A 109,915-nucleotide genomic window follows, 5' to 3' on the forward strand; every position below is an offset into this window, starting at 1 on the left:
CCTACACTGATATTCTCATGGACTCCCAGCTATTCCTACTACCAATATTAGTAGTATAATCACTTGTAGGTAGTTTGACCAGAGGAGGATGGGTCCCCCCTGGTGAGCCTGGTTCCTCCCAAGGTTTCTTCCTCAGTTCTGAGGGAGTTTTTCCTTGCCACTGTTGCCCCTGGCTTGCCCACCGGGGGGTTTTGTACATTTTTACACTCCTGTAAAAAATTCTGTAAAGCTGCTTTGTGACAACATCCGTTGTAAAAAGCGCTACACGAATAAATTTAACAGGACCCGTTTTAGGACACATTAAAATATTTTCTTGATATACGATAAGTATCACAACATTGTCATATTGCCAAGGTGAAAGTGCCATTATGGTCCTGCTCTGCTGAGCTGAAATCTGCCCTCATCTTCTCTTTTAAAAGAGACTTTCTTTTTCACTTAAGATAATTGTTTATTTTATTTAAATTGTTTGAGTTGTGTGTGATTTAGTTACTTGTTTCGAAAACGTCTTGCCTCTGCTTTTCGACTATCTTTTATTGTTCAGATTCTCCGCATGTGACACACTATGAGCTGCATTTCATTTCAATTTGAACACCTACACACTGCTGTGCTCCAGCACTGAAAAGTCTTATCTATACTACAGGACCAAAATACAGGTTGTCTGGTTACCCTAGTAGGACACTAAACTCGATCAGCTTCATCGGAAACCCTCCAAGGGCTACAAATGATCTTGTTTCAATAAACAAACATAATTTCAGTTTTATGCCGAACATTAAATAATTATTTATTTAAAAAAAAAAAAAAAAAAACATGACCAGAAAGAATCTATCACACAAAAACGAAACTTCTAGGTGGAAAACAAAACATCACACCTTTTGAAGCAACAGGAATATCTTCACGAAATACAAAGGCAAACAGACGTAAAAACGCAAAACAACCTGGAGGCTTTGAATCTTACAAAACGTGACTCTCAGCATATGTACAACTTTAATACTGCTGCTAAAATGGCGCGTGTGTCTATGAAGGAGGGTCATCTCCATGGATGGCTTTATATTTGGCCATTTCTTCTGGAAAAACCTTCCCCAGCTCAGCGATGAGGAGACTTTTAAATTTCTGCAAAGAAAATTGTAATAATACAGGTGTTTATAAATTTTTGAAGAGAGAAACGACGTTTCAATACCACAACACTCCCAACTGTTTCAGGAACATTCACCACGAGACGTGATCCATACAAAAATCTCATTTATTTCCATTTTGCCTGTGTTGCAGTTTTATGGGCCAGTATTTGAATGCTGCTGCACCTGAATCAAACTGTTGCAGCATAATGAGGCACGACTGTTCCTCAGCTGCCTCTTACTTGTGATGTAGCGTTTTGCTTGATTCACGTTATTTAAATAAGCAATTTAGGAAATTTAAAATGCCAGTCCAGTACAACAAAGAGCAAATAATGTTATTTATGTTGCGACTCGGTTAAAAGAAAGTTATTTAAACCACTAATGAAAAAAGGACTGTAAAGAAATCAGAATTGGCCATAAAAGTTAAAAGGGTTGCACCTCTAATAAAGAGCATAACCACAACATCCGTGCTCAAAAACCAAAACTTAATTTGGCTTTTCGTGAGCTGGCTATGCCCAGTTTGGATGCAGAAGATCAGCAATTTGTGTACAGTTCCCCACCTACTCAAGATTTCTAGATTAATAGTAGGTGATGCACCGACACGGGAATTTTGGACTGATGCCGATGGACAATACATTTCAGATACATATGTCCACAAACATTTACAAAAAGTATAGACTGGGATTAAATCTGATTGGCATTAGAGAGAAATCTAACATTTATTTTTGTAATGTTACAAATACAGTAAAATGAATAAAGGTCCCATATTTTAGCACAGCAACCCATTTTCGCCTAATTAGACTAAATACATCTTAAACACCAGTTTGAAATACTGGTCAATTCCAAACATCAGTCTGAAAGATCACCTGTCCATCCCAATATGATTCCAAAATATCATGAATCCTTTATTAATATTGATGTAAGCAATATTCAAAGTGATACTAAAGTTAGTAAAACTTTATTTAGTTAGTTAGTTGCACATTTCTAATGCTTGTATAAACAGAATATTGACTCACTGTCATGGTGTCAATCTTTCCCTTCACTTGCTCATTTTTAGCCAAGGCTCGTTCCAGGCACTCTTTAGTGTACAGCTGAGGGTTGCGGCCCTGATCGATGTATCTGTGGAGAAAGTTAAAAGCGACACTCATCAGCTGAGGAACGGCAAATAGAGCAAAGATTAGTGTCTGATGTACAAAAAAAACTTAATTAACTGCTGATATGAAATGCTGTAAGATGATAAGGGGTGAGTTTCACACGAGCTGAGCAAACTGAAGGCTTCTTTTACAGTTATATAAAGTCACGCTGACAGCCCTGAGACCAGCAGTTAATTAATAACACAAAACTGACCAGACATAAAAATACTGGACAAGGTAGCTTTGAATGAAGAAGTGGTGTATTTCAACATATCTATGACCTAATTAACAATTTTAGAACAATTTACTCAACATATATAGTGAGTTAACTAAGAATCTGATTGTAAATTACATTTTACTGAACAGCAGCTGAGATTTTTAGCCTCAAGATCATTTATTTTGTATTTTTAGCTTTTAACTGTTTGATTAACCTGATTAAAAACTGTCATACTAAGAGAAGCTGGTCCAGCAGATCCAGAGGGCTTGGGCTGATTATACTACATTATAATGAAAATGTTTAATATCTTGAAATTCTGGTATAATCTAGCAGACAGCAAACATGCGAGTTTGCAAATGTTTTTGTTATTCCTCCCGTGTTTTAATAATCCCACATTCCAATAATAAAATCATTGTTTTTTTGTTGTGCATACCGAAACTAAGGAAAACTAAGGAATGGTGAGGAACGCCAGTATCCCTGTAATCAAGAAAAAGAACTCACATTCAGATGTTCAGATCAGATTAACAGGCGCACTTGCAAGAGAGAGATTCTCCTTGAACTGTTTTACCCTCAGAACATCCATTTAAACATATCAGCACTTAAAAATACACTATAAAGAAAAAGGTTCTGGGACACGGCTCTTACTCATTGAATTCAGAGGTTTCATTCAGTCTCATTGCCACAGGTGCAGAAAATCAAGCACCTAGCCATGCATTCTGCTTTTACAAACATTTGTGAAAGACTGGGTCGTTCTAAAGAGCTCACTGAATTCAAATGTGGTGCTGTAACTGGATGCCAAGCGGCTGCATGCAAGCCTTGCATCAGCAAGCACAATGCCAAGCATCAGACAGAGTGGTGTAAAACACGCCAACACTGAACTCAGGAGCAGTGGAAACGTATTCTGTAGAGTGACTAATCACACTTCTCTCTACCTGGCAGTCCGAGAACATTATATGCCTGACTGCGCCAAGCGAAGAGTTTGGTGGAGGAGGGATGATGCTATGAGGTTGCTCTTCAGGAGGTTGGTTGAGGCCCCTTAGTTCCAGTGAAGGGAAATCTTAATGCTTCAGCAGACCAAGACATTCTGGACAATTCTATGCTTCCATCTTTGTTGTAACAGTTTGAGGAAGGTCCTTTTCTGTTCCAGCCTTACTGCGCCCCAGCACACAAAGCAAGGTACAGAAAGGCATGGCTGGGTGAGTTTGGTGTGGAAGAACTTGACTGGCTTTCACAGATGCCTGACCTCAAACCCATCAAACACCATTAGGATGAACTACAACAGGGACTGCGAGCCAGGCCGTCTCGTCCAACATCAGTGTCTGACCCCACAAATCCTCTACTGGATAAATGGATCTTGTATAAAGAAAAATCTTGTCGAAAGCTTCCCAGAAGAGTGGAAGCTGTTACAGCTGCAAAAGGGGGGACCAGTTCTATTTTAATGCCTAGGGATTTAGAACGGCATTTCATAAAACGGGGGTGTCAAACTTAACCACTAACAGGACCATATTAAAAAATCTCAACAAATCTGAGGGCCAGCTGTGTTTTTATTTTACTTTTACTTAGCATTTTGCCAGGACACCAACTGGCTTTTTCAAAATATGCCAAAAAAAATACACTTCTGTAATAAAATAATAATACATAATAATATTCAATAGGCTTTATATAAAACAATATGCTACATTAGCTACAGCTAACCCTCTTTAAATGTCCCTCATGTAAAGTAGGTTTTTTTAAACCCTCCGGTTTGCTTGAACTACAAACCTGGCATCTTTTCTTTTTATGGTGCTGTCCCACACATGCACATTATGTTGCAGAGCTTGCTGGGGATTGTAGTGCAGCTAATGGTGGAACGGGCTACTATTAATAGAAAGTTCAAACGATTTTGTAAGCCGAATAGGATTGCGCCACAGGCCTGACTTGGTCCCCGGGCCTTGTGATTGACACTTGGGTCATAAAAGCTCCTGTAGGTGTCCCAATACTTTTGTCCACACAGATTATGTATCAAACATAAAACATGCTGTTGGTTCTGTAATACATTTGCACTTTAATTACATCGCCAGTTCAGCAAGTCACTGAGAGTAGCTTTAAACTACTTCAACTATCAAACCACTCACTCAAAAGCTTCCAAAGGTACGTGGATATCGTTAAGCTGCTGTCGACATTTCTCAACGTCCTGCAGTCCTGTGATCATGAAGTTCCTGCGAAAGCAACACAACCGATTCATTTGCAGTGAACAAAACAATGACGGTCAACTCTAACTCATGCAGACTTGAAAATAAAAAAAAAATTAAAACTAGTAAGTCAAGGGGAAACTGAAGTCAACCGTAACTGCAGAGAGAGAAAAATATTCAGCTTTTCATTAAACATAGACATTAAAGGGGAATTCCACCAGTTTCTCAAAATTTCTGAATAATTTAGTTGTTGACAGGTAAACAAAGTAATTCAGAGCGGTTGGTGTGAAGTGGCTCAGTGTACAGAAACTTACTGACTTCTTTACAATGGTGGTGATAGGAACCAGGGGTCACTATGTCAACAACACAGTTATAGCCATTTTATTTACCATCCAAAACCACCAGTGAACCTACACGAGTTTTTAGATATAATGTTGACAATGGTAAAAAAAATTATTTGGGCTATTTTGCCTTACAACACCCTGCATGCACCCCTCCACCCTAGATTTACATAAATGGATTTAGGCCTAGACTTTATTACAAAAGTACCATAAAACAATGTGTTAGACATCTGGCAGTGTTTTCACAACCGTTTAATGTAATAACTCTGTGAGGAAGCTTTTAAAGACTGACTAGGTAACTAAGTGTCTCTACATTTCACGCCAAATTACATCGAATGACTTTATTCACATTATTCATTTAATTATATGGAATTTAATTTTTTAAATAGATGGTTTTCCCCTTTACAGCAGGTTTGATCACTGTGAGGTGAGCGAGCCTCCAGCTAACCTACAGCTAACCTCTAGCTAACGTTACAAAGCGAAGAGAAACGCAACATTTACTGCAGAAGACTACAAATGAAGCTTAAACAGCAGTACGACCGCCATAAACTTCACATTTCATGCTGGCTAAATCTTGTGCGGCTCGGCGTCTAGAGCGAGTCAGACGTTTGGACGGAAAGCGAACTCACAGCTTCTGGTTGAGCACAGTTTGGCTGCTGGGCTGAAAATCGCTCACTATGATCCCCAGCTGTCGTATGTTTTCGATGAATTTCTCAAGATGTTCTTCCAGATTATCAAACTTCTCGGCCATGATGGCGAATTATGACAGATAAACGAATAAAACAACAAACAACGACGCAGAAACGAACCTCATAGCAACGCCGAGCTAAGCGGCTAACTAAAAGGGGGCAACTAAAGCCACTCGCTTTCCGGTAGAGCGCGGACCAATCGCTGATAGAGATTCGACAGTCGTCTTGGTAACGGATTCTACGGAATTAAGGTGCGGTGTGCTGGACTGCTGCAAACGTGTCGTGGAAGGGACAACAAACAACACCGAGTTTATTCTTTTTTTTACATTTTTGTGCTTCACCTGAGCCCCTCTGAACTCTAGCGCACGCTCTCTCTCTCTTCTTTCTTCCTTTCTTTCTCTCTTTCTTCCTTCCTTTCTTCCTTCTTTTCTTTCTTCCTTCCTTTCTTTCTTTCTTTCTTTCTTTAGTTTTTTTCTTCCTTCCTACCTTTCTTTCTCTCTTTCTTCCTTTAGTTCTTTCTTTCTTCCTTCCTTTCTTTCTATTTTTCTTCCTTTAGTTCTTTCTTTCGCTCTTTCTTTCTCTCTTTCCTCCTTTAGTTCTTTCTTTCTTCCTTCCTTCCTTTCTTTCTTTCTCTCTTTCTTCATTTAGTTCTTTCTTTCTTTCTTTCTTTCTTTCTTTAGTTCTTCCTTTCTTTAGTTCTTTCTTTCTTTCTTTCTTCCTTTCTTTCTTTCTTTCTTTCTTTCTTTCTTTCTTTCTTCCTTCATTCCTTTAGTTCTTTCTTTTTTTATTCATACATACATTTCCAGGGGTTCATTGAGAAAGGTCCCCCACTGAGAAAGGGGGGGGGGTGGCATCACATTCTGTGAAATTCTTTGACTGTATTAATTGTGTTGAGTGTGTATGTATTTATTTATTTATTTATTTATTAAGTCGTCTATAAGGATGACATTTTGTTAGAAACCTTCCAAAAAGTGAATAGAATTAAGTTTGGCAAGATCATTTTTACTTTATGATTGTGAAACGTCCCTAATATGAGAAAAACTCGTTTACTAAACAAACTCATCGCATCTGAAATAAAACAGATCATCAGTCCTTATGAAACTCCCAAACCTTTTCCCCGGAAAGTGTTGCACATCTGTCCAAAGCACCCTTGTATAAATACAATGGCAAAACAAATGAACAATCCTTTTACCTTATTATTAATACCGTATTTCTTTGCAGTTTGAGTTTATCTTCATAAAGCTTTATTTGTTTATTCTCCAAGGTGCATCATAACTCGCTCAGGGAATTAAGTAAGTGAATGGCGTGATCAGAACCCAGAAGCAGTTTTAACACTAGACAAAGATAGGCAGCTGCGTGCCTGGGGTCCCTGGGAGCCAACAACCATGCCACGTTGAAAGTCACTTAAATCACCTTTCTTCCCCCATTCTGATGCTCGGTTTGCACTTCAGCAAGTTGTCTTGACCACTTCTACATGCCTAAATGGCTGATTAGCTATTTGTGTTAAGAAGATACTGAAAACCTAATAAAGTGACAGGCGAGTGTATGTATACATACAGAGATCTCATTACTCCATTACTCTGTACCAGATTGTCTCACTGCATTGGCAGTTCATTTTGCATGTTTGAAGCATTCAAGCAAGGTTATCTGCCAGTATACTGAGATCATTTCTCTTAATAAAATTACTAAAGTGAAAGAAAAATATAGAAATAAGATAAAACAAGATAATTTTTTGGTGTCCCATCACTGGCTGCATTGCTGTAGGAGCGCAGGAGGAGTGGCCATGCAAAGAGGCCTCCGGCACCGGAGGTGCCGCACTGGCAGTAGGAGAGACATTTATTGTAGATAAGTGGTTGTTGTGAGCTTAACGTGGGGAGAAGTTAGAGGGGTTAAGTGTCAACCAAGAAAAAGAACTGTGTGGCTAGAAGTGACCTGCAGCGCTGAGTGGAGGTTTTTCTTTGCTGACTGTTCAAATAAAAGAGCATTTGCCTTTAAAGCGCAATGTTTCCCACATCTTCTTGGCGGATGCTTCAGTATAATCAGTTACAATAAGAGACAATCTTATAATATTTTTGTAACAATCTCAGAATAGAAATATTATTTATATCAACTACGTTTTAGATGCATCCAGCAGCACCATTCCTGTCTTTTGCCTAGAGGCCCAGAATCACTAGATGGGCCCTGCCCATGAAACTGCAGTCTGATCACGGTAGTCATAAAATATGATTGTTTTTATTATATATTTATTTTTGAAAGATGGAATAGCACCGAGTGCTCATGTCCCACTCATGAACAAATTGTTCTTGTGATTCGGTTGTTCTCAAAGAATCAGTCGAACCGATTCACAAGTCCAACTGAATCGATCTTCTCGTGTACTACTGTTTACGTCTGTGTTACTCGGGCGGCCGATTGAATACAGCTCTTTCACACTCCAGCCTCATAACATTAAACACCACGTACTGTAACAGATTATGTTGCGGCGTTTACACGTTCCCTCTGTAAACTGTAACAAGGTGGTTCCTCGCTCTGTTGTGTTTGTGAATCATTAAAAGGCACCGTTCGAACGAATCGGCAAGTACGATTCAAAGATTCGAATCAGTTTAATCAATCAAGTTGTCATTAATATGTGGCTGTTGGCGTCACGATTTCAAGATATTGCCTATCTATCGTCAGAGTTGTATCATACGCGTTACGACACGGGCCTACATATGGCGGATATGCTACAAACATCGGTTTCCTAAGAGGAATCGGTTCGAAAGAGCGATTCGTTCACTACGTCTTTGTACAAGGCAGCTGCGTGTAGGTGGAGCTGAGGGCTGTAGCTCATTGGCGCAGGCCAGCTGATGCGCTGCAAGTCCAGCCCCCAGTCCTCCTCAGCCCTCACATTCCCAGCGCCACATACTTGATTATTCATTCTGTGCAGGTACAGCGGAAACCGAGCGAGCAGCAGCCCAGCCGAGCAGCCGAGCTACAGTCCGAGTCGTCCGCTGCTGCTGCTGCTGTTTTCACGAGCGTGAGCTCTCTCGGTGTCGGATTATCGGACTGGTTCGTTCCGTTAGAGCGAGAGGGCTGCTGCAGCTGCTGCCTTTCAGCGAAGCTTCTAGCTCGGCCAGGACAGAGCAGAGGAGCCTGGGGGATCCACCTCCGCAGCCCTGCGCCTCCGACCACCCATCCATCCATTTCTAAGGGGTGCAACATCAAGCAGTCTACAGGGGTGAGTCATTAAGGGCAGACCTATAGGAGCTCACTGTTCGAATGCTCCCGGTCCACCTTAAATGGTGCAGCAGTTACATTCTGGTGTCATTTAAGGTGGAACGGGAACATCATTGGAAGAGGCAGCTTCGACTGAATGCTTGGGATGCTGGTGTGACATTTAATGTGCCCTGTGTTGCATTTCAGCTCCTGACACGGTTAAAAGGGGCATGGATGCTGATGTGCTTCACTGACATAACAGCGCATTTTGCATTTACAGCATAACAAACCGGGGGGGGGGGGGGGGGGGGGGGGGGTGAGTGAGGGGGTCGTGCATTAAAACACTTCTTTTGCATTTCAGCTTGCCGGGAACGATGCTTCGTTGAAATCACCGGGAATTGAGGGGGGCTGCTCGCACACATCCGAGCTGGTCTCATCCCCCCCCCCTCCCCTTTCTATTTCCCTCACATCCCCTCCCCCCTCCTGCAGCGTTTTGCCCCCCATCCCGCGTCTCCACAACCCCCCCTCCCCACCCCTCCTCTCCTCTCCTAACCCCCCTCCCTCACCACCTCCCCCCACCCCCCCCACCCACCTCCCCCTTCAACCCCCCGCACGACTCATGGCTACTCTCCTGCGGAAGATCGGCCTGATCCGGCTGCACGACCGAGACACGGAAGACCCCAAGCACCAACAGGGCACGCGCAAGGTGGCCAAGCAGGCCGGCCAGAGCCAGAAGGGGGGCACCAAGCACTGCGGTGCGGGAGGAGACACCAGCATCCTGGGCACGCCGGAGATTAAGGCCAAGAGGGCCTCGGACGTCCGGGAGAAGAAGGCGCCGAGCAAGGAGGGCAAGGAGAAGCAGCAGCTGCAGCAGCAGCAACAGCAGCAGCCGCAGGAGAAGCAGCAGCAGCAGCAGCAGCCGCCTCCTGCGCCCAACCGGCAGCACTGCACGCAGGTGCGCACACGCAGGCTCATGAAGGAGCTGCAGGAGATCCGGCGCCTGGGCGATAACTTTATCACGGTGGAGCTGGCCGACGACAACCTGTACGACTGGAACGTGAAGCTGCACCAGGTGGACAAGGACTCTGCGCTCTGGCAGGACATGAAGGAGACCAACACAGAGTACATCCTGCTCAACGTCACCTTCCCGGACAATTTCCCCTTCGCGCCGCCTTTCATGCGCGTCCTGGCGCCGCGCCTGGAGAACGGCTACGTGCTGGACGGCGGTGCCATCTGCATGGAGCTGCTCACGCCCAGGGGATGGAGCAGCGCCTACACCGTGGAGGCCGTGATGAGGCAGTTTGCCGCCAGCCTCGTCAAAGGGCAGGTGAGGTGGGTGGGATGAGGGTGGTTTGGACATCTGGGTCTGTATTCACAAACCATATCAGGGTTTTGAGAGGGAACCTGATCTGAGAGCAGCTCCCTGACCCTGATCTGCTATGTGAACATCAGCATTCACCAGGATTCACACCTGATCCAGGCATATTTAATGAAGATCTACTGAGTTGAATGAACTTGCACAGCGTTGAAATGCCTACAGTGATGAATCGACACCTAAGGGGCTGAGCTGGCATCTGCAGTGTTAGATGAACTTCATTGTCATGGAGAACATTTATTCAGCCTTGTCTAGAGCTTTAGGTACATCTGGTCACACTCTTAAAGTGCTGGATTAGCTCCAGTAGTTCTGCATTAACTAGCAGAGCTGAATGAACACCTACAGTGTTTAATTAACTCCTGTGCTATTGAACTAATACGTACGCTGTAAAGGTGGGAGATGTAACGATATTTACCATAATTGGGACAAATAACGTCACAATATTGTCGCTGTTGGAACAAAACCTTGTATTTCCACTTGGCATTTTTCTTTTGGTTGACATTTCGAAAACGCCAAGTGTTGTCGCGAAAGGGCCGATAGAAATGGCACAAAAATAAGTAGAATAAAGTCTTTTACATGAACTCACATTGAAAGAGTGTTAAATGTTTTTTCTTACATTTATGGCATTTGGCTGACGCTCTTATCCAGAGCGACTTACAATTTGATCATTTTACACAGGTAGGCCAAGGCAGTGTTAGGAGTCTTGCCCAAGGACTCTTATTGATATAGTGTAGGGTGTTTGCCCAGGTGGGGATTGAACCCCAGTCTACAGTGTAGAAGGCAGCGGTGTTAACCACTACACTATCCCAACCACCTCCTTTCTCCTGCAATGTTAGAAATAAACGTCCTATGCAGGTTTATGATTCGTTCATCAAGGTACAAACAATGTAAGTGTACCCTGAAAGGTTCACTTTTAAGGTCCAGTGGTGAAGTGGAGGTTCCTAGTGGAAAAGTAGATATTTGTACATTTTTCATAACCAAATGTTTTAAAACACAACAATAAAATAAAAAGTCTGGAGGCGAGGCGGGGTGTGGGGAGTCAGTACTCCGAAAATATAATTTCAGTGGATTCTAGTACAGTTATGTTCCCTGACTAAAGGTACTGGGAACCACCACAATGACCAGAGGGCTGCTGCCCCAGTCCCAGCGTCGTGCCCTTTCTTCTGAGAGTGTGTAAAGTTATTTTTGTGGAGATATAAGGTTTTGTTCCAACACTGCTGATGTGCTTTTCTGATCATGGACATTGTTTGTGCTTAAAGAGACCTGACTGTTTCATTACATAATAAGTCCAGCTTCGTTGGATTTAGTGAGGTGGAACATTGAACAGTGATCGTTGTTCCTGAAACACAATGAGAATCGACCAAAATCGTTATCAGTAGATTTTTGCGCTGGACTTGCCAATCAGCCCATGTATTATTTTGATTTTGACTGACGTGTTGCACTTTTGTGACGTAAATAACGTCATTCAAGTCTAAGACCGTGTGTGATCTTGCCAGTTGCTTCTGACATTAGATGTTTGATTGAATCATTTTTTATTTAGGATTGAAAATGCCACTTTGGTCCGTCAAAGGGCAAATATTTTTACCTTGCTACTGTTACAGTGCTTTTTATTCACCAAAGTCACAATATAAATCATATCTCAATTATATTATTATATTATACTGTGACTTTGGCTAATAGTTTAGGTACATACGGTACCTAATACTGTAATTGTAGTTGTAATGTAAAAACTCACGATTAGTTCATCCCTATTAAGTGTGAGTTTAATGTAGCAGGATCTTCTTTATTTATTTATTTATTTTTGGTCCATCCCAGATAATCGAATCTTGGGAAAACGTATCATGAGGCACATTGTGTGTCAGGAAAATATCTTGAAGTAGCACCGTATCATATTTATGCCATATTGCCCACCTGTACTCTCAGTATTAGCAGCCGCAGTGTTGAATTTACTCTTGCAGTGTTGAATGGACATAGTGTTGACCACCCATGGGCTCTTTCAATGTTGTTTACACACACACACACACACACACACACACACACACACGTACACACATAGATGTAGATGTTTCAATACAGCAGCTATTAATTCAACATTAAACGAGCTAATTCTTCAACAATATATACACACATATATGCACATGAAGTAATATAGTGTTGATGGATTAACTCACTTAGTGTTGAATGAATAGCTGCTGTATTCAAAAACCCACAGTGTTGAAGTGAAAAATACACACCTACCGTGTTGAGTTGACTCATGCGGTGCTGCAGTCACTCAGAGTTCATTTGTTTCCAGCTTGACGCGTCATAACCCCTGTAGGTGTTTATTCGAAGGGGATTTTGCTGTGTTAGCTAAATTAGATGTGTGAGGTTTGGGTTGGAGGTGGAGGTGGATCTCTGGGAGAAGGTTTTGTGTGCAAGACCTCTTCCGAACGCAGTGGTGAGCTGGATCAGGTTGTGGTGGACTTGGGTTGGAGCTCAGACTCCGCAGGGTGGTAGATCTGCAAGGACTGGTTAATGCCATCTGTCCCGTTTTAGCCCCAGTGGGTCGAAGGTAGGCTGTGAAGGAAATTCACTACCAAGAAAAAAAAAAGAACGCATCTATTGTTAGTTGAGTGCACATTTCTCCTTTTATTGTAAGCAGAGGATTTCTCTTGCCTTATTATCAGCCTGATTGTTTCCTCACACTGCATCATAAGCAGTCTTTGCACATTCTGCTTAAAAAATGCAGCAGAATCCAAGACAGCACACGAGAATAGCTGGGGCTTATCTGCTAATATGACATGCTGATGGAGGATTTGTGAAGCCTTTAATTGGTGACTTGGAAATGCGTTAAAAATAAGATCAGGGGATGTCATTTTTGAGATGTTGATTATGTTTGTCTGTGCTTCAAGGTGACTAAAAATGCTTTCGTGTGCCAGTTTTATAGGCCTTCGCCTTTAGGACAACATTTTCCTTCAATTGCCAGAAGCATTCAAGGGCAATTACCTATCTAGACACTGCTAACACAGCAGATTCCCCCAGGAGCTGAAACGGAGGTCCGGTGCATAGATAACAAGAAGGTCCATGATGATAAGCCTTTTCATAGTGACATTATGCCACAGGCATAATTCAGTCATATTTATGGTAATTACACGACGGTGCACTTTGTTAGACCTCAGCTGTGAACACGTTATTCGCTGCTATTCTTTTTTCCTTTTGCTTATAGTGGTTGATGAAATTCTGCTGTTATAAGGGAGCATTTAATGCAAGCCTGTGATGCAATCTAAGCAGCAGCTCAGCAGCTTGGAGATGTTTGTGTAACTTTAATTAATTTAATGCATCACAGTAGCCACTACAAGTGCAGATTATGAAACTCCTTAAAAGCGAGGCTGTGCAGCAGAAATGGCCTCAGAGAAAGAATCGGTGACGGCATGAAGAGAAACGTCACCGTTTAAGTTGCTTCTTACATTACAGAGTTATGAATAAAAAATGCCACTTTGGTCCATTAAAGAGCAAATCATGCTGTTTATATTGAGACTTCGGCTAATGGAAAGTACTGGTTCATCCCAGTGGACTTTGTTATTTAAAAGTGGCCATGGCTGGTTCCTTTTTTTGTCCTTACCAGCTGAACAAACCTCTTGTAAAACGTATAGCATCATGAGACCACCCCCCCCCACCCATATGTATGGGTGATTCATATGGCCAGTTCCAGAATACGGTGATCTTGACACACTGCATTTCACTTTTAGCAATATTTTGGGGCAACATTTTCTCAGTAATGAGTACCATGATATATATCCATGATATAATATGACACAGTAGCAGTCTTACTATGCAGTTTTAGTCATGTAAACTGCAGTGAATGCAATTTATAGCTTCTTTTAAATAGTTAAATATTTAAATAGTACATTATTAGTTCATTTACATAGTATCAACATCATTAATATTAACTTAAGAATCATCTGCTACTGTCATACGATGATATATTTGGAAAATATGATACCTGAATTTTATCAGTATCACCGTGGACTAGTATTCTGCTTGTATTCGTTTGTACGACAGGGCTGCTATGTTCAATGACGTTATCCAGAGCGTATGCTGACCCAACATCAAGGTTGATAAAGTGTTATCAAATTGAATTCCAGTTGTAAACCCAAGGGATTTGTAGATGTCTAGGCTTTATACATGGAAATTGGATTTAGGCTAGATTTTGGCTTTTCCTTTAGAAAGGTCTGCTGACATGTTGCCAGGTCTTAATTATTGACGGTTTGGGAGACTTTCATCTTTTCTTGCATCTTGATGCTTATTGTCATTATCGTAAGGATCTCCAAAATGGCACTTTACCTGAACTCTGCTACATATCATTGACAAAGCCATGCCATAAAGATGGCATGGCAGATGTTATAAACTCTCATGACAGACATTGTTCAGTTCAGCATTATGTTACCATCATCGGTAATCGTCACGACAGATGCCATAATGTTTGACATGAAGCTTGGCATCAAATGTTGTGGCATCCTATATGACATTTAACAGTAATAGTAACACGACGCTGTTATATTGCTAGACCTAATCTACCACGTCTACTCTTGACACCATATGATGTCTGCCGTCACCTGTTTATAACATAGTTATGTCCTTGAACCCATGGCTTATTATTCAGCTATAAGTCTTGCAATACTGCATATTATTCATTGTCACCATTTCTAGGGATACACAACTTAATCGGAATCACATCGGCATCAGGCTTGTAACCATTCAGAAATAATGCTACGCTTCTCCCTAATACTAATCCTGTTAGATGTATTTTCAATTTCTACATTTAATTTTTATACTTTTATTTTTATAGCCCACAGTTTCCATAACAGTGCATCCCTGATCTTTATTGATCCATTCATTAGGAACTCATAACTTTAAGTACAGCTGGTGTAAAAAAGGAAAAAGAAAAAATGAATACAGTAGTGTTGATATGACCGCAGCAGTGCAATCCGCTGCTTAGCTACTCCACCTTCAGATTTGCCTGTCTAAGGTCACAAACAGGATGTACCCATGATGTCTTGATGCCGTCATTTAAATCCCTCACAGGCCCATGTGGGTTATGTAATAACAGCGGCTTGGGTTCACCCACAATGCATAAAGGCCCAGTGCGTCCAATGACTGATCCCCATTCAGAAGATTACCCATCTGGCACCTCACACGGCCACCGTGTAGCGCTCAATACATGTTGCACTAAATCATCTCTTGCTAATGTTGGTGTTGCTGTGGGAAACGACGCAGCCGGACCCAATTCTCAGTTCTTTTTTGCACCGCTTGTTCTCGCGTGAAGCCGGAATGCGTTGTGGCTTAATTAAGGTTTCGTTAGCTCCTGTTAATCCAAAAATCACAGGCTTTTGTGTGCGCAGTTAGAACGCTCTCCTCACAAGTGAGTGCACTGCATTACTTCTGGGCCATTACGCCGCTGCCTGCCCATAGAGAGCCTGTGGCAAGAGCACAGCTATTTCTGTCTCTCCGTCCTCACTGCCTTACATCAGCAGTGGCACTGGTACGACCCCACTGCGCTCGGACACACTGAGTGGAGTGTGTGTGTGTGTGTGTGTGTGTGTGTGTGTGTGGGCTGCACTGTATATCATTTGTTAATCTTTAACAATATTTTGGCCGTTGCACAGGTCCAATACAAGGTATCAGGTGCAGCAGTGGGCAGTATGGCCATACATGTACATCATGATATAATTAAAACTTCAGTATATATGTACATAAATGGAAAACATGCACTGGCTCTTGAATGTAACTGCTACACCATTTAAGGTGGAGTGGGAAATTTGAATAAGAAGCCAACTCAGCTCATAGCTTTTTGTTTGAATTTCCCATTCCACCTTAAATGGCATACAGGTACAGGTTCTTGAATGTAACCATTTAAGATCAAACTGGAAATTCATGGAAGAAGTCAACTCAGCTCATAGCTCTTTATTTGAAATCCCATTCCACCTTAAATCGAGCCCAGTGACAGGCTCTTGAATGTAACTGCTGCCCCATTTAAGGTGGAGCAGGAAATTCGAATAAGAAGCCAACTCAGCTCAAAGCTCTTTGTTTGAATCTCTCATTCCACCTTAAATGGAACACAATGGCAGGCTTTTGAATGTAACTGCTGCACCTTTTAAGGTAGAACTGGAAATTTGAGTAAGAAGCCAACTTCAGCTTTGTAGCATTTCTAAAATAATTTGCCTCATATGGTGTCCCATGTACTCGCGCCTCTGACCTTCAAACACTGCTGTAATTTGGAAAATATTACAGTGATTCATGCTACAGTACCAGCTGCTCTATGGCTCGTTGTGCGGACGAGACCCCAGCTGCGGCCTCGTCTGATAAAAGGCAACTTCTCAGGTAGTAGGAAAGGAAAAAGGAAAACAAGCACAGCTATCAGTCTCGCATCCATGATAGAACGAGGCTAGCCCTAAAAGTCCAGCCGTTCCTTTATGTCTGCTGCCTTGAAAACAAAGTGGACTTCTTAAGGTGCAGCAGACTAGACAGCAGGAGGTGATCAAGGGTTTGCTGCATTTCTGTTTTCATTCGTAACATGGCTGAAACATTCCTGACTCAGCCACTCAGCTAAACAGGCTAACACTCCTGTGGTTTGCACGGCTTGAGTATCATGTTTTCTGCGCCTATTTGTGGCATACCAGTATAACAGTGCAGGTGCCAGTACACTGCCCACTACTAATTTAAACAGCCCTAATGTAGCAATATAATCGTGATATTACATTTTGTCAATATGCTGCAGCCCCTGTGTGAGAAACCAGGCTGTCAGCTCAAATATCTGTCCCATACAGCCTGTAGGCCTCAGATTCAAGCTGAGCAGAGTCTGTCTTTAAAAACTCCTGGCAACATAATTAGCTCATTATTAAAATTATATAAAGAACCTTTTTTGTTTTTGTGCCACTGTTGATGATGAAAGAACAGGGATTGAAGATAACGTTTGGTGAAATGTAAAGAGAAATATATAAATAAAGAGAAAGGTATTACAGTTTTAAGCAGGCACTCGTTCTGCTGAAATGCCAGGCACATTCGAAGGCTTAAGTGAAGTCACCTTTAAAATTATGACTGGTGGTCAGCAGCCATTTTGTGCAAATCAAACCCCAGCACGCGTGCCGCTCCCCTGCACTTCTCAGAGTGAGGGAACACTAAATGGCTTTCAAGGCCAAATGATTAAGATTATTGCTGCAAAGGCCGTAGGACTGAATCTATTTTTTTATAAGCGGCAATGTGCTCTAGAGTGTGAGTCAACACGGTTGCATGTATGAGTCATTTTGTTCACCAGCTGGTGCAAGAATGCATCTCTTATCAAAGCATCTAATCATGATCAGAAGTATTTTTCTTTCTTTAAAGGGAACGTCCACCGAAGTTTGGCACAGTTCAGTCGTTGAGATGGAAACAAGGTCATTTATAGTGGTTTGATGGAGCAAATTACTCTGATTCCTTTACAGCGGAGGGGATATGAATCAGGGGTCATGATGCTTTATTTGATGTTTTATTTACGGTCTTAAACAGCTAGTGAACCTACACGGGTCTTCTGGGGTTTTTTATGTAGTGTCGATAGTAAATCTGAATCTGTGTTCCGTGGATCTCTCCATCATGAATGGATTTTAAAATATGTTTTAGGCCAAAAGTTTATCTCAGAACTATTTAGCAGCATATTTGTAACTATTTTTGTAGTAACTGACTGTGAGGGAGCTCACCTTCCGGACGTCTGGTTCCCATCACCACCACATGGCCATTTCACACCAACACTCACCCTGAATGACTTACATCTAAACTATTTAATTGTACAGAAATTTAGAAAAATCAGTGGAATTGCCCTTTTAGTACACACCCTGATACAGTCAAGAAAAGGGTCCGATTTTCCACTGCTGCTCTTCTACGATGCTGTTACACATCAGAATCAGATTATCTTGATTGAACTCAACTTGGACTCATGCCATTGGTTTCTCTGGAAAACCCTGGTATCTCCTAACCGCAATTAGAATGGGTGACCTCACCGTGGACGCACTACTAAGCACTAGAGCAGTTTACTTACATAATGAAGTTAGCTGTTTCCCCTGGCGTCCTCTGGTGATTCGTAGCACTCTTTAAGCTGGAGGACACTGTGGCCTTCCTGCAGCACTGCAGCTTCTGGGAGATTAGTCCCAGCCCTCCAACTGCACCAAACCTCATCACTTTAAAGCGACAGATTGGCAAAACAATTCCCCTTTAAATCTAGTCAGTTGGCCAGCATATATTTGGTGTCCGATGTTTACTTATTTGGTTTTGCGCTGGAGCTGCGTGGAGGATAATGTAGCTAAGGCGTAATGCAAGCTTGTAGCACACCGATTAGCATTTTGTAACTGCATGCTTTAAGCCAAATGCTGCTTCGATTAATGTCACACAGAAGGATGGATGTACATTTATATATAGAGTTGTTACGTAATCTCAAATACCGTTCCTTTAAAACGCATTGTATTAGACAAAAGTCCATTTTCTAGACAACAATGTGTCTTGCAGTGTCCGAAAGCGCACAAGCTAGGCTGTTAGCAATTACCGAACAACATGGTTTGATGGTTCCTTAAAGCAATAAATTAGCTGTTCCTCAGCTTTACAAAGTTGTCGAGTTGTCGCGGGTTGCAGGTGTTAGCTAAGATTAGTTTGGTTTTTGTACTGATTAAATGATTTGTTTGGCTATAAATATGCACCATTATTTTTCCACTACCAGAAACGTGGCTCAGCATGAGATCAGTGTGTGGTGATTTAGACGTGCGGTTAGCACAGTGCTACTAATTTAGTGGGGTTACGAATTGTTTAGCTACATTAGCCACGTTTTCTAAAGTGCTTCAGTGCACAACAAAAGAAGAAAACCAGTGAAGTCTTATTTAACCCTTGAGTGGTGGTGATGTGTTTGTTACTCGGTGGTCTGCTGGACCCACCACATTATTGGTTTTTCAAATTAATACAGCTATAACAATTTATGTAAAAGTACCAGAATTGGTCAGAGTAGGGTTCTCATTTAGCAGCTGTAGCCAGTCAGCAGGCTGTCCATGTTGTCCACACACACACACACACACACACTCTAACAGCAGGCCATGTAGGAGGAGAACAGAGTGAAGGACAAAGCACCTCCACACTTTTGTTCCCCACGGGTTCAGCCCCACACCACATGTGTAATATAAGTGTGTGGGGGGTGAACAGAGTGGAGTCATTGAAAATGTGTTATTTGATATGTTCTTCACAGAAAATTAGCAAAGTTTGAGGAATTTCAGGTTGAAATAGTAATAAATTGCATAAACATTAAAAATGGGTCCCACAGACCCCGACACCACAGTACCAGCTGCTGTTTACCTTGTGTCAAACTTTCATGATGAATGGACCAACAGAACGGAAATTACTCAGAATAAAATTTCATTACATCAACTTACACTGAAGTTTAAGAACATTTGAGGCATTGCTTAGTGCACAAGACAGTTTCAGTTATTTGGGAAAACAAAAACATAATTTGTGGCATGTGCCCAAACTTTTACCAATGGCACATTTTAACTTGTGTTACTTTGAACATAATCATCAATTAAAATTTGTGGACGTGTGTTCCGCGTTGGCTTATTATTACTCAGAAAATGCACAAACTTTTGTATAAGATGGCATATTAGATGTTCCATCCAACTGTTCTTATTAAAGGCCCATATCAAGGAAACCTGACTTTCCCTCCCAGTCCATACAGTGCATGTATGGAAACTAAACTACAAAAACAGCTCATTTTGAATTCATTGTTTCTTGTGATGTCATAAAAACCAACTCAAGCCAATCAGCTCCGTCCACTCACACTGAAATTGTAAAGTGCATTTTGAATGAGGCGCAATGCAGGTCAGTCAGAACAGAGGTCATTTACATACAGTATATCATTCTTAAAGGTGAAGTGACGAAAACAGTTCACTGAGGAATAAAGATGGGTTGTAAAAATGAAGTATGGTCACATTTTGGCACATTAAAACCACAAAAAATTGGAAAAATAAAATACAAGATATTGTACTTTGTATCTTTAATGCCTTTCTCTCTTTACTGTATTCAGTCTTGGTGTCATCTTGTTTGCTTTATTGCATTTATTGGTGGTTTCTGACCAACTTTTTCCTTTTTTTTTCCCCCACCTTCCTAGGGCCGGATCTGCAGGAAAGCAGGGAAGTCTAAGAAAGCCTTCAGTCGTAAGGAAGCTGAAGCCACTTTCAAGAGCCTTGTGAAGACCCATGAGAAGTACGGCTGGGTTTCTCCTCCAGTGTCTGACGGTTGACGAGGTCAACCAGCAGTGCAGCAGCTTCTCTCCCTCCCCCACTTCCACGTGGCTTTCTTGAGTTGGGTTTTTCATTGTTTTTTTTTTCTCACCACCAAACTTGAAATGGAAAAAAAAAAAAAATAATAAAATAAACGCAACAAAAAAGGTATCATGTCACACCCTCCAAACGTTGCTGACTCTCCACAACCACGTCCACCATGCCTGCCCCGCTCATCTCTCATTCCTCACCCAGGTGCCATGGACCAGTCTCCGGCTGTGACGTTACACGTTTATTAATGCTGTGGTTTGGACTACACTAAAAGACAGTCTGTTGCTGAAGGACTGTGGAAATGAATGAGGCCCTGAGGAATGTAATGCCCCTGTAAGGGGACAGGACATGCCCCAACACTCACCTCCTACTTCTATACTATACCTCTCTATCACTCTATACCTCTCTGTGTTCATTAGTGTGCTCTGTGTTTTCACTCCTCCTGCTACTTCTTCTTTGCCTCCTCCTCCTCCTCCTCTTCTTCGTTTCCTCTGTTTTTTCTCCCACTTTCTTTCTTTTTAGAGCTGACGATGCATTGCACTGAACAGCATCAGCCTTTCCTTCATTTACATACAAATGACTCTGTTAATATTTAATAGATAGGCAGATTAGTACAGTACATTTGAGGTTCACTTTTTTTTTTTCCTTTTCTTCTTCGGCTGTGCTATTTTTCACAGTTCAATGCAACATGAAGATTGTAATTTATGTGGAGCTGTGCTCTTCTTTCTCTCTCTCTATATATATATCTCTCTATCTCTATGCGCGTGGCTAAATTTAGACATCACTGTGTTGCGTAGATGGTGATTGATTTCTAATGGAGAAAAAAAAACACTCGTTGCTTATGCAGAGGTACAGTAAAGATAAAAAAGAGTGGTAGTGAGCCATTCTTGATAGTCATTTATCATATTGTTTCTCTTTTTCTTTTTTTTTTCTTTTTTTTTGGGAGAAGACCAAAAGTCTATAATCAAATCAAATCAAATCAAATTTATTTATATAGCGCTTTTTACAACTGATGTTGTCACAAATTATAATTCTGATGATCTTGATACCAGATGGCAGCACCGAATGTCAAAGTCCCAGTGTGTAGGTGGGCGTAATGCACACTGAGTGCAGGGCAGGGGTAGCGTGATCTAAGCACTGCGGTGACGTGGTTTTTTTTTAGCAGCGTGCATCAAAACTGATTATGAAATCCGTCTCTTCAGAGCAGCGAGCTTCAGTATGTTGTGACGAAATGGCTACAGCGGAGACTAGCGGCCCGTGTTGGCACCACCGTGAAGACAACACTGTGTTTTGGCACTGCTACAGCTTATTTCCCCGCAAGCCAAACACTGCAGTCGCACAGAAAGAAATGTTTTTCTGATCCGGGAGATTGAACACACTGACCTGCTCAGGTTGTTTACCCTTGCGGTGTGGACTAGATTTGATTTGCTGCCCGATTCTTCTTCCACTGACTTTGCAACACGTTTTCGGTTTCTCTTCATGCTCAGCGGAGAGGCAGCAAAATGAGAGGGCTTGCTGCAAGGGGTCAAGGAAAAATGGTCCGAGCCTCAGAGCCTGTATCAGCACCTTAAACTGCAGGCGTGTTATTCAGTTAACAATCTTAAAGGGACTCTCCAACCAAAATGAAAAATTCTCCCATTGCTACCTCTGTTGTAAATGTGTTTTCTCACATCTTGACATTTTCTGGTTTAAAGTAACTACCTAAGAAACCGCTGGTGATGTATCTTGAAGGTGGGAGGAACTTTAAAAAGCTACAATCACTCTGAATGGATTTTTGCAGGCTGTTTTTTACATTTATTTATGTTTGCTGGTTAATGCAGAAGGATATTGCTGTAGTCACATATCTTACTCCAGCTGCGTAACTGTAGTAGCTATCTTCAAATCATGGTTTCAGTGGAGAGAATGCATTGCAGAAATGAGGAGGACGGCAAGCTAAAAGCTGAACTGAGAAAGCTCGGTAGCTACCATACCAACATTTGGTAAAAAATGACCCCTTGTGTTCTTTTGGTCCTGAATAGAAATAGAATCACTGCTTTCTTTGCGTTTTTTATTTGGCAACTGAGGTAAGAGCTACGCTAAAGCTGGCTTGGTTATATCTATTAGCCTATAGATCAGTGGCTAGGCTAGCTGTCAGGATTGGATGACACCACAGGGAATCCCAGTGTCCCAATGTATTTGCATAATGCATGCTGGGAATTGTAGTGAGAGAACAAAATGACACAAAATCGTGAAGTAGCATAGCACGGCGTATTAAACAAGACTCCAGGCTGGGCCTAAGTACAACCCTTAGCCAGTACACTGCACCTGCTGATGCCACTGTTGATAAGAGGTAAATTAAGATGGACCGAAAGGAGTAGTTTAGGGTGTTTTTATTGTCCAGCAGTGGTGTGGAATGCTAGCCGCTCATTCAGTGACCCGACTGATGCTGGGAGGCACACCTTGGTGTTATCGACTGCCTCTCCAAATGTCAGCATGAATCCAAACTGGCACGAGCCTCAGTGTGTCTGCAGAAAGCACACAGGCCTGAGCTGATGCTACTTCAGTATGTGCTATTAGACTATCACCTCAAGTAGATCTGATCGCTTTAAATCTTTTGATTTGGCAAATTCAGCTCACCTGCATATGGCTTGAACTTGCCACCTCTCGTTGCTCCTTCATGCCGTCCCCGGTGTGTCATTCGCTTCACGTTACATGACTGCACAGTTGGTAGCAGAAAGCCTGATTATATCCTCCGGCGTTTCAGGGGAACTTTAAATGTCATAAGGGACGCTACTAATTAACACGCCATTTCAAAAAGGGAGAAGGAGAAAACAAACGGATAAGCATTCTGTCTCTTTTTGTTTTTTTGGTGCTGTTTCGGTCAAGAAGATACATGGACTTTGTCAGGGAAGCATACATGGTACTGCATTTCCCTGCTTTCAAGTCCACGCCGGTGCTTGAACAGTACAGTTTAATTCCAGACGTCCTTCTCATTCATGTCATTACAAGATCCCACATTATTAGCAGGGCATGTCGTAACGACGAGTCCCAACAAGATTTTCTTGCCCAAAATAAATTGGTGCGACTCGAGGTCACCTTGATTCCAGATAGATAAAGACAAATGTGTCCAAGAACAGAACAGTCGGCACTTCCATTGGAAGAGGCCCTCCTGTTAAGGAGTCTTCTGTTCTTTTTTAAGTTCAGGAAGACGTGTTGAATTTTTGTCCGTGGTACTTGACTGTATGCCACATATGTGGCAGACAGCGATTGGATTAAAGACATACTAGGCTATTCCTTTAAAGTGCTCACTGTACTAGACTAAAAATACATTAGAAATAAGCACCAGGATCTCACTGCAGTTCAGAACGCTCCTCTGAGACTGAGAGAGGGCGAAGATTGGGAAAATTCCTGCTGTGTTTGCCTGGCCTGAGGCAAATGAGAGAGAAAAGGGCTGTTGATATCTGCTTGAATATATGACTATTTTTGTCAAGGCTTTCTTGTGTAGTTTCAAGGAACCAGAAGTACTTAAAGGCAGTGTGGCTGAAAGAATTACACTCTAGCATAAAGAACTGGTGGTTTGTCCCAAATGTCAGATGACTGTGGTTTTGACTTGATGTTTGTACAACAGTGGCTAAAAAAGCATCATTATGCCTATCATGTTATGAATGAGGGGCTTAATTCCACGCTTGTCCGTCTGGTAGAAAACGGATCACTAATCAAACGCTCTTGGTCTTCTCCAGTCTCTGTTTGGACAGTCATTTGAAAAGTGGTCATGTGCATATTCGTATGGACGTAGCAAGAGGAGATACTAGAACATCGACTAATTATAACCGGTCAAAGTTATCTCAAAAACTGGATGTTTGCTGGCTTTAAGAGCATAATTTTGTGATAGTTTAGATTGGTAGATTGCAGACACTAACAGAATTAATTGTCCAAACAAGTGAGATGATTCTATTGTATTATATCTGCATGTGGTCTGTGATTGTTAGATAGCTTTCAATTTTTTTTTATTTTTCAAAGAAAAGCAGGAAAACTATGGGGGGAAAAAAAGAACAGGAAAAAAAAAACTTGTGTTTTTTCTGTTTTTGTCATTTTTCTTTCATTAATGTCTTAAATGTCAGATTGTGTTATATGAATGTTTGTGTTTTAATTTATTTGTGGTTTGCCAAAATGAAGATTTTGAAGCATGTTGCAGGTATTGTCACTGATTAAAGAAAAAAAAAATAAGAAAAAAAAAAATCTTAAAAGTGGAATATTATGTACCTGGATTGAAGGGGGGTCTGCCGTATAGGGACCGCAGGCTCCGGGCTGTGAGGAATAAAGGACATGACGAAGCGTATTTTCCAGATTACACAAAGCAACATCACAGGACACGGTCAGAGCAAAACCAAACAGGAATGTGCAATAAAAGTTGTAGGCTTATTCAACCCTGCAGACCGATGTGGTGCTCGTTTTCCTTGTGTTTCTCTTCACTGTTGGTGGTACAGCGCTGGTCAGCGTTAGCGAAAAATGGAGAGAGGTAGTAGATCATGAATGTAATAGGGCTGTCACGACTACTGGATTCAACAGAACTTGATTAAAATTGACCTTGTGTGAATTCAAACTAATTCAAATTCATCTTCTGTGAAAAGTTGCTAATGTGGATATGTTAAATATTAGAACATGTTAAAGGCCTCGTATCATGAAACGCCAAGTTCCAGATTTAAATAAAAGACTTTGCTTTAGTATGTAAACATAGTTAAATTGTATATTTCAATATTTGAAAATGTAGTTCTATATATGAAAACTAAGCTAGGAAAACAACCTGTTCTGAAATGAATTATTTTGATGTCACAAGAAACAATATAAACAGTATCCACATGTAAGGAGCCGTAAGAAGTGTTTCAGTCCAGAAGGCTTTTTGAACATGGCACAACACAGTGCAGCCAATCAGAAAAGAGTTCATTTACATACAGTAAGACAAATAGCCTGTTTAATGGATTTAGAGACGGTCATGTAAAATGAATTATGAGTGTTATATATTTGATATATTGTACACCAGTACACTGCAATTAGTAATAGGGATGCATGATTTCGGAAATGCTCTCCGTGTTGTTTCATTCGGCTTTTTTTACAGGATACAATTTTTTAAATGTTTTATATACATTTGTGTATATAGATATATAAACATATACTCACAGTACTGTACAAAAGACACATTTTCAAAATCGGTTGATGTCGTATGTGTTTATTTGCTGAGTGTTAATATTTGAATAAACTAAATTTATTGAATATTATATATATATATATATATATATATATATATATATATATATATATATATATATATATATATATATATATATATATATATATATATATATATATATATATATATATATATATATATATATATATAAAAATATAAGGGGCGGCATGGTGGCGTGGTGGGTAGCGCTGTCGCCTCACAGCGAGGAGGGCCTGGGTTCGATTCCCCGGACGGGTGATCAGGGTCCTCTCTGTGTGGAGTTTGCATGTTCTCCCCGTGTCTGCGTGGGTTTCCTCCGGTTTCCTCCCACAGTCCAAAGACATACAGTCAGGCCAATTGGACATGCTAAACTGCCCCTAGGTGTGAGTGTGTGAGTGACTGTCTGTGTCTGTCTGTCTGCCCTGCGATGGACTGGCGACCTGTCCAGGGTGTATCCTGCCTTCCGCCCGAAGACTGCTGGGATAGGCTCCAGCATCCCCCCGCGACCCTGACGGAGAAGCGGCTTAGAAAATGGATGGATGGATGGATGGATGGATATATATATATATGTATGCACACACACACACACATATATATATATATATATATATATATATATGTCGATGTTGTCAGAACAAAAATTTATATCTATTATATTTTTATATCTATTATATACTTTATATCTAATTAAATATTTTTTATTGATTTTCAGTTTTTATCATAATCATATGCATGTTATCCTTTACATTGTGAGTAAATTTCTTGATGAATGAAATTTAGTCAGTGGAACCAGATGTTTTTCCAAGTCATTTTTGGTTGTTTCTTTGGTCCATTCATGCTGAAACTTGCATGCAATGTAAAGGACAACAGGCATTTTCAAATTATGTCAACAACTGAAAAATGACAAAAATGGAGATACGAGGTTTTGTTCCGACAGTATCGATATATATGGGCCCTTTACATTTTCCTACTGCTCTCTCTTACAGTAACAAATAGTATTTTTTGGTCACAGCATCACTAGGACTCCAACTCATGATCTCTTGATAATAGACAGGAGCAAACTTGTGCAACTGGGAAGCCTAGTGTAAATTGTACCCTGCGTAACTATGGCTACATTCAAAACCACATATTATCCCAATAAACACACTAATAATTAGGGATGCACTGATATGGAAATTGTGGCCAAATACCAATGTCCCAATATTTTTCACGTTGAAGCCAGTACATACAAATGTAAAACTTACTGGGATAGCTGAGAAACTTAAAAGGTAAATGACCTCTTCTTGTTGTCTAGGCTATAGTGGGCCTTATTAAAAAATGAAACACATCTTATAACTTCAGCATAAATGGGCAGGGCTAAAATGCTGTGGGTTGAATATACGTAAGTAGATATATACAAATGCCGATGTTGTGACATCACAACAGCAATTATAAAACGGGCTATTTTTACAGCTTGGTTTACCTATATGGACCCTATGAACTGTGAAAAGTGTATTTAAAACTTTATATAATGTAAACAAAAATTTTACATTATGTGTCCCCTTTAAAATGTATTTGTAGAAGATTAGCAAAGTAGTGAAATTGTAACGTGGAGCGATGAGGAGGCGGACGCATACGCGGAGAAAAGCAAGATTTATTCGGGGCAAATCCAGGGCTGTGGTCGATACAGTCCAGGTTCAGGTAGCCAATACAAAGAGCAGGAGGGACAGACATGACAAAGACCACAGAAGTCCAAATACTTAACAAAACACTTCGAACAGAACAAGCAAAACATCAAAGACCAGCATTAGACAAAGGAAAACACAGGGCTTACATACAAGAGGGCTAACAAGGGTTCACAAGACACAGGAGGAAAACAGGAGGAAACAGTCAAGTGTGGAGACGAGATACAAAGGGCAGGACCTTGAGGAAATCAAACAAAGAAGCACATGGACGGGACTAAAAGGTAAATATAAGCACATGAGGAGAATGGGAGGGGCCAATCGTGACAGAAATGAATAAATGGGATATTTTAGCATGTACGCCAGCTTTGACTAAACACTCAGCTCTTCCAGAGTACAATAAAAATGGTGTCAAATATCAGTCAAACCTAAATATTTGTCAGTTATCTGCCAAAACAGATAGGATTTCTGCCTTCATCATGCATTACTATTACTAATTGCAGTGTACTGGTGTAAAATATATAAAATCTAGAAAAAGAACAACATAATACACACAAAAAAAACTTTTTTATTAAGAGAACTAATGAAAAATAAGAGTTAATTAACAGACACCAAACCTGCAAAACAATTCTGGGTAGCTCCACCCCAGTGCTACTAACTGTGTCCTAGTTTAAAAGCTCTTTTGTTTATTGTTTTCAAATACTGTTTTCTGGAATATTTAAGAGGCTATGCATAGTTTGTTATTGCTCAGTGAAGTTGATCAGTCAGTCAAAATAATCAGTAATTACTCAATTCCTTATACAATTGATAGTGACATCCCTGGAGTGTAATACACTAACCAGCCACTTTATTAGGTTCAACTGGTTTTTGTTCAACAAATAGCTAATCAGCCAATCACAGGGCCACAATTCAATGCATTTATGCATGTAGAGGTGGTCAAAACAACTTGCTGAAGTGCAGACCGAGCATCAGAACGGGGAAGAAAGGGGATTTAAGTGACTTTGAACGTGGCGTGGTTGTTGGTGCCAGACGGGCTGGTCTGAGTATTTCAGAAACTGCTGATCTGCTGGGATTTTCACACACAACCATCTCCAGGGTTTACAGAGGACGGTCCGAAAAAGAGGAAACATCCAGTGAGCGGTCAGTTGTGTGGATGAAAATGCCTTGTTGATGTGAGAGGTCAGAGGAGAATGGGCAGACTGGTTCCAGATGATAGAAAGGCAGCAGGAACTCAAATAACCAACCAAAATCTCTGAGGAACGTTTCCAACACCTTGTTGAAAGTCTGCCACGAAGAGTTGAGGCAGTTCTGAAAGCAAAGGGGGTCCAAGCTTTTACTAGCAAGTACTTTACCTAATAAAGTGTCCGGTGAGTGTAGATTGATTTTGCGTCATTTTGTAAATGGATTTAAACAAACACTGAGTGTCGTGATGTCCTATTCCAACAAAAGACAGAGCTTCCTGTGTGAGTAATACATAAAACCTCTATGTGTATCTAAAATTGAGCTTCATTACTGGCAGGTCAGGTCACACAAGTGTGTGTGTGGGGGGGGTGTTTTATTACTTGTAAGCGAAGGTCATTGTATTTAATCAATGAAATATGTCCATTTTGTTGAGGACATATTTCATTGAGAGCCTGCTAATGGCTGGGCCTGTTTTTCCTGAACATTCATTCGCGTCTGCTGCTTAGAAAAGACACGTTACGCCCATTCTCTGCACAAATGTGCTACTTCTTGATTGTTTTTTTGCTTTTTTTCCCCCAGACATTTTCTTTTCATGTCTGCTTTCAGTGCCGTGCGGGACCTGTGTTCTACTCAGCCACACGGAGAGTGTGTTATCATGAGAGTCGTTCAGTACAGCATGTTCCTGTTCAGAACATCTTCTTCTGGACAAAATAATGTTTCACTTGTATCATCAATTTTGCAAGTGGCTACACTCTGAAAGGTTCTCAGCCTCATTAAATGACCAGGCCGTGGTTTTGATGTCCTCAAAGCTGCACAAAAAGCCTTGGGGACAAAGAGAAAGATAACTGTCCTTGGACAGCGGTTCATTATTTTTTAACATCAAAGGCTGCAGATATGTCTGTACTCCATTACTGTTGTGCCAGACGCAACGTAGGCGCCTCATTTCAAAACCTAGACAATAATAATTGCTAGAATAAGCAATGCAGTGTTTTTGGATAATTACGCCATAATCCTGGCAAATAAGTCATATAATGCTGCATTTGACTCGGCACTGAAGTGAGAAGTTGGGGTTTGGGATTATGCCACATTTAACATATGCTCTGTATTTTCGAGCTACAGTCCTGTGTGAAAGTTTTAGGCATCTAAGCAAATTTTTAAACACTTTACCTCAGCAGTAAGTTTATCACAATATACATTAGAATAAAGTCGTATTCATAATTCAAACAACATAAAAACAATAAAAAGTAACAAGAATTTCTTGGGTCCATATTTTTCCTTGACACCTTCACAGCCACCACAGAGGCTTAATATCATCAATGACATCATGAGCTCAATTTACTGAAGCACTCATTGGTCAAACCAGGAGCTGCTTTTTAACTACATATAATACTGGGCTTCCTCGAGGAGAGGCTTGGAAATGGTTAAACAAACACACCAACATCCAGAAAATCACTATTTATTATGTATATGATTTTATATATCGCTGTTGTCGAGGGGAAAACCTTGTCTCCAAAATGAGAACTTTACAGCAGAAGGAAAAAACCAACTTTACTTTTAATATAAGTCAATGGACCCAGACATTTTTTCATGCTTGTTGTATTTAAACTCTGAAAAGCTTGTAGTAATACTCAAGTTTTGCTTGGAAACCAAGGGGCTATTTTTTTTAAATGCCCAATGGAAAATTGAGCAATCAGGATTTTTTCTCCGTGATTTATAGGTAGATACAGCTAAGCAAGCTCTCCCATTGGTTAGGACTTTAAGAGCTGAAATGAAGGCATTTGGAATCACCACCAAAATCATTATGCAGTGACAATGAAATCAACCAATCATGTTTTGATTTTCAGTGGTTGAGACCAATTTTGGGAGAAAAACTCTAGACCTTGGAGAAGTCATGGAAACATCAGTGCCTGTGAATATAAGCAACAGTCTAACCAGGTTTTAGTCAGTTGTTAGAAATGGAAAAGAGTGGCAGGTCTATATCAGAACTCTTTACTGTAAAAGTCACTGTAAAAATGCAACAAAAATGTAAAATAAATGAAAACATCTATTACAAACATCTAATAAACCATTTTGGAAATGTCTGTTACAAGCTCTTAAATAAAGAACAGCTAGAAATGTAGGCACTCTCATTCGCTTATTGCTAACATACTAACAGAAATCCCATAGAGGCACTAATAACAATTAGCAGTATTATTGTTTATAGAGTTGGGAGTTTTCTTATTGTTTGATATTAGTGGCCTGAAGTGATAGCCTAGCTGTAATATTTATGCTTGACAACATTACCCGTTTCCACACCGAGCTTTCTCTATTGAAAATAAAAAGTTAAAATCCTAAATGGCAACAGTAGCTAAACCAAGTGACGCAGTGTTTTTGGTTAATCACAAAGAGAATTCACTCTCACATTTGGGATGTTTAGACTACCATCCCACAAAAAGGGAATAAAAATGTCATTCCAGCTTTGGAGATGAAAAGTAGTGTTTATCAAGGTCAATAAAGAGAAGCTTTTGTGACGCAGGATTAGAAGCAGTGGTCTGGTCAGGCCGGCCTGCTCTGTCTGAGACACTGCTGCAGACATCACGCCAAGAAGCATCGAGTGAAAGCAGTAAACAAACTCGGCTGGACGGCAAATGCCAGGCTGGCAGTAAATAATACACTCCTCTCCTATCTGCTAGTCCTCTGAAGGTTATTTCTACTCCGACTAGACAAAACAAAACAGGACGTGAAGCCAAACAAAACCCAGCGCTGATAAGCCGGCAGGCTTATTTTCGTTTGAATGGCCTTGGGCGGGGCTGATTTGATTTGTGCATCCCGAGTAGCTGGCAAAGATGCAGATTTGATTTCCGCCTGACCTTTGAGCCGTGGCGAAGGGGCGTCATGCCTGACAAGAGCAGTGGGTCTGGCTTCATCTCAACCAGCTCAAATACCCAGCATCGTCCCCTCTAATACATATTCATACACCTCTGCTGCATCCATCCAGAGCAGAATCGCCCCCCACAGCAACATCAACAAGGCCTCTCAGTCAGTACCAGGCCTTCACTTCCACTGTTTCATTATTAATGTACACCCTTCATACTTATATTCAGAAACGTGAATGCATACAGAAATGGGAGGAGTCATCAATATTTGATGGGTCATGAAATGCATGCTGGTTGATGCTTGCTTAATGACTTACTGTTAGGAATAAAAAGGGAGTGAGTTCCGTAATCTGAAAAAAATGCATGAAAACTAGGTTTAGAAATACTTAGGATCAATCCCATTTCACCCCTTGCCCCACCACTTAGCCAACTGGCCTGTTTTACACGTTCATTTCTAGGGGTACGGTGTCCCAACTTTTGTTGAGAAAAAGCTCCATTTGGAGGGTCATGTAGCCCTAACACTTCACCCTACCCCCCCGTAGCCCTAACACTTCACCCTACCCCCCCGTAGAGTGAAGTGTTAGGGCTACATGACCCTCCAAATGGAGCTTTTTCAGAGACTCCCGCCAAACAGAGTGTTATGAGAAAAAAAAAAGAAAAACCAGCAAGACGGCTGCGCGAGCGACCAAAGAAACCCACAAATGTAAATATTTTGTCTGTTACAAAAAATACGATAACCTCTGGGTAATCAGGAGTGTTGGGAGAAATCCCGGTGGGCTGTTTTGGGCTGGTTACTCTGAGCTAATGTATGAACTCACACAGAAAAGCACAATAGAAATTAGACAAATTAAAAATGTTACAAGTCAATACTGTTTAGGGGATAAAACAGCTGCCCACTATCTCTGATACAGCCAAGTTTACTCATTATAATTGCATTATACAGCAGACTGATATTAGATGAAGCTGAAATTAGCTTCTTATTCTCATTTACTGTTCCTTAGAGTTTGGGGTGGACTGGTCTGCATCATGTAACTCCTGGTCTGAAAACAAGAGCATGCTATTGTGAACACAGTCTGTGTATTCATGTTTGCAATGGTGACGTGTGGTGGTGCTTCATTGGCCTATCAGCTCCCAGCAGATAGGAGGAGCTTTAAGTTTCAATACAGGCAGGGAGCACTACAGAGTAAAGGACTAATGCCGCGTCCACATACTGCCATCCCAAAATAACAGGCTAAACAGGATAAAAGGTAATTAATAGGCTATAAATAAAGTGCCCCTCTGTTCAGTGTTAGGCTTTGAATGAAAGTATATCAGTCTGGACCGCTTTATCAACAAAATCTTATTTCCATTTGCAGTAAGTTTATATTTGGCGCTATGGCTCTGTTCTGGGACCTCCTTGCCCTTCCATCTGCATACACATTAAGGCAGGGAGAGCAGCAGAAAGACCCCCCTAGGGTATAAAGCAGAGCAGGCATCAATGACAATAAACATGACATTGAACAAATCAGATACAGCAGGGAGGAGACAAGGTGGAGGCGGGTTGCAGGTGACTCAGGAGGAAGCAGCTAGGATGGTCGGCCTAAAGGTTAAATAAACACACTGACAAATTTAGCCAATTGTATGTGCAGCCGGTGGTCAGCTGAGCTTGACTTCAGAGCCTGTCTGAGCTAATGTTATGCTCGATTTCCCTGCTGAAAAAACTGGCCTGATGCTGCATTAGCTGGTCACCCAGCATGGTCATGCTGGTTAACCATCGTACCAGCATCCAAACCACAATATATGCTGATTTTGCTGTGACCAGGCATGCTAGCATATGCTGTTTTTTTCTAGCAGGGTTACTACATGGTTCAATGTGTAACTGCAACATATAAAATTGAATCATTTGTTACACGAATGTGTCACATGTCTCAAATGTTTGTATTTCAGTTAGATAGGCTTTAGTTAGTATTAAACCCAGTGCGAGAAAACAAATGCTTAATGCTAATGGTGCTGTAGCACAGGACATAGCACTATCTAGCATAGCTAGCATTATCTTTGTGATTGTGAATCATTTACGGCATTTTGGCAGACGCTCTTATGCAGAGCGACTTACAATTTGATCATTTTACACAGGTAGGCAAAGGTGGTGTTAGTAGTCTTGCCCAAGGACTCTTATTGGTAGTGTGTAGGATGCTTGTCCAAGCAGGGGATTGAACCCCAGTCTACAGCGTAGAAAGCAGAGGTGTTACCTGCTACACTATACCACCCACCATTTACTGAATGATTCACTGTAAAACTGCAAAATAGAAAATAAACAATGTGTTTCATGAAGGTACTACATGCCTCAAATGTTTGTATTTTGGTTAGAGATGCCTTAAATGGGGCCGTCATGGGCTGGAGGTTAGGGAATTGACCCTGTGACTGGCAGGTCACCAGTTTGATCCCTAGAGCTGACAGTACATGACTGAGGTGCCCTTGAGCAAGACACCTAACTCCCAGCTGCTCCCCAGGAGCTGTGGATAGGGCTGCCTATCGCTCCAGGCAAGTGTGCTCACTGCCCCCTACTGTGTGTGTGCTCACTAGTGTGTATGTGGTGTTTCACTTTACAGATGGGTAAAATGCGGAGGTGAAATTTCCTCATTGTGGGACTAATAAGGGTCACTTAACCTTAAATAGTATTAAACCTAGTGTGGGAAAACATGAATATGTGGCCCCATTAGCTTTATGCTAACACAACACAGCAAATCTCATACAAGCAGTATCATATTGTGGTTGTGAATCATTTTCTAAATGATTCATAGTAAAATTGCTTCATGTCGTGCCTAAGAACACCCCTCACCTGTGAAATCACAGTAACACTCAGCCTCTTGTGGCTCATTATCTCATATTTTTAGCATTTGAATAGAACAATGTCATTTACTCCAGTGTTGGAAGGAGAGTTTAACCAGTCTGCTATCAGAAACAGCTCAGATTTATTTCATTGCCTTGTTTAGGAGCAGAGAGTATTGACTGGAGCTAAAGTCAGGAGGACTGTATCCTGTGCGTACTGTCAAAAACAATAAATCTCCACTATAATGGTGATCATATAACAGTCCCAGCAGCGCTGCTGTCTGTAATAGAGACACTGAGAATTCACCTTGTTTTCTAAAGGGGGGAAACACAGAGCCTTTCTAATCACGATAAGAAATACAGCCACACAGCTTTCCACTGGATATGAAAGCACAGCCCGAATGCCGCTGGAGAGAAGTGGAGACAAAGCCACAAAAGCAGGAGGAGTCTGTTAGAAGTGACAGCTGACATGAGAGAGAAACAAAGAGGGTATAGCTGTCCTCAATAATCAATAAAGCGCTGTCGGAGGGGGTGTACATCACATAAACAGACCACATTTGATATCTCACAAGCACAAAGACATTTTTATTAGAGAAGACCTGATACCTAGAATCAGTACCAGACCAATACCAGCAGAAAATGGGAATGAATCTGACTCTGTGACGAATATAGCTTGAAATATCACACGATTAGACCACAATTTCAAGAGAGGTGAGTCACCTGATAGGAACAGAAGACTGCAGTCTGATGGTAACCTAAGAACTACAAGTAGCTTAGCTAGCTGCCTATAGTGGCCCTAGAAAGTAAGCATATATTGGTCTGTTGGCTTGAGGAGGTAGCACCCTGCTGACTGTATGCCACAGTGGCCTGGTCAGCAATCCACCTCTACAATGGCTAAATGGTTAATGTGTCCAAATAATTTTTGAGGCCGCTGTATATACTATATTTTCAAGCCATTGAGTTTAAATAGTCTAGCTTTGCATGCATTTGTTCAGAAAGTGATTTTTTAAAGTGATACTTTAAACTGCGTTAAGTGAACTCCTTCCATTACACATAGCTCAGTTTAAAGTTCTGTAATTTATAAAGAAAAAGGTTTTGATCAGTAAATTAGTACCAGCCAATACTCAAGAGTTCAGTGTCAGAATCAGTATCAGAGAAGAGAAGGTGCAGTTGTGCCATCTCCAACTTTTTATGTAGAATTCTTTATGACTGTGTACCTCATACTGTGATAGAGACACACCTGGAAAAAGGAGATGGAGAAGACCAATGTCTTAATGCACTGCAGAGAGAGAGGGGGAGAGAGAGAGAGAGAGAGAGAGAGAGAGAGAGAGAGAGAGAGAGAGAGAGAGAGAGAGAGAGAGAGAGAGAGAATGGAAGCTGTCCATAGAGACATGTGTCTAAAGCTGCAACCTCAGACTGCGGCCGCTTGATTATGTAAGTCTCTCTCTCCCTCTCTCTCTCTCTCTCTCCCCTTCTCTCGCTCCCCCCTCTCTCTCCCCCTCTCGGGAACATGGCCCCACTCTATTTTGCCAGGGCTCTCTCCCAGCCAACCTTGCAGCCAGTCTCATGAATATTTCAAGGCTGTTGCATCAACGCCCAGACTACAGCAGATTGTGGCTGACTATAAATGTTTTATGGCACAGTGCACGTGGGGGGGAAATGTATTTTTAGACCCCCTTTTTGAAAGATCAGTATGAGAGCAAGAGCAGAATCTCTCTCTCTCTCTCTTTTCTTCTGTGTCTCTCTCCCTCACTATCTCTTTTTTCCCTTCCCTCTCTCCCTCTTTTTGTTCCTCCCTCTTCCTTTTTTCCTTTTCCCTCTCCCTTTTCCCCTCCCTTCTCTAGTGGTTTTACTACTTTTCCTTCTCTGGGTCTCTTGCCCTCCCTCTTTTCCTCATTCACTCCTATTCTTTCTCTCTTCTGTTGCCCTCCTGAACCCGCTCTCTTTTCTTCACTCTCTTTGTCCCCTCCCCACTCTTTTCTTCATTCTCTCTCCTTTTTTCTACGTTCTATCTCTCTTTCCCATTCTCTCCTTTGTCCCTCTCTCTCTTTCTCTATTTTTTCACATTCCTTCTGCTTGTCTCTCTCTAACTCACTATTTTCCCCTTCCTTCTCTCTCCTTCCCCTTCCCTCTCTCCATCTCTGTTTCTCCCTCTTCCTTTTCACCTTCTCTCCTTCTCCAACTCTTTCCCTCCCTCCTTTCCACATTTGCTTTTTCTTTCTCCCTCTTGCACTCTCTTTTCCCTTATTCTCTCTCACCTTCTTTTTTTCTATACTCTCTCACTCTCTTCCACATTCTCTCTGTCCCTCTCCATCTATCTTTCTTTTCCATTCTCTCTCCATCTATCTTTCTTTCTTTCTTTCTTTCTCTCTCTCTCTGAACTCATTGTCTGGGTTGATGGTGCTGAAGGTGATTCCTCTGCTGTCTCTCCCTCAGGAATGGAAGAATGGAGTGATTTATGTAATGGTTCATTTTTAGAGGGGAAAGGACAGAGCATGGAGGGGTGGAGTGGGGGGGTTACCATTAGGGTGGGTGTTCACTACAGAGCTGATGGTATGACCTGAGAGAGTGAGAGAATGATAAGTGTTAATAGTATGCGCACAAATACACCTCCATCTAGTTTTATTTTCATGAGACGTGAGGATTCAGCGGAGTTCAGACGAACGCGGAATTCCGTAAAAAGAACAGTTTTAATTACAACAGGCAGATCCAGTGTCAAAAGGCGAGCGTGGCTCAAACCAGGCAAACATAAGCAAAAGGGCAATCCAAAAAAGAAGGTTGAGTGAACAAACAGAGTAGTCCAAAGCACAAAGTCAAAAACAGGTAACCAGAACCCAAAGGGCAAAGCAAGAATCACAGTCCAGGTAAACAGAGAAAAGGTCATACACAAACAAGGGATATGGCAAACAGGAGAAACGCTCATATAGGTGGTTGAAAGCCAAAGATACACTGAAACGGAGTCAATCCTGTACCAGAGCTGGTTAGAGAGTTCTGTGCAATCTCAGCCCATACTAAATACTTAGACCAATCTGAAGGGTTCTCATAACAAAACAAGCTCAAGAATTTTCCTACTTCTTGGTTAACCCTCTCGCACTGCGGGTAATAACCTGATGTTAGACTCACTGAAACTCCTAAGTGTTCAAAAAAGGCAGACCAGACCTGGGACGTGAACTGGGGTCCTCTATCTGAGACGATATCCTCCAGGATACTGAATGTTTTGAAGACCTGTAAGAACAAGGCACTGGCAGTCTGAAAAGCACTGGGAATAGATGTGAATGGCACGAATTTTACACCCTTGGAGAATCTGTTTACTATGATGAGTATGATGGTGAATCCTTCAGAGACGGGTAAGTCTGTAACAAAGTCGATACCTATATGTGACCAGGGTCTTTGAGGAACAGGCAGAGGCATCAATTTATCTGCCGGTAAAGTCTTTGGAGTCTTGCACTGTGAACAAACAGAACAGGATGCCACAAATGTCTTCACATGAATGTCTTTTGTCATAGATTCCTACCAATACCTTTGTTCCAGTAGTTTTTGAGTTCTTGTCTCTCCAGGGTGTCCAGAAGTCACAGAAGAATGTGCCCATGTGATGAGCTGGTCATGAAAGGCTTCGGGCACATTCAGTTTTTGTGGAGGACACTGGTTGGGTATTTGGAGGTTTTGTAAAGACCATTCAATTTCTTCATCTATCTCCCATCTTACAGAGGAAATGCTGACTTTCTGTGGCAGAACGCGTTCCGGGGTCTCTATTTGACTGGAGGCACCATCCTCCTGATAGAGTCGAGACAACACATCAGCTTTAATATTCCGGAATCCTGGTCTATAAATAACATTAAAGTGGAAGTGTGAGGAAAAACAAAGACCAGCAGGCTTGACGTGAATTTATTCTTATAGGCGTGCGTAGATATTCTAAGTTCTTATGGTCTGTGAGAACTGTGAACATAAATTTAGCTCCCTCCAACTAATGCCTCCACTCCTCTAAGGCGAGTTTGACAGCTAAGATCTCTCTGTCACCTATACCATAATTCTTCTCTACCGGGGAAAGTTTATGGTAAAGGTAAAAGGCGATGGGAAACAGTTTCTCTGGGTTGCCTGTTCTCTGGGACAGTACTGCCCCTACCCCAGTTTCAGAGGCGTCTACCTCCACTGCCAACTGTCGAGAGGGGTCTGGATGGTGAAGAATTGGGGCTGTAACGAATGCTTTCTTTAAGCGGTTAAGCTAAAGCTAAATCGGCTTGTTCTGACCACTAAATTTTTCTGGGAGCCCCCTCACTAGTGAAGTTAGGTGAGCTGCGGTTGCACTGAAGTTTCTAATAGATCGGAGATAAAAATTGGCAAAACCTAGAAATCTTTGCCACTCCTTGATGCTTTTGGGTTGGGGCCAGTTAACCACTGCATCTACCTTGTGATCGTCCATAGTAACTCCTTGTGCGCTGATTATGTAACCCAGAAACGTGACCGACTGCAGATGAAATTCGCATTTCTCTCCTTTCAAAAACAGATTATTCTCTAAGAGTCTTCTCACTACTGACCTCACATGTTTACATGACTCTCAAAGTCTGGCGAATAAACTATGATGTCGTCTAGGTAGGCGATTACATAATGTCCAAGCATGTCTCGAAGTATGTCATTTATAAAAGCTTGGACTACAGAGGGGGCGATAGAGCCCAAAAGGCATAACTTGATATTCCTAATGCCCCCTGGTGGTCACGAATGCAGTTTTCCACTCATCCCCCTCTTTAATCTAAATCAGATTGTAAGCACTGCGTAAGTCTAATTTGATAAAGTATGCAGCTCCTTGCAATTGCTCTAAAGCCACAGGTACTAAAGGAAGCAGATATGGGTACGAGTTTTGGTTCACGGCTCGATAATCAATGCATGGACCCAAGCCACCATCTTTCTTCTTAATAAAGAAGAAACTAGAAGAGATTGGAGATGTAGAGGGTCCAATAAAGCCTTGTTGTAGTGTTTCCTTAATGTAAACATCTAGTGCAACCTGTTCCTCTTGTGTTAATGGGGACACATAGGCTTTGGGGAGGACAGGGTCCTCCACTAGATTGACAGCACAATCATAACTCTGGTTATTATTAGGGCACTGGTTTGAATTTCTACTAGGGTTGTGATCTTGGAAAAGGACCCCATGATTACAGGACCTCCATCTAGAGCTGCAACCTTGAAGGCCATTGATATATCTTCTATGGGGATTTGTAGTCGCTCCACTAGGCTGGCTTGAATGAAGTTCCCCTCAGCTCCAGAATCGATCAAGTCTGAAATAACAATAGACAGAGACTGCCAGTACAAAGTCACAGGTAACACCAAGGATTTTGAGACCAACCCCTTTGTAGGAATACTCACCACATTAGCACATGAAGTGAGCACGTGCTTTCCTGGGGTTGGCACCTCAAGGAATTGAGGTTTTTCTAGGCCATCTCTCACTTGGTGTCCAGCTTGGCCGCAATACATGCAAAGTTGGTTCTGGGACCAGCCCCTTCTCTCTTCTTTAGACAAACAAGACGAAACACACTGCATAGGTTCTGGTAGATCAGGTGTTTCGGATACCTTCAAATGTGGCATAGTTCTTTGTGTGGTAGCGTGATTCTTCTTCCGGTGATTAAGGAGATGATCCAACTTGATAGCAAGTGATATTAACTGATCAAGAGACAAATTATCGTCTCTACTGGCCAGTTCAGTTAACATTTCTTCCTTCAAACCTTGTCTGAATATAACCAATAGCGCAGCCTCGTTCCAACCGCTGCTTACGTATGGAATTCCAAAGCATAATCTACCACAGAGCGATTACCTTGTCTGAACTTAGACAGAATCTCCCCACTAAATTGTCCTTCATAGGGGTGGTTGAACACAGTCCTAAACTCCTTAATAAATTGGCTATAAGTTAGACGGTGAATGTTTGCCCAGCTGGCCGTAGCCCATTCTAAGGCTCGATCTGCTAGTCTAGATACTACAAAGGATATTTTAGCAAGATCATGACTAGCAGGCGAGTTATCAAAATAAACAGAGCATTGTAATAAGAACCCTCTACACTTATCTGGGTCCCCAGAGAATTTATTAGGTTTACTAACTGGACAAGTGGTATTCAGTGATTGAGTTACTCCAGTCAGCACCTGCTGATGTCTACCCAGTAGCTGCCCTTGTTCTGATAGAGCCTTCTGGAAGTCTTTGGAATCTGCCGTCTGCATGTTTGGCAAAGTATTCTGTGAGGATTCAGGGGAGTTCAGACGAGCGCGGAATTCCGTAAAAATTCCAAAAGGCAAGTGTGGCTCAAAACCAGAAAGGCAGATATGATCACGGTTGTGATCATTACAACAGGCAAACATAAGCAAAAGGGCAATCCAAAAAACAAGGTCAAGTACACCAACAGAGTAGCCCAAAGCAGACAATCAAAAACAGGTATCCAAAATACAAAGGGCAAGGCAAAAACCACAGTCCAGGTAACAGGCAAAAGGTCACAAACAAGGGATATGGCAAACAGGAGAAACGCTCAGTATGTTCATGAAAGAAGCAATTCTTCACAACTAACCTAAGTTAAGCCCGGGCTTCCGGCTTACGGCTGTGACGAACTATTACAGGTGACATGAATCAGTAATCAGGTGACTGAGAACGCTGATAGGTGCGTGACCGATCGTCACCGGTCACGTGATTTCCCTCATACTGGGAAATGTAGTTTGCAGCACTGGAGGAGTCCGTCTGAGGCATGACAAGACACGAGAGGATTAGAATGAAATTTATTTTTTTGCATCAGTTCACTTCGTCCGTCTCATACTCAAAAGTAAAAGACCACCCATGAGTTATTTAATCTTCAGTCAAAACAGCCATCAAGTCAAAGAAAAGCAGAACACATATTTTACAGAAAATGAAATCAGCTTTTTCAGTATTTAGTAAGTCCACTCTTTACATTTATTACAGCTCTCATTCTCTTCAGGAGACTCACTTTCAGTTTTTCAAAGAAACCTGCAGGGATCATTTTCCTCACCTCTAAAGTTCAGTCTTAGAAGTTGGTTGCATTTTTTGCTTCTCACAATCCGAGTAATTCAAACATATTTAGTGATGCTGAGGACTGGGGTGATCAGTCCATTGGTCAGTCTATTTTCCTTTGACATTCCCCTTTCCTTATGCAAGCCGATTATCTTATTTCGCATTTCCTCTGACATCTCCTGAAAAATGAATAACTTGTCCTTAATGGCCACTACTATTTGCTACTGTAGATGTAAATAATGAAGGGTGGTCTGAGTCTTTTGCTCAGTAATCAAGCTGCTTCAGATCTGAAAACATCCACAGGTTTTTGTCCATCTTTCCACTGTGAGAAGACGACTCTGAAAGAATGTGTAGTTGTTCAAGAAGAATCTCACTAAGAAAAGACAATAGACAAAAGAGAAGAAATGATTACGAAAAGATGTTTGTGTTCTCAGTACAATGGACTGACCACCCCAACTTTGGAGGTGTGGAATAGTATTCCTGCAGATTTCTTTGAGAAATTGAAAGTGAGTCTCCAGAAAAGAATGGAAGTATGGAACTTCATGTCTGAGAGTGCTTGTGAGGTTGGTGCTGTTTTCTGTCTCATCAAGGTTAAATACAAGCCTGTAGCGGTCTTTCTGCATACACACACACAGAGAGAGAGAGTGAGAGAGAGAGAGAGAATGTAGGGTCGTGCGGTTGTCACTAAGAGTACATTCAGAGCCAGTTTCCATATGCTGCAATCTTTCTGGCAGCCAAAACACGGGAACAGGGTCAAGAGGACGATTCATAAATTTTAATAAAGTTTTAAAAACTTCTGCTGTTTGGAAAGCAAAAGGGATCAAAGTCAGTCAGAACATTTCATAACAGTTCATACTACACATGAACTTTATTCTGTGGCCTCTTAAACTCCTTGGAACCACTGGTGGTTCCAAAACGCACTTCGTCATATTCTTCATAACTTTCATATTTCATTCTACATTCAGAAGCTGGGCATCGTATGAGGCTATAACTGTCTTCTTTCTAGTCAAATAGGTGGTGATGTCATTTTAAACCCTTATAATAAAAGAAGCTGAACTCTACATTTCTACTTTTTTCTACTGAAAGTCGACCCGTTTTTCCACATATCTGGGCTATAAACTATAAACAGATGGCGTCTCTTCAGTGATCTGCTCTGTAAAAATTATTTTTTCTAAAATAACACAAAGAGCGTCTGAGATTTTTGGCTTTCAGCAGTAAATCCTAAGCATATAGTGAAATGTGTAGATCATAAAACACATTTTCTGTTCATTTGAGTGGAGCTTTTACAAAATAAATAAAAAAATAAATAAAACAAAAATGTGCATTTATTTCACGCAGTTACTGAATAATTTGCCTTAAGATTTGGTCACATAAATTCAGATGGACAAACCAAAATATACCCTGGAGCAGAGATTGTGTGACATATCACAGTGTAGGACTAACATTACACTCTTAAAAATAACAGCTCTTAAAAAGTTCTTGGTTCTAGCTTCCGAGAGAACCCGTTAATCGCATCAAACATTACATTATGCTGAGATATCGCATCTCATTTACATCCACTGGAAGTGCTCTGTCTGCGGCAGCGCTCCAGAGAACATTTATGGCACCTTTCTTTGTAAAGTTAGCTCCGGTGTTTTTGGGACAGCGAGCTTCTCCATTACGCTCGGACTGGAGTGACCTGTTACATTTTTAATATAACTAACCAGTGAGCTGTACAGCTACCTGGACTCGATCAGGTTTCCGCACGAAATCTTCCACAGGGCCTCATGACGCTGCAGCATCAACCCAAAACACTTTAGCAGCTTATTAAAATGTAAAAGTTTATCTTGCAGAGTTTGACATTTTCCTCGCTTGGACTGGCTACTTATTTTGAGACAACAAGCTGGACCAGAATTAATCAGGCTGAACAGCTTTAAAAACAAATAAATAAATGAGTGAGTGAGCAAATAAATCACTAAATACACAGATATTTTTGTGCTTTACTCCATGTTTTTAAGTGAAATGCTGCTCTGCTCTTTCTTCTCTCTGTTCTGTCATCTTAATATAAAAATACACGTGAGGCAAAATGCCAGCACATTCATTTGTACATGGAAAGGAGCAGAAGGTAAGAGAGAAACCCATGGCAACCCTCTGCCTCTTTAAAATAGAGGAATCCTTCTCTCTCTCTCTCTCTCTCTCTCTCTCTGTCATTGAACAAGGATCCTGTGGTGAGGCCTCTTTATTGCTAAAGATAATGGCCCCTATTATCAATGACAATTAATACGTTTTTCACTTCTACTCAGCTATTTTTTTTTTCTGGGTCAAATGAGATTGGAACCTCTTAAAGGCCTGGTGGACTTTGGATAAAGGAAGAGAGAAAAAGACATACGACCAAAAGAGAAAATGTAAAGAAAAATGAAAGAGAGAAATAGAGAGGAAATAAGGGTGAGAAAGAGATATAGATGTTCAGAGCAAAAGAAAGAGGATGGGAGATAGATGGATGGAGAAAGAAGGGGTGAAAGAAAGAGAGATAGGAGTTGGTAAGTAAGAAAGAAAGAAAGCAAGCATGTATGAGAGAAAGAGAGAGAGAGAGAGAGAGAGAGAGAGAGAGAGAGAGAGAGAGAGAGAGAGAGAGAGAGACACATTTATACCTCCTCCCCCCAGAGCTGCTTCACTTCTGTTACTAGGCAACCCCTACAGGCTGCATGTGCTAAATAAAGATTAACACTGGGTGCTCAGGCTGCAGGATGGAGTCTTAGAGCTTCAGTCCAGCTACCACTGTCAATAGCCCTGAACCTCAGTCCAGCTACCACTGTCCATAACCCTGAACCTCAGTCCAGCTACCACTGTCCATAGCCCTGAACCTCAGTCCAGCTACCACTGTCCATAGCCCTGAACCTCAGTCCAGCTACCACTGTCCATAACCCTGAACCTCAGTCCAGCTACCACTGTCCATAGCCCTGAACCTCAGTCCAGCTACCACTGTCCATAACCCTGAACCTCAGTCCAGCTACCACTGTCCAAAACCCTGAATCTCAGTACATAGCCCTGAATCTCAGTCCAGCTACCACTGTCCATAACCTGAACCTCAGTCCAGCTACCACTGCCCATAGCCCTGAACCTCAGTCCAGTTCCCAATGTCTATAACCCTGAACCTCAGTCCAGCTACCACTGTCCATAACCCTGAACCTCAGATCAGCTCCCAATGTCCATAACCCTGAACCTCAGTCCAGCTACCACTGTCCAAAACCCTGAATCTCAGTCCATAGCCCTGAATCTCAGTCCAGCTACCACTGTCCATAAGCCTGAATCTCAGTCCAGCTACCACTGTCCATAACCCTGAACCTGAGTTCAGCTCCCAATGTCCATAACCCTGAACCTCAGTCCAGCTACCACTGTCCATAACCCTGAACCTCAGTTCAGCTGCCACTATCCATAACCCTGAACCTCAGTCCAGCTACCACTGTCCATAACCCTGAATCTCAGTCTAGCTCCCTAAAATTGAGTCCAGCTAACACTGACCATAGCCCTGAATCTCAGTCCAGCTCCCACTGTCCAAAACCCTGAGCATAGCTCCCAATGTCCATAAGCCTCAAACTCTGTCCAGCTCCCACTGTCCATGATCTTTAGTCCAGCTCAAACTGCTCATAACCCTGGTTGCATCAGTCCAGCTCACACTGTCCAACCTCAGTCAAATTCTCACTGTCCATAACCTTGAACCTCAGTCCAGTTCCCCATCGCCCACAACCCTGAAGCTCAGTCCAGTTCACTCTGTCCATAAGCCTGAATCTTAGTCTAGCCCCTACTGCCCATAACACTGAATAGCACTCTATTTCCCACTGCTCATAGTCCTGACCCTCAGTCCAGTGAAGGTTAGAGGTCTGCACAGACATGAAATATTTATTATTATTATTTATTATTATGGTTTTACACCTTCAGTATTTGAATAGTCCAATCACACCTTTGCCACAATAGTTTAAAAATGCTTTTGAGTCACCTTGTGTCTCAAGGTCCAAGGCTTAAAAAAATGCCCCTGATAGACAGAGGCTCCCGGGAACGGGCCCGGTCGGTAATTCAGCAATGCGACTTTGAAACCCGACCAGACCTGACTGGTACTGCTAACTTTGAAACCAAAAACCGACCCGGACCTGCCCTCATACACAGATGGATCATCACAGACACAGTTTTAGGGAAAAATTCTGATCCAAGTTCGATAGACAGACAGAGGGAGCATGCAACAAACTCGATAAGATCGATAAGAAACAAGGAAACGAGCACAAGGTTAAACTTGCTGTAAATACAAGCAAACACACAACAGCGTTTTTACTTTTGATGGTGGAGTGCTAGACCATTTAATCTTTACAGGTGGGGTTTGATGAACCTTAATAAGTTAACCTTCTCTGCGGGATATATCTGCACCTTTATGAGCTAAAGTGGTCATAGTCTTGCAAGAATTTGACTCAAAATCCAGCATTTAAAGAAGTGGAGGAGCCATACGCATAATCCTTACTCTGCCTGTAGCCCTGAACATCCGTCCAGTCCAGCTCACATTGCCCATACAGGCTGCAGCACAACAGAAGCACAGATCAACTTCCAGAGCCGGTTAAATGATTGATCCAGCCCCACAAAAGCTATAGGCCTGGAGGCCAGGAAGCTGGAGAATTTGCAAACAAACTGAATTTGTGAAGGGACTGGAGCTTCTGGTTTATGCTCCAGAAGAGCTCAATCATCAGCTCATTGCATCTCCTACTGCTTCATCTGCTCACAGCATCTCCTGCTCCATCTATCATCCGCTCCTTCAATCTACTGCTGAGCCACACTCACCTGGAAAAGCACAAACACTGACCCAGAAGCACACAGTGCAGAGGTTCCCCTGAGACCAGCCAATGACGCACAGACTCTAAGAGAGAGAGAGGGAGAGAAAGGGGGAGAGAGAGAGGGAGAGAGAAGCTGTCAAATATACAAGTGAGCAAGAGAACAGCACAACCTAACATAGGGTGAGCTGTAACGTGGAATTTTTATGTAGTTAAACAGGTTCAAGTGGAACTTCACCTTCCTGTTTTGCCATAGCAACCATCATCTGCATTTTTGACAGCAATTAGACAGATATTTCTTGAGATTCCCCCTGAAGACTATTTTTTATAGTCTTTAAAGAGTGGGATTAGCTGTTACAGTGAGGTTACTACAAAACCTCGCTTACCTTTCCGCCATGTGGCAGACATCTTATCTTATCCAGAGCGATTTACAATGTACTACACACAGGTAGGCGAAGGTAGTGTTAGGAGTCTTGCCCAAGGACTTATTGGTATATTGTAGGGTGCTTGTCCAGGCGGGGATTGAACCCCAGTTTACATCATCATCAGCATCAAAGGCGGAACTGTTACCCACCACACTATACCAACCACCAAAACCTCCCCAACCAACCAGACAGAGATGTCTGTTTCCTTACAAATAAATTCTTAATAGATCTCCTTTTTGGACATTTTTATGCGTAGATTCAAACCCAAATGGATGCCATGTAAATAAAACAATGCTGTGCAAAAGTAAAAGTCCGCCCCTCATTTATTTGATTTCCAGTCAAAACAGCTGTTAAGAAGATGTCATTCATTTTTTTTTAGCCAGGGAGAAAAAAATTGGCAGGGATATTTTCCCACGTGGCCGAAGTTCAGTCTTAGAGGTTGGTTGCACTTCCTGTTTCTCATGGTGATGATGATGATGATGATGTCTGGAACCTGGAGTGGCTAGTCCATAGTTCTGAGAACAAATTTGAGCAAAATTAAATGCTGATATTTGCTGCTGTGCTTTGTAAAAATACACTTGCCAATGTTTGATGCTGCTGATAATAATAATAATAATAATAATAATAATAATAATAAATTAGGTTGGGAAGCTCCAAACAGCATAGAACTGTACTGAATTAATTGTGTTTGCATCAATTTACAAGACTTTTTGTGACTGTTAAACTAAGCTGCGTGCTTTATAAAAAGGTATCACTTTGAAACAAGACTACCTTTACAAAGTGTTCATTAATGGTTTATAATGAGTTTATCCGTGGTTATTAATCAGGTCTTAAAGAGCTTAAAATGAGTATTAAGCAGTTACAAATCACAAACAAAGGACAACTTAAATAGTGACTCCACATTTATTCATACAGTTAAACCTCAGGTTTGGATGTTTACTGATCTTACTTGGTCTTATTCATTAAACTTCTCAGCTTCATCACATATTCATAATCAGATATAACAGTTCATATTAGCCTTTTCGGTAATGTGTTATGACTGTTTATTGGTGGTTACTAAAGTGTTCATGACCTAACTAAAAACCATTAACAAGCTATTTTTAAACCATTTGTAAAGCTTTAATAAGGGTAGTCTTATTTTACAGTGGTAGCAAAAAACATCAAACTTTCAAAATTCCTTTGCAAAAGCTCAAATGTGATGGGCTATGTGTCGCCCTCCCCAGTTCAAATCTGTATATACTCACCAGCCACTTTATTAGGTACAGATTCAGTTGCTTGTTAACACAAATAGCTGATCAGCCAATCACAGGGCCATAACTGACAAATGACAAAACGGAGATTAGAGGTTTTGGTCTGACAACAGCGATTTTATATACACTCAGCAGCCACTTTATTAGGTACAATGTTCAATTGCTTGTTAACACAAATAGCTAATCAGCCAATCACGTGGCTGCAACTCAATGCATTTAGGCATGTAGAGGTGGTCAAGACAACTTGCTGAAGTGCAGACCGAGCATCAGAACGGGGAAGAAAGGGGATTTAAGTGACTTTGAACGTGGCGTGGTTGTTGGTGCCAGACGGGCTGGTCTGAGTATTTCAGAAACTGCTGATCTACTGGGATTTTCACGCACAAGCATCTCTAGGGTTTAAAGAGAACGGTCCGAAAAAGAGGAAATATCCAGTGAGCGGTCAGTTGTGCGGACAAAAATTCCTTGTTGATGTGAGAGGTCAGAGGAGAATGGGCAGACTGGTTCCAGATGATAGAAAGGCAACAGGAACTCAAATAACCAACCAACATCTCTGAGGAACGTTTCCAACACCTTGTGGAAAGGCATGAAGAATTAAGGCAGTTCTGAAGGCAAAAGGGGTCCAACCTTTTACTAGCAAGGTGTACCTAATAAAGTGGCCAGTGAGTGTAGTTAAAATAATGTAGTTAAAATGAAATTGTCTGTATTCGTAAGAAAGTGTGCAGTTACCGGTGTATATTTACCAATAAATAAGGTGTGTGATACTAGACTGTATGTATAATAAACAGATTTACACCTTGCCAATAAAGGGTCTTTGAGTCTAGATGAAAGAGAGAGAAGAGCTTGGATGCAGTGAGATAAGAGAGATAGAGAGAGGAGATATGCCCGTCTATGATCTCTCTCCCTCTCTTTGCTATTTTCCCCAAACTCTCGTGAGCGTCATCACTCCCTCAGCTTCCCTCTGAAGAGCTTCCACTTAAGCGGTAATCACTAAAGCATGCAGCACAAACAATGTACTTAAGAGACCAGAGGAGCTCAACGCAGCTTCATACAAATGCTCCACGGACAAAACAGGCTGCGTCCTGACTGGAGCAGGATGTCTTTTAGCGCCCACTTTGCTCTCCCAAACCCAAGTCAGCACTGCCCTGTGTTGTGTTGACCACTGCCTGGAGTACAAGGTGGCCACTGTGGTCAGGCCTAATTATTTAACATTGTGAAAAACCAAATGAGTACACTTCTTTTACACTGGAGCTATGAGGCTAGTGTAGTTATCAAGTCACAGAAGGCAAATATCAAAATATCTATATAATTCATGTAAATGAAGCCATTCAGAGCAGAAACTTGCTGACTGATTACAGTGGTGGTGATAGGAGCCAGGGGTCACAATGTCTGTAATGTTAATATAACCACTTGATTTACCTTTCCAAACACCCAGTGAGCCTACATGTGATTTCTGAGTTTTAGAGACACTTGATGATGGTTTGTGCTGGTTCATGTTTATGAACAGTGGCCTACAGATCAACATAGTAAAGGAGCTCATCTGTGATCCTGAGTTTAAAGCCAGTTTTTATTCAACTTAAACTTGGAACTAAGTTGTAAATAAATCTTAAACTGAAACTTTGCTTGTGTGTAAAAAGTGATTTCAGAGCCACTCGGTTCTCCCTGATGGAAACTGTTTACCTTCAGTGTTTTGTGCTTATGATCATTTTAATAGACGTCGGCGTCACTAATTAATGACGTTCTATTAAAAGACTGGTTTACCAAGAGAGACGCTGGAGGACTTTCACCTGAAATGAGTTCATGAAGCGAATCTTGTTATAAAAATGATAACAGGACCAGATCAGAGCCAAAATTACTCTTTTAGTACTTTTACTTTATACTTAAGTACATTTGAAGGCAAATACTTTAGTACTTTACTCAAGTTGAGGTCTAGAGTAAGGACTTCTACTTTTACTGGAGTAATATTACCTTGGGTGTCTCTACTTTAACTCAAGTACATGAATTGTGTACTTCATCCACCACTGGTACCTACACGCCATGAATAATCATTAAAATTAATATTTAAGTCCAACATTTTATCTCATAACTATCAAGAAACATTAGAGACACTCAACTCTTAAAAGGTCTAATTCCTATCAGCACCACTGTGGTGATTCTGACCCGTGACATTTTTTCTACAATAAAGCATTTCACATGAAAATACTCTGATTTACTTTGATTACATTCTGAATGATGCTACTCTGCGTTTTTTTTTTTTAGTTATTTTTAAATCAGTGATCTTCCTCTTTAAGCAATCTCAAATATGCCATCTTATGTGGTTTCTGTCACTGTGTGACGTACTGTTCTCTATATACATGTACAAAAGTACAGACACAATTCAGGCTGTAAGATGGCTGCTGGCCTGCAGCTGTTTTTAGCTACGCGACACAGTACAGAGTCAGCAGACGTGTACGCGACACAGTACAGAGTCAGCAGACGTGATTCTACTGGGGACAGAATGAAGCCATCTAAATTTGGAGAGCGGATTAATTTTTTAACTGGAAATGCTGGGCTGTGAGTCCATTTAAGTGGGCTTTAAGTATCTTTGACTGCAAACATAAACAGAAGTATGGAACTTCATGTCTGAGAGTGCTTGTGAGGTTGGGGCTGTTTTCTGTCTCATCAAGGTTAAATACAAGCCTGTAGCGGTCTTTCTGCACAGAGAGTGAGTGAGAGAGAGTGAGAGAGAGATGCCAGAGAGGGAAAAGCCACATAATCCTCACATGAAACACAAATTCGTCCCCAGCAGACTCTCTGCTCTCTCACTCATTGCATAACCCTTTCATTACATAATCCCAAATGTATATTCATGTCCAAGAGGCTTAGCTCAGTTTAGCACACTCCAGTGTGTGAACCCAGCAGCAGCAGCAGCAGCAGCAGCAGCAGCAGCATCCTATCCAGCGTGAGGAAGAGAAAGAGGGGGGGGGGGTTCAATACGTTCCATCCCACCAGCATCCTCTCCGTACGTGGGCCAGTGATGCTCTCTCTGCCTCCTACAGGGGATTTTGTTATGAATCAAAAATAGGAACATGCAGTCGAACGAAACAGGAAACGTATATTTAAGGACACAAGGAGAAATTCTTAAACATACTGCATATGGCAGTGCAGGGATTTCTCACCAGTGAATAATACCTCCTCTTCTGTTTTGTACAAAGCCTTTCAAGTGAGGGGGCATATATATATATATATATATATATATATATATATATATATATATATATATACACTCTATATGGAGAAAAGTATTGGGATACCTATACCTAAAGGAGCTTTTATGACATCCCTTTCTAAACTCATAGACATTAGTATGGAATTGGTCTCCCCGCTTCCACTCTTCTGGGAAGTTTTCTACAAGATTTTGGAGAGTGTCTGTGAGAATTTTTGCCCATTTATCCAGAAAAGCATTTGTGAGGTCAGACACTGGTGTTGGATGAGAGGGCCTGGCTCACAATCTCTGTTCCAGTTCATGCCAAAGCTGTTTGACGGGGTTGAGGTCAAGGTTCTGTGTGGGCCAGTCAAGTTCTTCTACACCAAATTCAACCAGTCATGTCTTTATGTACCTTGCTTTGTACACCGGGGCTCAGTAAAGCTGGAACAGAAAAGAGCTTCCTTCCCCAAACTGTTCCCATTAAGTTGGAAGCATAGAATTGTCCAGAATGTCTTGATAGATAGATAGATAGATAGATAGATAGATAGATAGATAGATAGATAGATAGATAGATAGATAGATAGATAGATAGATAGATAGATAGATAGATAGATCTGATCGTGGCATACTTTCAACGAGGTGTTGGACACATTCCTCAGAGATTGTGATTGGTTATTTGAGTTCCTGTTGCCTTTCTACCATCTGGAACCAGTCTGCCCACATATATATACACTGCTCAAAAAAAAAATAAAGGGAACACTCAAATAACACATCCTAGATCTGAATGAATGAAATATTCTCATTGAATACTTTGTTCTGTACAAAGTTGAATGTGCTGACAACAAAATCACACAAATCATCAATGGAAATCAAATTTATTAACCAATGGAGGCCTGGATTTGGAGTAAAACACACAAAATTAAAGTGGAAAAACACACGACAGGCTGATCCAACTTTGATGTGATGTCCTTAAAACAAGTCAAAATGAGGCTCAGTGTTGTGTGTGGCCTCCACGTGCCTGTATGACCTCCCTACAACGCCTGGCCATGCTCCTGATGACCTGGACTAAAGCATCTGCCAACTCCTGGACAGTCTGTGGTGCAACATGGCGTTGGTGGATGGAGCGAGACATGATGTCCCAAATGTGCTCAATCTGATTCAGGTCTGGGGAACGGGCGGGCCAGTCCATAGCTTCAATGCCTTCATCTTGCAGGAACTGCTGACACACTCCAGCCACATGAGGTCTAGCATTGTCCTGCACCCAGGGAACCCAGGGCCAACCACACCAGCATATGGTCTCAAAAGGGGTCTGAGGATCTCATGTCGGTACCTAATAGCAGTCGGGCTACCTCTGGTGAGCACATGGAGGGCTGTGCAGCCCTCCAAAGAAATGCCACCCCACACCATTACTGACCCACTGCCAAACCGGTCATGCTGACGGATGTTGCAGGCAGCAGATCGCTCTCCACGGCGTCTCCAGACTCTGTCACGTCTGTCACATGTGCTCAGTGTGAACCTGCTTTCATCTGTGAAGAGCACAGGGCGCCAGTGGCGAATTTGCCAATCCTGGTGTTCTCTGGCAAATGCCAAGCGTCCTGCACGGTGTTGGGCTGTGAGCACAATCCCCATCTGTGGACGTCGGGCCCTCATACCATCCTCATGGAGTTGGTTTCTAACCGTTTGTGCAGACACATGCACATTTGTGGCCTGCTGGATATCATTTTGCAGGGCTCTGGCAGTGCTCCTCCTGTTCCTCCTTGCACAAAGGCACAACTCCTGGTAGCGCCTCCAGCCTCTGGACACTACACTGACAGACACAGCAAACCTTCTTGCCACAGCTCACATTGATGTGCCATCCTGGATGAGCTGCACTACCTGAGCCACTTGTGTGGGTTGTAGATTCTGTCTCATGCTACCACGAGTGTGAAAGCACCACCAACATTCAAAAGTGACCAAAACATCAGCCAGAAAGCAGAAAGGGACTAAGAAGTGGTCCGTGGTCCCACCTGCAGAACCACTCCTTTATTGAGTGTCTTGCTAATTGCCAATAATTTCCACCTGTTGTCTGTTCCATTTGCACAACAGCTGTGAAATTGATTGTCAATCAGTGTTGCTTCCTAAGTGGACAGTTTGATTTCACAGAAGTTTGATTATCTTGGAGTTATATTGTGTTGTTTAAGTGTTCCCTTTATTTTTTTGAGCAGTGTATTTTATATATATATATATATATATATATATATACACACACACACACACACACACATACATACATACATACATATACACACACACATTATATATATATATATTCACATATTCACCCACAGATGCAGTATGGTGCATTCCTTTATTGCTTTTGCAGCAATTACGATCCATGGCAGTAAAGCAATTTGAATCTGACTCTGGGAGAAGGGCATTCTCTGAAGGTGGTGAGATGTAGCAGTAAACAGAGATTTTATGGCTGATTTAATTAGCAGTATTAGTGTGAACTGCAGGGAAAATGGCAGCTAAAAGCTATAGTACATTATAGAGCATCACTCACCACTGTCCTTTACTGACAGGACAGCCACTCTGTGTGTGCACATCAGATAGACAGGAATAACTACTTGAATGTCCTCAGTTGACTTTTTGAGGACACCCCCCCCCCCACTCCTGCAGCAGTTTGTGGCCACTACCTTATGTTCCTCCTCCTCCTCTCCCTGCCTCCCTGCCTCCCTCCCTCCGCTGTTGACACTTTGTTATGGGAACGAGACTCTGTTTTCAGTTCAAGATTCTGTCTGCCATGCTCTCTTAAGCAGACCTTGACTGTGTTTTAAAGCAGACTGCAGCCTTTTCTGCCCTGTACAAACTTGGCAGCTTGGGAAAGTTACTTTAAAGCAATAGTCTGGCAAAAATCAAATTGTTGAAGCTGAACTATGTAAATTGTTCTTTGTTACAACTGAAAGAAATGCTGTAGCTCTACTGAAGACAAAAAGTGTGTGTGCACTGCCACGAATCACCATGTAAAGCCAGAAATAATGGCATAAAAGTCAGAGGTGTTAGGTTGGATTTGGAGGGAGTTTTTCAGACCATCGTCATGCATCTTTGCATATTAATGTCACAGACACAGGCTTAAAAAGAAGGTCCAGCTCAAAATCCAAATCAATGTTATAACGATGAAGATATGAATAACAATAGTAGATAATGCCCTCAGAACCTCAGACGTCCATGAGTTCTCTTTGAGTTCTCTTTCACCGCACTCTTTCAAATCATCAGATTCATCCACTAGGGGAAGGGGTCTGATTCCCAATTTTATAAAATGTTCTTCTGCACATTGCATGCAATTACACACTTCTGCCAGAGGGGTCTCCAAATCCCCAAATGTTACATAGTGTAGCTTTAAAGATTCTTAAACAGACTTATGCAGTTTGTGACACTGTATGATATACAACTGTCTATATAGATACAAAAAGGGAAAACATTTAGGCTTCAGGGTGATTCCCACAGCTGCTTTTAGCTATACAATATAACAGTTTGATATACAGTGTCAGAGACCACATAAGCAAGTCTATTTAACATCACAACATAGTTTGAGGCAGACATAGACATGCAGCTTGCATGATGCTAATTGGTCTACATAAGATTCCATTACTTCACCCTTCTCCGTGTCTCCTGGCCTGTCCATTTTTTGTCCTTATGCTCTGCTTTCAGCTTATAGCAGAGAGGATGGAGCTCGTTACCACGGTGATGTCGCCAAGCCAGGCTGTGCCAGCCCAGCTATGTGAGGCCCATGGAGCACCATCAGTTCACCTTAAACAAACCAAGCCCTATGTTAATACCCGGATGGTGTAGCAGAGCTGCCCGAAAAATAAGAAGTGCTGCTGTTTGCACTACAGATTTCTGCCTTATGTAAGAAAGTCTGAAATTTAAAGGGGAAAGTTAAAGGGGATTTTACAGATTATTATGTTACCACATAAATAAATTGTTAACATAAAAACACAATCATTTGCTTTGAAATGCTCCGTTCTAGCAAACCCGAGCCAGAATGGTTGTCAGTGGTGAGAAGGGAACCAGACATCTGAAGAGTTTAATGCAGGGGAGGCAACTCCTACAGAGTTTGGCGATTTTCCTGCTCAGGCACACCTGATTCAACTCAACAATTACTTATCAGGTTTGGTTGGTGATCCAGCAGGGGGGTCACCAAACCATGCTGACCTCAGCTCCCCACCCCTAAAAGCTCCATCTCATAAAGTTATTATATGAAATTGCTATAATTACACTGTGTGATGTCTGCATTTTTCATAGCATTCCTTCATAGCGGAGAAGAACATGGAGGACGAAAACTTCTTTAAAAAGATGTTCACTATTTTAGCATCATCAGCATTCCACGTAAAAACTAATATATAATCACACACACACACACACACACACACACACACACACACACACACACACACACACACACACACACACACACACACACACACACACACACACACGTCACTGCTGTCAGATCAAAATCTCCAAAATGGCAACTTTAAAATGTTTTTCAGAAGGAAAAAACATTTTACTTTTAATATGAATCAATGGAACCAGTCATTTGTCCCAAGGAATTTTGGGCCATTTCTATGGTCAGTTGAGCATGAAATTAGATGCAATAATGTAAAGGTCAACAGGCATTTTCCAATCATGCCAAAAATTGATAAATTACAAAACGGAGATTAGAGGTTTTGGTCTGACAACAGCGATTTTATATACACTCGGCGGCCACTTTATTAGGTACAATGTTCAATTGCTTGTTAACACAAATAGCTAATCAGCCAATCACGTGGCTGCAACTCAATGCATTTAGGCATGTAGAGGTGGTCAAGACAACTTGCTGAAGTGCAGACCGAGCATCAGAATGGGGACGAAAGGGGATTTAAGTGACTTTGAACGTGGCGTGGTTGTTGGTGCCAGACGGGCTGGTCTGAGTATTTCAGAAACTGCTGATCTACTGGGATTTTCACACACAACCATCTCTATGGTTTCACCTTGTTGAAAGTAAGCCATGAAGAATTAAGGCAGTTCTGAAGGCAAAAGGGGGTCCGACCTTTTACTATTTGTACCTAATAAAGTGTCCAGCGTACATACATACACACAGACACGCCACTTATCCTTCTGGGTAGAATGCAACAAATAATAATGAATGAATAATAACAATAAAATAAAATGAATGGCATCTTTGTTTTCTCCAGCAATCAAGTTTTGAGTGCTGATTGAGTTGATCAGCTCATCTAGCTTACAAAAAATTCAGGCCCAGAAAGATCTAACTAAAGAAATTACAGAGTCCATTTGGTCAAGGATGATGAAGGGGATACATTCATCTTCGATATGTATGAGACAAAGTTATGCAATTTAAAATCTTTCATCGACTGCACTGGACCAAAGTTAAGTTGTCCCATATTAATCCCAATATTGATACAAAGTGTGACCGTTGTAAGCCGAACCAAGCCACTCTGATTCACATGCTCTGGGATTGCCCTAAACTTTTAATTTTCTGGCAATCAATATTTGATATGCTTTCCATTGTAATTGATAAGCAACTAGAATTGTCAGCCCCCCTTGCTTTATTTGGTGTGGTAACACAAAATCTTATTTTAAACAATAACAAATTAAGCCTTTTATCTTTTGCCACATTAGTAGCTAGAAGACAAATTTTGGTTAAATGGAAAGACTGTAACCCCCCAACGTTTGCGCAGTGGATAAGGGACATGGTGTATTTCATTCAGTTGGAAAAGATTAGGTATACAGTTAAGGGGTCAACAGAGAGATTTTTATTGATATGGCAATCTTTCCTTAGGTCATGTTGAGTGTCTGAGTTCTGGAAGTTTTAAGCTCCAGTAGAATGATCAGGTTATGTTACTAGGAATTTTGGAAACAAATTGTTGGGAGAACTTTTTACGATGCCTTAGGGGCGTCTTCCCTCCTGTACTGTTAGTTTATAGGAAATGTACTAAATATATAAATATATACTGGTTTTAGCACCTATCATTTTATCATGGTTTATTTATTATGTCATTATTATTGTTATTATTTTGTCTCTCTGTCTGTGTGTGTATGGTATTGGTGTGATCGTATGTAGATAAATATTAATGTAACTATAGGTTTAAACAAGTATGTTCTGCTGGGATTGTCAAATTTTATTTGTAAGGCACAAATGCCGTGCACACAGATACTAGGCATATTTATGTATTTTATCTATTAGTTGTTTATTTTAAATGTATAAGTTATTATTATTATTATATTTGTTATTTATTTATTTTTGTCTCTTAGGTTATATTTTCTCAGGGAAAGGGTAGGGGTTCTTGGAAGCTTCAGCTATTGTTACAATTGTATTAACATATTTGTAATTAAAAACTAATAAATAAACTTGGTTCAAAAAAATAAATAAATAAAAAATTCAGGCCCAAGACACAGCACTGTGAAAAAACACAGGCGCCCTCCTTACGTCCTCTATTCCTGCATATACATACAGTTCACCTTGCTGGAAATGGTCTATTTAAGTGATGTTTAGTTTCAGCAGTCCTGACAATAATCAAGCCCAGGACTGATCCCAGTTATTAACTAAAGATGGTTAATTGGTTGATGGAGTAACTAAGGAGGTCATTTCTTTTTCCTCACGGGGCCAGCTGGTGTGGACAACCGAGTACACTCTGGCTGTTTTATACTACAGTTGGTTGGCAGAGCTATACAGAGATATACAAGTATAGTATAGCATTAGAACACAGGGCACACTGCTGCAATTAAGAAAGAGTATGAAAAAAGTTACACAGCATAATACATAAGAACAATAGCAACAGGCTTTGTTTTTATTTCAAGTTTTAATAAAAGGGGAAGATGTATTTACAGTATGTAAGACACTTCCATGCGTCAAATTACCTGCATTCTGGGCATCCCAACAAACGGGAAAAACAGCAGACCACAGGCCCACTTTGGCATTGACTTACTAAACATACATCAAGCAGTTGGTACAAGCTCTGGCTGAAAGCAGGGCTTAGCAGAAACAATCCATAGCTTTCATTTCCTCCAGAAACCACTGTTTACACAAACAAGAGATAAAAGCAATTCAAATAAAAAAAAAAAAGAAAAAAAAAAAAAAAAAAAAAAAGAGTTTTATTCTCCAAAATAAAATTAAAATTTACTGTCCCAGTTCCAGAGGTCACCTAGGGAACTACGGGCCAGTCCATATACTCTGTATAAAAAGGGGGGGAAGGCAAGTCTAGGCAGCTTGCTCAGAGCTTTCTATCTTACCCCATTTCTCCATTGCTGGACATGTCTGGCTCCAGAGTTACCCATCTTGCTAAAGCACTAGCACTCCTCTAACATCTCAGGTGCTGCTCACATCCTTGGAATCGCTGGTTTTGGACTCTGCAGATCCGTTCTGCTCCGTGTCTGATCCTTCCTGCTCTGTGGCCGCCTCTTGGCCTGGTTCCTCTTGGCCCTCTGTGTTTCCTTCTTGAGTTGCTGCCGCCCCTCCCTCCTTCTTGCCCTGCTTGTCCCGGAAAACCTCCACTCCAACCATGCGCAGGTAGTGGAGGCGCTCGTTGCGGGGAACAAAGGCCCTGATGGATGTTTTCCCCCTCCATCCACACAGCTCTATGGGGCACTGCGGAGCACTGGGGTCACTGCAACGAGAAGGAAAAGACATTTTACTGTCAGTCTTAAATTATTCATGCAATTTATTTAAGGAATACTTCACTGTAAACCAAAATCTCTACGTGGTCCTACAACTGCCCACTGGTTAGCTTCTATAGCAGTCATCTGCTATCTGATCACACGCACTCATGTGATTTACTCTTTGGAACAGACATTAGCTACAGGGCTATATAACAGGTATATAATCCATATATAAAGCAAATAGGTATATAATCCATTTTTCAATTTCATTTGCTATTTCTAGTCTGTGTAGTGAAGAAACGATGCGTGTCATCTGTTTAGAATCCGTGGTGCTACTCAATCCAACGAAAATTCAGTCCTGAGGACAAACAAAATAAACCTAAATGCTCAACATGAGAATTCTTGGGTATTAGATTATTTACTTCACGGCGTTCAAAAACAACATAATTAGTCCAGTTTTTCAGTAGTAATTTTAGTATTTTTTTTAATAAAAAATGTTCTGACCATCACTCTAAAGGCCAAACAAATTAGGCAGATCTCCTTTTGAGACCCCAGTTCTATTATGAAGAGACCTCTGTAAAAGGTCTGCCCATCTTTTGTGTTCAACTGGCTCTATAATGCAGCACAGTTCTTGGACCCCACAGATTGCCATTCGCAATGTAATTTGTAGAAAGTCAAGTTCTCATAGCGGTTACAGCAGCTGTCTTGGTTGTTAATCTTACATACTTGGTAACCTTTTTTAAGCCATCTTTCAGAACCTACTGAAGAAAGAAATCCAAACACTGAAACAAACGTCACTGCTCACAAAACACTGCGCTCTTTTGTGGTTAGTCCATAAATATTAAATACCACTTGAGAGACGAGAGATTCTATCTTTTGGGAGCGGACCTCTCTCCCTCCCTCCCAAAGCTAAAAACCTCAAACACACATGATTCATGGCAATTTCATTATTCAACAGAGGTGCATGCATGACGTCAGGAAGTTTTAGTGTTTCTGAGCCAAGTTGTCAGGCTCTCTCAACCACTGAAATGTCAAAGTTGAACTTCAAAAAAATGGCACGGTTTAAAAAAAACAAAACCAAAAAAAAAAAAAAAAAAAAAAAAAAAAAAAACACAAATAATAATAAATAATAAACAAAAACAGCCCAGTGTCCAGTATGGTCAAGACATTCTCAATCCTCTACTAGCCTGCATAAAGCACCTATTAAAACCAGAACATCTCCATTATTACATGGCTGAATTTTATGATCCATTACTGGATAAATGAGTATTAGTTGGCCAAGAATAATGTGTGTGTCCTATACTAGTCAGGAACAGTTTACTACACAGTTTGAAATCAGGAGCCAAGAAGGAACACTTTTCCATAAATATCACATTTAAGCGAGTTTTCTGATTTTTTTTTTTTTTTTTTTTAAACAGAGCCCTGCTGGTGACATACTGTATACATAAAAATAATGCATGGCCATGACTTACTAAGGCAGGATCTTGTTCCTACACCTTACTAAGTGGTGGCCATAACTTCATTAGTTCGTTCCCAGTCCTTACCAAGTTGTGAGAATGGATCTATTCGTGGGATTTATTTGGTAGGTCACGAGCAGGGCTCCATAGGTTTTAGTATATGGATGTGCATGCATGTCATTCTTATATTCAATATTCCCAGCCTGCTGCATGTTGAAGACATCAGTTTTGTGAAAGCACAAGCTACAACAAAATACAGAAGGGTGATAAAAATTGACACTAAAGAAGGAAAATTTCACATAAACATAGTGGCTCATCAGCTACATTTGGTAGCCATGGTTGTCTTTCTTTGTTAAACTAAAACCAACAATGAACAGAAAAAAAGAGTGAAGGGCACAAACCAGGAGCGACAGATAAGAGTCTATAATACATGAAGAAAAACAGAGTAAGGGGGTGGAGAAATGGACAGATTACTGCTGAAGAACCAAAAGAAGACAGATAGACAGGCTGGGATTAACGATTGTTGGGACAAGCAGTAGGAAGGATGAGGGAAGCTTGAAGGGAAAGGAGCAAAGACAGCTTAAGGGGGGGGCAAGAACAGAGTGAAACAGATAGATGGGAGGCAGCCAGCAGCATGAATTTAAAAGGAACAGGATGACACTCCAGAGACGACATGATCACACAGTGACATCAGAGCTCCTCTTGCGCGGCGAGCGTAAGCCGAGAGGAACACTCGCGTCACTGTGCGCGTGCTTGTGGTGGGGGAGCACTTACTAACAAAATTATTAAATATTGATTTGCTAACTCCACTTGGACGACATTCCACGTCAGGCTGTGTGTTAATCTGACCTTTTTTCACTGATTAAATGCAAAAACACCACGCCACTGTGCCCTGGGCCCATCACAAAAGACAATTTTGCTGCATTTAACACTTCAGATTTCCTGGAAACGCTGTGTCACACATTGGAAAAGGAGCAAACTGGCTGACCTGAATGAATCATTGTTTAAGTATTGAAAAAGAGTGAAATATTCAAATCTTAAAAGCTGCAGTTCTGCTTGTAGTCCTCATCAACAATGTTGTCTAAATTTAACGTGGAGAAATTTAATCTGTTAACATGGAGCTTGTGAAATGCCTGTGGCATCACAAGGCAACCAAACACCCTTGTGCTGTGTTCATGATGACCATAACTAAGTGGCAGTAAAGGGCAAAATTTAAGCCTCAAGCCTTCTGCGTCAAAACAGGTCAAGAGCTTAGGTTACACCAAGACGATCATAAACGCAATATTGGTGAAAAATATTGTAATAGATTTTTTTTCCCTCCAAATTACTCAGCTCTACCAACAGGTAGGCAGAAAGAAAATCTTAAAACTGATCAGGACTGATTAGAGCAACTAATTCTTATTTTTATCATCAATTAATCCACTGACTATTATTATTACTAATTAAACTACTATAACTGAAAAAACTATATATTTGGAAAAATGGGCCAAAGTTTAAATGGATACTTTAGCCAAATAAAACCATATCCACACCTGTAAACATGCCTATTTGCATCCTACAGCAGTATCAGAAGTCTGTAGAGTGAGATATTTTTCAGTTTCAAGACTGGAAAACTAAAACCTTCTGATGATGCATTGTAAAAGTCGGAGGAACATCATGCACTTTGGGGCAGATAGGGCCACAAAGATGGGCCCTATTCTTTTGCAGAAAGCCAAATGTTAATGCACTTGAGTCTGTACATCAGTTGCAGACTAATAGATGGGGTATTTCTAACGGTTGTGTGACATATTTGCATAATGCATGCTGGGTACTTGAGTACATCTAACTGCCTACTACAGCTTAAGTGTGGTTTCAGCCAGTTAAGCTATTATTTAACTTTGCTTACTGAACCTTACAATATCTATGCAGTATATAATTAAAGAAGTGAAAAAAATGAAGCAATACAACAATTTTTGTTTAGTTAATAGCAACTATAACATTAACATAGTATTCCAGGTATTTTAAATGTAAACAAACACCTTAATATACACAAATCAACACAATGTAAAAAAAAGAGCACTAATACAGTTGTAGCTTGTTTACCTGATATTAGCTAAGCATTATTGGGGTAGGTACCTTGTGTTATTCATGGTAACAAATGCATTACTTAATATTGGTTAGACAAAACTTAATGTAAAGGGTTAAACTTTCAATATCATTTAATTCACAGGTGCCCAATCCTCGTCCTGGAGCTCAACCACCCTGTAGAGTTTAGCTCCCACCCTACTATAACACACATGATCCAGGTAAAGAAGGTCCTCAGGACCAATTGAATATTTAGAGCCAGGTGTGTTTGATGAGATCTACCTCCCTGGAGAGTTCACTAGGACTGGGCACCCCTGATTCAGCATTCTTGCATTTGGAATCAGCAAATTCTCTCTTCTGTGACCTCTTACACTCCCTCTCGCTCTATTAGGTCTTCTTATAATAACTTACTTGCTGTCCCAGCACCAGACTCTCCACTTTGGGAGGGAGGTCCTTCAGTGCCAAGGCCCCCAAACTCGAACGCTCTTCCTCAATCCCTCCGGGACCGCACTTTATTTTCCTCTTTCAAATCGGACTTAAAGACTTTTCTCTTTAATGCACATTTTCCTTCCTCCTCCACTGCTCAGTTTTTTTTTTGCCCATGCTATGTGAAGCGACCTTGGGTTTGTGAAAGGTGCTATATAAAAGTAACATAATAATAATAATAATAATAATAATAATAATAATAATAATAATAATTATTATTATTATTATTATTATTATTATTATTATTATTATTATTATTATTATTATTATACACCCTACCAAAATGCACCACAGAGCGCCACAGGAAGTCATTCTTACCTGTGGCCATCAAACTATAACTCCTCCCTCAGTGTGTGATTCACAAAACTCAATACGAAACTGTTCATATGTGCAATAATAACAATTGTGTGTGCAATAACTCAGAGGGACACTAACTAATTTAAATCATTTAAATAATTGTAACTGATTTATACCTGATGTTTCTTATTACTATCACAATCACCGCCACCTTACTATATTCATAAGTACTTAAATCTGGTGTACATGCTGTAAATTCTCTATATTGTCTTAAATTATTAGTAAAGTGTTTATTTTTACATAAATTGCTGCAACTGTAACAACTGCAATTTCCCCCTGGGATCAATAAAGGAATCTGAATCTGAATCTGAATTATTATTATTATTATTATTATTATTATTATTATTATTATTATTATTATTATTATTATGTGCTGTTTGGGGGCTAGAAGGTATGAGGTGATTGGGCTAGTAGAGTTACTTTAAGGGTAACAGATGGTAAGGTCCACATTTTAAAAACCTCAGAGAAAGTTAGTCAGTCTGTGTAATTGTCATGGCACAATTAACACCCATTAAATGTTTCAGGTTTGGTTTTGGGTTTAATTTCATGTAGAAAATTCAATGTAGTAAGAAAATTTTGCAGCATCAGAAACCGCTGAGTGGTGCTCAGAGAAAGTGAGCAGTGCTGGTAGGCACAGAGCAGCGCTGCAAGTCTAGCTCAAATGTTGGTAGCTGTGTGAGCCCTCATTAAAAACAATGGTTTCAAATAAACACACAGTCATACATTTTGGGCAGGAAAATATTATATATATATATTATATATATATATATATAAATCAATCAAGAAAACATTCCATTTGACCAGAGCTGTGCAAACTCTTGGGATATGACTTAAATCATATCCATATTTATCACTTCCGGCGCCGGCAAGAGCGGCAGCCTGTTACAGCAGCTCCTGCTTACTTTCGTGTTTTCCTACTTTTTCTCTCTCTGTTAGTACGTAAGTTCACTGTGAGTTGTTTTTTGTCTTATCTGCACTATGGACACCAAACTACTAGAGTTTGCTCTGGTCCTAGCTCTGCTTTTTTCTTGTGAATTTCCCCGCTATGGGACTGATAAAGGATTATCTTATATTATCTTAAATGCAAGCATGCAGGCTTATGCGTGACTAAGACTATGTGAGTGAGAGTTCCTGCACACACACTGGTCTCCCTATGACCAATTTTCTTGGCAGTCAGGGCCACTGATGTGAAACATGGCTCTCTAGTGAGGCAGACAATGAGCTTTGTGGTGAGAGAGACAATGAGGAGCTATTTATCGGTGAAGAGAGCAGCTCCATCAGTTCAGGCCCTCTAATTATCACACAGGAGTAGCAATGGCAGAGCACGTCCTACCCATTCACTGTCCGTTGCCTCACTGTTTGATGAATAGTGTGAACAGCATCACACAGCTCTCAGTGTACAAACAAGCCTTTTATGAGGGCAAAGTGCCAGAATCTCTCTATAAAAAGTAAACTGGCTAATATTCATTCAAATGAGGCGACAACAAAAGAGCATCACTTACTTCGGATCTGGCTGGTATCTTAAAACAATGCTGCCCATTTCTGCAGAATAAAAGAAAAGGTTTAAAATCACGCATGAACATTATTTAAAGGGGAATTGCTCACATTTTCCCACATTTTATGCATAATTCAGTGGTGAAGATGTAAATAAATTCATGTGACAGGCTTTATTGTTAAGAAACTGTCTTTACAGTGGTGGTGGTGAAGGGAACCAGGGGTCAGAAAGTCTACAAATATTTTATGTACTATACATATGATCCACTGAACCTACATGTGTCTGAAAAGCTTTAAATGTGTAAATAACTGTAAAATAGTGGCAAATCTGAAACAAACAATGTCTTTTCTCGGGGGACTTCTTTGCCTTACAAGGCCGAACATGCACCTCTAGCCCAAAATTTCCCTTTAAAATTATTGTGAAACGATTTCTCAGGGATTATGCAGCCTGTTCATAACATTTCACATCGTAACATCCTGTGATGTATCTTTTAGGGGCATTATACTCTTCAGGTGTCTGGTTCCTGTCACTACCACCGAGACCAATTCTGACTCTGGAAGTTTCTCTAGAACTACCCATTTTACATCAAACCGCTCTGCATGACCCGGTTTACCTCGTAACCCCTAATAATACGAATACTTAGCAAAATCAGTAGAGCTCCCCTTTATCTCTTCAACAAAGCATTACTGCAGTCTCTGAGAAGAGAGACTCTAAAAAAATAAGTGGCAAAAAGGCTACATTGTTTTGACAGCGTTTTCTCCTTGGCCATGAACTCAACTAAAACTAATCTTTTAAGCCTCAGTGGAGGTGCATGGCCCCCACATATCTGTGGCTGTGAGGAGCTGCCGGGCATGGCTGGGAGACTAACCGAGTTTCTTGGCCTGAGCATGAGCGTCATCTCCCAGCCTGCTAAGAAAAGGATTCTCTTCAGTTAGGAGGATCTTCACGTCCTCCACACTAATGTTGATCACGCGTGCTCTGATGTAGGGATAGAGAGTGTATATACCCTGAGAGAGAGAGAGAGAGAGAGAGAGAGAGAGAGAGAGAGAGAGAGAGAGAGAGAGAGAGAGAGAGAGAGAGAGACACAAAATCATGATGCTTCTCTCACATGTGTAAAAATATTAATGGCAAAAGTTCAAGAACTGCATGAATGTAAATACAACACATGATAGAGTCCTTGTACTGCTTAGACATCTGTTACAATTATTTACATTACACTCCCTTAAAATAGCTGGCTAGGACTAAAGACTAGGGTGGGGTTGAAAAGATGACCGTTCTATTAGTCAACAGCAATGATCATTTATATATGTACACATTATTTCAGTAGTTATAGTCCTTAGCACGTTTGCATTGACTAATAGTAAAGGCTTTAACCTCAGCCCTCACTACTACTAGTAAAACTAGGTGGCAGATGCAAATTAAAACACAAATATTCATTGCTTTTGAGTATGTACATAACACAATATTTTGGTACATACTGACAACAGTAACCAACTACAAATAGTAGTAATAGGAGAATTTCAGTCATTTATGCACAAGGTTAAAGTTAGCTGTGGACTATCCAGCTGTTTTGTGCTGTTGTGTGTTAATGGCTAGACTTCTATTACTACTATTTCTATTATCAGTAGAAATAGAAAAAAATTGGTGCACCATGAAACAAAAAAATCCAACAAAGTACACTCAGGCAGCTAGAATCCTACATCAGATAAGAATGGGACAATATTCCTCTCCCAAAAGTCCAGCAGTTGGTCTCCTCACTTCCCCAATGTTTACAGACTGTTGTTTAAAAAAAGAGGGGATGCTACACGATGGTAGACACGGCCCTGTCCCAACTTTTTTGAGATGCGTTGCTGCCATCATTTGTGTTCATGTTTTCCATGAAATGGTAAAATGTCTTACTTTCAATATCTGATGTGTGTCCTATGTTCTATTGTGAATAAAATATGGGTCTGTATTTCAGTTTTAAAATGTTGTTTGCTGCTGTCCTGTGTTAAAAGTAGCACCGAACTCCAGAAGAACTATATTTCATCCATCCATCCATCCATTTTCTAAGCCGCTTCTCCGTCAGGGTCGCGGGAGGGGGGGTGCTGGAGCCTATCCCAGCAGTCTTCGGGCGAAAGGCAGGATACACTATATTTCATTTCTTACTTAATGTGTCTGTGGTGAGATGGATGACAAAACTTGTGCTGAATTGGAAATCCTAACTTATTCCTGCAAAATTATGACATATTTCCAAGTGAGATATGGCTATAAGATAAATCTTTATATTGAAATCATAATCTGAAATGCAGCAAGAGCAGCTATTTCATCAACATTTTGATCAATGATTATTAGTTTTATTAAGAGACTTGGACAGACTTTGTTATTCACATTAACACTGTACAGTGCGCATTAACCCCCACTGTTTGAAAATGCCAGCTGCTCTTTACATTGTGTCAACATTTTATGATGAAGAGGGTGACAGACTAGGAGTGGTGGTCTTTAGGTGAGGAAATGTAACCCAACACAGAGCTTGTGAACTGCCCATAAATTAGTTAAGACCAATCAGAAGCAACTAAACACCCAAAACTAACTAGTTTTTTCAAACTAGAGATTTTTAAAATTAGCTGGGCATTTTGGTCTATGACAGGTGGGGGGTGTGGTGGGAGGGGGAAGTGAAACATGTTGCCCACTGGTGCACAATAACGTAATCAAAAATTAAGATGCTTTAGTCTGACAATTTGATGGAAGATCACAGGAAAACAGGATGGGTTTAAAGTCCAGATTAAGGTATTTTAAGTCAACATGACATCTACAATATAAGAATGTAATCATGATCAAAAATGCATCAAATTCATTGTTGCGCCAGCCAAATGCCATAAATGTAAATGTAGGTGATCAAGGCCTACCTCCTGGGCCAACCTGAAGGCACAGCCAAACTGCTCCCCGTCGTTATTTCTTGACCACACTTTCACTCCTGTGTTGATCACCTGAGGAGGACAGCCATGGAGAATGAGGAGGAGCATGTGATCACAAAAGAACATTCAGAGAGAAGCAGCTGACATTTAGTGAAGTGTCTCCATCCTTCCCTAAATGATTCGCCTCAGTCGCAAATGTCAGCCCATCCCACACTCAGCTGTGAGCTCATTAGTTTAATCAGCAGATGGCAGGCTAAAGGTCCAGCCTGACCCCAGAATGAGAGGGAAGTTTAGAGGAGCTGCTGTTTGAGGCCCAGCTGCTGGAGTGCCAGGCTGCATCACTTCTACAGGTGAAGACCCTCAGGTGGTCTTCAGTCAGGGAGATTCACACAGCAAGTATGCGCATGCATTTTTGGGCAGCACTGCCATTTACTTTTGCATGAATATAAAAGTCTGTATGACCCATTTAAAAATAGAGATTCCAAAACATCTTTTACCACCTATAACACAGATCACATTGATAGAAGTGCAGATGCTGAAATAGGTTGAAGGCAAAATGTGATACAAGTGTATGTAAGATGTATATTACCCAAGGCCTTTTTCAAACCTATAGCAGTTCATATCATAGCAGTTTTTTCAATTACTATGATTATTAGAGATGCATCGTACCACTTTTTTCAGAGGAGCACAAGTGCATGTATTTTAGTAACGAGTCTGACGCCTTTATGAATCTACTTAGAAATAAGAAATTATTAGTGTAAATGACTGCAATGTACCTTAACAGTTAAGTCACTAAAATCTAGCTGATTTTAAATGGTGTGCATTAGCTAGTTATGCTACATTAGTTACTTTTGATCGATTTATCGCTGCAGCAAAGAAGAGCAGGTATTGTTCCACATCAAAAAAGCACTGTTGTACAGCTATATAAATAGCAATATAAAAAAGTCTGCATGACCTATTTAAAAATAAAGATTCCAAAACATCTTTTACCCCATAACACAGACCACATTGATAAAAGTGCCTATGCTGAAACAGCTTGAAGCCACAATATGTGATGCAAGATCTTTTACCAAACTCTGAGCACACACATATTTTGGGGAGCAAACCATTTACATATCATAGCAGTCATAAGAATGTCTCCATTAAATGCATTTTTAGCAATAACTATGTTTATTAGGGAGGCACTGTACCACTTTTCAGACCGGGTACGAGTTTATGTATTTTAGCAACAAGTGCAATACCATTATAAACTATCTACTTAGAATGAAGAGGTTATTAGTGTAAATGACTGCAATGTATGATAAAAGTTAAGTCACTAAAATCTAGCTGATCTTAAATGGTGTTAAGCTAGCTATGCCAAACCAGATACCTTTGATCGATTAGCACTGCAGCTGAGAACAGCAGGTATTGTTCCACATCAAAGCACTTTTGTACAGCTGGGAGTTAACTATGTTTCATAGTTTTGATCATCAGTCTCTGCATCTCCGTATCACACTGCACAAAAATGCTCGATCCATGCTAAGTGAAATGCAGCCTCTAAATATGGCCCTAATTATGGACAATTATAAATAAAACTGTTTAATTCAAAATAACACACTGCGCAGAGCAAACACGCTGAGAAACTGAGCATCAAATCAACGTATTAACGTTTATACCTCTCAATTATGTTCAATGAAACACAGTAAAGTCGGCATATATTGATTAAAGTGACTGATAGCTTTGTGTTCAATTACAGGCTTACGCCACAAGGTATCACTGGAAATTTAATGCTGGTGTTGGTGCATTTTTAGGAGAGCGAGTATGAGTAAATGAGCACATTATGAGGCCGATATCCAATACCAGCATCATTACTGATACATTCATAATGATTACTGTTGTTATCCCCTCCCCATCAGCCCTTTACACTGCGCATATATTTCATGATGAATGGGATAATAGAAAAAAGGTATTGGTCTTTGAATCTTTGGTTTCCTAAAAAAATGAAAGGAAATAAACACCACCATAGCCACAGAAACTGAAATGTTGCCACATGGAAGAAGTGATGTTTTGTTTATCCACGAAATTCTCTCTACTGTGAATAACTATTGCTTACACAGTTATGTGTTTATGCATAATGTGCCACACTAAACCAAATTTGGCTCAGATATTATGCATTTTAAAGAGGATTCCAAGATTTGTAAACATACAACACATTTTTCCTATATTTTTCCCTTAAGGTCCACTTAGGTTTGTGTTATATATATTTGTGTTTCCAACTTCCCCATCTTTATTTACAATTAACCTCTTATAAACTGTACTTTCAAAACTACACATTCATAACAGTTACCAAATAATTCAGAGCAGTTACGGAGTAAACCTTAAGATGAATAAATTAATAAGTGTGGAGGAATAAGTGAGGTCAGGCTGTTTTTGGTACTTTGGTGCTTTTAAATGCTTGTTAAAGTGTAAATGACCTCTGAATAGGCACATTTATTTTTCATGACATCACAAAAACAAGGTGCACTTGCAGGATAGCTTATAGACTAAATGAACTGTGGAGTGAATAGTATGCTCTGAAACTGATAAATATAATAAAAATAAAAACAAAAATAAATAATAACAAAATAAAGACAAATCTGGCTTTCCATGACGTGTGCCTTTGAAAAAGGAGTCAAGCCGCTTTAAAAAAATTGACATAAAAGGTTAAAGTTCTAACAAAGTCATTCAGATTGGTTTGATGTGAAACTTACTCAGAATTGCTCAGGAACCAGACATCCAAAGCATTAATGCCTCTAAAAGCTCCCTCATAGAAACATGGTAGAGAAGCACATGCAAAGCAACATAAAATAGTTACTAATAAATAAAAAATAAAAAATTGTTACTATTAATCATTACAGATAGAAACAAATGTTGTGTGTAACCTACAGGTAGTTTTGGGGTGTAAATAAAAGGCTATATTTGCACTGCAGACACTGTGACCCCCGGTTCCCATCACCACAACTGTAGAGATATTAGTGTGTGTAAGTGAACAATTTCACATCAAACTACTCTGAATGACCATTTACATCTCAGTGATGAAAGTATCCAGAAATCCTTCCTATATAAAGAATATAGAATAAAAGAATTCAAAGGTCTGCTCACTTTCATTCTCTCACTGTTGTTGAGCAGGACATTGCGCAGCTCTTTGGACACCATGTACAGATGCCTCTTTTTCCCCTCATGAGTCCTAGTCAACACATTCAGCTTGGGGAAGTCTGGAGACAGGTCATAGAACGCCCTGCAACGAGTGCACACACAGACAGTTAGTCAAACAGTGGAAACGGAAAAGACAAGAAAAGAAAGCGACATGAACAAAGAGACACACATAAAGACACACACACACACAGTGTTAAACATACTGTGCCATATGGTGCAGAGGCGGAAGTCGATCTGGTTGAGTTGTTTGAGTCTCTGAGTGGCTAAATCAAACTGGCATGTTGCCAGGAGTAAAGCTATGTGCATCTGTCTCCATACAGAATATCAAACACAGAAGAATTCCCTCTGTGTGACATGAGCAGTTTTTAATTTATCTAAAGGAATGAGTGGCGGCTTTAAAAGAGAAAATGCTTTTCAATGCAATTGAAATTTCACATCTGGAATTCACTCAATTTGTACAATTAAACTGGGGCACCCAGCATACGTCCTGGTACTGTATAAACGTCTTAACATGGTCAGGGTCCCAAATGTGCTTAAACTGAACTTAGTAAGGTCCTTCATAGAGCTTTGCTATTTAATTCCATGATTTGAATGAGGGAAAAAAAAAAAAAAAAAAAAAAAAAAGGTCTCACTTTTGGACCCCACCGAAAACTAAACCTAAACTGAACCTCAGCTAGTGACTGTGCAATTTTAGTTTCAAAAGAAACGTATCGCTTTTGTATAAAAAAAGTCTGATGTCTATTCTGCTGGCCCTGTAGGTCAGCTCTGTTTTTCTCTGGTCCAAACATTTTTGTTTTTCAAATGTACAAACACACTACATACCAGAGGTTTTGCAAGCGCTTGTCAGCCTAGTAAGTGCATCCTCACGCATACACAGCACAGGCTTTGTAAATGGAGAGGCACTCACTGGATTGGGGGGAAGACGGGGTCATCCTCCGTCAGAAACACAAAGGGATCCTCTTTGAAGCCGAAAAGCTTCATCTTCTTTGAAGGCGGGGGGCTGGAACAGGGCAGGTCGTGTCCACAGTGACCAGGATGGATGGCAAAAACAGACAACTAAAATCAACCACATTGCTTTCAGACAACTTATTTCATAACTGAACATTGGACCATGTAGCTACAGTCTCCACACAGGTTTCAGGGTCATTTCGCTTCAGTGAATGTTTCAGTTCATGCACTTCAATCATGCAACACACTGGGTACTGTAGAGCAGGCAGATGCAACATGTTTATTTAAAATTTAAAAAAAATAAAAATAAAAAAAAAAGATCCCAAGCTGGCAAAATGTATCTGTTCAAAATGAGCACAGAGGCATGCAATCAGCAATTAAACAAGCAAGAGATTCTAATTGCTTAAATCTTTGTATTTAAAAAAAAAAAGAAGAAAAAAAAACAACTGCCTATAATATTATTATAATCTATTGCTTGTTTAATTGCCAAGTGTGGGCCTCTGTGCCTTTCTGAATCCTGTATTTTGGTGAGTCAACAAACCATTAAGCATGTTTAACAAAATGGGAAAAAGGCCTACCAAGTGTTTGACGTGCCAGCTTAAATTGTACCCAGCCATGCTTAAAATATTGAAGATCTGGTGCCAACTAGTTTTACAACACTTGCTCTCAAAAATCTCCCATACAAACAACATCTGGGACGTTTTTTCAGTCACCTGTATGACGGAATACAAACGCGTCCATGTTGATCAGGGCTTCGGTCCACACTGAATTACTTAACTGTGAGGATACTGCCATTGTATTTCCAGAGCAGCTGAGCAGCTCTTGTGGTATACCAACAGTTGTGGAGCTACTTGGACACTAACAGTGGCAAAAACCAACGTTTTTTGTGGCAATAAACAGATCTGCAGTTTGTGCTTTCGAAGAATCTGCTGTGAAACTGTTCATTAGAGAAGAAAAGGAGTAAAGAAGAGACCCAACACTCCCACCTGAAGTGGTTATGTGACCGAGCTTAGTCAGGAGAGCGCGTCATGTTTTAGTGTGAATTCAGGCTAAGATCACTACACTTAGTGATGACTCAAACTTGGTGTGCCTCCATCCTACAGCAACCCCTCATCGCAAATTCTGCACTGAGCATTTTTTATAGTCTGATCATTTAAAGTGTAGGAGACATGATTCCTTAGACAGCTTTGCTGTTTCAGCTTCAATGGCCACATCAAAAGAGTCGAGGTGACACAGAAGCTTGACATGAATTTTTTTATGCATTCAACAACAGCAGATATCACTGTATTCAATTTCTTTTACACTTTCAATAAAATCACCAAATAACTATTCGATCCAAAATTCTTTGTTGTCAATTTACTGCATTTTTCAGTATAATTTTAGTGGCTTAAGAAAAGAAAAAGCTTCCAAATACTAGAGAGTCCAATGTTCATTAGCCTTTTATTAACTTCTGGTCAAAAATATAACCACATTATTGACTACAGCCCTAAATATTACAATGCAAAAGTGAAGGAAAGGACAACGCCAGTAAAATAGGCAGATAAAAAAAAAAAAAACGGTCTTATTTAAAGCAAGCGCTGCCGTTGCCACTCACCCACACACTCCGTCTTTCTTAGCCTCTGGCTCCGGGGGGTTTTCTGGAGCATTAGAGTTACAGGGGTGTCCCTCTGTGGGGGTCTCCCCGTCTCCCTCCTCTGCAGGAGGCTCCTCAGCCTGAGCTCCCTCACTGAAGGAGGTGGCCTCCTTGTTCCGGAGCTGGGGGGAGGGAGGGGGGAAGGAAAGGTGAGAGTAAGTAGAACTCTGGTAAGCTATTTTAAGGGTTCTAATTAGGCTACAGAAACACACACACACAAAAAAAAAAAAAGGGGTGAGAGTTCATTAATCAGAAGGAAAAAAAAAAAAGTTGCTAGAGAGAGAGAGAGAGAGAGAGAGAGAGAGAGAGAGAGAGAGAGAGAGAGAGAGAGAGAGAGAGAGAGAGAGAGAGAGAGAGAGAGAGAGAGAGAGAGAGAGAGAGGAGAATACAGCTGCAACAATGTCAACAGCACTGATTATGGGGAGGAAAAAAAAGGAAGGATTCTCACTGTGGCATCATCTTAAATAAATAAATAAATAAATACATACTGTAGACTGCAATACAGAACAGGAAGCATAGGGGCAATATACAGGGAGATTCACTAGAAAGAGGCCCAGAGTATCCTGTAATAACTCTCGCTAGGACGAAGCAATCTGAACAAAACAACCTGCAATGTGCTCCTCAGCATGCAGAGCTTTGAACAAGCCGGGATGCCCCTGCGTCAGAGCAATGAGGTAGGCTCAGAATATTCAGGGCCTCTTTTGAGTGAATCTCCCTGTTAGTTCCTATCGTTTCCTCGCACCATTAAAAAAAAAAAAAGATGTTCTCTTTGATTGAGACTTTTTAGTGTTTGATAGTAGCTCGTTGCGGATTAAACGCATCAGGAAACCAGCTGAAGTGATTATAAAATGTGAAAAAGTCCACTCATTTCTAAATTAGTGTTTGTCCGAAATATTTCTCTTCCCCTTTTCTGTAGCTGCTAGCTAGGCGAGATTGTTGTCTGTGTTGCTATGTGACTAACAGTCTGCGCCTCAGGGCTGAAGGATGAACTAGTAGATACAGACTACATTAACTCCAGCGTTAGTGTCCGAAATCTTTTACTACCATCACAACTTCTGCTCATTATAATGGTGTTTTACGCAATGATCCAGATTAGACCTCAAAGTTGGATTAAGGAACTACTAACACTATTCTTCCACATTTCTACAGAAATACATGCACGTTCATTCTTTGGCCTGGAACTGTGAAGGATTCAGTGGCACAGTGACTTTTCTGATACAAACAAACTATGAATAAACAGCTCGATCACAAACGCACTTCCTGAAAATAAACGTGTAGAGAATGTAAAACGTATTGCATTCACAAGAGCTTTGTCCGTTCCTCGTGTATCTGTATTCTCACACATAAAATTATGTGAAGACGCTATAGCCCTGCATGCATTTGATGATTCCACATTGGCACAACAGCTCTAGTAGCTTTAAATGGTCTACTACCTGGTGGGGAAAATGGAAACAAAGAAAAAAAAAAATCCAGGAAACACCGCATACCATCCCACACAGTGCGTATCTGGATGTGCTAAAAAGAGAACTTGCATTTCCTCTCAAAGAGAGCAGATCTAAATCCTTGTTTGAGGAGCCCGGGCACAGAGCTCGCTTTAGCAGGCTTAAACGCAGCACAGCCTCAGGGCTCCAAGAGAAATATCCAAATTCATCACCACAGAAATACAGCTTAAGCTTTAGATCTTCAGCAAAGAGAAGCAAGAGGAGACAGTCAAGGCCACAGCATCAGAAAAGAAACCCTACTTTCATCAAGTACATCAAGCTCATCAGCACAGAGGGAATCTAATGGTGATGTGACATGAGGTCGGCTCAAGGGCATTAATAAACGGATCTGTAATCATCATCTGTAATCTCCAGATATGCACAATCGGAGATGGCGAAGATTGGAATAGTGAGGATTTTTTGCACACAAATGAATCATTTTTCATTTTGGCCGATTTGCATATTTATGAGGTAAATAACGTGGGGCAGGTTAGTGCGCTCATACTGCTCATACTGAATGCAGCTAATACACCTGCACCAAAATGTCATCACATCACACATGCATGACTCACTGTGTTAAACAGCCAGTCGCCTCTTATTTCCAATAGAGCATTTTATTTGATTCATGTTATTAAGGGAGCTTTAAACAGCCAAGCATAAATCAGGGTTATTACAGTTAACAACCTATCAAAAAGTGCACTCGATAACTAAAATGTAGATACAATACTTCTCAAAATCATAAAACTATAACGTCCACTGCCAAACAAATTAAAATGAAACATATTACTGATTAAAAACTTATACGTTTCATTTTTCAGGGTGTTGAATGAGAGTTCAGAAGTGGGTGCCTTCTGTGTTTTCCTGTCTTGTCTTGTCTTTCTGGAAAACCGGAACCAAGTTTAACTCCGTGAACTGTTGTGTTAATTGTATTCTACCCATGTCAAATACCTACCAGCACAGCGTTCATAACAATCCTAGGAATTATGATTACTTTTCAGAAAATAAAAATATTAACACACGTTTAAGCTCAACTGAAACTAACCTGAAAAATAAACTAATGAACATTTAAATGTTACAATAAACCTGGTTTGAAAAAGATTTGAGAAGGTGAACAACATTGTAAAACTACATATATTGCAAAAGTTCAATACCAATTTCAAGGCTCTTTCCAGAACCTTTATAATATGTGGAGGTTTTCTCACATACACTATATTTCCAAAAGTATTCGCTTGTCCACCTTTAAACACATATGAAATTGAGTGATATCCCATTCTTAAATCCATAGGGTTTAATATGATGTTGGCCCACCCTTTGCAGCTATAACAGCTTCAACTCTTAGGGTTAGGAGTGTGTTTATGGGAATTCTTGACCATTCTTCCAGAAGCACATGTGTGAGGTCAGACACTGATGTTGGATGAGAAGGCCTGGCTCACAGTCTCCGCTCTAATTCATCCCAAAGGTGTTCTATCGGGTTGAGGTCAGGACTCTGTGCAGGCCAGTCAAGTTCTTCCACACCAAACTGGCTCATCCATGTCTTTATGGACCTGTCATGTTGGCCATCCATAAACTGTTCCCACAAAGTTGGGAGCATTAAATTGTCCAAAATCTCTTGGTGCTGAAGCATTAAGAGTTCCTTTCACTAGAACTAAGGGACCAAGCCCAACTCCTGAAAAACAACCCCACACCATAATCCCACCTCCACCAAACTTTACACGTGGCACAATGCAGTCAGACAAGTACCATCTCCTGGCAACCGCCAAACCCAGACTCGTCCATCGGATTGCCAGATGGAGAAGCGTGATTGGTCACTTCCGAGAACACGTCTCCACAGCTCTAGAGTCCAGTGGCGGCGCCACTGCATTCCACGCTTTAAGTTTAAGTGATACTGTTTTGATCCCACAACCGGGGAAATTCCATCTCCGCATTTAACCCATCCATGCAAGTGAAACACCACACACACACTAGGGGGCAGTGAACACACTTGCCCGGAGCGGTGGGCAGCCCTATCCACGGCGCCCGGGGAGCAATTGGGGGTTAGGTGTCTTGCTCAAGGACACCTCAGTCATGGACTGTCGGTGCTGGGGATTGAACCGGCAACCTTCCGGTCACAGGGCCAGATCCCTAACCTCCAGCCCACGACTGCCCCTTTGCATTGCTCTTGGTGATGTAAGGCTTGAATGCAGCTGCTTGGAGCTGGAAACCCATTCCATGAAGCTCTCTACACTGTTCTTGAGTTGATCTGAAGGCCACATGAAGTGTGGAGGTCTGTAGCGATTGACTCTGCAGAAAGTTGGTGACCTCTGTGCACTATGCGCCTCAGCATCTGCTGACCACGCTCTGTCATTTTACGTGGCTGACCACTTCAAGGCTGAGTTGCTGTCATTCCCAATCACTTCCGCTTTGTTATAAAACCACTGACAGTTGACCGTGAATATTTAGTAGTGAGGAAATTTCACGACTGAACTTGTTGCACAGGTGGCGTCCGATCACGGTACCACACTGGACTTCACTGAGCTCCTGAGAGCGACCCATTCTTTCACTAATGTCTGTAGAAGCAGTCTGCAGGCCTAGGGGCTTTGTTTTATACACCTGTGGCCATAGAAGTGACTGGAACCCCTGAACTCAATGATTTGGATGGGTGAGTGAAAACTTTTGGAAATGGTGTTTCTCATTTGCTAAAACAGTTCCCCAAAAAATAACCGCTGAAAGGTTTTTTAGAAAAGCAAAATCGGTCCTTCTATTGCAGTGGTTCCCAACCTTGTTCCTAGGACCCTTCAAACAGTGGACCATCTGGGGGTCCCTGAGGATCAGGTTGGGAACCACTGTTCTAGGTCACTGGGGACAAAAAAATAAATTTAAACACCTTGTTTTTAAGAGTGACCATACTGGAAGTATGTGATGTTCATTTCAAATTTAGAAATGCTACACACCGTTTCCAATAGATCCTCAGTAATCACTGTTCATTTCAATCAGAATTCTAATAAACAATTCTGAAGGTGATTTACTGTTCATTGCCTCTGTTGGGGAGATTTAATGTAAATCAAATGTATGTAATAAACACAGTCAATGTTTATAAAAATGTTACCTTCGGTTGGCGGCGGTTCCATGGCATGGGCGCCTTCTTCACCAACACGGCCACGAAAAAGCCACCTGTGTTCTGGTGATGAGGCAGTATCCTCATGCTGCACACACACACACACACACACACACACACACACACACACACACACACAGTCAGGCAATTAAAATGTCATAACCAAACCAAAACAGACAGGCTAAAGGAAAAGACAGACAACAGCACATTTGCTATAATTAAACCTCCAGCACTGCACTGCACCCAACATCACACATCCAGCAAAGAGAACAATCTCCTCAGTAGTGCTTGAGCACCCCCTGGTGGAGCACATTTGTATTAATAGATTATGATTCCTCCAGGTTGTCAGGTTCGGTACACAGTATGGAAACAATGTAGTTTCATTCTCAGTGGTTTCGCCCCCAGGGCGATCTACAGCAAACACTAAGATGGCCACTCAGTGGATACAATTTAAAATAAATAAATAAATAAATACAATAATCCCAATTAAAATCAGGGCCTCATTTTTGAAAGGGTTACTGCCTCTTTTGCCACAATGTTATAACTTGTGATCAGTGTTGTCCTCATTTACTCATGTTAGTTTGTTAATCCAGAACTTTATAAGCAAGAAATTTAAAGTAGCTGGACGTTGCCAAGTTTTAGCTGCCCTATACTTTTGCCAACCAGAGCAAACTAGCTAAAGTAGACAGCTAATACTACGAGACATAACTGTAACAGAGGAACCAAGACAGAGCCTCCCAGAAAGATCTCAGTCCATTTAATGAAGTGTTAGGTTAAGTACAATATTAATGTAGTTGGAAAGCCTAAACTCCCACCAAAAGCAAAAAAAGAATTAAAGAATGAATGAATTAATTAATTAATTAATAAATAAATGGAAGAGAAGAAGAAGAAGAAAAATTAAGAACTTCTTGAAGAAATGCATGTCTGAGCTCACCATCTCTCCAACTTCATGCTCAGCAGCTTCTCCTGGTCAGTCGGGGGGAACATGGTGGGTCTGATCTGGGTATGTCGACTTGTGGGCACTTCAGACCAGTCAGAATACCACTGACCTTCTTTGGTCATCAGCTGGACATTAGAAGACATGAGGACAAGAACAATTAAAAACAGTTTGCTACTCACCAAACATCCCGTGGAGATTCAAGTCATTCGGCTTCATGTTGGTTCTGAACAACTGACCGTTCAGTAAACTAAACATGTTCATTAACATAAACAATTCAAATATGAACTGTGACTATACGTCCTTCAAGAGTGGTAGTTCATTGATCAAATACCTTCCAGGATGTGATTCCTGGCATGTACTTCAGGCCTGGCAGGTCAGCTGAGGCATCGACCAGCTCTAACGCACCTGAAAGAGGCAGAGGACAAAAAAATGACCATATCAACTTGCTCGTCTAACATATCTGCCACATGCTTTTCAAGCTTCTGCCTTTCTTAAGGCTGTTACAGACTGAACATGAACACTCACAACATGAATAAACAACATGAATAAACGTAAAAATGCTAAATATTCTATATAAATCTTTTCACACCTAAACTGCGCACAGAATATATTAATATGAAAAAAAAGACAGGGAGCACAGTTTTTCAACGTCTCTTCCAGGCTTTCAGATACAGCTCAGATGCCAACAGCTTTTGGGGATTCAGCACCATATGGGACAAAACAGATGACTAACAAATCTAAACTAACTGACATTTAGAAATAAGGCACTAAATTTGTAGCACTTAACATCCAAAACATCAATTTTTGTGTGCAAAGCATCAGATATACACATATAAATTAATTTAAGTATGTCCAAAAATAAGTAAATAAATAAAATGACACAATAAATCTCGCTTTGTGTGTAAAGAGATTTATAGCGGAATAAGAAAGACAAATTTTGACATTTGAGTATTTATAAAAGTTAATGAACAGATGATCGTTATCATATCACATATACAGAGTACACTGTATTGACAATTAAAGGACAGGCTGAATCTGTTTATTTATAACCCCATTTCTAAACAAGTTGGGATGCTGTGCAAAATGTAAATAAAAACAAAGTGCACTGATATGCAAATCATTTAAACCCTGTAATTAATAGAAAATAGTACAAAGACAACTGATCAAAACTGAGAAATTTTACTGTTTTTTGAAAAATGCATGCACATTTTGAATTTGATGCCAACAATACGTTCCAAAAAGGTTGGAATGGGGGCAACAAAAGGCTGGTAAAGCTGTGTAATGCTAAAAGAAACACCTGGTGGTTGATTGGCAACAGGGCAATATTGTGATTGGGCATGAAATGAGCATTCCAGAGAGGCTGCGACTTCTGAAAACCACTGTCCATGGAAACAGTTCATTGCTGAATCCACAAACGCTAAGAAGAAACTGTACATAAACAAGACACAGAAACACTGCCACCTTTTCTGGGCCTGAGCTCATTCAAAATGGACTGAGGGGAAGTGGAAAAGTGTCCTGTGGTCCAACAAATCAACTTTTGAAAATTTCTTCATCATGGACACTACGTCCTCTGGGCTAAAAGACCACTCGGCTTGATATCATCACGCAGTCCAAAAGTCAGTATTCGTGATTGTATAAGGAGGCATTAGTGCACATGGCGTGGATGACGTGCTCACCTGTGAAGGCACCATTTATGCTGAATGATATATACATGTTTTGGCAACGTGCTGCCCAACGACGTCTTTTTCAGGGAAGGTCTTGATTATTTCAGCAAGACAAAGTCAAACCACAATCTGCACATAGTCCAGCAGCCTGGCTCCATAGTAAAAGAGTCTGGGCGCTAAACTGACCTGCCTGTGGTCCAGACGGGTCACGGATAACATTTGGCACATTATGAAATGAAAAATCCGACAAGAGATCCAAAACTGTTGCGCAGCTAAAATCCTGTATCAAACAAGAACGAGAACTACAGTAAATGGTCTCCTCAGTTCCCAAATGCTTACAGAGTGTTGTTAAAAGAAGAGGTGATGAAACACAGTGCTGAACAGGCCCCCAGCCCAACTTTATGGGAACATGTTGTTGACATCAAATTCAAGATACTCATTATTTTTTTTCAAAAAACAATAAAATTTTGCAGTTTCAACCTTTGATATGCTGTCTTTGTAGCATCTTACTTTAAAAATATGGTTTACATGATTCGCACATCATTGCATTCTATTTTTATTTACATTCTGCACAGCGTCCCAAGGTTTTTGGAAATTGGGTTGTACTTTTCAAAACATGACGCTCACTCCCAAGTCCATAGAATCCACACATGGAAACTACGCTTCAAATAGTCCTTTTTAAATTCTGTATTTGCGTTTATCTGTTTACAGCAGTTTAGCCCTGCCCATGCACACTGTTGTTACAGGGGTGGTTTAACCTGGGCTGCTTTTTGAATCAAGCACAATACAGGGCAGCCACGCGGCCATCACGCAGTTATATTAGCTGTTGAGGTGGTTAGAATTAATGAATGCACAAAACAAATAAGATCCGAGGCAAGCGGCCACTCAGGCCACAAGCTCTATATTTTCAGTGACCACACTTTGAAATGTTGCAGCCAAGGGCTGCCATACCTTCACTTTTCTCCAGCAGAGAGGCAATGACTGCTTCATCCTCAACAGGGTTCAGAGAACAAGTGGAGTAAACCATCCTGCCACCTACAGCCAGCTGCTCCACTCCACGCACTGCTATCCTCAGCTGGAGTCTGCCACAGAGAACATGCAGGAATAAACACACTCCGTCTAATGACGGATCTCTAGAATGATCGAGAAAGGCAGTAATATGCAAATGAGCCCTTTCAGAATCATTAAAGAAAGTCCAAAGTTTACCTGCGAGCATCCTGAATTACAGCACAGTGCAACATCTCAGGATTACTTGTCATTAATAGTTGCTTTTTACTCAACTATAATTTCAAAACTAGACTATAAATACTATATAAATGTAAACATTTGAATAAATTTATAAATTTATAAATTAATCCAAGAAATAAGTAAAAAAACAGTAGCGTCATATGCTTAAATGATGTTTTATTGATTTTGTGGTGAATGAAGTGAAAGTTCACATCTACATAGATGCAAAATTACTGCCTATTTGCCGAACAGACATTTGGGGGAGTTAATGTTAAACTCAAAATAAGAAATTTTGCACAAAAATTTGCTGGAAAATACCATATTTAAGTTTGTTCTCTGTAGAGGATTATTTTTTTTTAATTCAAGATTTTCCAAATAAATAAATACGTAAATAAAAACCCATTAATGGAGAAAAAAAAAAAAATCAAAACAGGAGAGGAAAAACAATTCATTAAAATTTCACAATAAAATATGATTAAGGCTTAATTATTAGATCCTTATTAATATGCAATTTGTGCTGTTAATACACTTGTTAGGGTTTACAGGATTGCTATAATAGGTATAAATCTTTGTCCAAGTCATGATATGGCACTAGGACAGGTTGACTGTCCACCTTTATATGGCAGTCATCCATGGCTGCGGGTACACACACCTTAAATAAATTCTGTGGTAAACTCAGATATTCTCGGAGCCAAAAGCAACACGTTAACTGTGCGTCTCTCTTACCCGTGCAGATGTAAGCTGTTGCTGGTTGTCCACTTCTTCCAGACGTCTATGTTCTTCCTCATTGTTCCATCTCCACTGCAGACATAAAGGTGATGTTTTAGCTTTGCGGTAACAATTAAAACACTGCAAAACTATTTCAACACCACAAATACCCAGAACACTGAAAATGTATGGTAATCAGACATAGGAACGTACCAGGAATACTAAAAAGTAGATTCGTTTTGGCCGTTTTTTTTTTTTTTTTTTAAACTGATTCAGGAGGGAAAAAATAAGCTAAAATATGGTTTCTGTGTGCTGCTGTGATTCACCCTACAAAGCCTAAAATAATCACTGAAATGTTTTTCTGATCACATTCGCCTTTACATATGCACAGGCTATAAAAAAAAAAAAAGGTTCAGCTGTGTGAACTTTGTTTACAACCCCAATTCCAATGAAGTTGGGATGTTGTGTAAAACATAAATAAATGATTTGACTGCGTGAGCAAATAGTCCAACAGTTTAAGAACAACGTTTCTCAACGTGCAATTGCAAGGATTTTAGGGATTTCATCATCTACAGTCCATAATATCATCAAAAGATTCAAAGAATCTGGAGAAATCTCTGCAAGTAAGCGGCAAGGCAGAAAACCAACATTGAATGCCCGTGACCTTCGATCCCTCAAGCGGCACTGCATTAAAACCGGCATTCTGTAACGGATATTCCCACATGGGCTCAGGAACACTTCAGAAAACCACTGTCAGTGAACGCAGTTCGTCGCTCCATCTACAAGTGCAAGTTAAAACTCTGCCATGCAAAGTGCAAGCCCGAGCTCATCTGAGATGGACTGATGCAAAGTGGAAAAGTGTCCTGTGGTCTGACGAGTCCACATTTCAGATCGTTTTTGGAAATCATGGACGTCGTGTCCTCCGGGCCAAAGAGGAAAAGGACTGTCCGGATTGTTATCAGCGCAAAGTTCAAAAGCCAGCATCTCTGATGATGTGGGTGGATGTTAGTGCCCATGGCATGGGTAACTTGCACATCTGTGAAGCAACATCTGCTGCCATCCAAGCAACGTCTTTTTCAGGGACGTCCTGCTTATTTCAGCAAGACAATGCCAAGCCACATTCTGCACGTGTTACAGCAGCGTGGCTTCGTAGTAAAAGAGTGCGGGTACTAGACTGGCCTGCCTGCAGTCCAGACTGGTCTCCCATTGAAAATGTGTGGCGCATTATGAAGCACAAAATACGACAACGGAGACCCCAGACTGTTGAGCAACTGAGGTTGTACATCAAGCAAGAATGAGAAAGAATTCCACCTACAAAGCTTCAACTGTTAGTGTCCTCAGTTCCCAAATGCTTACTGAGTGTTGTTAAAAGGAAAGGTGATGTAACACAGTGGTAAACACGCCCCTGTCCCAACTTCTTTGGAACATCTTGCAGGCATCAAATTCAAAATGAGTGAATATTTGCAAAAAACAAAGTTTATCCGTTTGAACATTAAATATCTTGTCTTTGTAGTGTATTCAACTGAATATAGGTTGAAAAGGATTTGCAAATCATTGTATTCTGTTTTTATTTATGTTTTACACAACGTCCCAACTTCATTAGAATTGGGGTTGTAGGTCAATTGCAAAATTAACAATACACTGAAGACGATACGATGCCAACAGTAGATAACTCTGCACAATTGTACATTTTCACCAGAGAGGTCTCCAAATCTCCACAACTTATAGTTCAGTTTTAAAAGATATTTTATATAGATTATTTATAGATTTTTCTTCGCTAAAAGCTATGTATGGAAGATAACTTTGCAACCTCCGACTTTTTTCCTCCTGACTCTGTAAAGCTACTTTCTTCAGTTTTAACAAACAAACAAACAAACAAACAAACAAACAAATAAATCAGATCATTAACAACCCCCATACTGAGCTGATGTGGATGGGTTAGAGCAGGGCAGGTGTACTCCAGGACCAGGGCAGGGGAACCTGTGCTTCAAGCAGTTGGCTCTTCACATATTTTGCATTTTACATTTCTGGGCAGGTCACTGCTGAGTCAGCTATTTTAATCTAGAAAACCATGAGCGAGTTTCCTGTAGCCACATGAGTTCATACGCACAGCAACTACATCCCCATCATTTACATCTACTCTTGGCTAAGAAGAGTATACATTTTTCTTCCTCCGAGACGGCTATTTTGAGGTGAACTCTTCAAATCTATCCTCAATCTAATCCTATATGGGTTTCAGAATAGCACAGCAAGCTATAATCACAGCTTTAAACTACAATTCAGACCATTTCACAAGCACAGAAACGCTAAAGCAGAAGAAGCAGCCTGACAATGCTGTGTGTAGAGCTTGCCTTCATCTGGTGGTCATGGTTGGCAATGAATATGCTATGTTTTGCTTGGCATAGGCCCCCAGACCCTAACACCTTCCTAAACCATGCACACAATTCTGCTTCTTAAGGTTACATGCAGTGAAAAAAAAGGATTTCTTGAAAATGATGAAGCAGTCAAATGTAGTATGAACTTCTCTCAAATGTAACAAACACTCCTGCTGCGAGTGTGTAAATGCATAAAAAACCTGAACTTGTCATAGTCGCTTCACTTGAAGTGCTTTTTCAGAAAACCCTCTTCACTTAAGTCCTATAACGGTAACAATCCATCACCATGAAAGCTAAAACTGTATTTATGTCCATCAACAATCATACCTGATAAAACTCACCCCAATCATCTAGTGTGCATGTTCTCACTAGCCACGTTTACATGCAGCCTAATAATCTGTTAATAATCTGACTAAATAGCTCAATCAAAATAGAATGAACACCTTAATCGGAACAGTCTAGTCTGATTGAGGTGGTCTAGCACACCAACTGGACACTCGTATCATGCCAACTGGACCTCACGTGATGTTCGCTGTCATGGTAACGTTTACTCCATGCGCTACTCTACTCATTTTGCATTGGATTACTTGTAGCGAGCATGTAAGCGAAGATTTTTCCATCACAGTTGAGTAGAGTGAGCATAAACACCTCAGTCTGAACCCGTAATCCGACTGTATTAAATCAGACTGGCAAAAATCTTTGCATGTAAACACAGCCACTGTCTAAAAGGCAAGAAATTGTTATGTGTGAGATGCTCTGTTTTAAAGTCTGTTATAAGTCATGTAGCGCACACCCAGCTAGAGCCACACATGCAGAGAACCAATCTAAAAACATCAAAGCTGAAACAGATAGGATTTTTTTTTTTGCCATTCAGACTAAACAAAATCTTAAATTAAGTGTCAAAAAAATAACTTTGTCTGAACAAAGTTTAAAAGTTCAGCGACACACAAAAAAAAACAAAAAAAAAACAATAACATCTGTAAGAGCAAGAAAAATAGGTCTGCCCTGTCTCACCTGCAAGGCACGTCACACAGCACTCTGTCGTAGAACAGGATGTCTTTCTTGCCGTTTTGCTCCACCAGCAGGCGTGGCATGCAAGAGGCATCATGGTTGACCACCATGATACATGGACTGTTCAGCCTTTTAGCCTGGTGCACCAGCAGGTAGCAACGCTTATTATCCACATCATTGGCAATTACAAAACCCTCTGTACACAGAAAAAAACAGCAGAGAAAAAAAACTGCATTAGAGTTATGTAGAACAGATTTACTTGTGGGCTGTAGAATGCAGCAGTCTCCATCACCTCCAGCTTTAGCCCAACAGGGACACCAGGCTAACTGATTCAGTCAGCTGCAGCAGACGGTGCTGCAATTTCACTGCCTTTTCTGTGTGACAAGCCATGGACCAGCTGGTACTGATAACATTAATGACCAACATTTCCCACAGTCCAGCAGTGTCTAACAGTATATGGGACACACAAGAGACAAATGACTTGAGAAATTCAACAAAGCTAAAGTTGGCTTCTTATTCGAATTTCCCATCCTGCCTTACATGGTACAGCAGTTGCACTGAAATCTGTACAGGTGAATGCAAGTCCTGCTTCATTTAAGGTGGACTCGAAAATTCAAACAAAAAGCTGCCAAATAAAAAACCAAAGTCTTTGTACAAATGCAGACATGCCCCAACATTGCTAGCATTTTTGCCAAATGGCAATATTTACATTTGGTTTATTTACATACATTATACTAGATACTATACTAATACGTTTATATATAGCTCGGTTTTGTTTTTATAATTTTGCACAAGAAAAATACTTAAGCTTTACTTTGGTTGCTAAAAATTGTTTTTATTTAAAGTGAGGAGACATACATTAATAAGACAAATTATTGTTCATCACCAGTTTATTTGAAAATCTAAGGGTTTTAAACCTATATATTTATATGCAAGTACACACACACACACACACACACACACACACACACACACACACAACCAAAAAAATAAATAAAAATTACACATTGATATACATTTTTGGCCACCTCACCCATTAAAGCTGGAGGTAAAATGGATCACATAAAATCAAGCAAGTAATTTCCTCACCAGGAAAAGGCACATCCATATCAGCATGGAGCATCTCTATGAGCTGAGCAGTCTTTGATCCTGGAGCAGCACACATGTCCAGAATCTGTTCATACAACACAAGCATTATGGAACTTACAAGAATATAAACATAAACCAATAAATAAATATGTTTAAAATTGGGTAAAAACTCTTTTCCTGGCAAACAGTACCTTATGTTGAGGCTCTATTTTCAGCAGCAGAGGAGGAATCATACTGACAGCCTCCTGTCTGCTTATATTCCCCTGAGGAACAAGGACAGGATTTTACGTTTACATTTTTAAGACATAAACATTGTAAGTGTTACATTGTAAGATGTGTGGGCGGCACGGTGGCGTGGTGGGTAGCGCTGTGAGGCGACAGTCAAATCAGTCAAACCCACTCAAATCAGATTTCAGCCACTTTCACATGTGGTCTCTGATTGGACACATGGTCCACGGTCACAGGTGTATAAAACCAAGCAGCTAGTCCTGCAGACTGCTTCTACAAACATAGTGAAACAATGAGTCGCTCTCAGGAGCTCAGTGAATTCCAGCGTGGTACCGTGATCGGACGCCACCTGTGCAATAAGTCATGAAATTTCCTCACTACTAAATATTCCAGTCAACTGTCAGTGGTATTATAACAAACTGGAAGTGATTGGGAACGACAGCATCTCAGCCACGAACCGGTATGCCAAGTTGAGACATTCTCTGGAGTGACTAATCACGCTTCTCCGTCTAGCAATCTGATGGACGAGTCTGGGTTTGGCGGTTGCCAGGAGAACGGTACTTGCCTGATTGCATTGTGCCAAGTGTAAAGTTAGGTGGTGTGGGGTTGTTTTTCAGGACTTGGGCTCGGCCCCTTAGATCCAGTGAAAGGAACTCTTAAAGCTTCAATACCAAGAGATTTTGGACAATTTCATGCTCCCAACTTTGTGGGAACAGTTTGTGGACGGCCCCTTCCTGTTCCAACATGACTGCACACCAGTGCACAAAGCAAGGTCCATAAAGACATGGATGAGTAAGTTTGGTGTGGAAGAACTTGACTGGCCTGCACAGAGTCCTGACCTCAACCCAACAGAACACCTTTGGGATGAATTAGAGTGGAGACTGCGAGCCAGGCCTTCTCATCCAACATCAGTGTGTGACCTTACAAATGCGTTTCTGGAAGAACGGTAAAAGATTCCCATAAACACACTTTGTGGAAAGCCTTCCCAGAAGAGTTGAAGCTGTTACTGCTTTGCACATAAAACCTAAGAAGACACGAAGGTTCACCGTTTTGGAAATTAAATAAAATAGATACATTTGCGCTGTAAACATCACAACCACTGATTCCTATTACCACTACAGTAAAGAGTCAGTAGATTTCTCCACAATGAGCCACTTCAAAACACATCACTCTGATTGACTATGTACATATCATCATCATCATCATCATCATCAACCACTTTGTCCAGATAAGGTCGTGGTAGCAGTTGAGAGAGCAGAGAATCCCAGATGACCCTGTCCACCGCAACTTCCTCCAGCTCATTCCCAGGGACCCCAAGCCGCTCCCAAGCCAACTTGGAAATATAATCCCTCCAACGGGTCCTAGGACGAGCCTGGGGTCCCCCACCGGGAGGTGTCCAGGGGGCATCCGGATCAGATGCCCAAATCACCTCAGCTGGCTACTCTGAGCTCCTCTCGGATGACCGAGCCCCATACCCTATCAAATAGAGTGTAGCCCACCACCCTGCGAAAAAAGCTCATTTCCGCCGCTTGCATTCGCAATCTCATTCTTTCAGTCATTACCCACAGCTCATGACCACAGGTGAGGGTCGGGATGTAGACCGAATGGTAAACAGAGAGCTTCGCCTTATGCTTCAGCTCCCCCTTAACCACTACAGTCCGGTATACTGACCGCATTACTGCTGCTGCCTGTCCCAGCCTGGGGCCGATCTCACGATCCCTCTTCCCATCATTCATGAACAAGACCCCGAGATACTTAAACTCCTCCACCTGGGGCAAGTCAGAGGTTGGTGTAGTGTAGTGGTTAACACCTCTGCCTTCTATGCTGTAGACTGGGGTTCAATCCCCCACCTGGGTAAGCACCCTACACTATACCAATAAGAGTCCTTGGGCAAGACTCCTAACACTGCCTTCATCTACTTGTGTAAAATGATCAAATTGCAAGTCGCTCTGGATAAGAGCGTCAGCTAATTGCCATAAATGTAAAGTCCTTTCCCCTTTCCTGGAGTGGCCATGCCATCCTTTTCCAGGCTAAGACCATGGACTCAGATTTGGAGGTGCTGATCTGCATACCAATCACTTCACACTCAGCTGCAAACCGCTCCAGTGAACCCTGGAGGCATCCATGTGATTCAGCCAAAAAACCATCATCTGCAAATAGCAGAGACGCCACCCTCCAGCCTCCACACATAATGCCCTCATGACCCCGGCTACACCTTGACACTCTGTCCATGAATATCATGAACAGGAGTGGAGACAGGGCACAACCCTGGCAGAGTCCAACGCTAACACCCTCCATGAAACAACGGACACAGAATCACGTACCCTGCCCGGGAGAGAGTCACTGGGACCTATCCCTGGAGCCAGGCCTGGCTCTTGGTATGTACATCTCAACAACTAAAATATGCAGAAGGTTTGGTGGAATTGCCCTTTAAGGAGCCTGATTAATCTCCAGATCACCCAGTACAACAGTGAGACTGTAAATCAAACTTACCGATTCAGTCTCGCTGACTAGGAACTGGTGGAATTTCTCCAAAAGCGGAGACTTTCGCAAGATCTTTCTGCTCATGTTGGTGTGCCAAGCCAATTCATCAGGATACCTGTGATATCACAATAAAATTGGTCACACTGTACAAAAAATGTTGAAAACCGAACTTTGATATTCTTAATATTCTTACCAACTAAGAGCCTGTGGGGCTTCTATCTTCTGACCATCTACCTCCAGGTCCTGAATCTCCTTGAAGTATTTCTCTTTCAAGGTGTGAAGGATCTCTTTGGCATGGCTAGTATTAAAAATATAGTGTAGGTTGAGTTATATTTACTGAGTGACATTGATGTACATCGAGTTACATTTTCAAGTCCCAGTTGTTGATGGATATTCAGCAGAAAAGATCTCCATTAATGGAGACCATTAATAACAGATACTTATAGGCCTTAGAAATATGCCTAGTGTTAATGACAATAACAGCAGAACGAAAAGAAGATTTGAGCATTCAAAAGCAATCGTCACCTTTTATACCCAGTGATTCGTATGGTAGCCGGCAGCGGCTCCCTCATAGCTTCCATGAACTGCTCGAACTCTCCCTCTGGCACAATCTTCAGCTCCTGGTAGTAGTGCTCAAACAACTTGTTCTCCTTGACGATATCGGCATAGCCTGCGCCCCATCCCTGTCAGGAGAAACACAATTCTATACACAGCACATGACAAAGATACAGATTATGCCTATAACAAGCCTTTAGAACCTAACAAACTAAGGTTTCGGAGGTGGTACTACGTTCCGTGTAATGTTAGATGCCTTTGATTACATATTTTCAAACATTTTTATGTCTACTTAAGTCTATCCGCAACAAAACCAAATTTCCCCTCACTGTCTTTACATTTGGGTTCGTTCTTAATTCCTTTTTTGTGTCCAATTTCAAAACAAGAAATCAGTGGGTCTGTAAGTTTCTTTACAATGAACCACTAAACTACTCTGACAGACTATGTCTCAATGACTGAACTCTGCAGTCCTACAGGAACATGTTTGACAGTTTGTTTCTTGTTTTTTTACTTATATTTGAGTCATTATTTAACTTAAATAAGTCAGCAAAAATGTAATGTTAAGTCACTTGCAAGGTCCAGTCCACCTACATTTGCTGTCAAACCATATCAGATTTACACTAACAATCCTTTATTATTATTATTAATATTTAACATGGTGACAGTGACACTTTACTGAAATTTTTAATAGCTACCTTTATAGATATGAGTCACTGTTTCACTGCAGCTGTACCAGTGTTATTACAGGATGTGGTAAGTTAGGCTGATCTAGCCATTTCTTTCCCATTTGCAAAAGCACCTGAACACTAACAGCAGTAAACAGACCCACTTTAACTCCACAGCTCATCTCTCAGACACCACACTATGCACTGTGTGCACCAGCTGTAAATCTGCTGCCTGAATTTTCTTCATTTTCACCAAATAGCATCTCTCTCTCCTCTCTGAGCTGCTGTGTGTAAACCAGCCAGTTAAACCCACTCCCAGCATCTCTCTCTCTCTCTCTCTCTCTCTCTCTCTCTCTCTCTCCTCTGAGCTACTGTGTGTAAACCAACCAGTTAAACCCACTCACAGCATCTCTCTCTCTCCTCTCTGAGCTGCTGTGTGTAAACCAACCAGTTAAACCCACTCACAGCATCTCTCTCTCTCTCTCTCTCTCTCTCTCTCTCTCTCCTCTCTGAGCTGCTGTGTGTAGACCACCCAGCTAAACCCACTCCCAGCATCTCTCTCTCCTCTCTGAGCTGCTGTGTGTAGACCACCCAGCTAAACCCACTCACAGCATCTCTCTCTCTCCTCTCTGAGCTGCTGTGTGTAGACCACCCAGCTAAACCCACTCACAGCGTCTCTGCTCCGTTTCCCCTCCGCGCCTCCGTCTCTCTGTCTGTTCCTGTTTCTCCTGCCCATCCTGGCGAGACACAAAACCCCGGACACGAATCTCCGAATCGTCTTTAACCGAAAGGCCCTGAACAGACAGTGAACTGAAGATAAGCTAAAGCTAAAGCTAAAGCTAAACTCATGTGCAGCTCACAGAAACTCAACACGCCGCACAGCAGCTGAAGGACCCTGGGGTGGCCGCGATCTTGCCTGAATTATATTCCTGAACGCCCAACAAGATATTAAATAAATTGCTTTATTTATTAAATGTATTATTATCAATGTGGTGGTGGTCGTAGTAGTTTTGCCGTTATTTTAATGTTTGATGTTTAATAATAATAATAATAATAATAATAATGTACTTGATAATACGTAGAAATGTATACGATAATAGTAATAATATAATAATAATCTCATTTATGTATGTTTACATTGCTGTATGTGCCTGGTTTGTATTTGATGCTGTTTTATTCATTTAGATTTTTCAATTTAGGAATAATTGTTGTTAACATTATTGTTCTTACTAAAAGAAGAAAAAGAATAGGTACAATAAAGTAGTACTAGTACTAGTAGTCGTAGTAGTTATTATTATTATTTATTATTATTATTATTATTATTATTATTATTATTATTAAAACCTTTAGGAAGGCTAACGATTAGCTCTGTGAGATAGTTTTAAAATATCGTTCTAATGATTAACTGTCATATCTCTCTCTCTCTCTCTCTCTCTCTCTCTCTCTCACTCTCTCTCACACACACACACACACATTATTTATTGAACTCCAGGCACACATTCATGCATTTATTCCTGCTGACAGACTAATATCATCTTCCGTAACCGGTGTATTTCATGACCGCTTTTCTCTGCTCTTTGCACATGTAATTTTAACTAAACTCGAAAGTTTATTTATTCATGTCTTCCTATTATTTATAACTTTGTGAACGGGGGATTATCAAAGTGATAACATCATCATACGTAACTCGGCGCTGTAAACGGATATAAGCTTCCTATTGGCTCCCAAAAAAATAAAATGCGTAATCCGTTCATCCTATTGGTGCAGCTCCCGGCATAAGCCCGCCCACCCTGCTTGTGATTGGTGGACACATGGGAAGACGGCGCGGTGGCGTGAGGGCACGAATTTCGTAAGCAGCGCAGATCTGGATGTGTTGCTGTCAGAGCGGAGCTTTAATGCTCAGCGGCTCCACAGCGCGCAGACCTCAGGGCTTCATTATTACTGGATAGCAGGTCACCGGTTTTTAAAGCAGTCATGGACACATTTCTCCAGCACCTGTTCTCTTCTCAGGAGGAGGAGCTTTACATCTTGGACTGTTTATCGTACCTCATGATATTCATGGCGTTGGTAACGTTCCTGGCGCTGCTGGTTGAGAATGTGCCTTATGGGAGATACTCGGACAGGAAATTCGGATTCCCAGTGAGTGCCAGAGTAGCCTGGTTTATTCAGGAGCTGCCTGCTTTGGTCGTGCCTTTGGCTCTAGTGTTGTGGACTTCAGCATCCAAGACAGTGCATCTGCCGAACCAGCTGCTTCTAACCATGTATTTTTGCCATTATATTCAAAGGTGAGCTGGCCTGTGTTGTGTGGGGATGGGCGATACCACCTTTCTGCTTTCGATACGATACTGACCATTACTAAAGCCAGTACACCGATATTAGTACAGACATAAAAACATATATGGACATACAAAAATGACAAATCTTCGTGGTTTCTACAGTGAAAAGTGATCAATACAATACTTTTGGAAGTCTCTGCATTCGTCTTAACTGCACTGGGTTGGCTTTACCCCAAAAATCGTTAAGCAAAGATTGTTGTTAATGATGAGAAGAGCATCACACTGAGCACCCGCTCTACCAGTTAAAGGAGAACTCCACCAATGTTCTCAGAATTTCTACATGATTCAGTAATTAGGCTGTGAATGAAGTAACGCAGAGCCTTTTGTCGTGAAATGCTTCCTTCTAAAGAAACCTGCAAAGTCAGAATTCCTCAGAATGGCGATGATAGGAACCAGACATCTCAAGCCTTTAACGCATTTAAAAGCTGCATCACAGGAGGCTATTCCATGAAACGGATATAAATGTACCGTGTGATGCTGGACACACTGTAATAATGTAGTTTTATTGTCAATGTTTGGCCAAAAGCCCAATTTTATAGTGCATTCATGGCAGAGGGGTACATGCAGGGAGTTGTAAGGCCAAGTAGGCCCCAAAGAAAACCTCATTTTTTTGTGATTTCCCTTTGTTTTCTTGTTATCAATGTAAAATATGAATAATTCAGAAAACATTGCCTGTTCTGGATAGCCAGTAAATTGTGACCCCTGGTTCCTCTCATCACTGAAGAAATCTGAGTAGGTATGTTTCTATAGAAATAGGACATTTCCCATCAAACCAATCTGAATGTTTATGTTTATGTTCAACCACTCAGTTTACCTTTAAGATGATCTTAACTCTAACATGCTCTTGGGAAACTGGGTCTATATTTATTTGTAAGGATTACAGGTATTTGTAAGTATCCATACTTTAGTATTAATCCATCCTTCGTTTTTTAGTCCATTACTAAATATAGAAGAGGTTAGGACTTGTTGATGCCCCTGTGAGTAGAAAAAACTGTGCTTCTTTCAGGTCTCTCATTTATCCATTTTTAATCCGAGGAGGGAAACCCACACCGTTTGCTTCCTTTGCCCTGGCGTTTGTTTTCTGCATCTATAATGGCTATCTGCAGGTCAGATACCTGAGCCACTACGCAGAGTTCCCCTCTGACTGGGTTACACATCCCTGCTTCATCTCAGGTGGGTAATGTTCTAGCAGGTGCTTAGGGCTGCAGGCCTGCAGTAGTGCTTGTGCATGCATGTCTATTAACCACAGAGGCCCTATTTGTAGTTCTACATGTACAGATTTCTCTGCATGTTTTGTCAGCCTTTCTTTACCCAGTTCATCAATGGTCAGGACCCCCACAAGACTACAACTAAGAACATTTATGCACCCCTCGTCAGTGTTTTGATGATTTCCTCAGTGAGAATAAGTACACGTCCTATACAGAGAACACACTTTGCGCTGCACTTTTCAAAGCACAATGACTTTATTTGGAATTTGAATTTAGGATATTTGGGGGGGGAAGCATGAAATATGGAATGTGCAAAAGTTGTGGCACATTTTATGACGCATGCACAAACACACACACACACACACACACGCACACACACACACACGTGTATATATTCATGATGAATGGACCAAAAGAAACAGCTCAAAATTTCATTGACCAGACTGTATATACAGTATCTCACAAAAGTGAGTACATCCCTCACATTTCTAATGATTAACTGTCTTCTCTCTCTCTCTCTCTCTCTCTCTCTCTCTCTCTCGCATACACACACACACAGCTAATATTTTATTATATCTTTTCATGGGACAACACCTAAAGAAATGAAACTTGGATATAACTTAGTAGTCAGTGTGCAGCTTGTATAGCAGTGCAGATTTACTGTCCTCTGAAAAAACTCAACACACAGACATTAATGTCTAAATATCTGGCAACACAAGTGAGTCCACCTCACAGTGAACATGTCCAAATTGTGCTCAAAGTCACAATATTTTGTGTGATCACCATTATTATCTAAAACTGCCTTAAACTTCTTGGGCATGGAATTCACCAGAGCTGCACAGGTTGCTACTGGAATCCTCTTCCACTCCTCCATGATGACGTCACTGAGCTGGTGGATGTTAGACACCTTGCGCTCCTCCTCCTTCTGCTTGAGGATGCCCCACAGGTGCTCAATTGGGTTTAGGTCTGGAGACATACTTGGCATCACCTTTACCTTCAGCAAAGCAGCTGTCATGTTGGAGGTGTGTTTGGGGTTGGAAAACTTCCATGCGGCGCAGATTCTGAAGGGAGGGGATCATGCTTTGCTTCAGAAGGTCACAGTAGATGTTGGAATTCATGTTCCCCTCAATGAACCACAGCTCCCCAGTGCTGGCAGCGCTCATGCAGCTCCAGACAAGAGACTTGGTACTCCTCAGTAGGTCACCACCACACATGCTGGACCCCATCTGAGTCAAATAAGTTTATCTTGGTCTCGTCAGACCACAGGACATGGTTCCAGTAATCGTCCGCAAACTGTTTGCAGGCTTTCTTGTGCGTCAGCTTCAGAAGAGGCTTCTCTCTCCTTCTGGGACAATGGCCACGCAAACAATGATGATGCATTGTGCAACATATGGTCTGAGCACTGACGGGCTGACATCCCACTTCTTCAACATCTGCAGCAATGCTGGCAGCAATGCTATTTTTGAAGCCAACCTCTGGATATGAAGCTGAACAAGTGGACTCAGCTTCTTTGGTTGACCCTGGCGAGGCCTGTTCCGAGTGGAACCTGTCCTGGAAAACCACTGTTTAACTTTGTCCACCGTGGTACAGCTCAGTTTCAGAGTGTTAGCAATCTTCTTATAGCCTAGGCGATCTTTGTGGAGAGCAGCCATTCTATTTCTCACATCCTCAGAGAGTTCTTTGCCATGAGGTGCCTTGTTGAAAATCCAGTGGCCAGTATGAGAGAATTGTACCCAGAACACCAAATTTAGTAGCCCTGCTCCCCATTCACACCTGGAACCTTGTAACTCTTAACAAGTCACATGATACCAGTGAGAGACAACGACACAATTGGGCACAATTTGGACCTGTTCACTATGAGGTTCTCTCACTTGTGTTGCCAGCTATTTAGACATTAATGGCTGTGTGTTGAGTTCTTTTCAGAGGACAGTAAATCTGCACTGTTATACAAGCTGTGCACTGACTAATTTAAGTACTTTTAAATACCCACTCAAAAATTCTGATACTCCCAGTCAAATTGCATATTTTATTGATTATAACAAAGTTCTAACACATAATCTACTTCTTATGACTGCTCCCATAAGACTAGCTGTTACTGTAATTCAGATGTTAAGCTTTAGTTTTTGGCTTTTTTTCTGTACACAAGCAGAAATTGTCGCAGCTGTCTATTTCTGATGGAGGGATATTGAGCCCTCGTTTTGTTACAGTTGATGGATTTTTATCTCATTATCATGCAGGGACCTGTCTGTGGCTCTTTGGATGGATAATTAATATTCACTCTGATCATATTCTGAGGAACCTGCGAGCTCCTGGAGAAACAGGCTATAAGATACCAAGAGGTAAAACACTTTTCTAGCTTATCACACCATATTTGCTCTGCATTATGATTGCATTCAGTAACAGTTCAGCGTGTATACATCTGCGTGGTTGAGTTGAATAAGCTGTTCCTTTGTCCTGCTCCTGTTTTATGTTCTGATATTTTATACTAATGCTGTTTGTTATCCGGTGTCGACCAGAGAAGGATGGGTGCCCCTTTTGAGTCTTGGTTCCTCTCAAGGTTTCTTCCTCTCACTCTTAGGGTCTCTCTCTCTTTTTTCATTGCCACTGTTGCCATTGGCGACACTCATGGGGCCTCGGAGCCATATTTTTCTATAAAGCTGCTTTGTGACAACACCTATTGAGGGAATAAGCGCTATATAAATAAACTTCGACTTGACTTTGTTATTCTACCTGGTAGGCTGTTTTGAGATGAGGCTGAATGAAAATTGGTCAGTTTAAAATCCTCTGAGCGAGCAGTTTTCAGCGATTAATGCCAGTGATGCTGACTGAGGTCAAAGTCATCAGGTTTGTCCCTTGTAATAATTTACATACAATTAAAATTCCATGGTGCACCTTCACTTCTTGGATTGAATTGACTTGACTGCAGTCAACATCAGTCAACGTATATTTGATGTTAATGACTAAAAATCGCTGGACAGGAGAGTTTTAGGCTGACTAGGCTCATATTCACAGGCTATGTAGGAAAACAACGAATTACTGTCTAACTTATATTTGACGTCAACAGTTCAACATGAAGTCTGATATTTTAGTTGCTGTAGCCTGGAGAGAACATTGAAAATCAAGGAGGGTCTCTGACCTGGATGAACATTTTCCCTGAATGATAGGTGGAGGTGAGGGGTGAAACATTATATTATTGGTTGGTTGACGTTGTAGAGGTGAGCAGAAGTCATTACACCTTGATTGAATATTACAGAAAAGTAATTATGTAAATATAGTATGATGAATTGGACCTAATATGACAAAGGAACAATCTAACGAGGTAAAAAATCCATATTGATTTCAGATTGACTATATAAATGCTCAAAATGCTCATTTCTATGATGTTTCCTTGGGATTCCAGTGTGTTTGGCTATTTATTGCGCACTTAAAAATGACGGTTCTTCAAGGGTTCTTTCGTAAAGGAGGTGGTTCTATGTAGAACCATGAGCACTGAAAAACCCTTTGCATCATTGAAAGGTTCTTTGCATCAAGAAGGGCTTTTCCAGATTGATGGAGAATGTGTTGAATATGATTCCATATAGGCCCATTTTTAAAAAGGTTTCTATGTAGCAACAAAAAGCTTGACATCGCAACAATAGAACCCTTTTTGGGGCTATATGGAAAAATACTTTATTTTGAGTGCCTGCCATTTGTGAATAATTAGGAATTGGGAATAATTGGGTAGGATACACTATAACAGACTGGACTGAGTGCGAGTTATAACAGCCGCTTAAAAAGTCTTATTGATACAGATGCAGTTCGTCCACGCAGGCTTACCAACCTAAAATATCTGCTTCAGGAGACATAAGGTTAGTAAAAGGCTACTTCAGACAGTGTCAAATTTATTTTCAACCACAAGGAAGAGCAGCACATATCTTGATGTGTACATATGTGAATAAAAAAATAGATCTGTTTTGAATTAATGAGGGGCTATGGATTTCTCTCATTGTTTATTTGAGGGTCTTAAATAAGTTTTAAACCTACCTCCACCATGTGGAGGCTGGCTGGCTCTCACTTTGACCTGCTTATATTCTTAATAAGAATTCTATATGGCAGGAAGATTGAAATAATGTAGTTGAAATTTAAAAAATGTACACATCCTTTACAGGGAGCAAACTTAAATATGGCAATTTTTAGCCAATTTACATACACAGTTTATATTTTAAATGCTTTAATTCTTCGATACATTTGGAAAAAAGTAAAACGTATGTAAAATGTGCCATTACTTTTGCACAGACCACAATTTGTTGTTGTTTTTTTTATTTTCAAATTTGTAAACCGCACTGATGATTAGGGTGAAATAAGTCACTTATATAGTATAAAAACTACATCTTTAGTCTTGGGAAATATCTACCCCCGATTATGAGGATGTTGGTATAGTAAGTTAAAGTTAAACTTTTTTAATCCCACAACCGGGGAAACTCCACCTCCGCATTTAACCCATCCATGAAGTGAAACACCACATACACTATGGGGCAGTGAGCACACTTGCCCGAAGCGGTGGCCCAATCTACGGCGCCCGGGGAGCAATTGGGGGTTAGGTGTCTTGCTCAAGGACACCTCAGTCATGGACTGCCGGTGCTGGGGATTGAACCAGCGACCTTCTGGTCACAGGGCCAGTTCCCTAACCTCCAGCCCACGACTGCCCCCAATGTCTGTGTTGCATTTACAAAATTACCCCTAGTTACATTGTCCCATGAGCAGACCTCAAATCAGCAGCCCGCATTCTGCTGGTTTCATGTGTGCATGACCACTGGTCAGTATACAGTGACTGTATGCAGCTGAATTTCATGGGTGCATGAGGGAAAATAAAAATAGACATGCTTTGACTCATCACCTCTAACCTGTCAGTACAAACCATGTTAACAAACACTTATCATTCATGACAACCATCTTTCTCCCCACCCCCCGCCCCCCATGGCTTATATTCATATGTATCTGTGAGTCCACTGTTTTCCTTCCATTCTGAATTTGTAATGGTTACACATGAATTTGTAAATGAATACTGTGTTAAAGTGCTGTGTAGCCCCTCTGCTCCAACAGTAGATACTCAGTGAGTCATCATAGACTTCAGCAAAAAAGGCTTTTCCTCAGGCTGTTGACATCTGACTAGTCATAACAAGTTCATTTTATGTGATATAGCCTATAAAATATGCAGAAGATGATTATAGTTTGCATGTCACAACGCTATGTTTCACAATGCTGTGTTGCTGATACAGTCACATATATACCCTTCTTTTATTTCATTTACAGTCAAAACAGCCATTAAGTACAAATTGTTCATTTCATATGAAAATATATGGTTATAAGATAATCCGTTTGTATAAGGAAGGAGAAAAGCAAAGAAAAATAAGTTTCAGAAACTGGAGCTCAAGAAGAGATTAAACTTTACAGAGAATATGGGACTCCTAACAACTGTGCAAGACCTGGTAGACCACCGAAACTGCCCCCATCAGATAAACTGCACTTAAAGCTTTCGTCTTTGAGAGAGAGGAGAAAATCCAAGCTGCTTCAGATCTGAAATCGTCATTCCACTGTGAGAAGACGACTCGGCGCTAAGAGTCGGAAGGGATGTGTAGCTGTTCAAGAAGAACCTCACTGAGAAAAGGAGATGGACACATCAAACAAAGAAGTTGAGCAATGGACCGACCACCCCAGTCCAGGCCTCAACGTTGCTGAATGAGTTTGGGATTGCATAGATTGTGCGAAACAGAAAATACAACGAGCTAAGACTGAACTGTGGAGGTGTGGAAAAATGTTCCTGCAGGAAATCGTGGCGTCTTTAAAAACTGAAATTGAGTCCCCTGAAAAGAATGAGAGCTGTAGTAAAAGTAAAGTGTGGACACATTTAATGAGAGAGGTAGATGATGAGAAGAAATGTTATTAAATTTAGTTGTTGAGTGTAGTTTTGTGTAGTTTTCTCTGTTCTTCTTTTACCCCCACACTGAAAAATGAATATAATTAAAGGCTGTGTAGAATTGAAATTATGTACAATCATATATACATATAATGTCAATGGTTTAAACTCCTCTGTGACTGTTGCCTCTTGCTTTCATACGGCTCGTAAATTCTTGTTACAGTGGAGGGTCTTGAGGGAAAAATGAGTGTTCCACTTTGCTATTGCTTTTGTTAGTTTGCTGCTCGTTGATTTGTCCATATGTCTCCTGTGAGCACTGTCATGCATAGACTGCTGAAGATGCTGAAAGTAGCACTTATAAGCCGTTTAAAGGCTGTATTTGAGAGAAAGGGCTGCAATCGCAGATTCTATTACAGCAACATACAGCATGAGAGCAGCTGGGCTTCAGCCTGCACTGCTACAGGTGTTAAAAATTTGGGCCATTAATAATTTATTGCATTAACTTTGGCCTTACACTCAAATATGCACTGACAAAGTATATCAGTTTATATTGCATATACGGCAGTCTTGCAGTGTGATATGTTTCTTTAAGCGATGTTCCTTTTTTTCTGTTTTTTTTTTTTTTTGTAGGTGGAATGTTTCTGTACATTTCAGGTGCTAACTTTTTGGGTGAGATTCTGGAATGGGCCGGATTTGCTCTTGCTGGTCACTCAATCCACAGTGTGGCCTTTGCTTTCTTCACCTGCATCATCCTTTCCAGCAGAGCAGTAGCTCACCACAAGTAAGGACTTTTATTAAGTCTAGTTTAATATACTTTGAGATTTCATTTTCTTTATCCATTCAAGATGTATGAATTGATTTAATTTGTGTCAGTGGATTTTATGATTAAATGAGTTATGGCAGTGGTGGATGAAGTAGAGCCACCCAAGGTAAAATATTACTGCAGTAAAAGTAGAAGTTCCTCCCTTTAGACCTCCACTTGAGTAAAAGTACTAAAGTATTTGACTTCAAATGTACTTAAGTGTCAAAAGCAAAAGTACTAAAAGATTAATTATGGCTTTAAGTCCTGTTATAATTTTATTGATTAAATCACTTTTACACACAAGCAAAGTTTCAGTTTCAGATTTATTTACAACTTAGTTCCAAGTTTAAGTTTAATAAGAACTGGCTTTAAACTCAGGATCACAGATGAGCTCCTTTACTATGTTGATCTGTAGGCGTCTGTTCATAAACATAAACCAGCCCAAACTAATTTACTATAAAATGAAACGGTGTTTGTAGAAATTCAGAAAAAAGCCGCGTCAGTCTCGACTGCATATGTGGACATATTTCTATATTGTGCTCTATTTACACAAAGTTAGGTTAGTTCATCATTTATGTTGAACAGACTCTCCCAAAGTTTGACGCTGCTGCACTGACGTTGAACCGCGTGCTGCACTGGGTCGGTATGACCAACAGGTCAAAACCAGCTCTAAACAAAGTGACCACTGGGCCCTGATTGGTGCTCTGTTACGTTTTTATACACACAGAAACTAAAAGGAACAACAAAAATTTAATGGAGTAAAAAGTCAGATATTAGACTCTGAAATGTAGTGGAGTGAAAGGAAAAAGTCGCCCAAAATGGAAAAACTTCAGTAAAGTACAGAAAAATGAAAGAACTACAAAGAGCAAAAAAATTACATTTACTTAGTTATCCATCCATCCATCCATCCATCCTCTAAGCTGCTTGTCCTTCTTTGTCGTTCTATCTCGCTGATGTTGGATCAAAACCTCATATCTCCAAAATTGTAACTTTACAGGAGAAAGAAAAAACATACTCGTCTTTTAATGGAACTCAATGGAACCAGACTTTTTTCTTTTTTTCTTTTTTTTTTAGGTCATTTCTTTTGGTCCATTCATCATGGAATTTGCACACAATATATAGGACTATCCGTAGTTTCAATTTGATGTCAATGCACACAAAGGTCACCAGCAAGGGGGATACAGGAGTATTTCAACAGGGAAAGCTGTGGGAAAAATAACTCGGAACCTGATATTAAAAGATGGTGGAAAGATGCATCACTATAACACGATAAAATTACTGTTAAAATGAGAAGATAATCGTATTAATGTGTTTTGTTTTTCAGGTGGTATCTGACGAAATTTGAGGATTACCCCAAATCAAGAAAAGCTCTGATTCCATTTGTGTTTTGATAGTGATCATGTTATCATGATGTTGCTGTCATGTACCCTGAATAACATGCGGGAAACATTGTCTGTATATTTATTCACTTACTGTGTTGTGAATCTAAAAAGACAAACTGAGACTGAGACTGTATTTTTCCTCATTGCGAACTTTCCTGAACACCAGATTAATCCTGTTTTGGGACTAAAATGAATTTCAGTGTGATTATTTAAAAGAAACTTGTAGGAATTTATTCATGAATTAATGATAATGGTCAGTTTTGTACTCTAGAGAGAAGCAGGAGGGTTGAAGTCATGCCTGTGACATCACACCCATGGTGAATTAAAAAATAAGCCGTTCTTGCAGATGTATTTCCTTTAGTTTCCTCGCAAATTTGAATGTTGATATTAACAGTGAGTGTGTTTACATGCACTTATTAATCCGAAAACTGCGGAAAATCAGATTTGGTCAGTCATTCAATCAACACGTTTAACATGCTCTGATTCCTCAGTCAGATAATGGGGAAACTCCGGGGCGACATAAGTCAGACAGTCATCAGATTTCTGCTTCACAACCAGCCAATAAACTCAGAACAAAACATGATGTAAAACTCAAACTTCATGTCACAGTTGTTTGTTTTAAAAAAAAAAACATCACAGTGACTTTACCTGAAAAAAATGAATATTTAAATCCTTTATTTCGTGTTTGATTTCAGCACCTCTCTTGCTGCCATCTCGCAGCATCCACCGCGTGTTGTCGAGCATGCGCAGACTGAACAGTCTGAAAGAAATCAGAGTAAGAGTTCACATGCACTGAGAAATCTGATTACTGAGCTGAAATCCTGCCTCTTTATTGGATTTCTTAATCGGGTTTCTAGATGAGAGTTTAGCGTTTGCATGGCCATTTGAATAATCAGATAACTGCAGAAATCGGATTATGATTGGATCAATGAGTGCATGTAAACACACTCATTGTCTGAAATTAGAAGTGGACAAATTCACCCTGGAGACATGGAGCTCATGAACTGCCTGTAGACCAATCAGAAACAGCCCATGTGATTTGTACACGACAAACAACCAAACTGCTGGAAGTGTTTAAGCCACAGTTCTTATGCTGGTGACATCCTGTATAGATAAAAATAATGCATGGCCACCACTTAGTAAAGTGTGGGAATAAGATAACTAAGTCGTGGCCATGACTTAGTAAGGCGTGGGTAAAAAACATCCTTATGAATGCATTCTAACATGTTATGAATGTGTTTATAGATGCTTACAAAGGTGACATTCATAGAAAGTGTTACCAACTTTTTTCATGAAACTTCTTTTATTCTAACAGAATGGTTTTTATACTAAATATCACCCACAGCAGGTGGAACCAGTCAAATTCTGTTGTGTTTTTTACAGATGATCAACAATAACGTCTTAGATTAGGTCTGTGTCAACAGTTCTCCAAGCTGCCACCACAAACACCATGACAAATCTGTGCTTTCACACTTCAGCTGCAACGTCCAACACTTGTGAGCTGTAGAAGACAAAGAAACAACACAGAACACACACTCATTCATGCCCATACACTGAAAGTTTAAAAGGACGAGCCACTCTTACTCTCAGAGGAGCACTAGATATCAAATATCAGATATCAAATTATGATGATGAGGTATCAAAAGAAATATCATTTCAGTAATATTCAGAGTGCATAATGCATAGCAAAAAAGAAACAGTATCATTTCTGGTTGATTGAATGTCAATAAATAATAAATAATTGAGGTAATATATGAACTTATTTATAATAAGTTTAAGTTTTTTTTGACATAATATCAAAACACCAGCTTTACATTGTCTGAATGTTTCATGACAAATGAAATCACCATCGGCGATGATACAAAATGAGCCTAAATGAACTAAAATTATAGTAACTTAAGCAAGTAAAGTGGAATTCCACCAATTTCCACCGAAGACGTAAGATGAGATATAAACAAAGTCATTGAGAGTGGCTAAATGTGAAATGGTTTAATGTAGAGAAACCTACTGACTTAGATCTCTTTACAGTGGTGGTGATAGGAACCAGGAACCCTGTCTACAACAGACATATAGACATTATACTTACTGTCCAAAACCACCAGTGAACCCTCATGTGTTCCTATCACCACCACTGTGAACAACTCTGAGGAGCTGAACAGAGCCTTTCACATTAAAGCACTTACGTAAATCAATCATTCTGATTCATTACATTTTTAAAAAATGCATACATGTAGAAAAATCAGTGAATTCCCCTTTAAGAACGTTTCTTCTTTCTGAAAATGCTAGTTGCCCTTTACATTGTGCTAAAATTCTGCTATGAATGGAGAAATAGAAATGTTCCATAATTAATTAGAAAAAGATCTTTTTGCATTACAGCCCAATCTCTCTTCAGCCCTCACCCCTACCACTTAGCCCTACCCCTCCATTCTGCGTGTTCATGCCTAGAGGTAGGGTGTCCCGATTTTTGTTGCGATGGAGGGGTAGGGTGAAGTGTTAGGGCTACATGGCCCTCCAAACGGAGGTTTTTCAAAGACAGAGCGTTATGAGGGGGAAAAAAAGGAACCGGCAAGACGGCTGAGCAAGCAACCAAAGAAACCCTCAAATGTGAGTATTTTCTGCTTTAAAATGTAGGTAGCTAAATTTCCCATTCCACCTTAAATGGTGCAGCAGTTACATTCTGGCGGCTAAGGTGTCAGAACTACTACACCCCTTAAGATGGAGCAGGAAAATTCAAAATAGCTGGTGAATATCTGACTCCAGCTTCCTATCACTGAAGAATTAGGGGTGGGCTATAATAAACAATTGTCCATCTTTGAAGGCTTATGATACCCTAAATGAAACTCAAGTCCAGCAGTGAGGAGCTGAGCTTTCCTCTCCTCTGCTGTCACTGCAGACGGGTAGGGTCGCCTACAGCGCGGCGCTAGTAGCTGTTATTGAAGTGACGCTCTTTTTATTTGAGGGCTGTCCCATTTCATAGAAGAAGATTCAAACCACTTCCCCTTGTAAGTCAGTTCCGAAGTTCAAGGTGACACTTGACAAGGGATGGGAGTAAAAATAAGAAATGGGAATATGGGCCCAACTATCATTAATTTTCATTCCAGATACACAAGGTTTCCTTCCGGTAATAATGATATATAAATGTAGAATCCATAAGACGGAGAGCCTTTTCCTTTCAGAGGAAGGGAGAGAAACCTTATTGACCACTGGCATCTCAAAGAGTTCCTCCAGTTTCCCCTCCATCATATCAAAGAAATGGCCTGTCTGGCTCAGTCACTTTAAGTGTGAAGGGTTTGCCGGCTCTGATCTGCAGATGCAAGCGTGGACAGGACTCATCTGTGGACAAGTGAATTCTCAGAGTGCAGCTTTGCTCTGCAGCTGTGTTAACATCAGCCGCTCCATCCGTCATCTTAACATACACAGATTTGATCCCAAACTTTCAGCACGTCAAAACAGCATTCGGCTTCTGCATTTATACACCACGCTGTACATCAGTGATCTAACCTCTGGTTGCTCCACACCCATTAGTAATTATCCATTGGTAAAAGGGTGTCAGTGTCATGCACAGGAACATCACACAAGCCAAAAGGATAAAGTTAGTCCACTAACAGACTAAGAACTGTGTGTTGGAGGGGTAATATTTGAAACGAATGTGACCAATTTGCTCTGTAAAGTCGATGTCCGAACAAAACTTTTTAATTTAATGCCAGTTGCCTTCTTAACATGTTATAATTTCTTTATGAATGGAGGAATAGAGATGCTCTAAAATCACTTAGAAAAGATCATTTTACCTTAACCTCCATTGATTTTTTTTCTTCTGTGAAGTTAGCATTTTGGAGATACGAGATGTTGCAACAGCTATGAGGCTAATGTGGCTAGCAAGTAACGGCAGCATACACTCTACTGGTCAGCGTCATGAAAACTGACCTGATCTTTCTGATCTCTTTACTATCCCAGCATGAATGAATAACTTATGGACATTACCGCTAAGGACTTTTGAAGACACTGAATATGTGTTTGTGAACGGAACCTCACTTAAGTCTGTTTCTGGGCTAAATTAATCTGTTAGAAAAAAAGCTTGTTACATGTTAATGTACACTTACCGGCCACTTTATTAGGTACAGTTAGTAAAAGGTTGGACCCCCTTTGCCTTCAGAACTGCCTTAATTCTTCGTGGCAGACTTTCAACAAGGTGTTGGAAACGTTCCTCAGAGATTTTGGTTGGTTATTTGAGTTCCTGTTGCCTTTCTATCATCTGGAACCAGTCTGCCCATTCTCCTCTGACCTCTCACATCAACAAGGCATTTTCATCCACACAACTGACCGCTCACTGGATGTTTCCTCTTTTTTTCGGACCATTCTCTGTAAACCCTGGAGATGTGTGTGAAAATTCCTGTAGATCAGCAGTTTCTGAAATACTCAGACCAGCCCGTCTGGCACCAACAACCACACCACGTTCAAAGTTACTTAAATCCCCTTTCTCCCCCGTTCTGATGCTCGGTCTGCACTTCAGCAAGTTGTCTTGACCACCTCTACATGCCTAAATGCAGTGAAATGCGGCCATGTGACTGGATGATTAGCTATTTGTGTTAACAAGCAATTGAACAGGTGTACCTAATAAAGTGGTTGGTGAGTGTAAAACCATATTGTCTGCATTTGATTTAAAGCAGCACTATATGAGAATTGGTATTTTTGCTCTTGGGCTCCCCCTACCATTGCAGAGTGTTATTTCGCTTTTACACCACTGTCATAAATACAAATCTTGCTGTGAGAGCTGAAGGATACCGAATCCAACTCCCCTTCACGTGTGTGCGTGTTACACAGGCATATGAATGCTATAGATTATACTCGCGATTTCTATGTTTCTATGTTTCTATCTAAACATCCAAAATTACGAGTGTAATCTCTAGCATCCATATGCCTGTGTGACATGCATGCATGCAAAGGGGAGTCAGATTCTCTGGGCTAGATGGAATCCGGCACAACACTGGCAAAGACAACATGAGATGAGAAAGAACCATGTCTGCTTTTAAGGTAGAGTAATATTACAGGGTTTTATTACAAGAGGCTGCAAACTTTCCAGGCTTACTTGGCCGACAAAGGCCGACCAAACTTTTTGCCATGGGATGAATTTAATTCTTTGCATGTTAGCCTGAAACGGGACAGGGGTAGATGCATTTTAGCATTTGAAAAGACTACAAAACCCAGTGAGACAAGAATGACACAGGTAAGGTTGCAGCCTGTGTCACAGTTTTTCAAAATAACATTGGCAGGGATGTGCAGTCTGCTGTTGGATTTCCATTGTATTCCCTTTAGCTGTGAGACTGCATCCTTTTATCTCTTATAGCTTTTTGCTTCCTCCATCAATGTCTTCTTCTGTCTTTTGGCAAACTCTGCCATGATGTCCATACTGGGAATACAGAGCTACTTCTTCTAGCTAGATGAAGACCCATAGCAGTTGCTGTCAGACATTGTGCCGTAAAGCATTATGCAGTTATCGCGAGGGGTTTGTGCCCGCTCCTCCAAAGTTACATAGTGCTATAGCAGGCGTTCTGGGCTTGAGTGGTGAGGACAGAGACACCATTCTCACTATTATAAGCCAGTGTACCATCAGAATAATTTTGAAGTTGTTATTGTACTGCAAAATTGTTGCATTATGTTGCTTTAAGTATATGTACAGTGGATTTAGAAGACTGGGTTCATTTACTTCTGATTAGAGGAAAAGGTGCTCTGCTTTGCTGAATGAGTCAGTTTTATTCAGAAAACAGAATGAGGCAATTTCTGGGGTACAAGAGGAAAGTCTAGTTTTAGCTGTATTCACTAACATGTCCCATTAGTGTCCCGTTACTAACACAGGCATTCACACACTGCACACCTAGCTTGTATAATTTCCATAGAAAAGCATTAAAAATAGAACGGGATGCTCTAGAGCAGCTGCACATGGTCCTAAACTCACTATGCTGAATGCCATCTGTGGGCTGGAGAGCTATAAACTGATAAGCCAAAACATTATGAACACTCGCAGATGAAGTGAATAACTCTGAATATCTTGGGGCATGACAAGGCCTGGGACATAAGACAGTAAGTATACAGCTGGTTCTCATAGTCACCAGGAGAAATGGTCAGATGTGAAGACCTTAATGATTAAAACAAGAGCCAAATCGTTAAGGCCAGACAATCATCTCCAAAACAAGTGGTGTGTTTCTGGTCATCAGTGGTGAAAGCCTATCTACAGTGGTCCGAAGAGGGGCAAACCATGAACGATTGACAGGGAACCCAATGCTCACTGATGTGCGAGGGCAACAAAGGATACCCTGTCTGATCCGACCGGACAGAGAGGCTGGCACTCTGGCACATGTCACAGAATTTTTTAATGATGGTTATAGAAGGGTTATATATATTAGCCCATGCTAATCTCTGTCTACCATCGAAAGTGCCTTCAGTGAGCAAACAAGCTTCTGAACTGGGCCTTGGAGCAAAGGAAGGTCACCTGGTCCGATGAGTCCCATTTTATTTTACATCACATGGGCAGCCAGGTACGTGTGCATTGTTCACCTGCGGAGGTGATGGCACCAGGATGCACTGTGAGAAGGCAGGGATATACTGTATATTAGGCAGGTGGTCATAATGTTTTACTGAATGGTACAAAGCCCCCCAGTGCTGGACTGTGGAGCAGTTGAAAAGCATTCTCTAGAGTTATGGAGCTTCAACCAATACCTTTGGGATGAGCTGGATTGATCCAGAACTGATCCTCCAATATCAGTATCTGACCTCACTAATGCTCTTGGTGCTGAATGCAATCAAATCCTCACAGCAATGTTCAACATCTGGAGAAAAGCCCTCCCAGAAGAGTAGGAGCTGTTAATGCAGCAAAGGAGGACAAACTCCTTATTTGTGCCTTTGATTCCAGCAGAAACTGATAAGCGAGTGTCTATAAATTTTGGACATGTAGTGCTGACCTGACCTGATTGCATGAATGTAATGTGTAATGGGTCCAGATCAGCACTCCGACTGTGAAAAGCTGTATGAATACGGGTCATGATCTGTCCCAGCCACTCTGTGTCTGTGAGGGATTTCCCCCATCACTGACACGTGAGCGGAGAGCGAAGGAGCTGTTACGTAATAGAGGGGGAGGAGATGGAGCTGCCTCTGTCCCTCCATGCTCCAGTACACCAGTGACTGGAGTCCAAAGCACAGCCTTTTTTGTTTATTAGGAACAAGAGCAAGTTTACATCTGTAAAACCCAGTATAAAGACAACATGGCCCTTTCATATGGGGGCTTTTTCAAAGATGTATGTTATAAAGTATGCTATAAATAAGAGGTATTTTTCTTGGTGTGTGCACACGTGTAAGATACTAAACAGAAAAGTATACAGTAGACTTGTAAAGTGGAATTATCAATATACATTATCAATATATGTACAGCATATTAAATATATTTATAATATTAGCAATCATATGTAAACTCAGAAGACATGAGTAGGTTCCGTGGTGGTTTTGAGCAGCAAATAAAATGGCTAAATTTATGTAGTAGACAATGTGACTCTTGGTTCCTATCACCACCACTAATAAATATCAAGTTTCTCTATGATTAACCATTTCACATCAAACCACTCTGAATGACTTTGCTCACATACACTTCGGCATAATTCCCCGTCTACAAACAGGCAACAGAATCTTTGGTGTACTGGCAGTGTCTGCATTTATATTAGTTAATA

General features: G+C 40.8%; 4 protein-coding genes across 4 annotated transcripts; 2 read left to right on the plus strand and 2 right to left on the minus strand.

The window, feature by feature from the left end:
- Positions 1–789: 789 nt before the first annotated feature.
- Positions 790–5,840, minus strand: med10 (mediator complex subunit 10). The gene is made up of 4 exons (XM_017711435.2): positions 5,604–5,840; positions 4,577–4,660; positions 2,129–2,231; positions 790–1,110 (listed from the first exon to the last, which is right to left on the minus strand). Exons 1-4 carry the CDS (start codon positions 5,723–5,725, stop codon positions 1,015–1,017), a joined length of 405 nt encoding a protein of 134 aa, XP_017566924.1. The 5' UTR covers positions 5,726–5,840; the 3' UTR covers positions 790–1,014.
- A 3,604-nt stretch (positions 5,841–9,444) lies between these two features.
- ube2ql1 (ubiquitin-conjugating enzyme E2Q family-like 1) lies at positions 9,445–25,128 on the plus strand. Its single transcript, XM_017686381.2, has 2 exons — positions 9,445–10,182; positions 20,384–25,128. Exons 1-2 carry the CDS (start codon positions 9,475–9,477, stop codon positions 20,513–20,515), a joined length of 840 nt encoding a protein of 279 aa, XP_017541870.1. The 5' UTR covers positions 9,445–9,474; the 3' UTR covers positions 20,516–25,128.
- Positions 25,129–57,709: 32,581 nt separating this feature from the next.
- nsun2 (NOP2/Sun RNA methyltransferase 2) lies at positions 57,710–91,467 on the minus strand. Its single transcript, XM_037535199.1, has 19 exons — positions 91,247–91,467; positions 89,882–90,039; positions 89,550–89,654; positions 89,366–89,471; positions 86,836–86,907; positions 86,645–86,729; positions 85,559–85,751; positions 82,188–82,262; positions 81,186–81,316; positions 78,902–78,975; positions 78,565–78,695; positions 77,622–77,718; positions 73,017–73,177; positions 71,382–71,474; positions 70,421–70,556; positions 67,292–67,372; positions 65,272–65,410; positions 64,411–64,450; positions 57,710–58,552 (listed from the first exon to the last, which is right to left on the minus strand). Exons 1-19 carry the CDS (start codon positions 91,310–91,312, stop codon positions 58,255–58,257), a joined length of 2,241 nt encoding a protein of 746 aa, XP_037391096.1. The 5' UTR covers positions 91,313–91,467; the 3' UTR covers positions 57,710–58,254.
- A 914-nt stretch (positions 91,468–92,381) lies between these two features.
- Positions 92,382–102,390, plus strand: srd5a1 (steroid-5-alpha-reductase, alpha polypeptide 1 (3-oxo-5 alpha-steroid delta 4-dehydrogenase alpha 1)). Its single transcript, XM_017711396.2, has 5 exons — positions 92,382–92,861; positions 93,919–94,085; positions 96,358–96,459; positions 100,647–100,797; positions 102,143–102,390. Exons 1-5 carry the CDS (start codon positions 92,551–92,553, stop codon positions 102,207–102,209), a joined length of 798 nt encoding a protein of 265 aa, XP_017566885.1. The 5' UTR covers positions 92,382–92,550; the 3' UTR covers positions 102,210–102,390.
- Positions 102,391–109,915: the final 7,525 nt, after the last annotated feature.

The sequence above is a fragment of the Pygocentrus nattereri genome, chromosome 27 (assembly GCF_015220715.1).
Source record: "Pygocentrus nattereri isolate fPygNat1 chromosome 27, fPygNat1.pri, whole genome shotgun sequence".
NCBI classification, from domain to species: Eukaryota; Metazoa; Chordata; class Actinopteri; order Characiformes; family Serrasalmidae; genus Pygocentrus; species Pygocentrus nattereri.

Coding starts and splice junctions, on each gene's coding strand:
- med10 (XM_017711435.2), bottom strand. CDS start 5,725: ATGGCCGAGAAGTTTGATAATCTGGAAGAACATCTTGAGAAATTCATC. Junction 4,661..5,603: donor ACTGTGCTCAACCAGAAGCT/GTGAGTTCGCTT, acceptor TTGCTTTCGCAG/GAACTTCATGATCACAGGAC. Junction 2,232..4,576: donor GTACCTTTGGAAGCTTTTGA/GTGAGTGGTTTG, acceptor CTTTCTCCACAG/ATACATCGATCAGGGCCGCA.
- ube2ql1 (XM_017686381.2), top strand. CDS start 9,475: ATGGCTACTCTCCTGCGGAAGATCGGCCTGATCCGGCTGCACGACCGA. Junction 10,183..20,383: donor CCAGCCTCGTCAAAGGGCAG/GTGAGGTGGGTG, acceptor CCACCTTCCTAG/GGCCGGATCTGCAGGAAAGC.
- nsun2 (XM_037535199.1), bottom strand. CDS start 91,312: ATGGGCAGGAGAAACAGGAACAGACAGAGAGACGGAGGCGCGGAGGGG. Junction 90,040..91,246: donor GGAAACGGAGCAGAGACGCT/GTGAGTGGGTTT, acceptor TTCTCCTGACAG/GGATGGGGCGCAGGCTATGC. Junction 58,553..64,410: donor AGATACCAGCCAGATCCGAA/GTAAGTGATGCT, acceptor TTCTCGTTGCAG/TGACCCCAGTGCTCCGCAGT.
- srd5a1 (XM_017711396.2), top strand. CDS start 92,551: ATGGACACATTTCTCCAGCACCTGTTCTCTTCTCAGGAGGAGGAGCTT. Junction 96,460..100,646: donor AGGCTATAAGATACCAAGAG/GTAAAACACTTT, acceptor TTTTTTTTGTAG/GTGGAATGTTTCTGTACATT. Junction 100,798..102,142: donor AGAGCAGTAGCTCACCACAA/GTAAGGACTTTT, acceptor TTTGTTTTTCAG/GTGGTATCTGACGAAATTTG.